The following is a 121896-nucleotide window of genomic DNA, read 5'->3' on the forward strand; positions in this document are numbered from 1 at the left end:
AGATCACAAAGGTTATTCCTGCAGTTTGTCAAGCCCATTTACTCTTGAGAAGATAACAAAGTTTCGGAAAACAGGATCCAAAATATGATGCGGCTCGACTGGGAAACGTATAGGACAAATGCGGGAGTGGAGAGATTTGCCGAAGAAGGACTTCTCTATACGGCGATGAAATAAAGCAGATGAGCCACAGGCTTTTTAAATACAATTTCAGTCGCTGCAGATTAAAAATGTGTCCACTTGTCCAAAGGTTTGATGGTATTAAATTGTTCCCCACAAGGCCCTTATCAAATTGATATATGATTTTCTTTAAAGAAGCTTTCTATGTTTTTCACACCGTAATATATCTTGTTGTATGGGAGCCTACACAATAGAATGTTCACAGGCTGATAAAAGAGTGTTGACAAGTTGGAATGCTGACATGCTCATTGAAAATTATTTTCAGTGGATGCTCCTCAGAGGAGGAAGGGGAGGACCATCCTCCTCAGTGAATTTCATTTTTTTTTCATAGTGAAATATGGAAAGCTATCCTTTTTAGATAAAATGGAAGACTTTCCGTCCTCCTATGTGTACATTGACTTCAATACAAAACCTAGGAGGCTCAGGGTTCTCTCCCCCTTCTATAGACTTACATAGTAATTATGACGCCCTCCAGGAAGATGTTCTCCAACCTATCAGAGCTCTTGCAGCATGAACTGACACGTTGTCCACCCAATCAAAAGATCAGAGAATGAATCTAGTACTGAAAGCATAGGCTAACTAGCACTGCAGCACTACAGTGCATAAAATATTGACTCAAAAGAGAGAAAGAGAATAGTTGAACAAATGAACTTTTTTAATGAAGGAAAGCAAGAGATAGAGTAGCTATATTATATATTTCATACTTTTTTTATTTTCACTCCAGCTAGCTAGATTAGCCTACGCAAACACCCGGAGCAAACCGAGAGGGATATTATGTTATCTAGCTGGCTATGGCTATCTAACTCTGAAACTATTCCAAGTCAAGGTAAGCTTTTGGTTTTATTAATTCTTTGCCACCAGGGCCCGCCGGTGTAACTGCTAAATAGCTTGCTGACTGTACACCTTACTGCATCATTGTAGCGGCTTTACTATAACACGTTAGTTCTAGTAGCTATGTTGTCTATGACGTTAGCTGTTCCATGCCCCTACCTTTAAGGTATCTGTGACTAACAGATGCATATCTGTATTCCCAGTCATGTGAAATCCATGGATTGGGGCCTAATGAATCTATTTCCGTTGACTGATTTCCTTATATGATCTGTAACTCAATAAAATCTTAGAAATTGTTGTATGTTGCATTTATATTTTTGCTCAGTTTATTATGGAAGATCGGGGAATATTAAAACCTCTTTGATGCAAAGTCTCCTGTTTAAGGGACCTGCGTGGTACTGGTTCAGACTGACATTTTCACTTAAATCGATCTTTAGACATCGATCTCTGATAATAAATGCATTAGGCCCTAATCTATGGATTTCACATGAATGGGAACACAGATATGCATCTGTTGGTAGAGAAACCAGTCAGTATCTGGAATGACCACCATTTGCCTCATGCAGTGAGACACATCTCCTTCGCATAGAGTTGATCAAGCTGTTGATTGCAGTCTGTGGAATGTTGTCCCACTCCTCTTCAATGTCTGTGCGAAGTTGCTGGTTATTGGCGTGAAGTGGAAGACGCTGTTGTACACGTCGATCCAGAGCATCCCAAACATGCTCAATGGGTGACATGTCTGGTGAGTATGCATGGAAGAACTGGAACATTTTCAGCTTCCAGGAATCATGTTCAGATCCTTGCGACCATTTTGGCTGTGCATTATCATGCTGAAACATGAAGTCGGAGGATGGCCGGATGGCGGCGGATGAATGGCACGACAATGGGCATCTCGTCACGATATCTTTGTGTATTGAAGTTGCCATCGATAAAAACGCTCGCCAACACAACGCCATACACGCTGTCATCCATCTGCCCGGTATAGTTGAAACCGAGATTCATCTGTGAAGAGCGCACTTCTCCAGCATGCCAGTGGCCATCAAAAGTGAGCATTTGCCCACTGAAGTCAGTTATGATGCCGAACTGCAGTCAGGTCAAGACCCTGGTAAGGACGAAGAGCACGCAGAGGAGCTTCCCTAAGACTGTTTCTGACAGTTTGTGCAGAAATTCTTCAGTTGTACAAATCCACAGTTTCATCAGCTGGTCAGGTGGCTGGTCTCAGACTATCCAGCAGGTGTAGAAGCCAGATGTGGATGTCCTGGGCTGTGGTGGCAACACGTGGTTGTGATGCCGGTTGGACGTACTGCCAAATTCTCTAAAATGAGGTAGAGAAATATGGTAGAGAAATAAACATTAAATTCTCTGGCAATGACTCTAGTGGACAGTCCTGCAGTTAACATGCCAATTGGATGCGCCCTCAAAACTTGAGACTTGTGTGGCATTGTATTGTGTGACAAAACTGCACATTTTAGAGTGGCCTTTTATTTAAAACAATAAAAGGCCAAAATGTCTGCTGCACCTTTGTAATGATCAGGCTGTATAATCAGCTTCTTGTTGTGCCACACCTGTCAGGTGGATGGATGATCTTGACAAATGAGAAATGCTCACTAACAGGGAAGTAAACATTTGTGCACAACATTTTAGAGAAATAAGCTTTTTGTGCATATGGAACATTTCAGGGATCTTTTATTTCAGCTCATGAAACAGAGGACCAACACTTTACATGTTGCATTTATATATTTTTTCAATGTAGATGGTTCTAAACTTTGAGAATGAAAACATCAGTTTACTTTTGTTTAGGCGCACCCACCAACTTTACCATCTGTCTTTTTACAGCTTTCATTTAGTTCATTGTGTGCAACGGTCCAAAGATGAATGGAAAATTGATAAGGATGTGGCCTTGGCTGATGCCCTGATGTGACAAAAACAAAACCATACTAAACCTTCATAGTAAAAATTCCTTTTTACTTCAGTTCAGCCCCCTACTTTACTGTCTTGCCATCTTTTGTTTTACAGCTTTTTAAACTTTATTGCTGCTTTGAAACAGTCCAAAGATTAATGGAAAACTCTTGAGAAGGATGAAGCCTTGTCAGACCAGGTACAAAGCAGAAATACATCTTATTGCACAATGAATGGGGAGGGAACCAGTAGTGAAGTCATTGACACTTTTTAAAAGTTGGAATCCTTAGTTGCAACATCCATTTTTGGACTTATAAATGAATGATGTCTACCCATTGATTCTTAAAGAACATAGCTTAGAAATGCCTCATGAGCTTTGAAGGAAAGGACTGGGACTAGGGTGGACTGTAAACTATGTTCAGGACTGTTCCTACCACTATTGCACATCGGTCAGAATGCAAATGAGGTGATGAAGCAGCAATGCAGATTTAGCGGTATTACACACACAAACAAACAGGAGTTGTGGCTTGTAAGGCATTGGAGATAGGAATGGTGTGGATACCAAGGATATGCTTTAGGATGTGGTCTGGAAGGGAGATGAGGGAAACACATTAAGATCAACATAAGGTGCTGCAGACAAAACAAAGTAGTGGCAGGTGACTAAAAGGAATAGGAACTAAGGGCATGGACATACGAAGGGATAGAACATAGGGCAGCAAGTATATATTATTTAGGACTTATAGTTGAAGTCGGAAGTTTACATACACCCTAGCCAAACACATTTCAACTCAGTCTTTCACAATTCCTGACATTTAATCCTAGAAAAATGCCCTGTCTTAGGTCAGTTAGGATCACCACTTTATTTTAAGAATGTGAAATGTCAGAATAACAGTAGAGAAAATAATTTATTTCAGCTTTTATTTATTTCATCACATTCTCAGTGGATCAGAAGTTTACATACAGTCATGGCCAAAAGTTGAGAACAACACAAATATACATTTTCACAAAGTCTGCTTCCTCAGTTTGTATGATGGCAATTTGCCAAAGTCCCTGTTTGCCATGAAAATGAACTGAATCACCCCAAAACATTTCCACTGCATTTCATCCCTGCCACAAAAGGACCAGCTGACATCATGTCAGTGATTATCTCGTTAACACAGGTGAGTGTTGATGAGGACAAGGCTGGAGATCACTCTGTCATGCTGATTGAGTTCGAATAACCGTCTGGAAGCTTCAAAAGGAGGGTGGTGCTTGGAATCATTGTTCTTCCTCTGTCAATCATGGTTACCTGCAAGTAAACATGTGCCATGTGTCATCATTGCTTTGCACAAAAAGGGCTTCACAGGCAAGGATATTTGTCACGCCCTGGTCTTAGTATTTTGTGTTTTCTTTATTATTTTGGTCAGGCCAGGGTGTGACATGGGTTAATTATGTGGTGTGTTTTGTCTTGGGTTTTTGTAGGTATTGGGATTGTGGTATAGTGGGGTTGTCTAGGAAAGTCTATGGTTGTCTGAAGTGGTCCTCAATCAGAGGCAGGTGTTTATCGTTGTCTCTGATTGGGAACCATATTTAGGCAGCCATATTCGTTGAGTGTTTCGTGGGTGATTGTTCCTGTCTCTGTGTTTGTTTGCACCAGATAGGCTCAGTCATTTGTTTTTTTCTTTTCACTTGTTTTGGAAGAGAAGAGAACGAGCGCCATTCTCCTTGCGGAGATGGTGCTAAATACATCAACACGGTCGGTCCCTGGGATTGGGCTGGCTAACACGATTAGGTTTGCTTGGAAGGAAAAGGAGATGGAGCCTTTAGGACGGGAATCTTTTGGAAGGATAATATTGATGGGGATTCTAAAGCTGACGGTGAAGGACGTGTTTTGTTTCCAAGGCAACTCGTTGGAGGGAGCATACGACGTGGCACTATATACAGAGGCAAAACACGATGATATCCTGAGAAGGGCAAGAGCAGTGGGAGGTGAGAGGCCGATGTGCCACTACGAAATAACAAGCCTGGCGAAGAATAATTTTAGGGTTGTAACTGTCAACATTTACAACCCTTACGTTAAGGACGAAGAGGTGAGGGCTTTTCTGGGGAGATATATGGATAACGTCTCCTCAGCAAGGCACCTCAAAGACTCCCTTGGGTTTTGGAATGGGAGGAGAGGTTTCCAGGCCCTCCTCAGAGAGGACCCAAAGGGACATGGTGGCTACCTCCATCCTCCTGCTATGTTCTCCCTAGGGGCTGACAGGGGGACGTTGTTTTATGCACGTCAGCCCCCATTTTGCAGACGCTGTATGGCCTACGGTCACATATTCGCCTCATGCAGTACAAGAAAATGCAGATTTTGTGCATCTGAGGATCATGAGGCGAGGGATTGTGACAAGCCTAAGACGTGCCATGGGTGTGGCTCGTCAGCACACCTGTGGCGGGGGTGCCCGGCCCGTCAGCGGTCATATGCGTCTGCGGCTGGGGGGGGAGCAGGGGCGGGGGATGGGGGAAGAAGAGGAGGGGAAGGAAGCACACCTCATGATCAGAGTACAGGTCCAGAGGGGAAGGCCACAAGGAAGGAGGAGGAGCAAGAAGCGGCGGAAGGAAGAGAGAAGGAAACGGAAGGCACGGGAGTAGGAGAACCAGGAAAAGCGGCGGAAGACGGCAACCGAGTGGAGGAGCATGAGAGAGAAGAAAGCGATGGAGGAGTGGTGGAGAAGGAGACGGTGGAAGAGCAAGTGGACTGGGGGGAATGTGCCCTGGTGGAAGAGATGAGGGGTATGGTGGAGGAGCTGGCGGGGGGGGGGGGGGGTTGGTATCTCTCCACTGCCGTCATCACTAAAGAAGAGAATGAAGAGGAGGGAGCGATTGGCCGACAGTGAGAGGGAGGGGATGGCCAAGAGAGTGATGGGGGTGGGAGAAACCTCTGGGTTGCTGCTGGTTTCCACAGGCTCTCAATATCTGTTGGGTGGGAACACACCTAACAGGACTCAGGACTGGGTACAGGAGGAGGTGGGGAGTTTTTTGTTTGGGGACTCAGCCTCCCCTAATTTTTTCCAATCCAGCTGCAGCACTGGGGAGGGGGAGGATTGTGGGGGTAGACCCAGGGTGCAGGGAACCCCGGAGCCAAACACTATTCCTGCATCCTGGGTTGGTGAGATGGAGGAAGAGGGGGGGATGTTGGGAGTACAGATGGTGTCATCACCGGTAGATATGGAGCAGGGGAGCATCGGGTGAGTCTCCTGTTTTTGTTTTTTTCTGTCTGGGTTTAGAATTTGAGTGTATTACATGTTTTTATTTTATTCTTTCATGGGGTCTGATTTTACTTTTGTTAGTTTAAATGTAAGGGGTTTAAGGGATTGTGTTAAGAGGAGGGCGGTTTTTAGTTATTTGGAGGGTGTGGGGTTTGATTTTTGTTTTTTACAGGAGGTTCACCTGAGGGATGGGGGGGATGTTAATAGGTTTAAGAGGGAGTGGGACAAGGGGGAGTCGGTTTGGGGTGTTGGGGGGGTGCACTCATCGGGGGTAGGGATTTTGTGTGGGCACAGGGAGGTTAAAGTGGAGGATTCTTTTGTGGTAATGCAGGGGAGGGTTATAGGGGTGGATGTCACGATAAGGGATTGTAATTTTAGATTAGTGGTGGTGTATGGACCACAGGTGGTGGCAGACAGGAGGGAGATGGTGGACTGTCTGACGCCCCTGTGTGTCACAAATAGGAAATTAGTGATAGGGGGGGATTTTAATACAGATTTAGGAAGAGGGGGGGATAGCAGTGCGGGCGCCATTGCCAGGCTAATGGCTTGCCATGGTCTGGTAGATGGTGGTCTGCACACTACTCCGAAAATGGACGGTCCTACATGGCGCAACTCCAGGGGGGTTGAGCGGAGGCTCGACTATATTTTTGTACCCAGGTCTTTGGGTAAGTTGTCTGGGCGGCTGTTGCCTGTTTTCTTTTCGGATCACGACGGGGTGCTCCTGCAGGTGGGGTCGCCAGTCTGCCTCTTTGGTAGGGGGTACTGGAAGCTAGATCGGGATGTGCTGGAGGAGCAGGCTTTTGTTGACGGGTTTTATGGTTTCTTTTGGAGGCTTGAGGGTCTCCGGTCCATGTGCGAGGGGGTGTTAGAGTGGTGGGAATTAGTTAAGGTGAGGATTAGAGCTTTTATAATAGGGTATTGCAAGAGGAAAAAAAGGGAGGAGAGGAGGGAGGTGGATCGTATCCAAAGGTTAATTGAACTTGAGTACGAGGCAGGCAACCTCGGCGGGTCGTTTGACTGGGAGAGATCCGCAACCCTAAAGGCGCAGCTCAGGGAGTTGCAGGAGCGGAAGGCTCGAGCTTTCCTGGAGCGTGCGCATAGTGGCTTTCTAGAACACAATGAGACTTGTTCTGCTATGTTCTTTAAGTCGGTTAGGGCCAGACAGAGTAGGAAGGTAATGCATGGCGTTAGGGAAGAAAATGGTAGTATAGTTAGAGAACCAGAGGATATGGTCAGGGTGACAACTGATCATTTCCAAGGTTTATTTAAGGAAAGGGAAATAGATGTAGAGCAGGGAAATGTGTTTTTAGAACACTTGTCCAGGCGGTTGCCGGAGGACATTAGAGAAGTGATGGAGGCCCAGATCTCACTAGAAGAGGTTGAGAGCGCTCTTAGGAGGATGGGGAAAGGGAAGGTGCCTGGGATAGATGGGCTGCCGGCTGAGTTTTATCTCAAGTTTTGGGGTATACTTGGACCAGTGGTCCTCGAAGTCTTGAAGGCCATCCTTGAGACGGGGGTCCCGGGGGGATCAATGGCTGTTGGTGTGCTGTCACTTTTATATAAGAAGGGGGAAGTAACAGACCTTGGCAACTGGCGGCCGTTGACCATGCTGTGTGTAGATTACAAGCTACTTGCAAAGGTTTTAGCAGACCGGTTGCGCACAGCCCTTCCCTACGTCGTCCATGAGGATCAGACGTGCGGGGTAGAGGGCCGCTCTATTAGATGGAACCTACAGTTAATCAGGGACTCCATCGCTTGGGTTGAAGATAGAGGACTGCCTTTAATGGTAGCAGCGCTAGATCAGGCGAAAGCCTTTGATCGCGTGAATAGATCATTTTTATTCAGAGTGTTAGGTCGATTAGGATTTGGGGAGAAGTTCATAGGATGGATTCGTACATTATATGTCGGAGCGGGGTGCCGAGTTAGTGTAAATAGTCACTTGGGTGACGTTTTTGACCTCTCGTCTGGGGTCAGGCAGGGGTGCCCACTCTCGGCTCTCCTCTTCGTTCTGTACATGGAGCCTCTGGGGGCTGCCATTAGGGCAGACACAGGGGTGGAAGGCTTGTTGATCCCTGGAAGTGGTGGGCTGCGTGTTAAGATGACGCAGTACGCCGACGACACTTCCTTGCTGCTGTGCAAGGACTCGTGCCTGACAAGGTCCCTTGCCATCTTTGGGGATTTCACCCGAGCGTCGGGAGCAGTTCTGAACCATGCAAAGTCTTCCGTCAAGTTTTTCGGAAGATGGCGCGGTAGAACGGATGTGCCCGGGGGGTTATCTCTCTGTGAGGGGGCCCTGAGGATTCTCGGGGTCCATTTTGAGACCTCCGGCTCAGCGACGCTAAACTGGAACATGCGTATCGCAGTGGTACAGAGGAAGCTAGCAATGTGGAAGGCTAGGTATTTGTCTTTTATGGGCAAAGTCCTGGTTCTAAAGGTGGATGTGTTGCCGTCTCTTTTGTATTTGGCGTACATCTACCCATTGCCGGCTAGTCTGAGGAGGCCTCTAGTGAGGCTTGTGTTTCAGTTCATGTGGAGTGGCAGGTGCGAGTGGGTCGCCAGGGCACGCATGCTTTGTCCCATCGGGGAGGGAGGTAGGGGGGTACCACATTTCCCCCTCAAGCTGGACGCAATTTTTGTTTCTTTCTTGTTAACGGAGCTTGCTCATCCAGTGATACACCCGTCCGGTTACCTCCTGCGGGTGTTCTTCTCGTATCAGGCGAGAAGCGTAATGGTGTGGTCTAACACGGGTCCTCGGGCGGAACAGCTGCCGTGGCACTTTGGTCATGCGGCCAAGTGGCTGCGTGAGCACCCTGAGGTTGAAGTTGCCCGAGTAGGTTTAGATCACAGGCACCTGTACGAGGAGGTCAGACAGGCAGGGAGTCCTGCGCCTGTAGCGGGCATCTCGGAAGTGGTCTGGGAGGGAGTGCAGGCGCGGGGTCTGGACAACAGGCTCAAGGACCTGAATTGGTTGAGCCTCCATAAGTGCTTGCCGGTACGTTCCATCATGTACCGGTATAGTTTGGTGCAATCCCCCACCTGTCCAAGATCTTCTTGTGGCAGGGAGGAGACTGTGCGCCATGTCTTTTGGGACTGTGCCTTTGCCGGAGTAGTATGGGCTAGGGCACGGGTGTTGTTAGGTTTGGTAAGGGGGGATTTTGTATTGACGTGGGCCAGGTTAGAGAGAGGTGTAGGGAGAGCGAGAGGGACGGATAGGGACAGGTTTCTGCTCTGGCTTCTCATGAGTCTCTTTAAACGGGGGCTGTGGGAAGCCAGGCAGAACATGGTGAAGACAGGGAGAGATTGGGGGGTGGAAGGGATAGTGAGGAGGGTGGAAGGAGATTTGAGGGGGAGGATGAAGAGGGAGGAGAGGAAGTGGGGGCAGCATGCTGCCCGGGAGAGGTGGAAGGGGGGTTTAGGGCTGGGTGTCATTTAGATTTGTAAGGGGATAGATTAGGGACGGGGAGATAGGGAAAGGTAGTTTGTAGGATGACGGGGAGGGAAGATGCTCCCCTGAGGTTTTGTTTGGGGTTTTTGTTTTGTTTAAATTAAAATACCACTATTTGAGTTTGTATGGAAATTATGAGTTGTACAGAATGAATGGTATTGATGATAATAAATTATTTTTCAAAAAAAAAAAAAATAGGCTGTTTAGGTTTTCACGGTACGTTTCTTGTTTGGTATTGTTCGTGTTTATTAAACATGTATCAAAATTACCACGCTGCATTTTGGTCCTCCTCTCCTTCGACGGAAGAAAACCGTAACAATATTGCTGCCAGTAAGATTGCACCTAAACCCACCATTTATCGGATCATCAAGAACTTCAAGGAGAGCGGTTCAATTGTTGTGAAGAAGGCTTCAGGGCTCCCAAGAAAGTCCAGAAAGCGCCAGGACCATCTCCTAAAGTTGATCCAGCTGCGGGATCGGGGCACCACCAGAACATAGCTTGCTCAGGAATGGCAGCAGGCAGGTGTGAGTGCATCTGCATGCACAGTGAGGATAAGACTTTTGGAGAATGGAATGGTGTCAAGAAGGGCAGCAAAGAAGCCACTTCTCCAGAAAGAACATCAGACACAGACTGATATTCTGCAAAAGGTACAGGGATTGGACTGCTGAGGACTGGGGTAAAGTCATTTTCTCTGATGAATCCCCTTTCCGATTGTTTGGGGTATCCGGAAAAAAGATTGGTGAGGTGAGCGCTACCATCAGTCCTGCGTAATGCCAACAGTAAAGCATCCTGAGACCATTCATGTGTGAGGTTGCTTCTCAGCCAAGGGAGTGGGCTCACTCACAATTTTGCCTAAGAACACGGCCATGAATAAAGAATGGTACCAAACACATCCTCCAAGAGCAACTTCTCCCAACCGTCCAGGAAGAGTTTGGTGACGAACAATGCCTTTTCCAGCAAGATGGAGCACCTTGCCATAAGGCAAAAGTGATAACTAAGTGGCTCGGGGAACAAAACATCAATATTTTGGGTCCATGGCCAGGAAACTTCCCAGACCTTAATCCCATTGAGAACTTGTGATCAATCCTCAAGAGGCGGGTGGACAAACAAAAACCCACAAATTATGACAAACTCCAAGCATTGATTATGCAAGAATGGGCTGCCATCATGTGGCCCAGAAGTTAATTGACAGCATGCCAGGGTGTATTGCAGAGGTCTTGAAAAAGAAGGGTCAACACTGCAAATATTGACTCTTTGCATCAACTTCATGTAATTGTCAATAAAAAGCCTTTTACACTTATTAAATGCTTGTAATTATACTTCAGTAACACCAGACAATAATATTTAAAGACACCTAAGCAGCAAACTGTTTGAAAATTAATATTTGTGTCATTCTCAGAACTTTTGGCCACGACTGTACACTCAATTAACATTTGGAAGCATTGCCTTTACATTGTTTAACTTGGGTCAAATGTTTCAGGTAGCCTTCCACAAGCTTCCCACAGTAAGTTGGGTGAATTTTGGCCCATTCCTCCTGACAGAGCTTGTGTAACTGAGTCAGGTTTGTAGGCCTCCTTGCTCGCACACGCTTTTTCAGTTCTGTCCACAAATTTTCTATAGGATTGAGGTCAGGGCTTTGTGATGGCCTCCCCAAAACCTTGACTTTGTTGTCCTTAAGCCATTTTGCCACAACTTTGGAAGTATGCTTGGGGTCATTGTCCATTTGGAAGACCCATTTGCGACCAAGCTTTAACTTCCTGACGTCTTGAGATGTTGCTTCAACATAAGTTTCCTTCCTCATGACGCCATCTATTTTGGGAAGTGCACCAGTCCCTCCTGCAGCAAAGCTGAACCCACAACATGATTCTGCCACCCCCGTGCTTCACAGTTGGGGTGGTGTTCTTCGGCTTGCAAGCTCCCCCCTTTTTCCTCCAAACATAAAGATGGTCATTATGGCCAAACAGTTCTATTTTTGTTTCATCAGACCAGAGGACATTTCTCCAAAAAGTACGATCTTTGTCCCCATGTACAGTTGCAAACCGTAGTCTGGCTTTTTTATGATGGTTTTGGAGCAGTGGCTTCTTCCTTGCTGAGCGGCCTTTCAGGTAATGTCGATATAGGACTTGTTTTACAGTTGATATAGATACTTTTGTACCTGTTTCCTCCAGCATCATTACAAGGTCCTTTGCTGTTGTTCTGGGATTGATTTGCACTTTTCGCACCAAAAGTACGTTCATCTCTAGGAGACAGAATGCATCTCCTTCCTGAGCAGTATGACAGCTGCGTGGTCCCATGGTGTATATACTTGCGTACTATTGTTTGTACAGATGAGCGTGGTACCTTCAGGCATTTGGAAATTGCTCCCAAGCATGAACTAGACTTCTGTAGGTCTACAATATTTTTTCTGAGGTCTTGGCTGATTTCTATTGATTTTCCCATGATGTCAAGCAAAGAGGTACAGTGTTTGAAGGTAGGCCTTGCAATACATCCACATGTACACCTCCAATTGACTCAAATTATGTAAATTAGCCAAACAGAAGCTTCTAAAGCCATGACATAACTTTCTGGAATTTTCCAAGCTGTTTAAAGGCACAGTCAACTTAGTATTTGTAAACTTCTGACCCACTGGAATTGTGATACAGTGAAATAATCTGTAAACAATTGTTGGAAAAATGACTTGTGTCATGCACAAAGTAGATGTCCTAACCGACTTGCCAAAACTATAGTTTGTTAACAAGAAATGTGTGGAGTGGTTAAAAAAACGAGTTTTAATGACTCCAACCTAAGTGTATGTAAACTTCCGACTTCAACTGTACATTCTCCAAACAGCATAATAGGGCCTGATGTTACTTTTGATACCGGAGCTTCGAAACATTGTGCCGGTGCTTGTATCCTTTATCAGAATCACGTGATCAATGGCGTCCGAAGCTTCGTTAGGTCGAATAACCATCTGATTGGTTTGGTAGAAGACAAAAAGGCTACACTGCACACGCGCTACGGCATCATCTATAATAATTTGACTAGCAGGTTCTGCTTGACTTGACACCCAGTGTCATAACATTGACACGGTCATAACCATGTCCTAATATCATAACTGACATAACCTGTTATAATATGGTCACAACACTGTCATGACACATTTAGACCTTTTGTGATATATATTGCATTATTTAATGGATGGTTATGACACCTTCATAAGTGTCAAAACCCACAAAACCAACCACACAAGGCAAAACATTCCATTACACCATAAACATAATGTTGACACGTAGGCTATGTTATATATATATATATATATATATTTTAATTGACCCTATTAAATGATCATTGTAATTGCACACACACATTGATGTCCAACATGCACCCATCCCAATGCCCTGTTGATGACTGGGATGAATGCAGGAGCAGATTTCAGGAGCAGGACAAGAAGACAACCTATTAATGACTGATACAAGGGCATGTAAGTGATAGGCTTATCTGGTTTATCTGATTATGATGGTCATAATGCTTCTTGTCAGTGTCAAAGTATATACTGTTAGTCCAAGTAGGGCAAGGATTAATCTGCCCTTGCTTTCCATCCTGCTAGCTACTGTTCAATTGCTGGAAAATAAATGGGATGAGCTGAAAGCACGTATATCCTACCAACGGGACATTTAAAAACTGTAATATCTTATTATTTATTTATTTTATTTAACCTTTATTTAACCAGGAATTAAACCATGATTAAAATCTATTTTTCAAGAGCACCCTGGCCAAGATAGGCAGCACCAAGTCATTACAAAAAAATTACAGACAGACATGAAAAAACTACAAGTAATCTAGTAAAAACCATTGAATTCACAAGAGTATAAAACAGCAAATTTAAAACATTGACAAGTCAGGGAATCGGCCTCAAAATCCTTCATCAGTGATTTAAAAACACCAATAGGGATAAATTCTTCCAGTTTAAAAGTATTTTGTAAGGTGTTCCAAGACGATGGTGCAGAGTACATAAAAGCCCTTTTACCAAATTCAGTTTGGACATTTGGAACAGTTAGCAGGATAAAGTCCAGCGAACGAAGAGAGTACCCACCACATTTCTGAACAATAAAAATGCACAAATAAAAAAAGGTAGTAAACCCAAAAGGGCTTTGTAAATAAAAGTATACCAGTGCCTGAGTCTACCAGTGACTAGAGAAGGCCAGCCAACCCTGGTATACAAGGTGCAGTGGTGTGTAAGGGTTTTGCAGTTTAAAATACATCTCAAAGTGCCATGGTAAAGGGTGTCAATTGATCTCAAACACTGAGTGGAAGCATTCATATATAAAATATCCCCATGGTATAGTAAAGGCATTAATGTAGCTGATACTAGCCTCCTTCTGGCTTCAAAAGAAAAACAGGCCTTATTCCTAAAAGAAAATCCCAATTTCAGCTTCAATTTTTTTGTAAATTGTTGAATATGCAATTTAAAAGAGAGGCTGTCATCAATTAAAATTCCAAGATATTTATATGAGGTTACAACCTCAATCTCCTTGCCCTGACAGGTAGTAATAGGTGAAAGGTTCAGAGGTCTATTTCTTGCATTAGAAAACACCATTAGTTTAGTTGTCAGTATTGAGGATAAGCTTCAATTGACACAAGGTATGTTGAACAGTATAAAAAGCAGTTTGCAAGTTCTGGAAAGCTTTTGTAAGAGATGAGGCACAACAGTAAATAACAGTATCATCAGCATAAAAAAAGTTGTGCATTTTGGACATTTTTGTCTATTTCATTTATATAAATAGTGAATAAGAGAGGACCAAGTACAGAGCCTTGGGGCACACCATTCAAGACAGACATTTTAACAGACATAAGCCCATCAAATTGAGTGCACTGAGTTCTATCAGACAGATAGTTAGCAAACCATGCAACTGCATGCTCTGAAAGAACTACACTTGACAATCTCTGCCTTAGTATAGCATGATCAACTATATCAAAAGTCTTAGAGAGATTGAGAAAAAGTGAGACACTAATGTTTTTTGTCAATGGCTTCAGTGATATCATTTAAAACCTTCATGGCTGCTGTAATTGTGCTATGCTTCTTACTGAAGCCCGATTGCTACATTGATAAAATAGAGTTAGTAAATAAAAACTATTTTAGCTGTTCACTTACAAGGGTTTCAAGTGTTTTCACCAGGGGTGACAGCTTTGAGATTTAAATAATTATAGGCCAAAGAGTTGGATCTCCCCCTTTTAAAAGTGGTAGGACAAATGCTGATTTCCAGATCTTTGGAATTTCATTACATTCCAGGGTTAGATTGAACAGAGATGTAAGTGGTTCAGCTATGAAATCAGCTGCCAGATTTAAAAAGCAGGGATCCGAAAGATCAGGACCTGCAGGCTTTCTCTGATCTAAGGATTTCAGGGCTTTATGTACCACCTGCACTGAGAATGGCAAAGAGCTAAAAGTTTGACCAGCTCTCACTGGTTCATCCACACAGGGTTGTACAGAGACAGAGGACACTGAATCAAACAACCTACCAGACCTACCAGCATTTCAGTTTTGTCATATATAGCAACAGAGTCCTTCAAAACACATTACGGTAATTCATTAATATTACTGTTACCAGACATAGACTTAATAACCTTCCAAAACGTTCTAGGGTCATTCAGGTTATCAGTGGTAACAGACATACAATATTCAGACTTGGTCTTCCTGAGAAGAAAATAACACTTGTTTCGTAACTGCCTAAAAATAAGCCAATCAGCATCAGAACATGATTTCCTTGCTTTAGCCCAGGCTAGATTACGGTCGTGAATAATACAAGATAGCTCAGAAGAAAACCATGGATTATTCCGCCCTTTAACCCTGAACCTGCGGAATGGGGCATGTTTGTTTATTATTTGGGAAAAACCATCACGAAAGAATTTCCAGGCAGTTTCCACATCAGGGATAAGCTCAATCTTGCTCCAGTCAAAACAAAACAAAACATGAAAGAAAGCCTGCTCATTAGAACACTTCAAATTTCTCTTACGAATAAAACGTGGGTTTGTCTTTGGAACCTTAGTATTTCTAACAGCAACAACAGCACAATGGTCACTTAAATCATTACAAAAAACACCAACTGCAGAATATTTATGTGGAACATTTGTGAATATCAAATCAATCAGGGTAGATTTATCTGGGCATTTAAGATTTGGGCAAGTGGGTGAGTTAATCAACTGGGTAAGATTCATAGAATTACAAAACATTTTTAAATCATCAGACACCGGCTTTAACCAACACCAGTTGAGATCACCAATCAAGACAATTTCACTGTAAATAAGTTTAGACATAAGGTGCGTGAAAGAAGAAAATGCATCACGAGAGCAGAGGGAGGTCTATAACAGCCAATCACAGTTATAGAGAGGCCCTTTGAAACCTCAACATTCAAAGCAAGAAATTCCAACTGTTTACAAATAGTTTCAGACTTTGCCACACTTACATGGAATTTAGATTTGACATATATAGCCACACCCCCACCTTTCTGAACCCGATCAGTGCGATAAACATTGTAACCACTTATACAAATATCCTTATCAAAAACAGACTTGCTGAGCCAGGTTTCAGAAAACACAATTGCATCAGCATCAGTTGATTTAGCCTTATGTTTCACTGAGTCGTGGCTGAACGACAACATTAAGAACATACAGCTGGCGAGTTATACACTCCATCGGCAGGACAGAACAGCAGCCTCTGGTAAGACACAGGGCGGGGGCCTATGCATATATGTGAACAAAAGCTGGAGCACAATATCTAAGGAAGTCAAGGCTTTGCTCCCCTGAGTGGAGTAGCTCATGATACGCTGTAGACCACACTATCTACCTAGAGAATTTTCATCTGTATTTTTCATAGCTGTCTTCATACCACCACAGACCGATGCTGGCACTAAAACCGCACTCAATGAACTGTATACCACCATAAGCAAACAGGAAAAAGCTCATCCAGAGGCGACGCTCCTAGTGGCCGGGGACTTTAATGCAGGGAAGCTGAAATCCGTTTTACCTCATTTCTATCAGCATGTTAAATGTGAAACTAGAGGGAAAACAATTCTAGACCACCTTTACTCCACACACAGAGACGCATACAAAGCTCTCCCTCCATTTGGAAAGTCTGACCATCATTCTATCCTCCTGATTCCTGCTTACAAGCAAAAATTAAAGCAGGAAGCACCAGTGACTCAGTCAATAAGAAAGTGTACAGATTAAGCAGATGCTAAACTTCAGGACTCCTTTGCATTGACGACGTCGCCCCCACAGTGACTGTACGTACATACCCCAAACAGAAGCCATGGAATACAGGCAACATTCATACTGAGCTGAAGGGTAGAGCAGCCGCTTTCAAGGAGCGGGACTCATACCCGTAAGCATATAAAAAAAAACGCTCTGCCATCTGACAAACCATCAAATAGGCAAAGTGTCAATACAGGACTAAGATCGAATCGTACCTAGTCAGATGTGGTAGGGCTTGCAAACTATTACAGACTACAAAGGGGAGGACAGCCGTGAGCTACTCAGTGACACAAGCCTACCAGATGAGCTAAATAACTTCTATGCTTACTTCTAGGCAAGTAACACTGAAACATGCATGAGCGCATCAGCTGTTCCGGATGACTGTGTGATCACGCAGACCTTCAAACAGGTCAACATTCACAAGGCTGCAGGGCCAGACGGATTACCTGGGCGTATAGTACTTAGTACTTCCGGTGCCAACAGAGATGGCCGCCTCGCTTCGCGTTCCTAGGAAACTATGCAGTATTTTGTTCACGGAAGCATGGCTCACTCGAGACAGCCAGCTGATTTCTTCACGCATTGCGCCGACAGAAGCAAGCATCTTTCTGGTAAGAAGAGGGGCGGGGGGGTATGCCTTATGATTAACGAGACATGGTGTGATCATAACAACATACAGGAACTCAAGTCCTTCAGTTCACCTGACGTAATATTCCTCATAATCAAATGCAGTACGCATTATCTACCAAGAGAATTCTCTTTGATTATAATCACAGCCGCATATATTCCCCCCCAAGCAGACACATCGATGGCCCTGAACAAACTTTATTTGACTATGTAAACTGGAAACCACATATCCTAAGGCTGCATTCATTGTAGCTGGGGATTTTAACAAGGCTAATCTGAAAACAAGACTCCCTAAATTCTATCAGCATATCGATTGTGCTACCAGGGCTGGTAAAACCCTGTATCATTGAAACTGAAGGCGCAAACCACTGCTTCTAACCAGGGCAAGTGACCGGAAACATGACCGAATACAAACAGTGTAGAGATTCCCTTCGCAAGGCAATCAAACAAGCTAAGCATCAGTATAGAGACAAAATAGAGTTGCAATTCAACGGCTCAGACACAAGAGGTATGTGGCAGGGTCTACAGTCAATCACGGATTACAAAAAGAAAACCAGCCCCGTCGCAGACCAGGATGTCATGCTCCCAGACAGATTAAACAACTTCTTTACTCGCTTTGAGGACAATACAGTGCCACTGACACGGCCCGCAACCAAAATCTGTGGACTCTCCTTCACTGCAGCCGACGTGAGTAAAACATTTAAACGCGTTAACCCTCGCAAGGCTGCAGGCCCAGATGGCATCCCTAGCCGCGTCCTCAGAGCATGCGCAGACCAGCTGGCTGGTGTGTTTACGGACATATTCAATCAATCCTTATCCCAGTCTGCTGGTCCCACATGCTTCAAGAGGCCACCATTGTTCCTGTTCCCAAGAAAGCTAAGGTAACTGAGCTAAACGACTACCACCCAGTAGCACTCACTTCCGTCATCATGAAGTGCTTTGAGAGACTAGTCAAGGACCATGTCACCTCCACCCTACTTCAAATGCTTTGAAAGGCTGGTCATGGCTCACATCGACTCCATTATCCCAGAAACCCTATGCCCACTCCAATTTACATACTGCACAAACATATCCACAGATGATGCGATCTCTATTGCACTCCACACCTGGACAAAAGGAACACCTATGTGAGTATGCTATTCATTGACTACAGCTCTGATTTCAACACCATAGTGCCCTCAAAGCTCATCACTAAGCCAATTACCCTGGGACTAAACATCTCCCTCTGCAACTGGATCCTGGACTTCCTTACAAGCCGCCCCCAGGTGGTAAGGGTAGGTAACAACACATCCGCCACTCTGATCCTCAACATGGGGGCCCCTCTAGGGTGCATGCTCAGCCCCCTCCTGTACTCCCTGTTCACTCTTGAAGGCATGGCCAGTCACGACTCCAACACCATCATTAATTTTGCTGATGACAACTGCTGTAGGCCTGATCACTGACAACGATGAGACAGCCTATAGGGAGGTCAGAGACCTGACCGGGTGGTGAAAGTACAACAACCTCTCCCTCAACGTGATGAAGATGATTGTCTAATACAGGAAAAGGAGGATGAGCACACCCCCATTCTCATCGATGGGGTTGTAGTGGAACGGGTTGAGAGCTTCAAGTTCCTTGGCATCCACATCACCAACAAACTAACATGATTCAAGCACACCAAGAAAGTCGTGAAGAGGGCACGACAAAACCTATTCCCCCTCAGGAGACTGAAAAGATTTGGCATGGGTCCTCAGATCCTCAAAAAGTTTTACAGCTGCACCATTGAGAGCATCCTGACCGGTTGCATCACTGTCTGGTACGGCTCAGCCTCCGACCGGAAGGCACTTTTGAGGATAGCGCGTACGGCCCAGTACATCACTGGGGCCAAGCTTCCTTCCATCCAGGACCTCTATACCAGGCGGTGCCAGAGGAAGGCCCTAAAAATAGTCAGACTCCAGCCACCCTAGTCATACACTGTTACCTTTGCAACCGAACTGCAAGCGGTACCGGAGCACCAAGTCTAGGTCCAGCAGGCTCCTAAATAGCTTCTACCCCCAAGCCATAAGACTCCAGAACAGCTAATCAAATGGCTACCCAGACTATCTGCATAGCAGCCCCCCGGAACACTGCTGCTACTACTCTGTTATTATCTATGCTTAGTCACTTTAATAACTCTACCTACATGTCCATATTACCTCGACACCGGTTCCCCCGCACATTGACTTTAACTCTGTACAGGTACGCCCTGTATACAGCCCCTTCTATTGTTATTTACTGCTGCTCTTTAATGATTTGTTATTCTTATCTCTTACTTTTTTTGTATTTTCTTAACTGCATTGTTGGTTAAGGGCTTGTAAGTAAGCATTTCACTGTTGTATTCGGCGCATGTGACAAATCAAATTTGACTTGATTTGATCATATCACCCAACCCAATGTCCTCCATCCACAAATGCACAATTGTTTTATCACAAAGGCAATATGGCAGCTGCCCGTATTATTGGCCTGGGGGATAATCTGTCATCGAGCTGCCTGCCTTTGTGGATGGATTTATGCTCACAGGGATCGCCTACCTTGTATTGTGTGCCGGTGTGAGGAGCCGGTTGCGTAAGAGGATCACCTTAGTAATTGTGTAATTCAAAAGGAGGATGCTCAGCCCATCGCATCCCCAGCAGCCCCCCCGAGACAGCCCAGCCCCCTCCATGTGTCTTATGAGTGGGTGGGCATGACTGGCTCCCCTGCTAAGGGCCATTACTGCTTGAAGACACTGGCACAGAGGGATTACCCAGCCCCATGGAGTAGAGGGAATTAGAGAGAGACAGAGAGAGGGCAGGGGAAGGAGAGAAGGGTAGGGAAAGTGAAAGCGGACCCCTCCTCATCCTAACCGTATGCAGCGACACTGGAGTGTTTCACACCCACATGGAACGGCTCAAACATAGCCTACCTTTGGAAGCCCAGACAACAAATGATTTGCCATTTGTGCCTGTGCCACATGTTGTTTCAAACATTCTTTCTTAGAAAACCACTCCTATTTCACATTATTCCATTGATGTCACTGGCAGCATTAAGTGGTCAGCTTAATACAGAGAAAAGAAGAGAGGGGAGGGAGAAAGAGAGAGGCCACCAGGAATTCAACGGGATCAGGTTGAATTAATTTGTCCTCCACAGAGCTATGAATAAATACACATACAGTAGATGCCCAGTTTTTAACTTTGCTTTTGTCCTAATATCCTTGCTTGTCCTCCCATCCCATGGCACAAATGAGAAGGGCACTTGTTGAGTGAGAAGAGGAGAAATGCTGTGCTTCTCAAATGGCACCCTATTCCTAGCCCATAGGTCTCTGGTCAAAAGTAGTACATTAGGGAATAGGGTGTCATTTGGGATGCATTCAGGGCTCAGGTCTCCTCCCTGCCTCCTGGGGGCAAAGTGGGGCCTTAGCTGCTCGTTACATAAAATAAAAAAAATAGGGGCTTCTGTGACAGTCAACATTATAAACAATGCACTAAGAGGATTACACTGATGGACCTTTCTGGCGTTCCCACCGTCAATTATCAAAATGAAAAGTAGTGACTGGGCAGGAGCCTCTCTTGTTCCATCTCTCTCGGTTTATCTCCATCCCATTCTCTCTGTGTGAACTTCAGTAATCCCTTCTGTGACAGAGAATAAAGGCATATTTTCTGCTGCAAATGTTGTGTGCGTGTGTGTGTGTGCCTGTGCCATGGATTATAAAAAAAGGCCATTTAAATTTTAATGTTTCTAAAGTGCAAAACTATATGTTATGCAACTGTTCTGTACAAAACTAACCTAGCTGCGCATCAGTGGGCCAGCCATCCATGCTGCTCATGCCTATAACTCCCTCCATCCATCCATCCCCATGATCCCTCTCTCCCTCTGCCCACCGTCAGCTCGCTTCGTCGGGTCGGCCCAGACTAAAACGTTCGTGGCCCACCATACTCTAACCGGCTGCGGGTCCATAGGTTGGGCAGTTTGGTAGTCGACAACAACTGAGGGTGAAGTGATGTCACTGTGTGTATGGTAGGGGAGGTGCTTTGACCCATGACGATAGGTCACTGAGTGAGTGTGTGTAGAGAGAGAGAGCGAGAGAGATTGTGTGTATGGTAGGGGGGTCCTTTGTTGTGGGTCGAGCCACGGCAGTGACATACCAGAACTGCCCATGTGGTAAGGTGGCTAGGCGAGGGGCCACCCCGGGGATTCGCACAACGCTGACTGTCTGTGAGCGTAATGGGCTGAGACGATGTGCCACCACTACTGCAGCAGCGGACTTCAGCCAGCCAATGACACACCGCCGCCGAGGAGAAAAAGGCTGCTTCACACACACACACACACACACACCCCCCCCCCCCCCCATCTTAGCATCATCACAGTCACACCACCCTACTCACATTATAGTGCACTACTTTACACCATAAGGCTCCGGTTAATTTGGCAATTTGGGACACGCCCTCCCCCCAAGCAGTCTCCTGAGACAATGGTGAATTTAAACTTCACAGGGATAATAACATTGACCTTATATGTGGATTAGAAGACTTCACAAATCAGCAAGCCATTTTAAAAAGACATTCATTTTCCTCAGTCTCAATTTTAACTATATAACCTAATTTGTTACCTGAAATATAAGCATTAGAGAATTAAGTATTATACCTTGGTATGTACATAACTGAGTGAATTATGCTAATTTTCCAAGATATCACTGCAGGGACAACGTCATCTCTCAACCCTAGAATTGCTGCTGTGGGAGAGAGATAGAGGGAGGAAGAGGCAGAAAAATGTCTCCATCTAGTGTTATCAAACCGTAACTGCAGCAGCACAGTAGAGCAAAGCCCCTTAACGGTACTACATACAGTCAGGGGCCATTCCATTTCCATTCACTCAATTCAGGAAGTAAACTGGAATTTCCATTCAAAATTGCCCTCATTGAAACCTTAACTGAATTGACCCCAAACCTACATACAGTACATATACAAGTCGGGTTCCCCTTTCAACCAACAGCAAATATATATGACACAAACCAATTAAATTGTTCAAAAAAAGGGAATTTAATGAGTAGTAGAAAACAAAAAAACAGAAACCATTTCAGCCTATGTCAAGCGATGTTGGCACTCTCCAGCGAGTGTGTGGTGAATGTTCTCCAGAGCTGAGGGAGTTTGAGGAGAGGTAAAAAAGACCCTAAGGGTTACCGTTGGTTCGCACATCATGTGTTAGCATCAAGGAGAGGTCACTAAGGGAGAGCCCATCTGTCTCTCACTGCGGGGGGAAAGACGCACAATAAAAAAAAATAACAGTAAACAGACAAAGGGGGTAAAAAAGGAGAAATCAACACAGCGGTTGGAAGTAAAACAGCTGGAGATGCTCGAGGGGAGCTCAGGTAGCCTGTGTGCGGAGAACACCTAGAACACTGTGGTCCTCTGGGTATCGTCCGCTCTCTCCACTCTCTCTCCTCTCAAACGGAATGTCTCTGTGTGATCATGTAACGGCCGACGCCGTCTCCGCGGCTGCTCGTCTCTCCTATACCACAGCATACTGCTGATAGAGCAGCTCACGGATTTTATAGTAGTCATCACACAGGCAGCCCTCCAGGCCGATGCGCCCTGCCTCCGTCTGTACAGGGGGGGGGGGGGGATGGGGATGGCGACACGGACAAGGGTTAGAGGGGTCACGCATAGTCACAACCATTCCCCCCCCCCCCCCCCTTTAACATCCACAAAAAGATGTGGAGATGGAGAGGTGCTGACTTTAGTACGCAGCAGAAATGGTTTGTTTATACATAGGTTGCCCCTTCAGCCTACAAAGTACTTATCGCCGGTCAGGGCTGGGATTGGCTTATGCTGTCAAAGCGAGCTGAATTAACTAAATGAATGACTGTGGCTGTACTGTGGTGTGCTGGGGTAGAAGGACAGACAGACGGACAACTCACCCTGCGGACGGCCACAATGTTGTTGCACACCAGCACTCCTCCCACAAACTCAGCCTGGATGCCTTCCCTCAGCAGCACCTGCTTGAAGTCGGACAGGCGGGGCTCGTTGATGAACACCGACTGGTGGCCTGGGATCTGTGAGTTAGACAGGGTGTGTATGGGTTAGAACCAGAACACATTATATACAACTGATCTCAGACCAGTTGTAATCTACGGCTGCATTTACACAGGTAACCAAATTCTGATCTTTTTTTCCACTAATCGGTCTTTTGATCAGATGAGCTCTTTTGCCATGGTCATGCCAAAATATCAGAATTGGCTGCCTGTGTAAATGCATCCTACGTGGATTAGTGGAACCACAACCATACAGTTTCTGTACATCTAACCTCAGATCAGTATGACTCTAAGGACTATGTTAGATTTTTTGCTCATTTACTGGCAAAAGAGCTGATCTGATTGGTCAAAAGACACAATTAGTGAAAAAAAGCTCAGAATTGGGCTGCCTGTGTAAATGCAGCCTTAGAAACAATTTGAATGAACATTCAAAAATGTTACGGTGAAACATGAAACAAAATATTTTCTAAGGATTACTGTGGCATTTAGAGGAAATAATCAAACTGCAAATGACTTTACTATTCCAACTACAAACCTACATGGCCACATGCTGACCAACTGGCAGGTGTCTTCACTGACATTTTCAACCTCTCCCTGTCTGTAATACCAACATGCTTCAAGCAGACCACCATAGTCCCTGTGCCCAAGAGCACTAAGGTAACCTGCCTAAATGACTACTGACCCGTAGCACTCACGTCTGTAGTCATGAAAAGCTGGTAATGGCTCATTAACACCATTATCCCAGAAACATGAGACCCACTCCAATTTGCATACCGCTCAAACAGATCCACAGATGATGCAATCTCTATTGCACTCCACACTGCCCTTTCCCACCTGGACAAAAGGAACACCTACAAGAGAATGCTATTAATTGACTACAGCTCAGCGTTCAACACCATAGTGCCCTCAAAGCCTATCACTATGCTAAGGACCCTTAGACTAAACACCTCCCTCTGCAACTGGATCCTGGACCATCCCCCAGGTGGTGAGGGTAGGTAACAAAACATCTGCCACGCTGATCCTCAACACCGGAGCCCCTCAGGGGAGCGTGCTCAGTCCCCTCCTGTACTCCCTGTTCACCCACGACTGCATGGCCAGGCACGACTCCAACACCGTCATTAAGTTTACAGACGACACAACAGACAGCCGATAAGGAGGAGGTCAGAGACCTGGCCGGGTGGTGCCAGAATAACAACCTATCCCTCAACGTAACCAAGACGAAGGAGATGATTGTGGACTACAGAAAAAGGAGGACTGAACACACCCCCATTCACTGGAGCTAAGCTGCCTGCCATCCAGGACCTCTACACCACATGGTGTCAGAGGAAGGCCCTAAAATGGTCAAAGAACCCAGCCACCCCAGTCTTAGACTGTTCTCTCTAATACCGCAAGCCCAAAGGCTTCTCAACAGCTTTTACACCCAAGCCATGAGACTTCTGAACAGGTAATCAAATGGCTAACGGACTATTTGCATTGTGTCCCGTAAGTAAGCATTTCACCTGTTGTCTTGTGTTGTCACACTATCATCTCCGGCTTTTTGACAACGTTAGCAAAATTCCGCAACTTCATGGCCAACACAAAACAAATGGAATGTGTTAGCTCATGTTCACAAAGTATTTACCTTATTGAACACACTTCTGATCTTCGATCAGTTGAACTGAATGGACTCTGTGGAACCCCAACCATACAGTTTTTAATACTGGTAAATCTGACCTCCGATCAGTTGGACTCTGTGGATTAGTTCAGGGCTCGAGACAAACTTTTTGCACTTGTGGCACGCACTGGTGTGAATCCAACTTTTTCAGTTGATGGTATCAGCACAAGATTTGGTCGCACCAATTTTTCACAGCAATAATGACCTGACCTGTGTCCCATAATGAACCTGCATTTCATATAGACCCAAGCTAATAATGACTAGCCACCTATTAAATTAGCATGTCCTTGCAGGGCTTGACATCCGGGTACACTAAATTATCAAAAGTATGTGGACACTTGCTCATTGAACACTTCATTTCAAAATCATGGGCATCAATATGAAGTTGGTCCCCCCTTTGCTGTTATAACAGCCTCCACTCTTCTGGAACATTGCTGCGGGGACTTGTTTCCATTCAGCCACAAGAGCAATTGTGAGGTCTGGCACTGATGTTGGGCAATTAGACCTGGCTCACAGGTCGATTGGGTTGAGGTCAGGGTTCTGTGCAGGCTAGTCAAGTTCTTCTAAACCGATCTCAACAATTCGGTATGGACCTTGCTTTGTGCACGGGGGCATTGTCATGCTGAAACAGGAAAGGGCCTTCTCCAAACTGTTTCCACAAAGTTGGACGCACATAATCTTCTAGAATGTAATTGTATGCTGTAGCACTAAGATTTCCCTTCACAGGAACTAAGGAGCCTAGCCCGGTCTATGAAAAACTTCCCCAGACCATTATTCCTCCTCCACCAAACTTTACAGTTAGCACTAAGCATTAAGGCAGGTAGCGTTCTCCTGGCATCCGCCAAACCCTGATTCGTCCGTCAGACTGCCATATGGTGAAGCATGATTTATCACTCTAGGGAACGCGTTTCCACTGCTCCAGAGTCCAATGGCGGCTAGCTTTACACCACTCCAGCCGACGCTTGGCATTGTGCATCTTGCGATCTTAGGCTTGTATGCAGCTGCTCGGCCATGGAAACCCATTTCATGAAGCTCCCGACAAACAGTTGATGCGCTGACATTGATAACAGAGGCAGTCTGGACCTTGGTAGAGAGTATTGCAACTGAAGACAGACGATTTATACACGCTACGTGCTTCAGCACTCGGTGATCCCGTGAGCTTGTGAGGCTTACCACTTCGTGGCTGAGCCGTTGTTGCTAATAGATGCTTCTACTTCACAATAACAGCACTTACAGTTGACCGGGGCAGCTCTAGCTGGGCAGAAATTTGATATACTAACTTGTTGGAAAGGTGGCATCCTATGACGGTGCCATGTTGAAAGTCACTGAGCTCTTCAGTATGGCCATTCTACTGCCAATATTTGTCTATGGAGATTGCTTGGCTGTGTGTTCGATTTTATACACCTGTCAGCAACGGGTGTGGCTGAAATAACCAAATCCACTAATATGAAGGGGTGTCCACATACTTTTGTATATATAGTGTACATTGTTGTTAGGATGGAAAAAAATAAAACATTTTTACTCAATCTCCATACTAGTGTTATTGGTAGCGATTTATAAAAGTCACTCTACAGTTGTAGGGCCCTATAAAATCAGTTTTATCTTTTGGTAAATTCCGTTTTTCCCGGTTTCATGATCCAGGTTTCAGAGATTTTTTTTCTTTCACTCTCATAATCACACTTTTTGTTTATAGAAAAAAAAAAAAAAAAAAAATGTGATGTACCAAGTCCACAACAACGCTTAAACCACATCAGCAGACCACTTAAGAGGTCTATGAACAATAATAAAAATAATAAAAAATAAAGAGGTTACAATGTACAGTGTAGGCTACATGTGATGGCTGAGTTTGCAAAACAAATGCCCCGTGATCGATACAAATCATCATGAAATGATTCTGCCAGGTAGGCCTACTTTGCATTCAACATTTAATTGGTATGTTTTTTTGAGAAAGCCTTTAGACATTTTTCATTCATACAGTGCATGACGACCGAATCGCACATCGCAAAAGATTCAACCAAGACTTTGTCCCAAACGTTTTGAATACCTGGTTTGCATACCCATTGCTGTTTGAATTTTTTTTTTTTTTAATTTTAAAGGAAATTGTGAACCAAAAACAGACGTGACCAGCGAAATCTTTCTTCACTGGCACCCTCGTTTTTTTACCCCTGTAGTGCAACTTCAACTTCATAGCTTCTTTACATCTGATCTCAGATCAGCTTGACTCTATTGAATGTGGACTCTGTAGAACCCTAACCATATATTTTCTAGGGCTGGGAATTGCCAGGGACCTCACAATCTGACATTGTCACCATCCTTCTGTGCCGATACCATATGTATTGCGGTTTGATACTGCGACTTTGCTGCGGTGTGACGTCCCAAACATATTGCTCACTATAAGGCTGCTGCAGAGAAACTACTTATTAAAAAGAAGATGGAGAACAAGCTATTGGATGAAAAAGTGGGCACAGGTAGCACTAGCTAACATTATCTAGCTAAATCAAATAAATGTTATTTTTATACAAATCAATACTTAGAGTCAAATATCAATATAATGTCATCCAAAAATAATATTGCGATTTGTAACTATCAATTTTTTCCCCCCATCACTAATAATTTCTATACATATAACCTCAGATCAGTTTTACTCTGTGAGCTCCCTTCTCTCTGTTGCTAAATTAGCCACAGGCTAGCTTTCTTCCTGTGCATTGTGCTGCTCTTTGTGTCTATTGTCATATCAATCAAATGTATTTATAAAGCCCTTTTTTACAAAGTGCTATACAGAAACCCAGCCAAAAACCCAAACAGCAAGCAATGCAGATGTAGAAGCATTGTGACCTAGGAACAACTCCCTAGAAAGGCAGGAACCTAGGAAGAACCCTAGAGAGGAACCACTCAACCTATCATTTCCCTCTCTGAATAAAAAACGGTCCCGGGATCAACACTAGTCTCCCTCTCCCTCGGGTCAGCCCTCTCCCATCCTCTTTCACTGAGGACAAAGCCACCTAATTTTACCCTCTTTCTAGCTCCTCTCTCTCCCTTTGTCTGAACTAAGGGATTACAGCCAACCCTCCCCTATTCTGTGCCCTCCCCTCAGTCTATCCACAGTATCTCTCGCTACAGTACATCTCCTCTTCCCCTCCATCTCTCGCTCTCTCACCTCGTGGGCGGGCAGGGGCTCCAGGGTGGGGATGACGTCACTCTCCTCCGACGGCTCGCGCACGTCCTCGCCAAACAGCGTCTTCATGGCGCGCTGCTGAGCCACCACACTATGGTCTGTGGCGCCGTCGTCAGCAGGGGTCACGTCCATGGCCAGCTCGCCATCCTCCACGGCCTCCTCGCCAGCTCCCTTTTCACCCTTCATCATGCCCTCCTCGGGCAGCACGCCTGTGTCCACCTTGACCACGCGCATGTCCAGCACGCCGTCAATCCACGCCAGCTCCGTGTCCTTGGCGCGGCAAAACTGCAGCGAGCTCACCAGCGAGTCTTTCAACCGCACCTGGGCAGAAAGAATCAAATATTTCATGCATACATGACAAAGTGCTTAAGCTTAACATTTAAAATGTTATTGCACACAAACAAACTGCTTAACTGGGTCCTCTGTAGCCCAGATGGTAGATCACGGCGCTTGTAATGCCAAGATAGTGGGGTTCGATTCCCAGGAATACATGTACGGTATATTTATGCACACACGACTGTAACTCAAATGGCATATATTATAATAATATTATTATTAACCTTATACACAATTGACCCACTGTCAAGTTACAAAATTCTAAGATGACCTGGGTTAAGATGACCTGGGTTAAATTAGTTGCAGTTACTTAAGCACATCGTCATTCTGATTGGTGAATTGTGATAACACAACATTCTATGTCAATTATTCACAATCATATAGGGCATGAGTCAATCTGTCCCAAAATATTTTAAATTAGCATGGCATTTTGTATAAAATTCGAACCCGACTGACCTGGTAGATGTGTGTCTCACTGGTGGCGTCCACAGTCTCCTGCAGCTTAGGTGTGTAGACCTTAATGTCCTTGGTGAAGGCCTTGCAGGACTCGGCCAGGTCCAGGCTGGCCTCGGGAGGGCCGTGCACGATCACCAGCTGCCGAGGCTTCATCTGATTGATGATCTTCTTGATAGAGTCGCCGTCTGAACGCCCCTCGTAGTCGATGTACGTCACCCTGGCTCTGCACAGAATGATCAGATAAGAATTTATAATTTCTCAATATTTTAAATAAGAATTAAGATATTCATTTTAAATTGATGTAAAAAAAAAGATATATACTATCAGCGGTATACAACTGGCAGACCACTTATTTTCAGCAAAAAAAATGTATATATAAAATGTTTTTATGAATATTGCTAGCAACAAAATAAACACATTTTGAATTACATACCTACAGTAGAAAAGAGGAGAATGTGTTATTTCTAATGATACAAACTATATCTCTTAGCACTGAGCAAATTACACTCACTGGAGTATCTGACATAGGATTGAAAAAGGACCTGCAAATAGGCCACCAAGTGCTGCTGTTAAGCCGCTAAACAGCTACTCTTAGCAAAAATGTGTTTGAGTTACCTTTGTTTATGGAGTTTACACTTCCTATTCAAATTATGTGGGGAGATCAAAATAATAAAAAATAAAAAAGATCTACCAAAGCAATAAAATAAGAATAAAAAACATGACATGCCATTATCATTCCCTTGACGACAAGACATGTGAATGTTTTCTCTCTTGCTAACGTATGATGGGGGTGGGTCGCCGGTTTGCCTGAGAGGGGGTCCCTGATAATATTAGAGAAAAATACTAAAGGTACTTTTAATATTATGCGCATATTAAAATAACTATAGTCTTGGCATATCCACAAGGATAATTAAAATCCCAAACGTACACGTTTCAGCACGATGTGTTCCGTGTGAATCATTACAATATAAAAATGAATCATATAGTTTTTTTTGCATTGAGAGGCTCTCTGAAGAAGTCTGCTTTCAATTTAGGTGGGTAGGCCCACTTACTTGATCTCCAGGTTCTCTGTAGTGGAGGTACACTTGGTGGGTACTTTGGATGAGAGGTCCTGGTCCATGGGTTCGTCTCCTTTGGCCATGCCCGACTCCAGCTTGTTCTTCTCCTCCTCTGTGGCCTGGAGCTCTGGTACCAGGAAGTCCTCCGGCCTGGAGACAGTCATTAATTAATACATCATCGTGTGAAGTTAAGCTCTGCTTCAACAAAAAATCCATAGCTCATTATTCAAAAGGGGTTTCTACCAACCGGACTGTACTGGCGCTGATATTTCCCTTGTCCAGCAAACTATGGTTGATGCATAACCAGGTCAGCACAGCTCAGTTTTGATCAGCGCTTTAGTGTGAAAAGGGTAATAGTTTAATGACTAGAGTACCTGATGATCTCTCCGTACTCATCCCATTTGACCCTCTCCTCGTGGGTGGGGAACATGGGGTAGGACTTCTTGGCCTGTTTGAAGAAGCTGCCCTTGCGGACGCCGTCTCCCTTCATCATCAGGTCGTGGTGTTTGGTCTTCACCATCGCCGGCAGCTCCAGGTCATCCTCCATGTCGCTCTCGTCACTGGAGTCCACATCCACCCTGAGAGACACAAATATATTAGACTCACACACACACAATCTTGCTGTGTTTCTTCATCTCAAAAACAAACATCTTCGTTCCCGGAGACCAACTTCATGAATCTGTATAGTATGTCCTCCACGCACACATGCGCGTAACACACACAGAAAAATACCCATGTCTGGGAATATTATTCACGGTGCCCAAATATTGTAAATAAGTTGAGGCCCAAAACACACAAACAGTGTCAGAGACTCACTCTTTTTCTTGTTCAAGTTTTTTGGCAGCTTCCTTCTTCATTCTCTCTTTCTCCAGGTATTCTTCCAGCTCCCTGCCTTCCAGCTTCACCCGTTTTCTAATCTGTCAACATGACAAGAAAATGAAATGGAGAAAAAAGGGGGGGGGGGAACAGTGCGAATGCCAGTGACACATCAAGCTGTTCCACGCTTGAGTTGAGACGGAAACAGAGACAGGAAGAGCCCTAGGGAGATGCTGCACCAAAATAAATACATCCAAAAAGCTATCAGTCGGAGCCAAAATGGCCGCACAGCTGCTCTTCTATTTTTTTGGGTTCCCCAAATAGTATCGGATCCAAATGTAATGTCCCAAGAAGAAGTTACCCCGCCAAAATAATGCAAAAGTTACATTTGAAATTCAATCCATGAGGAGAGTGCAAGAGACAGTCAACTAATAAGGCAAGCGTGCCAGGTTGTGCTGGTGTACCATGGTGTAATATCAAGGTACCAAAACGTCATGACACTTACAATAACATTATAGAATACTGTAGTACCATTTCATATGATGCTACCAACTTTTTCAGCCCTACCAATATTAAGAACCTGCTGGTGCCGGTTATAACATGTTTAGAAAGTTAGTTTGGTTTATAAATTCAGTTGAATTGAAGCAACAGCCACTTGTATATGCAGGTCCAATATCCACTTCCCTTTCAAGCGCATATCACCTGTGTCAGCTGGAACCAGCCAGCCGCATCCCCTACCAGTGCTCACTCACCTGCTTCACTCTGTCCACGCGTCTATTCCTCCGTCCGTTTTATTTACCCCCAATATAATTTAACCGCGATGGCGAGCAGGGATGCAGACCCAAACCCTTATGAGTCTTTTGTTGTTAGAATTGTACATTTGTTACATAGGATTAGTGCGCAAAGCTGATACATTTGTATCATTTCATCGCCTGTTATAACAAAGAGCACGGATCGATCTGAGTAGACTTTGCAAGCTCGCTGTCATGCAGACTCGGGGTGTCAGGGAGGGAAAATGGAGCACCGCTTTGCGACAAGCATGTTTGCAGCTTTACAGCAAAAAAAACACATTGTCTCTAGCCTAAACATTAAGAAAATAAGACCCATATTACCAGAGATGCCTTTTATTCTTTCTATCGGTACTCGCGTGCAGTTTATATTGTTTCACAAACCATGTCGCAGGCCGTTTTAAACTAATCCCGGGGCGCTAATTATTGGTTTGATAACAGTGTTCAGTCATGTAACCTAGCTAGCTAACAACCTGGTAACTTGACAGTAGGTTTAGGCACATTTGATTGGCACAGGAAGAAAGAAAAATGTATAATTGATATAAGGCCTAACTACTGTAAGCCTAAACTATATCAAACATCTATGTTTATCTGGTCCTCCTTACATTCTATTTGGTGTCTTAACGTTTGGAAAATTGGAAGCAGTGTGTGTATGTGAAAGAGAGAGAGAGTGTTGTGTGTTTATGAGAGTGAGTATGTGTTAACTGAAGAGGAAAGAAGGTTTCATGCAGTATTTTCTCCATACTGACACAATGACATGCAGATCATTATGCAGTATTTTCTCCATACTGACATGCAGATCATTCTGCAGTATTTTCTCCTTATTGACACAATGACATGCAGATCATTCTGCAGTATTTTCTCCATACTGACACAATGACATGCAGATCATTATGCAGTATTTTCTCCTCACTGACACAATGACATGCAGATCCTTCTGCAGTATTTTCTCCTTATTGACAATGACATGCAGATCCTTCTGCAGTATTTTCTCCATACTGACACAATGACATGCAGATCATTCTGCAGTATTTTCTCCATACTGACACAATGACATGCCGATCATTATGCAGTATTTTCTCCATACTGACATGCAGATGTTTCTGCAGTATTTTCTCCTTATTGACACAATGACATGCAGATTATTATGCAGTATTTTCTCCATACTGACACAATGACATGCAGATCATTATGCAGTATTTTCTCCATACTGACACAATGACATGCAGATCATTATGCAGTATTTTCTCCATACTGACACAATGACATGCAGATCATTATGCAGTATTTTCTCCATACTGACACAATGACATGTAGATTATTATGCAGTATTTTCTCCATACTGACACAATGACATGCAGATCCTTCTGCAGTATTTTCTCCTTATTGACAATGACATGCAGATTATTATGCAGTATTTTCTCCATACTGACACAATGACATGCAGATCATTATGCAGTATTTTCTCCATACTGACACAATGACATGCAGATCATTATGCAGTATTTTCTCCATACTGACACAATGACATGCAGATCATTATGCAGTATTTTCTCCATACTGACACAATGACATGCAGATCATTATGCAGTATTTTCTCCATACTGACACAATGACATGCAGATCATTCTGCAGTATTTTCTCCATACTGACACAATGACATGCAGATCATTCTGCAGTATTTTCTCCATACTGACACAATGACATGCAGATCATTCTGCAGTATTTTCTCCTCACTGACACAATGACATGCAGATCATTATGCAGTATTTTCTCCTTATTGACAATGACATGCAGATCCTTCTGCAGTATTTTCTCCTTATTGACAATGACATGCAGATCATTATGCAGTATTTTCTCCATACTGACACAATGACATGTAGATCATTATTCAGTATTTTCTCCATACTGACACAATGACATGCAGATCATTCTGCAGTATTTTCTCCATACTGACACAATGACATGCAGATCATTCTGCAGTATTTTCTCCTCACTGACACAATGACATGCAGATCATTATGCAGTATTTTCTCCTTACTGACACAATGACATGCAGATCATTATGCAGTATTTTCTCCTCACTGACACAATGACATGCAGATCATTCTGCAGTATTTTCTCCTCACTGACACAATGACATGCAGATCATTATGCAGTATTTTCTCCTCACTGACACAATGACATGCAGATCATTATGCAGTATTTTCTCCTCACTGACACAATGACATGCAGATCATTCTGCAGTATTTTCTCCTTACTGACACAATGACATGCATATCATTATGCAGTATTTTCTCCTCACTGACACAATGACATGCATATCATTATGCAGTATTTTCTCCTCACTGACACAATGACATGCAGATCATTATGCAGTATTTTCTCCTCACTGACACAATGACATGCAGATCATTATGCAGTATTTTCTCCTCACTGACACAATGACATGCAGATCATTCTGCAGTATTTTCTCCTTACTGACACAATGACATGCAGATCATTCTGCAGTATTTTCTCCTTACTGACACAATGACATGCAGATCATTATGCAGTATTTTACCCTCAGTGACACAATTACATGCAGATCATTATGCAGGTATATCATAGGAGGTATGAGGACTTGTGGCAATGGCTGGAGCAGAATGAGAGGAATGGAATCAAACACGGTTTCTATGTGTTTGATGCCATTCCATATTCCTTCTTCCCATTCCTCCAGCCAAATCACAGGAACGCCTTTGCAAATATTAGCAAATCAGCCATTCTATGCAGTATTATATTATACACTTAACAGTGTGACGTTAAATTCAATGTGTTGTATTGAATAGAAGTGGGAATTTCAGTGACAGGTTTTTGGAGAAGGTTTAGAAAACGTGAACAAGCGTCCGGGGGACGGGGCGAACAGGATGCTAGGCCACCAATTTCCACCATGGCATCGCAATACTACTCTGTATCGTGATCCTTGGCCTGGTATCCTATTGTTTGTAATATTTGGGAATCGTGACAAGCCTAGTCATGAAACGTGAAGCGGCGGCCGCGTACAACCAACTGTGTTGGACAGCGAATGAGGCTGAAAGTAATTTGAGTAATTCATTTTCTTCATTTGAATTCGACTATTTCTTCCTATTTAAGAAGCACAGACTCGGCGTACCTGTTTGACAGACGCATTTATGCTTTCCATAGATTTGTCGGTATCCAAATCCTCCAATGAATTCCCTCCTTAAATACCTCTGTGTCTGTGAAAGGCTTGGAGTGTTTGGTTTAAAGCAGGGCTTCAACTGAGGGGGGTATGTGAGGGTATGACATATCCTTTGTTAAAGAAAAGGACAGAAGGGATAGCCTACCTATTGTTAGCTTAATATTTTGAAATGAAATAATAAAAAAGGACCCCGATTACATAAAGCACTCTATAACGATGCTCAACACTGGTGCCTTACATTACAGACAAGCTTTATAAAATGTACGCAAAATATCTGACTGACGCATATGGTTTCTCTTTATGACATTTTGAAGCTGTGCTACGACCTATATTCGAAAGAGACAAAAAAAATGGAATTTGCTATCCTGTCACTCTAAGCTAAACATTTTCTGCATCTGTCGGGATGCTGTCTGGGTGGAAAGTTAACTTTTGAAAAGTAGGCTACCGTGCTTAGATTCATAAGGACGTCCCAGACTTCATTATTTGCAAAAAGCAACAGTTTCGTAGCAAAAAAAGACACTCTGGTTCGACATTGGAGAAATATGGTAAGAATGCATATTTCTGGGCCCAGTCTTCCCTTAAACGTCTATCTTCATTAGCCACCTTTGTTTTGAGAGCGTCATTTTCTCTTGATTGCAAGATGATTCTCCCCAATCAACGCATGAAAAAATATATTTTAAAAACTAATTTAGTAAAGACATTGTTGATTATATCAGTGTAATCAGATAGAAATGATTATGTTATTGTCATTGAATTGACTATAGACACGTAACAAAAAATAAATAGCAGCAAGAGCTGCCAGATCCCAGAAGTGTTCCATTCGCTCAAATCTTATTGCTCTCAAATGTGGAACACAAATTTCTTCACATCCTTCACACGTTACTAAGCATATCAATAAGCTGATTAAATGGCATGATCATTACACAGGTGCACCTTGTGCTGGGGGAAATAAAAAAAGGCCACTAAAATGTGCAGTTGTCACACAACACTATGCTACAGACGTCTCAAGTTTTGAGGGAGCGTGCAATTGGCATGCGGACAGGAGGAATGTCCACCAGACCTGTTGCCAGAGAATCTAATGTGCATTTCACTACCATAAGCCGCCCTCCAACGTTGTTTTAGAAGTTTTGGCAATACAGCCATCCGACTGTACAACCGCAGACCACGTGTATGGGGACATGCGGGCGAGTGGTTTGCTGATGTCAACGTTGTGAACAGAGTGCACCATGGTGGTGGTAGTGGGGTTAAGGTATGGGCAGGCATAAGCTACAGACAACGAACACGACTGCATTTTATTGACGGCAATTTGAATACACAGAGATACCGTGACAGAGATCCTGAGGCCGATTGTTGTGCCATTCATCAGCCGCCATCACCTCATGTTTCAGCATGATAATGCACAGCCCAATGGTCGCAAGGATCTGTACACAATTCCTGGAAGCTGATATACAGCAGCTTCACACAGCCATTGAAGAAGAGCAGGCCCCAATCAACATGAAGGTCACACCAAATACTGCCTGGTTCGCTGATCTATGCCCATACCTTTTTTAAGCTATCTGTATTCCCAGTCATGTGAAATCCATAGATTAGGCCTAATTCATTTAAATTGACAGATTTCCATATATGAACTTTAATTCAATAAAATCTTTGAAATTGTTGCATGTTGCGTTTATTTATGTCCATTATACTAACCAGATGTGTTAAAGGCCCAGTGCAGTCAAAATCGTGACGTTTTATATACATTTCTGAGGTTGGAATAATACTGTGAAAATGATGATAATGATCTTTTAGTGTCAGAGCTGTTTCAAACTTTATTCCTGTTTAAGGTGGGAGGGAGTTTTGGCCTTCAATGGTGACATCACCAAGCGGCAAATTAGTTAATAGACCAAGAAGAACGTTCCAAACCTCTGCCAATAACAGCAAATGTTCAGTCTTTCCCTCCCTACTCAGACCACTCAAAAACAGTCATAGCAAACTTCTTGCTTGAGAAATTGCCCTTTGCTTAGACACTCATTTTGTTTCTGTTTGACCATGTTAATTGAAAACACACTAAAAAACACTATTATTTGATTGAGATAAAAAAAACGGCTGCATTGGACCAATGGTGTCCCATTTGTAGTGTAGGCCTATGAATTGGGCTGCTATTATACTAATTACGTTCTGACCCGTTGACAACTAGCCCAGAAAAAGTCCCCCAAAGGCAAACCTAGTTGCCGACCCCTGTCCTAGTCTCACCTCCAGGTCTAGCATCTTCTCCCCGGGGTTATCGATGAGGTAGCGGCCCAGGGTGCCAGGCGTGGTGCGGTAGGTGAGGATCACTGAGTTCTTGGCCTCCTGGCACCACTGGATGAAGAGCTCGCGGGAGAAGCCAGACTCCAGGTCGGGCTGGCTGCAGAGCACAACCTTGGGGCTGGGCACGCGAGCCAGGTCGGCCAGGCTGTGGCACAGGGACAGGTGGCGGAACTGGAAAGGGTTGTTACGCTTGTCCTCGAAGCAACGCATCAGCTTGTCACTCATCCACTCCACCTGTAGGGGGAGAATATAACAGGCAGAATCACATCTCTTGTTAACGTGCCTATTACAATGACAGGAAAATCACAATATTAGCAGGACATGCGCCGTGTGTTACAACAACATTGATAAAAAGATTAAATCCATCCCACAAAAGTCAATCATTGTAATATGTTTCACAAAATGTATGACTGAGCAGTGAGCACTATTGAAAAGTGAACATTAGCACAAAGTTGATCACATCTCCTCATGGTGAGTGAGCTAGAGACCTGGGTTCAAATATTATATGAGATCTTTCAAATACTTTAGCTCTGCTTCACTGAGCTTGCACGGTGCAACTGAACCAATGGAACAGTCCCAAAAGTGTAAACCCCACCTATCTGGCACTGCAGGCAGGCTGAAACAAACACTTAAAACTGTTTTAAAGATTGTCTGGTACTTCAAAGGGGGAGACACCCTGGACCCAAACTGTTACAGACCTATATCCATCCTACCCTGCCTATCTAAGGTCTTCAAAAGCCAAGTCAACAAACAGGTCACTGACCATCTCGAATCCCACCATACCTTCTCCGCTGTGCAATCGGTTTCCGAGCCGGTCACGGGTGCACCTCAGCCACGCTCAAGGTACTAAACGATATCATAACCGCCATCGATAAAAGACAGTACTGTGCAGCCGTCTTCATCGACCTTGCCAAGGCTTTCGACTCTGTCAATCACCATATTCTTATAGGCAGACTCAGTAGCCTCGGTTTTTCTGATGACTGTCTTGCCTGGTTCACCAACTACTTTGCAGACAGTTCAGTGTGTCAAATCGGAGGGCATGCTGTCCGGTCCTCTGGCAGTCTCTATGGGGGTGCCACAGGGTTCAATTCTCGGGCCGACTCTTTTCTCTGTATATATCAATGATGTTGCTCTTGCTGCGGGAGATTCCCTGATCCACCTCTACGCAGGCGACATCATACTATATACTTCTGGCCCGTCCTTGGACACTGTGCTATCTAACCTCCAAACGAGCTTCAATGCCATACAACACTCCTTCCGTGGCCTCCAACTGCTCTTAAACGCTAGTAAAACCAAATGCATGCTTTTCAACCGTTCGCTGCCTGCACCCGCACGCCTGACTAGCATCCCCACCCTGGATGGTTCCGACCTTGAATATGTGGACATCTATAAGTACCTAGGTGTCTGGCTAGACTGTAAACTCTCCTTCCAGACTCATATCAAACATCTCCAATCGAAAATCAAACCTAGAGTCGGCTTTCTATTCCGCAACAAAGCCTCCTTCACTCACGCCGCCAAACTTACCCTAGTAAAACTGACTATCCTACCGATCCTCGACTTCGGCGATGTCATCTACAAAATTGCTTCCAACACTCTACTCAGCAAACTGGATGCAGTTTATCACAGTGCCATCCGTTTTGTCACTAAAGCACCTTATACCACCCACCACCGCGACCTGTATGCTCTAGTCGGCTGGCCCTCGCTACATATTCGTCGCCAGACCCACTGGCTCCAGGTCATCTACAAGTCCATGCTAGGTAAAGCTCCGCCTTATCTCAGTTCACTGGTCACGATGGCAACACCCACCCCGTAATACGCGCTCCAGCAGGTGTATCTCACTGATCATCCCTAAAGCCAACACCTCATTTGGCCGCCTTTCGTTCCAAGTTCTCTGCTGCCTGTGACTGGAACGAATTGCAAAAAAAAATCGCTGAAGTTGGAGACTTTTATCTCCCTCACCAACTTCAAACATCTGCTATCTGAGCAGCTAACCGATCGCTGCAGCTGTACATAGTCTATCGGTAAATAGCCCACCCATTTTTACCTACCTCATCCCCATACTGTTTTTATTTATTTACTTTTCTGCTCTTTTGCACACCAATATCTTTACCTGTACATGACCATCTGATCATTTATCACTCCAGTGTTAATCTGCAAAATTGTAATTATTCGCCTACCTCCTCATGCCTTTTGCACACAATGTATATAGACTCCCCTTTTTTCTACTGTGTTATTGACTTAATTTGTTTACTCCATGTGTAACTCTGTGTTGTCTGTTCACACTGCTATGCTTTATCTTGGCCAGGTCGCAGTTGCAAATGAGAACTTGTTCTCAACTAGCCTACCTGGTTAAATAAAGGTAAAATAAAATACAAATAAATAAATAAAATGCGTGTGGCCGAGACCTGAGACTTGGAGAACTCCACCACGTTGTAGCTGACGTTGTTGAGCAGGGCCAGAGAGTAGACCCCGAGACCGGCGTCCTTCGTCCTCCAGATCTGGTCCAGTAGTTGAGCCAGCTCAAGCACACGGCCCGCCGTATCCACGGCAATCAGCACATTGCCGTCACCACGTAGCGTCTCCATCACATTGGCTGAAGGGGGAAATTATTGGCGGGTTAGACATTTTTTTAATATTCAACGTTTAGGTATTACTGTAGCCTGGGCCCAGATCTTTTTGTGCTGTCTAGCTATGGCCATGGTGTGACAGTGACCACAGGAGTTGGCAAGACAGCATAAAAATATTTGTGATCAGGATAGCATTACTGCACACATGGGTGAGAGTTGATTAACTTACTTAGAAGCTGCTCGTCCCTTTGTTTGCGACGCGGCTGCACGTATGTAGCGTTAAAGGAGTCTGTGATGAGCAGAGAGGGACGACTCACCGACTCCAATGTACACCCATTCAGGTGGCTGGAGGAAAGATTTACAATATGTTGGGGGACCAACTTCATATTGATGCCCATGATTTTGAAATTAAATTATGTTTGATGAGCAGGTCTCCACATATTTTTGATCATGTAGTGTGCCTGAATGTCAAGCCCTGCAAGGACATGCTAATTTAAAAGATGGCTAGTCATTATTAGCCAGGTTCTATATGAAATAGAGGTTCATTATGGGACACAGGTCAGGTCATTATTGCCGCGCAGCTGTTTCAAGTTGATGCGGCCAATTCCATAATAATGCCCATGATTTTGGAATGTGATGTTCGATGAGCAGGTGTCCCCATACTTTTGGTCATGTACTGTACCTTGAAGGTTCAGCAGCAAAATAAACATGCACTATCCAGTCTCTACTCACATCTCTCGCTTGTGGTTGAAGTCCACTGCGTAAACAATCTCCTCCTCCCCATCCTTCACAATCTTCCAGATGGTCCCACCGATCATGTGACCAGCAGGAAGTGGAGTGATGGACAGACCATGTCCTTTCCCTGTCCAGAAGAGTAAAAAGGTCATTTGAACCAGTGTTTCAGCTATAACAAGGAGGTTACCCAATAGAAATATGATAATTCAATCACTATGTAAGACTGATACATGTTTTACTGACCTTTCAGATTTACAATCTGGGAGTACTTCAACTGCTGGATTTTATCAAAAGCGCAGTCTACATCATCCAGGGTGAACAGGTTGAAGTCCTCAGTGTTGTTGCGCGACTACCAAAACAACAGATCCCAATAGTGAGAATAGTTTTACAGTGCACGGTCACCTCTTGTTCAATAGGACATCACCCACACATCCCCTAGCCTGGTCCCAGATGTGTTTGTGCTGTCCTGCTGAGTTGCTAAGACATCACAAACAGATCTGGGACCAGGTTAACACACCCATGCCTTTACCTGATACAGGTCATACATGAACATCTGACCCATCTTGTAGACAGGGATGGTGGCGTAGATGGGGCAGTTGAGGCCCAGCTTGCCCACGGCGTAGGGCAGAGCCCCCAGGTGCAGGGGGTCAGGATGGGAGAGGAGCACCGCATCAACCTGGTGGACATACCTATTGAGAAGTGGAATGGCCCGTAAGAGATCTGAGTGACAGGGATAAGTTCTAGACTTCAGTAATCAAAGACAATGTCTAGATAGCGTAGATCAGTGATTCTCAATCCGTACCTCCAATCACATTTTGCTCTGCACATGTGCCCCTTCATGTGTAACCAATCATTAGGCCTATGTTCTGAGTCTTACCAAGTACTCCCTTTGGATAGGCCATGTACCCCATTGAGAACTACTGGCTTAGATGATGTGTGTTCTACCTTTTCATGGCATCAATAATGTCCATAGAGAAGCTCTCATCCCAGCCACAGTCCAGGAGGAAGCGGAACTCATCCACCTGCAGCAGGTAGCAGAGGGCAGACTCCTCCTGCACCCCTGACACAGCGGTCAGTTTGATAATAGAAGTCATTCTCCTCAGCTGTCATACTGCAGGGACAAGACCATTACCTAGTTATCAACAAGATGGCTATATATTTCGAGCCACTTTCACATGCAGAAAATATGACTGACGACGAACAGGTCTGATCTTTATAATAATGTGAACAGACATGGTCCATGAACGGTACATGGACATGATACACTTACACAGCAATTATTAACACTACTCATCATACATAACTAGTTAGAGACGCCATGCTACCTATTGTATGTTTGCAGTCCAAGCTAGCTAACGTTAGCTAGCATGCTAAGTTGGCCATCAGACTAATTGTCCTAGAAAAATGGGCCATAGAGTAACATACCATAAAGTGCCATATACTATTTCACAAAAACTGAGCAAAGAAATCAATAACATGAACAGTCTAACATTACGGCATTTTCAGCAACGATTGTCAACAAGTCTTTCAATGAAGCGGAAGCTTGCCGCTGAAAATGTGAGAGGTCACTGGGAGGTACCATCAAGTCATATTTATCGCATCGTGAATAGAATAACTTTTATTTTCAAAGAAGAAAGCACCCGTTTTTAACATTGAAATTATCCCCCAGACGAATGTTCTAATATTCTGAAGTTGAAGTCATATTGAATTAAAAAGTATTTTTTAATGATTCATTGTTAGAAGGAAACAACACCATTTTAGAGCAGTTGGTAGGGTCCAACGTCCTCTGAGAGCCAGTGAGCAAGAGAAGTCGAAGGCCAAGACTAGGTAAAGTCACTTTTTTTATGCTTTCCTATAAATTAGTTATTAGTTTGACGTCGTTATAAGTATTTCTATAGCAGTGCAATACTTACAATATATATAATTCAATTGCAACATACTGTAGAATTGTTGTGGGAAGAATCAAGGCATTTGGCTTGCTAGCTAACGATGTTAGCTGGTCCTATTGAGTCCATGATTGTCAGCTAGCTTGTTGGTTTAGATTAATAACACAGATATATAATTTCAAAAATAGTTGACGATAGCTATTAGCTAGCTAAAAAAAATAGTTACCGGTAGCTACCGGAATTAATTTATTTGCTGATGCAGTTGTGGACACAAAACTAGCTATGATAACCAGCTGATATAGCTAGCTATTTCTAGATTTTAGCAAATACACTCATTCTTGTCAGAAATTGAATATTTACTGATAGCAGTTGTGTGGACACAAACTATCTATGGTAACCAGTTGATATACAGTACCAGTCGAAAGTTTGGACACCTCATTCCATGAGGTTTCTTTATTTGTACTATTTTACACATTGTAAAATAATAGTGAAGACATCAAAACTATGAACTAACACATAGGGAATCATGTGGTATCCAAAAACAGTGTTTAACAAATCCAAATATATTTTATATTTGAGATTCTTCAAATAGCCACCCTTTGCCTTGATGACAGCTTTGCACACTCTTGGCTCTGTTGCATACGGGGTACATATTCAATGGTCTGCAGTGGAAATGTGTTAAAAGTCAAGGGGTCTGAATACTTTCCGAGGGCACTGTGTTATATATACACACACACACCATTTAGCAGACACTTTTATCTAAAAGATACTTAGTCATTTGAGCATACATTTGAAGTATGGGTGGTCTCGGGACTCCAACCCACTATCCTTTTAGCGCGATGCTCTAAAAACTGAGCAACAGAGGACCACATAACATTTGATTTTTAGTGACAGGATTTGGGCATGCATTTTGAAGCGTCCTGTCATAAGCTCTACCACTCCCATTGCTTCAATAGCGGCGATGCTAAGGCTAGCTGTGGGGTAAGTAAATAAAGGCAACTAAGCCATATTCGCTATCATTTTCTCTTAGGATCAATGGATGAAACACTGTCGATAAAATTAAGTATATAGTAGCCACCATTTGCCTTGACAGCTTTGCACACTCTGCATTCTCTCAACCAGCTTCACCTGGAATGCTTTTCCAACAGTGTTGGAGTTCCCACATATGTTGAGCACTTGTTTGCTGCTTTTCCTTCACTCTGCGGGCCAACTCATCCCAAACCATCTCAATTGGGTTGAGGTCAAAATGCCTTTACACAGTCTGGAGGTGTTGGGTCATTGTCCTGTTGAAAACAAATAAGTCCCACTATCTGCAAACCAGATGGGATGGCATATCGCTGCAGAATGCTGTGGTAGCCATGCTGGTTACGTGTGCCTTAAATTCTAAGTAAATCAGACAGTGTCGCCACCAAACATCCCCACACCACCACCTCCATGCTTCACGGTGGGAACCACACATGCGGAGATCATCCGTTCACCTACTCTGCATCTCACAAAGACACAGTAGTTGGAACCAAAAATCTCAAATTTGGACCCATCAAATCAAAGTTTATTTGTCACGTGTGCCGAATACAACAGGTGTAGTAGACATTACAGTGAAATGCTTACTTACAGACACTAACCAATAGTGCAAAAAAGGTATTAGGTGAACAATAGGTAAAGAAAGAAATAAAACAAAAGTAAAAAGACAGTTGAAAATAGTAGCGAGGCTACATACAGACACCGGTTAGTCAGGCTGATTGAGGTAGTATGTACATGTAGATATGGTTAAGGTGACTATGCATATATGATGAACAGAGAGTAGCAGTAGTGTAAAAGAGGGGTTGGTGGGTGGCGGGACACAACGCAGGCAGCCCGGTTAGCCAATGTGGTTTTTGCAACTGAATTTCAAAGTTCTTAATTTTCTGGATTGACTGACCTTCATGTCTTAAAGTAATGATGGACTGTCATTTCTCTTTGCTTATCTGAACTGTTCTTGCCATAATATGGATTGTCTTTTACCAAATAGGGCATATTCTGCTTACCAACCCTTCCTTGACACAACTGATTAGCTAAAACGCATTCAGAAGGAAAGAAATTCCACAAATTAACTTTTAAGAAGGCACACATGTTAATTTAAATTCATTCCAGGTGATGACCTCATGAAGCTGGTTGAGAGAATGCCAAGAGTGTCATGAAGGCAAAGGGTGGTTACTTTGATTTAACACTTTGGTTACTCCATGATTCCATGTGTTATTTGATGTCTCCTATTATTCTACAATGTAGAAAATGGTAAATAAAAACCCTTGAATGAGTAGGTGTCCAAACGTTTGGCTGGTATTTAGCAAATGTGCAATTTGACAAATTTGCTAGATTAAACTACTGTAGCTAGCTAATTGACTGCCAAATGTTATGACTTTCATCCTTTACCAACTGCTTATGAAATTGACATCAGAAAGACTGGTATGCTAACTTATGCTGCACCAAAGATTTCTTATACAATTTGGTTGCATACAGTAAACTAAAAAACGTGTGTTTTGTCACCAACAGGAAGTATGGTGAACTTTGCTGCCCTGATGCGTGACCATTGGGTTAACATATTTGTCCCCCTTGGCTTTGTTATCGGGATCTACATGGACAGAGCACAGGACCAGAAGCTGACCGCTTTCAGGAACAAAAGCGCATTGTACAGCAGGTATAAATCTGCAGCACCCACACAGATACTATAGATGCGAACCATACTGTGCTGGCACAGATTTATTTTCAAGCAACTGTAGTGGATGTGAAACCAGGCCAGTATAGCTTGGTCCCAGTGTTTATCAGGCATGACAGTATCTAGACATTAAAGCATACATTCCTAGAAATAATCTGAGTTCTAATGGTTCTCTGAATTTTCTCCTCTATAAAAAGGGAGCTGAAGCCTGGCGAGGAAGTCACCTGGAAGTAGACCCACCTGTCGTGGAATATTTATTGTGCGTTAGTCACATCTCCTGTTGTGTGATTTACATTTTCTGGATGGTCTTCAAATCAAGCACCCCGATACGTTTCAGTCACTGTATCAACCAATAAACATGCCCCGTTGTCATCTTAACCTCTACTCATTCATTTGTGATTTAAGTATACACAACTATAGCAATAAGACAAAGTTGGACATTAGCAACACACACAAACAAGGAGTGTTTTACACCAATATGCAAGTAAGTTTAATTCAATACTTACTGAACAAGGGTAACATTGTAAAATAGCTATTTCAGCTCTATTACTAACAGTTTTTGAAGATTTTAGATGAATTTGTTGTAGAGGGCAATGCTGATGGACTACTGAGTTAATGACCGCTGTCCTAAAAATCTGAACAATTCTACCTACACATAATAGTGAAGTGAATGATGCTGGCATGGCAGACATTTATTTTGAAACTCTTCAGGATTGCTGCAGAGGTTCTGCAGTGTGAATAAGCCCTCTCTTAAACAGCAGCTCAGCCAAGGACACCTGGAAGAGCAGGGAATTACATCTTTAAGAAAACTGCAGTGCAGAGACCAACACTGTATATCATCAAGGCTTGACCATGCACTACAGATATGCATATGTGGTTAGACTTTATGCAGAAGAAAGCATACATGTTTTAGCAATGTTGCATAACATGTTGAGGAAACACACCTTGTCCTCAGCCAACTTGCATGGCAAGCTGCCCACTGTCACAAACTTTGGATATGCATGGATCAGAAACTCCATGGCATCTGTGTGCTGAAAGAGTTACATCATAAAGGTCATCACTGCAGTGCACCATATCAGACAGGCACACGTCACTGCTATATTAGCAAGGCAATTACAGAGACCCAAACATTCATACCTCTGCTTTTATTTCAACACTCTTGGGCTCCTCCTTGTGGTAGACTCTGGAGTTGTCGGCAGTGTAGTAAAGCCAAACTGCTTCTCCATCACTGCATAACCTGCAGGGGCACAAAGGAAAGTCATGGTCTTTTCTGGAAAGGTCAACCCTTTATAGCCATGCTTTTGTGTTTAATGCTGAGAGCTACCTGGCGATTCCAGAACGGACGAGTCTGACTCTGATCTGGCCTCTGATGGCCACACCCATGTCCACCGGCTCTCCATTCTCCCACCTGGAAGGAGCTCCCTGGACACTGCTGGCCCTTTCCTCTGTGGATAATCATCAGAATAATTTAAACTGGCAGAGTAAATATTTACATTGAGTCATTTAGCAACTATTATACACAGTGACTTACAATAAGTGGTTTCAACTGAAGGTAAAAACAACCACCTATCACAATTTCAAGTAAAACCTTATGTGGTACCTGCGGTGAGCATCGGGGGAAGACAGTCATGGAGATAGCCCCTAGCTTTCTGATCCACAGCAGCATCCACAGGGGCAAAGGTTGATAGCTTCTTCATCAGACCCTCTATTCTGGATAGGAACTGGGCCCTGCGTGGATCCTCCTATACGTGCACAGGTAGATTGAGGGCCGTTACGAGGGTGCAACGTTACAGTATGTTCCGGTATAAATATATTTTGCAGAACAGATGTTCTTTGCAATGGGGCATAGGCGTCAGCTCTGTAGCGTTTCTATCTTCAAACGTGTCACCCTTCTAAACACACCCCTGCTGAGGGTGGGTGCTTCAAGGTTGATTGTACATTGGAAACCAGGCACAGATAAATGGTGGCATCTGAAGTACCTTGTCTGAGTTCTGCACCCCCATGTACGTCAGGTAATCCACAGGCAGGCCTCCTCTGAAGTCCACATCCTCCTCCATGGCCATCTCTAGGGCTGCTGGGACCACCTGTCAAAGAGATCATGTTCTACATCATACACAATACAAGCCTATACTTACAAGTAAATGCATTTTTTTGTATGGACATGCCATATTGTATATCCTGCAATATTTTCAGTTGTTTTCTTACTCAAAGTGTAAATGTATTTATTGATACAAAATTAGACAAAGAACTGGACAATGTCCCATACAAGGAATGCATAGGATTAAGCAGGTTAATAACAAACCTTTGCCAGTAAGTTTCCCCAACTGTTCCTCTGGTAAGATGAGACAGTGATGTGGAGGGAGTGAGCATCCGACAGGCAGTCCCCCTGGTGGATGAATCCTCGGGGGAAGTAGAGGAGGTCCCCAGCCTCCAGGACTGCCTCCAGGATGGGCTTCCCGATCTCTGAGTGGCTAAAGTTAGCTGGAGGAGGAATACCAAGCCATCTGTAAGGATTGAGCCTGAGGTACCGGGGAGTGATCTGTCATGCTTATTGTCTATTCATAGGCACAACAGTGGACAAAAGATTACTTACGACTGGAAACGACAGGCAAGACCTCATTTTCTGACCTGAAAAGTGACAGGAAACACACATCCCACAAAATATATTTGTTTCTCAGCAGAGTTTACTGACATGAATCAAGTTCAAAATGGGTTGATGGTGCTGATCACCTTTTTGGAAATTGTACTGAGAAACTAGTCACCTGGGGTTGTAAACTCTCCAGTGCTTCTTCCCTTCCAGCTGAACCACAAAGGCCTCAATATCATCGTAATGTGGAGCAAAGCCCTGTGTTCCTGGAGGTGTCAAATACCTGGGGACGCAAAATACATTTTTACTAAAATGTCATGAGGAAGTGCATCAGCATGCGGTAAGAATACAACAGAATAGTTTGTCCTCCCAGGAGGAAATGATGTTCACTGTCCCATACATGTTCAATAACTTTCAATGTTGTGTGAGAGCATCTCACTGGTCAGATAGATTGTCAGAGAGGGTGACTCACATGTTGGCTCCTGCCATGCTGCCAAAGTGCTCCTGGAGGATGGACAGCACATTCCACACAGTGGAGGAGAAGGCCTGGGGGTTAAGCATACGCAGCGAGCAACCACTCTGGACAACATGGAAGACAACAGGTTGGGTTTCAATATTATGTTGAGGTACTAAGGACTTCTAACTAAAACATGTTACACGGCCATTGGTATGATCTAACCAACACTTGCTCACACTTTGTAAATGAAACTTGACAATCAGTAGACTTTCACTTGACTTTTTACCTCATAGAAGTCCCATACAGTGAATGGGAGAGCCCTCCCTGGAGGATTGTGTGTCTCTCTTTTGCCGTTTCTGTAGCTGGTGACATCCAGGTTCACCCCATACTGAACGTCATCCTGAAAATATCAATAGGAAAAACCTTATTTGAGCAACAAAAATGACACTAAACACAGAAGATGTGTAGCTAGTCGTGACACCTTACCCGTCTTAAAATGCGATCAAACTCTGCTGTGGAGAACAGTCCCGTATAATAGTCTGGATTCTGACGTTTGATCAAAACTGGCTTCTTTTCCCATGCATCTCTATAAGATCAAGGAAGTCAATAGTTAACAAAGGATATCTTCCTGTGCAATCGACTACAAAACTGTACTGTGAAAAGCTACACTGACATCATTACCTGAAGAAACTCTTGGAGGGAATTGGGTGGATGAGCCACTGGAAAAGTTTGCTGGCTCTCACCCTGCTGTTGCTGACTTTAGCCAGGTCACTCAGCAGAGCATCTAGTGCCACTCCGCTAATCTCTCCACACTGTACCCCCTGCATGCAACCAGACAATCAGCATGTTTAAGGGGTTCAGTTTGACCAGCGAGGCACAGAATAGCTTATATTGATCACAATCAGTTGAGCTATTTGGGATGCAAAGTGATTGTAGAGCAGCGATTCTGCTCGGTCTGAATACAATGTAGTTTATCTCAAACACATACAATGACTGAAACACCCAGGGAACCACAGTCAAACAATTACATAGGCTATATGCCCCAAACTAACCTCTGCCAGTCTCTCCACCTTCTCCTCTGTCTGTGCCGCTTTTATGACCTGCTTGCCCATCTGTTTCCTTTTGGTCTTTTTGATGGATTTGTGGGTCTGGATACCATTTTCCTTCTGCTTCTTTGCTGTAATCTACCAAAGCATCCAGTAGGCAGAGGCAGTCAGGCATGAAATGGTATTAGGCAATCAACAGTTAATTGCTCAGATGCATATTACAATAGTATATTAAACAGATGTTTCTTACTTATATACACATTATGGAAGAAGCCAACTTCAAATTACATAAATTTGCTAGCTACTTCAGTTGTTGTCAACACAGTTTACGTTTGCCGGCAAAATAGGACACTGTAAAAAAAAAAACATAGCCTATCTGAAACTGGAAGCGAGCAAACACCCGTAGTAATAACTTAACCCAAAGTACCTTCACAGATGATGTTTTGACTTCAGGAGTCGATGCTAATAGCGCATTTTGGTACAATTCAAAAGCTGACACATGTTTCTTGTCCATGTTGTCGAATATTTTCTCATTCCTGACGTCATCAATAGTGCGACAACATGGATATTCTTACGGTTATTTTATCGCTACATTCTCTATCGCATCTAGATTAAAACTGAACGTTTCTACACGTGAAATCTTATGTTTATATGACTCTGTGATAAAGGCAGAAAAGATTCCTGTAAACGACTGTGTTAAATATTTAGGAAAAAAACACTTAGACAACATATGAATGCCACTCCTAAAATTAATAAAACCAATAATATTTTTTATAATTACAAAGGTATCTGTCTATACTTGGGAGAGTGCTTCTGTCCAAGGCAGAGGGACTGTCTCGCTTTGTGTACCCCTCATTATCTTTATTAGTAAATCCCTCTACCTCTAAAGAGATCAACAAGACCTTTCTTGACTTCATCTACAAAAAAATAAATCTCACATACTAAAAAGTCAGTCCTCTCAAATTAAAGAGCTGAAGGAGGTCTGGAAGTATTGCATTTTGTTGACATAAATAACACTTTCAAGATCAATTGGTTGAAAAGTTGTTTGGTCAATACAAAATCAATTTGGTATTTCATTCCAAACAATAAGTTGGAGGTTTTCAATTTTTACTGAAATGTAATTATATTCCACTAAATTGGCTAGGTTTCACCAACAAGCATTAATGTCCTGGAAAATATGTTTCTGCATGATTCTTCCATTCATAAAGCTATTTGTGGAATATTTCACACATATCTGTAAGGAATAAGTCATCATTCTACCCTAGCTGGCGTGAGAGGAATATTTACTTTGTTTTTGATGTTTTCGACAACAGGGGTAATATTCTTGCATATGAGGAATTTATAACATTGAATGAGTGTCCAATTCCTTTCAGAGAGTTTATTTCTGTGATCAAAGCCATTCCCAGAGGTCTACCTACACTAATGAAAACTCATCTTAGCTTTGGTGATGATCACAGAGTTTATCCAGATCTCAGTTTGGAAGGCATTGGCTTACTTGAGAAATCTTGTTGTAATAAATACATAAGACAAATTTCCCATTCACGGAACCAACTTACGCCTAGAGGAAACATTTTCTGGAACATGCTTATTCCTGACATTGTCTTGGTTGATTCCTTACAAATATTGTATACCAAACAAATTTAAGGAAGTGCACTTTAAAATTCTACACAAGATTCTATGTCGTCCAAATTTGTGGCTATTGATGATGTCTGCATTTTCTGCAAAGAAGATGGTAAAAATCTGACTCACTTGTTCTATGAATGTAAATCTGTGATAATCAATCAAATGTATTTATAAAGCCCTTCTCACATAAACTGATGTCACAAAATGCTGTACAGAAACCCAGCCTAAAACCCCAAACAGCAAGCAATGCAGGTGTAGAAGCACAGTGGCTAGGATAAACTCCCTAGAAAGGCCAGAACCTAGGAAGAAACCTAGAGAGGAACCAGGCTATGAGGGGTGGCCAGGACTCTTCTGGCTGTGCCGGGTGGAGATTATAACAGAACATGGCCAAGATGTTCAAATGTTCATAGATGACCAGCAGGGTCAAATAATAATAATGACAGTGGTTGTCGAGGGTGCAACCGGTCAGCACCTCAGGAGTAAATGTCAGTTGGCTTTTCATAGCCGATTTTTCAGAGTATCTCTACCGCTCGTGCTGTCTCTAGAGAGTTGAAAACAGTGTGTCTGGTGAACAGGTCCGGTTTCCATAGCCACAGGCAGAACAGTTGAACCTGGAGCAGCAGCATGACCAGATGGACTGGGGACAGCAAGGCGTCATCAAGCCAGGTAGTCCTGAGGCATGGTCCTAGGGCTCAGGTCCTCCGAGAGAAAGAAAGAAAGAAAGAAAGAAAGAAAGAAAGAAAGAAAGAAAGAAAGAAAGAAAGAAAGAAAGAGAGAAAACGAGAGAGCATACTTAAATTCACACAGGACACCGGATAAGACAGGATAAATACTCCAGATATAACAGACTGACCCTAGCCCACCAACACATAAACTGGGAAAACCTAACAGAATACTTATTTACCTTTTTGAACACTATCAAAGTTTTTGACATGAAGGATATAATATGTTACTTTTGCAATGATTGAAGACCATTGAAATTATTGTGAATTATTACATTTTTTGCCAAATACTTTAGACACAAACAAAAATTCCAGAATTCTATAACAAAATTACAAATATTTTTGATTGAATTTAATGATCTTGTTGAGACATTATACCTAGTGAATAAGAAAAATAATAACATCTTCCTGAATCATTATAATGAGATTTCTTCTGAATGAATGCAATTGCACTAGACTTGTTGTTCTTTAAAAAAAAAAAATTGTATATATTAAATGTTTTGTATGTATTTAGTATTTTCTTGTTTATAACTGTGTTTTGTTTTGTTAGATATGTTTGGTGTAGCGATGTAAGTTGTTTTGTATTACGAATAAACAAATAACAAATAAAATAATAATAATAATAATTATTATTATTAGGGATTTTTATTTGTAAATCAGCTAACTACAAGCTAGATAAAGAACTTTATCGCCCTCTACTGTGCAGGCTGTTAGATGCAGCAATCTCTTTTGTCATACTCCGAGTGCTTTTACCAACGATGTATGTAAACCCTGGGCTATGTATTGGTCATATTGCCCCTCCCTGGAAGGAGCAGTCCATAGAAATGAATGGAGTTAGACAGTATTTCAAATGAATGTTTCAAGGACACAATTACATGTATTTAAGTTGTGAGGACAGCAATATTAGCGCTCTAAAAAAAGTTTTTTCAATGTTTGAATTTGTAATCGTTTATGTCTAGCTCACATGCCATAATTTGAAAGTATGCATTAAGGTATCTGTAATATAATAAACCTGTCAAATTAGAAATTAATAAATGCATTTGTATAGCTTCCGAAATACGTTTTTACACTTGAGGAGGAATACCAAGATGGCTGCGCGGTGGCTTCAATACAGAATAAACGTGTCAAATTATAAATTGTCATCCAGAGTTTGTACACATCGTTAGTTTGTACCAAAGGTTATGACAACTAACACCCTTTAATCTGTGTTTGTACGGTGTAGGCTACTTTTAAAGCCTTTACATAGTGCTTACTTTATTAATGCTGCTCTAGATTTAATTACATATGAAGAAGCATGGAAAATAAGTAAATCAACTTAATGTATGATTTTCCTTTGCTCAAAAGAGGTGTATGCATGGTCTACAAGCAGAGCAGTTTTAATACCTCTCACTTTGTAACATGATAGATGTGCTTTTATGAGCAGCTGGCTGCCTCCCTCAATACTTGCTAAGCCTAATGCCATTATAGTTTAGGGTTTGGAGAGGGTTTTTAACAGTACCTCCCGCCCTGTGCCATCGGTAAAAACTAGTCAAGACCTTTTGTCAGAGGCTGTCGTGCTTAATATGCCCCTGCTACATACCCCTTAGTTTACATAATGTATCTGTTTAAATGACGAAATCGACTGTTTGTGGATGTATTGTTTTATTTAGCTTGCACAGTACATCATGTGGGCATACTCCGTACAACCACAACGTTTATGGCCACAAGGTGTAGCACTTCACCGCTACAGTTTGTCCAATGTTCAGCAACTCCCAGTCCCAGAATGCTTCAGTATGCTTGCCTAGCCTTCTCCAACAATGCAGCTCAATGTAAAATTGATCGTGCACACAGGGGGATCTAGATCTAGCTAGCTACGCGTACATGGTTACATTAAACACCGAGCATGCCATTTTGTTATCACCTTGCATAACGTGACATATATTTTGAAGCCTTTTGAAGGTTTTTATTTGGAGACATTTCGGAGCTTCATACCGGGTGAGTAGCAAGCTAACTACCTAGCTAAACTAACATTCGTCCGCTAGCAAGTAAATGCCTGTTGTGGATAGCTGGTTTATTGTTCAGATGAGACATGGTCCCCCCTTTTGCCTTTTCTCCAATCCCCTTATCTTGTTGTGCCGAGACGTCTATTACTCTTAACTATTCTGTGATGAACTTAGCCATGTCGTCTCGAGTATTATGCTATTAAAAGCCAGCGTTGTGTTTGTGTGTCGGTCGTTCTTAGTCCTTAGTCCTTTGCTTTGATCTCTCCCCTCTGACCGACACGACACACACATCAACCCAGCAGTAAGTCATTAGCTAACTAGCGATACTTTTTTTTATTTCGTTTTATTTGACTAGGCAAGTCAGTTAAGAACAAATTCGTATGTACAATGACGGCCTACACCGGCCAAACCCGGACGACGCTGGGCCAATTGTGCGCTGTCCTATGGGACTCCCAATCACGGCCGGTTGTGATACAGCCTGAATTCGAACCAGGGTGTCTAGACCTTAGCCTTAGACCGCTGCGCCACTCGGGATCCCATATAGTGTATAGACATTACATGATTAAGGTGACTAGACAGTACTTGGTGTCAGTGTTACAGGCAAGCAAAATGTTGTTTATTGCAGCTAACTAGTAAGCTCGCTGGTTACCTAGTCAATGTAACTAGCTAGTCTTTTCCCCATTTGATTTGCATGCTGCAATGAAGTTGGCTTGCCACAATACTTAGCCAATTCAGTGCCATTGGCATGGAGTGAATCATGGTATGAAGAAGGGTGACACCACACCAACAACAAGGACTTGGGACAAGGATGTTATTATGTTGTTCTGTTACTATAAGCCTCAGTAGAAGTCCCCAGAAAAGCTACTACTTAGTAACAGTGGTACTAAATAGAGGTAATTACAAACCTCAGTTTTCCTTAACATTATAGTTTATTGGATTTCATATGTTAGCTATATTGATATTTTACATGCATGGGTTACCAAGTAGGGTCATTTTGACCCCAATAAGAAACTATTGGAAAAAGAAACAATCATAGCAAATCATCATTAGACATGTAAATAATGTCCTCTGCAATAAAATAACCAAAACAGACTGTTATTTGAGCAAAATTACACTTAATTTGTATATTCTGTAAAAGGGGTGGTACATAAAATGTATATATACTTACATTTATTGACAGTGTTTCATCCATTGATCCTAGGAGAAAATGATAGAGAATATGGCTTAGTTGTCTTTATTTACTTACCCCACAGCTAGCCTTGGCATCGCCGCTATTGAAACAATGGGAGTGGTAGGGCCTATGGCAGGATGCTTCAAAATGCATGCCCAAATCCTGTCACTAAAAACCAAATGTTATGTGGTCCTCTGTTGCTCAGTTTTTAGAGCATCGCGCTAAAAGGATAGTGGGTTGGAGTCCCGGGACCACCCATACTTCAAATGTATGCTCAAATGACTAAGTATCTTTTAGATAAAAGTGTCTGCTAAATGGTGTGTGTGTGTGTGCTCTGTGGCTCTGTCCCATACTGGGTAAGTACATATTCAATGGTAGGCTGTGGAAATGTGGAAAACATCAAGGGGTCTGAATACTTTCCGAAGGCAATGTGTGTGCGTGTAATATACACACACACACACACACACACACACACACACACACACACACACATTGCCTTCGGAAAGTATTCAGACCCCTTGACGTTTTCCACATTTCCACAGCCTACCATTGAATATGTACTTACCCAGTATGCGACAGAGCTAGAGTGTGCAAAGCTGTCATCAAGGCAAAGGGTGGCTATTTGAAGAATATCAAATATAAAACATTTTGATTTGTTAAAACACTTTTTTTGGTTACTATGATTCCATATGTGTTATTTCATGGTTTTGACTATTATTCTGTAATGTAGAAAATAGTACAAATAAAGAAAAACCCTTGAATGAGTAGGTGTTCTAAAACTTATGACCGGTAGAGTATGTATATATAGGTTGTGTGTGTATAGATATATACATACATGCATACAAATGTCCTTGTTTTTGTAAGAAAATCACATTTATTGTCCATTAAAATAACATCAAATTGATCAGAAATACAGTGTAAACATTGTTAATCTTGTAAATGACTGTTGCAGCTAGAAACTGATTTTTTTTTTTTAAATGGAAAATCTACATAGGCGTAGAGTCCCATTATCAGCAACCATCACTCCTGTGTTCCAATGGCACGTTGTGTTAGCTAATCCAAGTTTATCATTTTAGAAGACTAATTGATCATTAGACAATCATTTTGCAATTATGTTAGCACAGCTGAAATCTGTCGTTCTGATAAAGAAGTGAATAAACTGGCCTTGAGTATCTGGAGCATCCTAGTTTGTGGGTTTGATTACAGGCTCAAAATGGCCAGAAATAAATAACTTTCTTCAGAAACTCGTCAATCTATTCTTGTTCTGAGAAATGAAGGCTATTCCATGTGAGAAATTGCCAAGAAACTGAAGATCTCGTACTACGCTGTGTACTCCTCCCTTCACAGAACAGCGCAAACTGGCTCTAACCAGAATAGAAAGAGGAGTGGGAGGCACCGGTGCACAACTGAGCAAGAGGACAAGTAGAGTGTCGAGTTTGAGAAACAGATGCCTCACAATTCCTCAACGGTCAGCTTAATAAAATAGTACCCGCATAACACTAGTCTCAATGTCAACAGTGAAGAGGCGACTCAGGGATGCTGGCATCTAGGCAGAGTTCCTCTGCCCATCCTGATCTTTTATTTTTATTGGCCAGTCTGCAATATGGCTTTTTCTTTGCATCTCTGCCTAGAAGGCCAGCATCCCGGAGTCGCCTCTCCACTGTTGACGTTGAGACTGGTGTTTTGCGGATACTATTTAATGAAGCTATTTAATAACCCCAAGAAGTTCTGGAAAACGATTAAAGACCAGGAGAATAAACCCTCCTCACAGCTACCCATGTCCCTTAATGTTGATGTGGTTGTTACTGACGAGCACATGGCTGAGCTCTTTAATCACCACTTCATTAAGTCAGCATTCCTATTTGACTCTGCCATGCCTCCTTGCCCATCTAACATTTCCTCATCTCCCAGTCCTTCTAATGCGTCTATCCCCGATGCTCTTCAGTCTATCTCCCTGCAGGCGTTCACTGAGTCTGAGGTGCCAAAGGAGCTCCTTACACTTGACCCCAAAAAAGCATCTGGGTCAGATGGTTTAGACCCTTTCTTCTTTAACCTGTTATGGCTGCAATCCCGATACCGGGATCGATATGACAACTACCAGTGAAAACAGATGGCGCCAAAATTCAAACCACAGAAATCTCATAATTACAATTCCTAAAACATACATGTCTTATATCATTTTACATCTATTTTCGTTGTTAATCCCACCAAAGTGTCCGATTTCAAATAGGCTTTTCAGCGAAAGCACTACAAACGATTGTTAGGTCTCCACCAAACCACAATAAGCACAGCCATTTTCCAGCTAAATACAGTGCCTTGCGAAAGTATTCGGCCCCCTTGAACTTTGCGACCTTTTGCCACATTTCAGGCTTCAAACATAAAGATATAAAACTGTATTTTTTTGTGAAGAATCAACAACAAGTGGGACACAATCATGAAGTGGAACGACATTTATTGGATATTTCAAACTTTTTTAACAAATCAAAAACTGAAAAATTGGGCGTGCAAAATTATTCAGCCCCCTTAAGTTAATACTTTGTAGCGCCAACTTTTGCTGCGATTACAGCTGTAAGTCGCTTGGGGTATGTCTCTATCAGTTTTGCACATCGAGAGACTGACATTTTTTCCCATTCCTCCTTGCAAAACAGCTCGAGCTCAGTGAGGTTGGATGGAGAGCATTTGTGAACAGCAGTTTTCAGTTCTTTCCACAGATTCTCGATTGGATTCAGGTCTGGACTTTGATTTGGCCATTCTAACACCTGGATATGTTTATTTTTGAACCATTCCATTGTAGATTTTGCTTTATGTTTTGGATCATTGTCTTGTTGGAAGACAAATCTCCGTCCCAGTCTCAGGTCTTTTGCAGACTCCATCAGGTTTTCTTCCAGAATGGTCCTGTATTTGGCTCCATCCATCTTCCCATAGATTTTAACCATCTTCCCTGTCCCTGCTGAAGAAAAGCAGGCCCAAACCATGATGCTGTCACCACCATGTTTGACAGTGGGGATGGTGTGTTCAGCTGTGTTGCGTTTACGCCAAACATAACGTTTTGCATTGTTGCCAAAAAGTTCAATTTTGGTTTCATCTGACCAGAGCACCTTCTTCCACATGTTTGGTGTGTCTCCCAGGTGGCTTGTGGCAAACTTTAAACAACACTTTTTATGGATATCTTTAAGAAATGTCTTTCTTCTTGCCACTCTTCCATAAAGGCCAGATTTGTGCAATATACGACTGATTGTTGTCCTATGGACAGAGTCTCCCACCTCAGCTGTAGATCTCTGCAGTTCATCCAGAGTGATCATGGGCCTCTTGGCTGCATCTCTGATCAGTCTTCTCCTTGTATGAGCTGAAAGTTTAGAGGGACGGCCAGGTCTTGGTAGATTTGCAGTGGTCTGATACTCCTTCCATTTCAATATTATCGCTTGCACAGTGCTCCTTGGTATGTTTAAAGCTTGGGAAATCTTTTTGTATCCAAATCCGGCTTTAAACTTCTTCACAACAGTATCTCGGACCTGCCTGGTGTGTTCCTTGTTCTTCATGATGCTCTCTGCGCTTTTAACGGACCTCTGAGACTATCACAGTGCAGGTGCATTTATACGGAGACTTGATTACACACAGGTGGATTGTATTTATCATCATTAGTCATTTAGGTCAACATTGGATCATTCAGAGATCCTCACTGAACTTCTGGAGAGAGTTTGCTGCACTGAAAGTAAAGGGGCTGAATAATTTTGCACGCCCAATTTTTCAGTTTTTGATTTGTTAAAAAAGTTTGAAATATCCAATAAATGTCGTTCCACTTCATGATTGTGTCCCACTTGTTGTTGATTCTTCACAAAAAAATACAGTTTTATATCTTTATGTTTGAAGCCTGAAATGTGGCAAAAGGTCGCAAAGTTCAAGGGGGCCGAATACTTTCGCAAGGCACTGTATATCCTTCACAAAAACCAGAAATAAAGATAATTCAAGGTTAGTGATTCATTTTATCTTCATCAGATGACACTCATAGGACTTCATGTTACACAATACATGCATGTTTTGTTTGATAAAGTTCATATTTATATTTTAAAAAAAATCTGAGTTTACATTGGCGCGTTAGATTCACTAGCTCCAAAAACATCAAGTGATTTTGCATAGCCACATCATCCAACAGAAATACTCATCATACATGTAGATGATAATATAGTTATACACATGGAATTATATATGTACCTCTCCTTAATGCAACCGCTGTGTCAGATTTTTAAAAAACTTTACGGAAAAAGAAATGCATGCAATAATCTGAGACGGCGCTCAATTTAAAAACACCACAGCCGCAAAGATGGCGTCAACATGGTGGTATACATATCCAAACGCTAATTCTGGCCAGCGTTATATCGGACAAAAACTTAAAAAAGTGATATTACCAGTCGAAGAAACATTTTAAATTAAGTACAGAATCAATCATTAGGATGTTTTTAACATATAGTTTCAATAAAGTTCCAACTGGAGTACTCCTTTTTGTCTTCGTGAGCAATGGAACGCAAGTGACTACCATGAGGAAAAAATGGGATCCCAAAATGGCTGCTTGATGGACAGCTGATATATTCTGCTCTCATTCACTCCCACAACAACATAGAAGCCTCATTATAATGTCTATTGATGGTTGACATCTAGTGGAACCCCTAGGCAGTGCAACATAATTCATATCTCAAGGGGATTTCATTGGGGACTGGTGAATACATACAAGCTCAGATTTCTGACTTCCTGTTTTGATTTCAACTCAGGATTTTGCCTGCCAATATGAGTTCTGTTATACTCACAGGCATCATTCAACCAGTTTTAGAAACTTCAGAGTGTTTTCTATTCAATATTAATAATAATATGCAAATATTAGCATCTATGACTGAGGAGCAGGCCGTTTGATATGGACACCTTTTCATCCAAGCTACTCAATACTGCCCCTGCAGCCATAAAAAGTTAAGGTTGCAGCCCCTATCATCGCCAACTCTATCTCTGACCTTTTTAACCAGTCTCTCCTCTCTGGGGAAGTTCCCATTGCTTGGAAGGCAGCTGCAGTGCGTCCTTTATTTAAAGGGGGAGATCAAGCTGATCCTAACTGTTATAGGCCAAATTCTACTTTGCCCTGTTTATCAAAAGTGTTGGAAAAACTTGTCAATAATCAACTGACCGGCTTTCTTGAAGTCTATAGTATTCTCTCGGGTACGCAATCTGGTTTCCGCTCAGGTTATGGATAGGACCTTGAAATGCTTCTTACGAAGCCACTCCTTCGTTGCCCGGGCGGTGTGTTTGGGATCATTGTCATGCTGAAAGACCCAGCCACGTTTCATCTTCAATGCCCTTGCTGATGGAAGGAGGTTTTCACTCAAAATCTCACGATACATTCTTTCCTTTACACGAATCAGTCGTCCTGGTTCCTTTGCAGAGAAACAGCCCCAAAGCATGATGTTTCCACCCCCATGCTTCACAGTAGGTATGGTGTTCTTTGGATGCAACTCAGCACTTACCAAAAAGTTATATTTTGGTTTCATCTGACCATGTGACATTCTCCCAATCTTCTTCTGGATCATCCAAATGCTCTCTAGCAAACTTCAGATGGGCTTGGACATGTCCCCCTGCTTAAGCCAGTACATGTCTGGCACTGCAGGATTTGAGTCCCTGGTGGCGTAGTGTGTTACTGATGGTAGGCTTTGTTACTTTGGTCCCAGCTCAGGTCATTCACTAGGTCCCCCCGTGTGGTTCTTGGATTTTTGCTCACCGTTCTTGTGATCATTTTGACCCCACGGGGTGAGATCTTGCGTGGAGCCCCAGATCGAGGGAGATTATCAGTGGTCTTGTATGTCTTCCATTTCCTAATAATTGCTCCCACAGTTGATTTCTTCAAACCAAGCTGCTTACTTATTGCAGATTCAGTCTTCCCAGCCTGGTGCAGGTCTACAATTTTGTTTCTGGTGTCCTTTGACCGCTCTTTGGTCTTGGCCATAGTGGAGTTTGGAGTGTGACTGTTTGAGGTTGTGGACAGGTGTCTTTTATACTGATAACAAGTGGAGGACAGAGGAGCCTCTTAAAGAAGAAGTTACAGGTCTGTGAGAGCCAGAAATCCTGCTTGTTTGTAGGTGACCAAATACTTATTTTCCACCATAATTTGCAAATAAATTCATTAAAATCCTACAATGTGATTTTCTGGAATTTTTTCCCCCTCATTTTGTCTGTCATAGTTGAAGTGTACCTATGATGAAAATTACAGGCCTCTCATCTTTTTAAGTGGGAGAACTTGCACAATTGGTGTCTGACTAAATACTTTTTTCCCCCATTGTACATCAACAACATAGCTCAAGCAGTAGGAAGCTCTCATCCATTTATATGCAGATGATAGTCTTAATCTCAGCTGGCCCCACCTCGGATTTTATGTTAAACGCTCTACAACAAAGCTTTCTTTGTGTCCAACTAGCTTTCTCTGCCCTTAACCTTGCTCTGAACACCTCCAAAACAAAGCTCATGTGGTTTGGTAAGAAGAATGCCGCTCACCTCACCAGTATGATTACTACCTATGAGATTTTAGAGCTTGAGGTCGTCACCTCATGCAAGTACTTGTGAGTATGGCTAGATGGTACACTGTCCTTCTCTCAGCACATATCAAAGCTACAGTCTAAGGTTAAATCTAGACTTGTTTTCATCTATCGTAATCGTTCCTCTTTCACCCCAGCTGCCAAACTAACCCTGATTCAGCTGAACAACCTACCCATGCTAGTCTACGGAGACTTAATTTCATAGATCGGCAGATATGGGTGCTCTTGAGCGGCTAGATGTTCTTTACCATTCGGTCATCAGATTTGCCACCAATGTTCTTTATAGGACTCATCACTGCACTCTATACTCCTCTGTAAACTGGTCCTCCCTGTATACCCGTCGCAAGATTGATGCTTATTTATAAAAACCCTCTTAGGCCTCGCTCCCCCCTATCTGAGATACCTACTGCAGCCCTCATCCTCCACATACAACACCCGTTCTCCCAGTCACATTCTGTTAAAGCTCCCCAAAGCACACACATTCCTGGGTCGCTCCTCTTTTCAGTTCGCTGCAGCTAGCGAACGAGCTGCAAAACTGGACCGTTTTATCTCCATCTCTTCATTCAAAGACTCAATCATGGACACTCTTACTGACAGTTGTGGCTGCTTCGTGTGATTTATTGTTGTCTCTACCTTCTTTCCCCTTGTGCTGTTGTCTGTGCCCAATAATGTTTGTACCATATTTTGTTCTGCTGCCATGTGGTTTTGCTGCCATGTGGTTTTGCTGCCATGTGGTGTTGCTGCCATGCTGTGTTTTCATGTGTTGCTGCCATGCTGTGTTGTCGTCTTAGGTCTTTCTTTATGTAGCGTTGTGATGTGTTATATGTTTTTATTTTATTTTATCCCAGGCCCTGTCCCTGCAGGAGGCCTTTTGTAAATAAGAATTTGTTCTTAAATTACTTGCCTAGTTAACTAAAGGTTAAAAAAACAAAAAAAATAGTAAAACAATTTAAAAGAGAAAATTCTATGTAGCCGAAGATTCTAGGGTCCCCTAGGAAACACTTATTAGCACTTTGGTTCCTGTCACAATAACTCCTCCTGGTATTTTAATTTGTTGTCATGTCAAACAACACTTCAAAGTGCCCACTGATTCCAACAGTTCACCGAAGTGTTGAGCTCTTAATCTTCAAATCGCAATTGCAACATTTGGTTAAAAATGAGGCCCATATCTTCTACTTCTACTTGGCAGTGTGTGAATGAGTGCAGGAAAATGCTGAAAATAATTTTATGTGGAAGTTTCATTGAACAGTAGAAAACAATCAGAATGGAGAAAGACGCAATGAAATCACTGAGAATGTATGTGTTGCCACTCTAGGGTCACGCACTACTCATAAAGTAAATGAAGAATTTTTATTATTCAAAAAGATCAAATACCATTCAAACACCATGTTTCTTTTTTTTTTAATACTGTGATGTGATATTTTGGCCATATCACCCAGCCCTATGTGGCTGCACCTACTTTACTCAGGGATCTTTGACCAAGGCTGATCAAGAAGTGAATAAACAAACCGAGTTCGGGAAACCCTGAGTTGACGATCTATCATTCAGGCCATGTGCTTCATTCATGATGAGAATATTGTTAGCTAGCTAAATTAGAGCTCGTGACTAAAACCAGTGCGGGAAGCGTTTTCCTGCATTGACGTTTTCATTCACCAGCGCATGCCATTTACAGTTGAAATATATAGCCAACACATTTTGAATTCGACAACAGTGTAGTTTACATTGATTTCAGTAAGGAAACATTTTGCGTAATGAACAGCTAGCGTGTGCTAGTACATAATGGGATAACAAGCCAGAGATGGAGAAAATGATTTCTTCACATGACCTTTGACTGTTGTAAAGCGATGTAGTGAATCTACTCAATACAAAGTGGTGACATGATGAACTGCGTGTTACAGGAGTTTGATCTTGTGGAAAGTTTCAGATTGACCTTGAGACATTTTCATTAATTCAGCCGCCTTGTTTATTAGTGTGCTTGTGGTGCTTCAGCCCAAAACACTTCTGCATTCTTATCCACTGCCATCGATCTTTAAGTTGTACTTAAGGTAACTGAACAAGTGTTTCGTATTTACTTGCGTATTTATAGAGGATATAGTTTATTTTTAGTGGTTATCGTGTAAACCACAAATAACGTGATTCAATAATATACATTTTCATATTAAGGAATCATGATTTAGAGTATCAGTTAGTCCGTCAGAGCACAATTTGTGTGGGAAAAAGTATGTTTTTCATTGCACCTCAAAAAAAAATGCAATACAAAAGTATGTGACAGCTGCTCGTTGAACATCTCATTCCAAAATCATGGGCATTAATATGGAGTTGGTCCCCCACTTTGCTGCAATAACAGCCTCCACTCTTCTGGGAAGGCTTTCCACTAGATGTTTGAACATGACTGCGGGGACTTGCTTCCATTCAGCCACAAGCATTAGTGAGGTCGCGCATTTATCTTGGGCGATTTAAGCCTGCCTCGCAATCGGTGTTCCAATTCATCCCAAAGGTGTTGGATGGGGTTGAGGTCAGGGCTCTGTGCAGGCCAGTCAAGTTCTTCCACACTGATCTCGACAAACCATTTCTGTATTGACCTCCCTTTGTGCACTGGGGGCATTGTCATACTGAAACAGGAAAGGGTCTTACCCATGTTGGAAGCACAGAATCTTCTAGAATGTCATTGTATGCTGTAGTGTTAAGATTTCCCTTCACTGAAACTAAGGGGCTTAGCCCAAACCATTATTCCTCCTCCACCAAACTTTACAGTTGGCACTATACATTGGGGCAGGTAGCGTTCTCCTGGCATCTGCCAAACCCACATTCGTTCGTCGGACAGCCAGATGGTGAAGCGTGATTCATCACTCCAGTGAATGCGTTTCCGCTGCTCCAGAGTCCCATGGTGGCGAGCTTTACACCACTCCAGCCGACACTTGGCATTGCGCATGGTGATCTTAGGCTTGTGTACGACTACTTGGCAATGGAAACCCATTTCATGAAGCTCTTGTGGGAGAATGGATGCAGCTGCTCCGTTTGATCCATTGCTCAGGCGTCTATGTGCGTGGGCAATTACTTCATGTTTTTTTTAATGTGCAAGCTATGTCTACTGGTGCCAGTTTAATGACAATAAATTAGCAAATAAGCTAGAGGTGTTGCCTTTTGCGGTGTCTGCTCGACTTTCTCCCGACAGCGCTGAGTGGGTGCAGACGTTTGGCCGTGTTTGTCGATGAATGTTTGTGTTGCAGGGCGGGCTCTAAAGCCTGACTCATCAACATCTGTTTTATTTTCTCTCTCTCTGTCAGAGGGGGAAAGGTATTTATACGGGCCAAGCGCCACTACTGAAGTTCAGTTCATTGCGTTTCAGAGAATATGCAGAGTAGTCCACTGTGTAGGTAGAGAACATGAAGGGATCAGAGGCAGATTAAATCAGCATGGAGAGTAAAGGAATTGCACTGTGATAGAATGTTGGTATGTGAGAGGGAGGGAGGGAGGTGGCAGAATTAATGTGCTCTTGGCAGAGACGGTGGATAGCAGAGGAACACGCATGTTAAATCCTGGCCCCGCTTCACTATCGGGATTACTTAGCTAATCCATCCTCTCCCAAGCTACATTTTTTCCAGAGCCCCGTTTGCCCTCTTTTTTTTTCTCCCCCAGAGGATCCCGATGGCAATCCCACCCCCACACAATGTAAACATATGTGTAGTTAAGATGAAAGCAGTTAAAAATAAATAGCTACCCTAGCACGGGCCAAGGGTAAATATTTGAATGGAAGCCCAGTTAGAGTGGTGGCAGAACATAACGTCCTGTGAATAGGCTGTCAATGAACAGGACGTGGTCTATGTGGGTCCTTTTCAGACCAAATTGATAGTGCCATGGCCCTCTGTTTTCTGGGCTCTTGAAAGCTTTTGGCTAGTTGCTGATGGAATGGTGCTTACTTGTTACTGGAATGGATCAATGGCAGTCTCCAACGCCAGATATTCACTGTTGCTCTTTCATTGACGTCCAAAATGCATACAAGTGAAATGTGGGTCTTTGCCTTGTGAATGTTTCCGTTAACTGTTAAGATTTGGGTGCCGTCTCCATTGTGGCGGTATACCGAAGTAAATCCCCCATGGTAGGGGCTAATCACCCTGGCTCCTCTCCCACAATCCAAGAGAGTCTGGAGAATGGGGTGGGGGGAGGAAGAGGGGGTGGGCTGGGGCTGGCAGCTGTTGGCAGGGCTTACCTCCATCTGTGATGGGCTAAGCTAGCTGCCTGGGCTGGGATAGGGCGAGAGAGGCTCTCAGGAGGCCCAGGAAACCAGGGCTGCCATCGCTGCTATGGCCAGATTACAAGAGGTAGGATTTATTTATTTAGAATTGGCTTGCTGTGTGCAAGTGTTAGGCTAATTCGGCAGATGTTTTTTTTTACACCGCTGTTTCCATTGGGTTGCTTCTAACCTCTGTTAGTCTTGCTTAAAGGGATATTTGGGATTTGGACAATGAGGGCCTTTATCTCCTTCCACAGAGTCGGATGGACGCACGGATACAATTTTTGTCTCTGCATGCAGTTTGAAGGAAGTTGCTAACTAGTGTAATTGCCAACTAGCGTTACCCATAGACCTCCAGTCGGTGCGCTATCTGCTAGTAGATACCCATAGACTGCCAGTCGGGCTAACACTAGTTAGCATTGGCTCACGAAACTACCTCGAACTTCCTTCATACTGGACAAGGAGACATAAAAATGGTATCCACAAGTTCATCTGACTCTGTGGAAGTAGAAAAATCTCGAAGTATCCCTTTAATTTGGTCAGCTGCATGATCAACTTTCTGTGTTCATACATAGAAATGGAGAGTTCTGGCACAAACTCCGCCTTCCCAAAAGGAAACTATAGCACTGTACAGTTCTAAGCTTGAGTCATTATACTGACAATGTTTGGAAGGTAGACTTAATATGCTGTGGCCTTAACATTCAGAGCACCTGTTTTTTTCTGTGTGGTTGCCTGTTTGTTATTGCGCTGCTTGACAGATCCTGTCTGTGCGTTAAACTGGTTTCCATTCTCTGGCTGGCACAAGGTCCTGCTGACTGACTGCAGTGCTGTCTGTCTGTGTGCCATGGATGGACCTGATCTGGCCTGTGCTGCTTCCTCTGCTGCTCTCTACTTCATTTCTCCATTAGCACAGACAGCCAGCGTCTCCTGTTGTGCCCTCTGCCCTGGGGCACTTCACCGCAGCGCCTCGCCTCGGATGGCTGCAACTCGCACCGCTGCGGATGTCAGTCCTGACCAGAGAAAGGGAGAGGCGTGTGCGTGCGTCTGACACTCCAAGAGAAAGCGTCAGCCGCAGGGAATTTGAAATGGAATCAGTCACCGAAGCCAGCCGCCTCCACCCTAGAATACAAAAAGGAACTTGTTTTTTTTTCCCCCCTCAAATTTTTCTCTCACTTCCCTTGAATGACCTGTTGTAATGCTGTGACGCTAAGCCGTCGAAGTGCTTGTGGGGTGTAATGTCTGGCTTCGCGTTGCTGGAGACGATGCTTGATTACAGCCCGGTTGACTAATTAAGGTTGCCCTGCCCTTCAAATACCAAAGCGAGCTCAGCTCATGATTAAATGGGCTCCAATCCATCCTCATCAAGAACTGCGTCAGAGTCCTATGGCCTGTTTGATCTGCAGCATAAAGTGTAAATATGTTTTTTTTTAAAGAGTAGAAATGTACATTGTAGGGGGCATTCAATGACATAAGAAAATTAGCGTTGAGCTTTATAGCCAATACATTTATGCAAAATATTCCCGGTCAGAGAATAAGTGAGTGAGAGAAGGCTGTGATTGGAAAGACCCGGGAAAGAGAAGTAATGCATTTCAATTGGAGCCCTTGGTCATTCTCAGGCCTTGAATCTCCTCCCAGTGGATTTACAGCCGTTATCAGGAGGGGCCCCACTACCCCATCTGAATCAGATGTTTCCCATAATTCAAAATGATTTTAATGTAGCTACCTGCAAAGGCTAACTGGGAATAAAGCAAGGAGCTTTAAAATGAGGTGTTTTTCAGTTTGTTCGTGTCATAAGTATTTTAGGGAAATGGGCTTGAAAGGTTCTCTCTCTGTTTTTCTGGTCAGTGCTTCTGCATTTACGGTTTCACCTCGCTCGCTCGCGCACATGCTTGTAATGTATTGCTGGCAGACCTTTTTGATGCTGTATTTCATTCATAACAATAGATGTTTGATCTGCTGCTCCATAACGCTGTCCGTGTACAGAACCGGACTTCGACATGTAGGCTAGTCTAGTGGCTACTAACTTAATTGCACCCCACTCCCTCCTCTATCTAGCCAAATTAGGCTGGCACATAGGATTTAACGAGTACCACGATGCCTTTGCCTGTAATTTGATTGCGGTAACGAAAGGGTCAAACGGCAATCACTCACAGCCGTTTAGTTTGTAATTCCCCTGTGAAGGTGGATTCTCATCCTGGCATTGCGTCACACGGACCATGCGTCACCTACTTTTCTAATACCAGGCATATACTGCACGGCTTTCAAAATCCTGACAACGCTGAGCCGCTCACATTAAATGACTGTCTTTTTTTTTTTTGTCTTGCCAACGTAGTGGTGCGCAGACTAAACGGTGTGGCACGGACGGACGGGCCGGGGGGGGGGGGGGGGGGGGGGGTCACACTCCAGGTTCTTCACTTGGTCGTATGAGGATTCTATCTCGAAAACGAAACCCAATATATGTTTTTGTTTGTCACGAGACAGACCGTGCCAAACAAAGATGGAGCTTGACAGTGAAATAGCTGGCCACACTTTGTGTGCGCACTGATTTTCATTGAGAAACCCAGTTGTTGGGGAGACGCGGGCAGCCTGTTCTGCAGAGGGAGTTCAAGGTAAATAAAGCCCAATCAAAATAGGTAGCTAGCCTACACATTTTCTTTTTGTTAAATAGTTACTTGGCTGGACAGAGTCTTTCTCGACATGTTAAATGATGCCTCATGGCTTTTGCTTCTGTTCTTGTCCACATGTCAATAGGACTACACTCAAACAACTGCTCTTTAAAGTCTCTCATATTTGGAGAGCTGGCTTGGAGGCACCCAGGCCCATCTGTCAGTGGAACACGGTATGCACCATTTTTAGAAACATTTTAGTCATTTAGCAGACAATCTTATCCAGAGCGACTTACGTACTGGCCCCCCCGTGGGAATTGAACCCACAACCCTGGCGTTGCAAGCACCATGCTCTACCAGCTGAGCCACACAACCTATTCCTGCACACACAGTGGTGGAGAGCATTCCAATTACCAATGTATGCGCACCGCTACAGACACGGTCTGATCACAATCCAGCTCATTGTTAGTTATTGGTGCTGAGTTATCTGCTTTTAATGACGAGTCCTAGAATAAGGTTCTCTGTCTCTCTCTTCCTCTCTGTGGGTCCACTGTAACTCAGCTAGAGACAGGCCCTCAGGGCAGTCAGCTGGCTGCAGATGAGGCATGAGCCATGGCTGAAACAGCTGCTGCTCTCCACTCCCTCCCACAGCCCTGTCACCTTGCTCCAAAGCTGCCTTCCTCCTCTCCCTCATTCTTCTTCTCCTCAGAGAATACTCCCCTTGCCGTGAAGTTAGTGATTTCAGTTGGTAGTTTACTGAAGCACAAAGGGAGGGACCCTATTAGGAAATCAGACATGCGCAGGCACAGTTGGAGCATTTCTCAGATACCGTTCTCACTCCGTACTCGCTTAGTGCTCACACAGTGGCTGCGTCCCAAACGGTACCCTGTTCACTGTATAGCGCACAACCCGGTCAAAAGTGATGCACGATGTAGGGGTAGGGTGCTATTTGGGACGCAAGACAGTGTCATCTGCTGGGATCATCTGTTCAATAGCAGAGCACCTCCAGAGGCCTGTGCCAGTTGCTGCCTCAGCAAGCAGCAAACTCAGACATTCGGTGCAAAAGTCTGTGTATTCTGATTCTGGATCCCTAAGTCCCTCGTGCTGTTCATGACTGGCGGATATATCTGCTCAACAATGATGCCCCCTCGAGTTATACTGAGGCCCCCTGTCCTCAATGGTCAGCAAGCTTTAACCATGTCCTCTAAAGTCTGCTTTGTGTAAATTCAAATAAAAATCCATCCAAAACCACTAATTCCTTTAATTTACAGTGTTAAATAACTCTGAGAACCATATTTTTTTGTGAACAAATGTTGTATTTTGGCATAACTCAAACATGACATGAACCAGGGAATCGATAGAACATCACTCAGATGTAGAAAAACAATATAACATTCAAAATGTATGGACCTTTCCATTTAAGACCTATATAATAAGTTGTGCGTTGCGGAACTATAGGCTACTTTACAACACAGATGCAAGAACTAAAGAATAACAGAAAAATCGAGGCGTCAGAATGAGATCTCTGTACCCATCTGGAGGAGTGCACACACAGTACACTGGGCCCTATTAAAAATACAGGCTGTGTGATCTCTCCCTCTGTCTGCCCCCGGATCTCTCTCTCACTGTCTGTCTGTCTCGCTCTCTGTCAAATTCACATTAAAAAATAACTTTGCAGCCAGGCAGGCCTCAGGTCTGTGCAGTTTTTTTTTTCTCCCATTGGTGTTGCATAAACTTTTTCATTACTCACACTGACAACCGCAGACGAACTACAAAATCTCTCTTCCTGCCATCCCCAAATCTAGTTGAGACAATGCCCCCGGTCTATTTGAGTCCACTCACTTCTAATCTCTCTCTCTCTCGCGCTCTCTCTTTGGATGTGGCTGACTGACAGTTTTGTCTCTGCCATCCTTCTCTCTTAGGGCTGAATAGTATTACGTATTTTACGATATACCGGTATTGATGCACTGACCAGTTTGGGTTTTTACTTTAACTTCTATAACGGTTTTTAAATGTTTGGTTTGTTAAATGTTATCCGCCGTGTAATGTCCATTTTTATAGTTCGCTTTAGTCATCGTTCTCCGCTCTCTCTCTCTCTCTCCATGCTGCTTTCCACACAGACCCTGCCCCGCCCCCTGTCACTCAAGTAGCGCGTTTGTCGTTCCTCGACCACAACATTTTCATTCAGTCCCTGCATGGTCAATGTAGCACATGCAACAATGTTGATGACAACAATTTTGTTATAATTACACTTACTTTGCTTCTTTACATCTGCAAATAGCAAGTTTGTCATTTCTTAGCAAGTTGGGCCCAAATATTGTTAGTCGCTAATCACTAATACTAATCGCTAGCTAGCTAATACATGTACTGTCCGAGAAAACATAACTAGCAATTAGAGGTCGACCGATTATGATTTTTCAATACCGATACCGATTATTGGAGGACCAAAAAAAGCCGATACCGATTTAATCGGCCAATTTTTTATTTTTATTTATATATATATATATATATATATATATATATATATATATATATATATATATATATATATATTATTTATTTATTTGTAATAATGACAATTACAACAATACTGAATGAACACTTATTTTAACTTAATATAATACATCAATAAAATCAATTTACCCTCAAATAAATAATGAAACATGTTCAATTTGGTTTAAATAATGCAAAAACAAAGGGTTGGAGGAGAAAGTAAAAGTGCAATATGTGCCATGTAAAAAAGCTAACGTTTAAATTCCTTGCTCAGAAAATGAGAACATATGAAAGCTGGTGGTTTCTTTTAAGAAAGGCATTGATGTTTATGGTTAGGTACATTCTTTCAACGATGTGCTTTTTTTGCAAGTGACACAATTTCCCTAGTTAAAATAAATTCATGTTAGCAGGCAATATTAACTAAATTTGCAGGCTTAAAAATGTATACTTGTGTATTGATTTCAAGAAAGGTTTTGATGTTTATGGTTAGGTACACATTGGTGCAACGACTGCTTTTGTCACGAATGCGCTTATTAAATAACCGTTTGGCGAAGTAGGCTATGATTCAATGATAAATAAACAGGCACCTCATCGATTATATGCAACGCAGGATAAGCTAGATAAAGTAGAAATATCATCAGCCATGTGTAGTTAACCTCTCTGGGATATTCGGGGCGGTAACGTCCCACCTCAACAACAGCCAGTGAAAGTGCAGGGCGCCAAATTCAAAACAACAGAAATCCCATAATTAAAATTCCTCAAACATACAAGTATTTTACACCATTTTAAAGATAAACTTGTAAATCCAGCCACAGTGTCCGATTTCAAAAAGGCTTTAACGACGAATGCACACCAAACGATTGTTAGGTCAGTACCTAGTCACAGAAAAACACAGCCATTTTTCCAGCCAAAGAGAAGCAGAAAAAGCAGAAATAGAGTTAAAATTAATCACTAACCTTTGATGATCTTCACCAGATTACACTCATAGGACTTCATGTTACACAATATATGTATGTTTTGTTCGATAAAGTTCATATTTATATCCAAAAATCTCAGTTTACATTGGTGCGTTATGTTCAGTAGTTCCAAAACATCCAGTGATTTTGCAGAGAGCCACATCAATTTACAGAAATACTCATAATAAACATTGCTAAAGATACAAGTGTTATGCATGGAATTTTAGATCCACTTCTCCTTAATGCAACCGCTGTGTCAGATTTCAAAAAAAGCTTTACCGAAAAAGCACACCATGCAATTATCTGAGTACAACGCTCAGACAACAAAACAAGCCATACAGATATCCGCCATGTTGTGGAGTCAACAAAGTCAGAAATAGCATTATAAATATTCACTTACCTTTGATCTTCATCAGACTGCACTCCCAGGAATCCCAGTTCCACAATAAATGTTTGATTTGTTCGATAAAGTCAATTTATGTCCAAATACCTTGCTTTTGCTTCTCATTCAACTCCCATTCCCCCCTCCTTCACAGGAGAAGCATCAAACAAGGTTCTAAAGACTGTTGACATCTAGTGGAAGCCTTAGGAAGTGCAATATGACCCCATAGAGACTGTATATTCGATAAACAATGACTTGAAAAACGACAAACCTCAGATTCCCCACTGCCTGGTTGCATTTTTTTCTCGGGTTTTTGCCTGCCATATGAGTTCTGTTATACTCACAGACATCATTCAAACAGTTTTTAGAAACTTCAGTGGTTTCTATCCAAATCTACTAATAATATGCATATATTAGTAACTGGGCCTGAGTAGCAGGCAGTTTACTCTGGGCACCTTATTCATCCAAGCTACTCAATACTGCCCCCCCCAGTCCCAAAGAAGTTAACTAGTGATTATGTTAATATTAATTGTTTTTTACAAGATACATTTAATGCTAGCTAGAACCTTACCTTGGCTCCTTGCTGCACTCGCATAACAGGTATTCAGTCTGCCACGCAGTCTCCTCGTGGAGTGCAATGTAATTGGCCATGATCGGTGTCCAAAAATGACGATTACTTGATGTTATGAAAACTTGAAATCGGCCCTAATTAATCGGCCATTCCGATTAATCGGTCGACCTCTTCTAGCTATACAGCCTGATAATCCCTGTGATTGTTTAGACCTACATTCATGTTTTTTGTGCAACAGTATCTTTTTTAAATCAAAGAGAAATACGCAAAGCAAGAATGTTAGCTACGTGAAGTAGCTAAGAGAACATTACATGTAGCCAAAGATTATAGGGCACCCTAAGAAACACTTGTCAACACTTGGTTCCTACCCATCCCAATAACTCCTCCTTGGCATTTTCATTTGTTGTCAAACACTGTATTCAAAATGCCCGCTATTATATTATAACTATAGAATTAGAATAATCATTATATTTTCATGATTCCAACAGTTCACCCAAGTGTTTTGCTCTAAATCACAAGTCAAATCGCAATTGCAATATTTGGTTAAAAATAAGGCCTAGATTGTTTGCCCATATCGTGCATCCCTAAGCGGCAGTGTGGAAATGATCTCAAATGAGTGCAGGAAATGCAGAAATTGGAAATGCTGAAAATTATTTTTGGTTGCAGTTCAATTGAACAGTATAAAACAATCAGAATGGAGAAAGACGCAATGAAATCACTGAGAATGTATGTGTTGCCACCCTAGGGTCACGCACTACTCATAAAGCAAATTTTGAACATTCATTATTCAAAAACATAAAATACTGTCAATTCTTTTATTTTTTTAATACCCTGATATGATATTCTGGCCAGAAGTGTAGGACTCCCTCTCTTTCACTCACCCAGCCAGAGACTGTTCAAACATTTAGAGATGCACTTGTCGCTTGCCTAGCGAAATGATAGTGTGGGAACCGGGAAGTTTGTTCTTCTGACTGTGTGCTTCTAAAACTCTGTCTGGAGGGTTAGCCAGTGATGGCTCAACTCGTCTCGACCTCAGAAACTAGAGCCACTGACGCTTGCCTGACTCACTTCTCTTAGGGCCTTATAAAATCGGTTTTATTTTCTGCCCAATTCCTTCTTTTTTTTTTTTATACCTTTTTTTTTTGTTGCTTTCACTCAATCACACTTTTTTTTATAGAACATCCAATATTAACATTTAATTGAGACTATTTTTGGGGAAAGCCATTCCATCTATTGGAAGACAGTCATTAGTTAGCATCATTGCTAACAGCTACACAAAGTGGTAGACACACACACACAGATGGGCATTCCCGCGCCAATGCCTCTTCAGAAAAGATGAATCACTTATGCATCTTGTTCGTGTCTTGTCATAATCTTGGGCAAATACGTGTTCTAGTTCAATACATTTAGTTGACTACCTACTAAAGTTACATCTATTTGGAATATTGTTGAATTCCATTTTAATAACTGGATTGTGTGATTCCGTCCGCATTCACCGCGTCACGGGTTTTATAGGGCCCTACGCTCTGACGAGCCCAGTCTAGACCTGTCTGGTCTTACTCTTTACCATAAGGATATAGACCTAAAGCCTTCCAGCCTAACTAACTAGGCTAACTTCATCATGTTGCCTTGTCACTGTCACCTGACGCACATTCTATAACTTTAAAAAGTTAGCTAGACATTAACAGCTCGAGTTCATAGCAGCCTCACTATACGGCCAAAATGAAATTAACTTTGATATCGCAATTAGATTAGACAGCTCTGTTCCCCGGCTCTGAGCACCAACGTGCTGACTAACTCCTGAACTGGCTGCTCCTTTATCTGGGTCATCAGGCTGTGCTTCTGCCTCTGCCCCCTCCCGGGAGAACAGCCCGGGCCTCCTGATTTGATCATGTTGCAGAATTCTGAAATGGAGCTGAAATAATTGAGGTGTCCCAAGCCTTACATGTTCCTGTTGATGTAGCCCGCTTTAAGGTGAAGACAAAGAAACAGTATCGTAATGCATGCCACTGTAATACAATGCGTTCCGGGCTGCCTTTTACAGCCTCAGTCTGTACCTCCTTGTGGTTGTCTTTCCCCGAAAGTGCAAGTGCAAATGGACCCTGCCGTCGATTAGGAGCTGAACATAAAACTGCCTCGTAACGCCGATGATTAGATTATCATTGATTCTCACATAAGCTGTGTCTGGCATGATCAATACTGTGTGTGTGGATCAGTGTTTCCGCTAAAGTAATTTAGCTGTGGCGCTGTGCCACTGCAAATGAATTGCCACCACGCTCCAAAAAATATGGAAAATGAAGAAAACAATTCTGTCGAGGCGCACTTTAAAGATGCTAGAACAGTCTACACATACCTTTTTGTGACATGAAGTGGTTTCTGTGAGAAGTACAGGCAGGGGGCTTGTTACCGGGGATGGACTTCTATGTTACACTACATGACCAAAAGTATGTGGACACCTGCTCGTCGAACATCTCATTCCAGTATCATGGGCATTAATATGGAGTTGGTCCCCCCCCCCCCCCCCCCCCCTTGCTGCTATAACAGCCTCCACTCTTCTGGGAAGGCTTTACACTAAATGTTGGAACATTGCTGCGTGGACTTGCTTCCATTAGGCCACAAGAGCATTAGTGAGGTCGCGTTGTGCTTGTCATTGTGAAAAAGGAAATGGCCTAACCCTAACTGTTGCCACGATGTTGGAAGCACAGAATCATCTAGAATGTCATTGTATGCTGTAGTGTTGAGATTTCCCTTTACTGAAACTAAGGGGCTTAGCCCAAACCATGAAAAACAGCCCCAGACCATTATTCCTCTTCCACCAAACTCTACAGTTAGCACTATACATTGGGGCAGGTAGCATTCTCCTGGCAGCTGCCAAACCCAGATTCGTCCGTTGGACTGCCAGATGGGGAAGCGTGAATCATCACTCCAGAGAACGCGTTTCCACTGCTCCACCCCATTGTGCATGGGGATCTTACAGTTGTGTGCGGCTGCTCAGCCATGGAAACCCATTTCATGAAGCTCCCGACGAACAGTTCTTGTGTTGTTGTTACTTCCAGAGGTAGTTTGGAACTCGCTAGTGAGTGTTGCAACCAAGGACAGACCGATCCCGTTCTGTGAGCTTGTGTGGCCTACCACTTTGCAGCTGAGCCGTTGTTGCTCCAATACGTTTCCACTTCACAATAACAGCACTTAGTTGCCCGGGGCAGCTCTAGCAGGGCAGAAATTTGACAAACTGACTTGTTGGAAAGGTGGCATCCTATGACGGTGACACGTTAAATGTCTCTGAGCTCTTCAATAAGGTAATTCTACTGCCATTATTTGTCTATGGAGCTTGCATTGCCATGTGCTCAATTGTATACACCTATCGGCAACGGGTGTGGCTGAAATAGCCAAATCCACTAATTTGAAGGGGTGTTCACTTTTTGTATATATACGGTATCTTTCAACCTTTATTTAAGCAGGGAGTTAGCATTGAGACTAGGGGTGTGAAGGTTTAAACATTAAAACTTTTAAACAAAGTTGAGATCCTTAACGTTAAGAAAAATCCCTAACTGATTTTTTTGTTCATTTTTTTTCTCTCCACTTTAGTTGAAATCACAATTCAGTTATCACAAAAAATATTATTTACCATGTTATAGCCGCTAGGCTTTAAAGGCCTGGGAAGTTGTGTAATTCAAGTAAAACCAGAGAGGAAGAAGCAAACTTTAGGCTACTTGGTGAATATGCAAGACAAGACATTGCGAAATTCACATTACCAAAAATGTATGAGTACCCTTCTGCCTTCTTTTGCAGTCTTCGGTCTGTTGCGTGTAGAATATCATGGCAGCGTTTCCCGAACTTGGTCCTCGGGACCCCAAGGGGTGCACCTTTAAATTTTTTTTGCCCTAACACTGTGCAGCTGATTTCAAATTATCAAAGCTTGATGATTAGCATATTTTTTTAATCGGCTATGTAGTGCTAAGGCAAAAACCAAAACATGCAAACCTTGTGGTCCCGAGGACTGAGTTAAGGAAACCCTAGCCTATTCGTGGCACTGATGTCTTCGGGCCAGTCTTGCAGGCACGGGGTAGCCTGCTCTTCATTTTTGCCTCATATGAAATTGCAGAAGGCTTCCGGTAGCCTGGATCAATTAATGATTTTCAGACAATGGAATGCGGCTATGGGATGTCTGTTAGGGGAGGCTACACTACGTATTTTATGCCGACATAAACCCTCTCTGGTGATATGACCAGACATTTTACTTACCTGTAAAAGAATGCCTCTTCTGAACCGGGACTAAAATCCATCACTAGGCAACCAGAACTGTCAATCAAATAATCGTGCGCTGACGCATGCAGCCTGCTGCCTGCGCGCAGACCACTCTCTCCTACAAAAGTACTTTAAAGTTAGTTAAATACCGTGACTTACCAAGACATTCAGTATAAATAAACACATCTAGCTAACACAGCATAAAAAAACAGCATAAAAAACAACACTGCAGCACATCAATCAGCAATGTTTATTGTTGTCAGGGGGAAAAAAAATGATAATATTTTATGACAGAGCAGAATTCTACTGTCGGAAAAGATAAAGACCTGATACAGCATTTATTTTATTTTTTAATCGTCTGAAAAGTTATCAATTGTCACGATCAACACGTAGCAGTGTTCTATGTCTGTAAAGGTTTACAGTAGATATAACTTCATTGCCCGGCCCTATTTTCCGAATTGACTGACCTTCATGTCTTAAAGTAATGATGGACTGTCGTTTCCTTTTGCTTATATGAGCTGTTCTTGCCATAATATGGACTTGGTATTTTACCAAATAGGGCGTCTGTATACAAACCCTACCTTGTCACAACACAACTGATTGACTCAAATACATTAACTTAACTTTTAACAAGGCACACCTGTTAACTGAAATGCATTCCAGGTTTCTAACCCATAAAGCTGGTTGAGAGGATGCCAAGAATGTGCAAAGCTGTCAAGGCAAAGGGTGGCTACTTTGAATAATCTCAAATATAAAATATATTTTGATTTAACACTTTTTTTGGTTACTACATGATTCCATATATGTCATTTCACTGTTTTGATGTCTCCACTATTATTCTGCAATGTAGAAAATGGTAACATGAAAAATCCTAGAATGAGTAGGTGTGTCCAAACTTTTCACTGGTATTGTATACACTACCGCTCAATGGTTTGGGGTCACTTAGAAATGTCTTTGTTTTCCATGAAAACATACATGAAATTAGTTGCAAAATGAATAGGAAATATAGTCAAGACGTTGACAAGGTTATAATGATTTTTATCATTTCAGTGAAATACGGAACCGTTCGGTATTTTATCTAACGGGTGGCATCCCTAAGTCTAAATATTCTTGTTACATTGCACAACCTTCAATGTTATGTCATAATTACATACAATTCTGGCAAATTAGTTCGCAATGAGCCAGGCTGCCCAAACTGTTGCATATACCCTGACTCTGCGTGCAATGAACGTAAGAGATGTGACACAATTTCACCTGGTTAGTATTGCCTGCTAACCTGGATTTCTTTTAGCTAAAATATATACTTCTGTGTATTGATTTTAAGAAAGGCATTAGTGTTTATGTTTTAGGTACAGTCGTCCAACGATTGTGCTTTTTTCCCGCAAATGCGCTTTTGTTAAATCATCCCCCAGCGTTGCATCGATTATATGCAACGCAGGACACGCTAGATAAACGAGTAATATCATCAACCATGTCTAGTTATAACTAGTGATTATGATTGTTTAATGCTAGCTAGCAACTTACCTTGGCTTCTACTGCATTCACGTAACAGGCAGGCTCCTCGTGGAGTGCAATGTAATCAGGTGGTTAGAGCGTTGGACTAGTTAACTGTATGGCAAGATTGGATCCCCCGAGCTGACAAGGTGAAAGTCTGTCATTCTGCCCCTGAACAAGGCAGTTAACCCACCGTTCCTAGGCCGTCATTGAAAATAAGAATGTGTTCTTAACTGACTTGCCTAGATAAATAAAGGTATAAAAAAAATCGGCGCCCAAAAATTCCAATTGTTATGAAAACTTGAAAACGGCCATTCTGAATAATCGGTCGACCTCTAATGTGTACTGACCAAGACCAGATGGAGAGCACACGTTACACTGGTTTTAGGGTCTCTGCACTGGCTGCCTGTGAGTTTTAGAATTCATTTTAAGATTCTTCTATTGTATTTTAAATGAATCCACCGTTCTGGACCCCAATACATGACATGTCATACATGCTTTTAAGTTATCTCAATGGTTAAAAATCCTTCTTTAACCTGTCTCCTCCACTTCATCTACATTGATTTGAAATGGATTTAACAAATGATCCATTATTGATGTCACATCTTTCACCTGGATTCACCTGGTCAGTATGTCGTGGAAAGAGCAGGTGTTCATAATGTTTTGTACACTGTATTTTGTAGTTGGTTCCAGCAATGAGATGCTTTAAAACTAAAAGTGGATTTACCTAGTTCGGTGGAGACCCGGGGAACCTCGGGTTAAACATCTTTGTGAAAGGGTTTGGTGTCATGTTTATATATTTTAACAGCAAAGTTGGGTAAGTCGGAAGCTTGTGTAAGTAGAGCTTTGTAAACAAAAAGGGAATAATTACGAGACCTACGGTACTTTAATGAAGACCAGCCAACCTTTTGATACAGGGGTGAGTATTAAAACTGTCCCCTGTGATGAAACGAAGGGTGCTATGGTAGATGGCATCCAAACGTTTAAGATTAGTGGCTGCTGCAATCTGGTAAATGGTGTCTGGCAGGAAAGTTGACTACAATCGGTGAGGCAAGATCTATTTAAATATTTGCCTTTTAACTAGCTCGTCCGTAGTTAAAAAAAGAAATAAAAAAACTTTGTCAATCCAAGTGCCCAGGTATTTATGGGCGGGAACCCAATCGATGGAGAACCATCCAATGAATAACTATGGTAACGATACAAAATAACAGATGAACTGGAATCACATTACCCGAACAGATAGGCCTACATTATAGTAACTTGTTTGTACAAGTTTTTTGGGACTTCAATTTAATTAAATGGATGAAAGCTAGTTAAAAGATCACGTTTTGGATCTCGCTAATGATGAGCTCAATTGAGTAAATGCAGATAGGCAACCTCATATTTGTCTTTATTTATTACCGCTACACTAAAACATGCTGGGTTGTTTGGTTGACCCAACTGCTGGGTTGTAGGTGTTGGGTTTTCTTTGAAAAGAGCCAGGATGGGTGGTTGATGCGTTATAAAGACATGACCCAGCAGGTCAGATCAGAAGACTGGAGGTGTAGTTTAGTAGGGGCGTGGCTTTCTACCTGTGTAAAATGTATTCCTGTTCTTTTGTATAGTTATCACATGTTAAGGTTGAACATTTTTAAATGTGTGTAGCTTCAATGAGACATACAGACCTATGAGTTCCCTAAAAACATATGCAAATCTCATTTTTTGGGATAAAATCCAGCATGGAAGTAAGAAACTGTTGGTTAAATTAACCCATGTTTGGGTAATCCCAACAACCTAACATGTTGGGTTATTCAGGCAACTCAACTGGCTGGGTCAAAGTAACCCAGTGTGTTTTCAGTCCAATATTTACCCAGTGCTGGGTTACCAAAGTGGGTTGTTTTTAACCAAGCATTTTTTCTTCTTCTCTATGCTGCTTCAGTTGGGCTAAAGGTGATAATGCTAGTGTTTTCCATTAGCACCGGCTGTCGCTAATCAGCCGGTTACATTGTCCACTTCATATTAACCAGGCTACTTTCCATTTTGAAAGTTTCAATTCTCTAGTCCGTCGAGCCCTCTCCAGCTCGAATGAACGATATGCGTCTTCTAGTGATCTATTGATAGGATGGGCGCCTGTCAGTCACCAAGCGAACGATGACAGGGAAACGCAGCAGCGACAAAGAGGCGACGCTAGCGGTTTCACTCTCTCGCCAAAACCTGTCAAAAATGAAACTTTCTGATGAGGCAAAGTTAATGCAGTGCGGGCATCTAACGCTTTGTGTAGCCATTAGCGAGGATGCTAATGAAAACACTCTTCTGGTAGATGAAGAGGCTTTCCCAAAGACCGTCTCAATTAAATGTTAACTACAAGTTAACAAGTTATGCTTCCCTGGCAGAATGATATGCTAATTGTTTGAATTTGTTTTGCAAACTCTACCATCACGTGTGCACTACAAAAACAGCTAGGTGAGCACTTCAAATAAACAGTAACTACACCCAAAATTCCTCCAGATTCTTCCCAGACCTCAAAAGTGGTCTCCTGATGCGGTTTAAGCATTGCTGTGGACTTGTGATTTTTCAGAGTGAGAACGGGGAAACCTGAAAAAAAATCGAAACCTTAAATTGTTCTGTTTTAATAAAATACATAATTTGAAAAACATACATTGTGGAAATTCATATCTTGCAGTACAACTGTAAATAAGACTCATCTCAAGAGAATAAGTTTAAATGTTAACAGGTTTGTTGTCTTAGTAGTTCTCTTAGTCCTGATCGTGTACAGTTCATCACTTTCCTTTACTTTTCTCTCATTTTGTTACAGCCTGAATTAAAAATATATTCAATTCTTATACCATGTCATGTTGAATACTCATTTCTGATTATAATGCACAGTATATCAGCACGGTAGAATTCAATGTCTATAGTTAATTTTTTCATGTTCTATGTTTGAGCTGCTTTTCAAAGAACATTATTGGTATTGTTGAATTTGATTTTCATAAAAGCAAGCTAGGACCGATGGTTTGGTTAGCTAAACTAGCAAGTCGGTTTGGTTACGAAGGCGCCTACTGTAGCTATCTAGTACAATTGCAAGCTACTTCAGTGGATGTTTAATGCAATTATATTGGCAAATGGACACATTTCTAGCAGCAAATGTGTTAAATTATAGCCATGGTATAAAAGGGATAATCAACTCAGGGTTCTGTGCTTTCTCTGGAAAACAATGCAACTCCCTGGAAGGTCAGTTCCTCTCCGCTAGCGTGTTGTGGAACACACCTTCCACGTCGTTCATTATTTTCCAGAGAACGCATAGCCCCTCGTTGACTCAAGACATTTCCGATGTATTTAAGTATTCAACCCCTTTTGTTATGGCAAGCCTAAATAAGTTCAGGTGTAAATATGTGCTTAAAAAGTATTGTATGTTGCATGGGCTCACTGCGTGCAATAATAGTGTTTTAACATGATTTTTAAGTGACTAATGCGGCCCTAAAGTAATACTGCAAAAAATGTGGCAAAGAAATGCATTTTTTTTTGTCCTGAATACAAAGCGTTACATTTGAGGCAAGTCCAACACATCACTAAGTATTTTCAAGCATGGTGGCTGCATCATGTAACAGGTATGCTTGAAATCGGGCACGGACTAGGGAGTTTTTGGGGAGATAAAAATAAATGGAATACGGCAATAAGCAGAGGCAACTTCCTATTGGAAAACCTGGTTGTCTGCTTTAGAACAGACACCGGGAGGCGAATTTACCTTTCAGCAGGACAATAAACTAAAACACAAGGCCAAATCTACACTGGAGTTGCTTACCAAGACAACATTGAATGTTTCTGAGTGGCCTAGTTACAGTTTTGACCTAAATCGGCTTGAAAATCTAGGGCAAGACTTGAAAATGGCTGTCTAGTAATGATCAACAATCAACTTGACAGAGCTTTTAGATGGAACAAAAATAAATAATGGAGAAATATTGTACAATCCACGTGTGCAATGCGCTTGGAGACTTACCCAATAAGACTAATCTGTAATCGCCGCCAAAGGTGCTTCTACAAAGGATTGACTCAGGTGTGTGAATACTTATGTAAATTAGATTTCTGCAATTACATTTTTTTAATACATTTCCCCAAATTTCTAAACGTGTTTTCCCTTTGTCATTATGGAGTTTTGTGTGTAGATGGGTGAGGTAAAAAAATATATATATTTAGGCCATTTTGAATTCAGGCAGTAACAACAAAAAATACTTTCTGAAGGCACTGTAGACCTAGACAATATCCAGAACAACTTACAATATACTGAATTCATACATTTTCAGTCATTAAAATTGTGAAGTCATGACCTTTCCTACACAATACTTCCAATCTGAGAGGTAAACTCATATTCAAGTATGCAATTCTAAATAAAACACTGCAATTCTTGTGCTAATAACATGCCTAATAATATGGGCCATGCAAAGTTTACCAATATGTTATTGGGCTCATTTCTCAGTGTGGAAATTTTATTTTAGAGGGTGTCAGCATAATTTATTTTTGTTGTAAAGGAGACTGTTTGTTTCACCCAAAGGCTAACACGAGCTGGGGCTCTAGTCGGTGTGTTTATGGCCCCAGATTAGATGTGGCATTGCTTTGCCCCCGAGAGGCTGCAGCATCTACCTCCCATTACACTGTAGATTTGCATCCCAGCCCCGCAGCAATTAATCGGAGGCTCCTGATAGGCACTCTCTCGGGTCTCCCAGTGGCACCTAGAGGGTTCGAGTGCCAGCACCTCTTTCTGTCTCCCAGTGGCACCTCAGAGGTGCAAGGGCCAGCAGGCAGAGATGACGTCATGTGACACAGTACCACTTTGGAGCTGACCTACTGGGCGCTGTGCTGATGACCACTGCTGCCATAATGGCACACACTGTGTTAAGGCGGCTAGCCCCTGATAGCTACAGTACAGTGTGGAAAATGAGAGCAGACCTGTGTGGCCATATTGCAAGATGCTCCATTAGTCGGAGAAATATGCATATGCTGGATGCTTGAGTCTCCAAATCGTCACAAGGCTTTTAGTAATCTATGTGTTATAATCGAGCAGGCAGGCAAACATGTTATAATTGGACAGCAGTGAAAGTGGCCCTTCTGCAGATTAGGTCTCACTGTAGCCCGATGAATGGTGCAGCCTACTTGTCACGACTGTGAGTTAATGGCTCATCTGCAACTGAACCTTGTCTGTTGCCAAGGTAAACACGTACTTGTTCACACTTTGTATTTTGTGATATTATGTGTCCGTGTGAAATCTCATTCTGAACTCCATTCTGTAATGTTAGTCCTATCGGGGAACATAGTGTTTGTGGTTTAGTGTGCAGGCCTAGTTGATAGGCCTTCAGCCAAACAAGCCGTATCTACCAATATGTAGCAGTGAGGACACTGTACTCTCTGGCCTTTAGATAGTCTAGTTCTGTCCTGTTTGTGTTCTGGTGTGAACCAGCATTGATTAGTTTGTGTTCCATGCCTTTATTTTGTCTTTGGTCTGCTGGAGAATAGGCTACTTTCATTCTTTTCTGATGCATTAGGACTCTTGTTTGAGAACAAATGCCCAATATGTCCTTTTTGGTCTCTCCTCCTGTCCCTGGCTGCCCTTACCATTTGAATCAGTATGTCTTTCCTATCAGCGCTTTGGTTTATCTGCTAATGGTCTGCTGATTGCAAAGCCAAAACTTTGTCGTTACTGTTTCCTCCAACACAGCGTATTGTGATTCTGCAGTCTCTCTTTTTTTAGAAATGAGCTGTTCAACAGGAAGACCTGTCTCCTTTGTGATTTAGCCTGGGGAAGCCAGCAAAGAGGAGAAAACCGTTAGTTCCTAATGAGGATGATGCCTAAAGGGATGAGATGCTGTTACTATGAACCATAACCTTGTGTCAGCGGTTTTGATACAGTATGCACAGTGCTGCTTATCAGATAGGTTACTGATCTCTGTTTTAGGCTTGTGGAGAGACATGGGGAAAAACTAGACTCCTCATCATGATAACACAACCATGTTTAAACCATCAAAGAATAATTATTTGGGGAAATACATTTTCATATTGGCTAGTTTGTATTTGCATTCAAATGTATGTTCAAATTATGTATTTTTGTGTTAACTTAAAACATATGTCACGTCACGCACACACTTGAATTGTTAAGAATGTTTATCCTCGTGATATCATCAGAATTCTGGTATGGTTCTTATTTGGATTATGATGTGAAGGCTGGACTTTTCTGGATGTTTCTTTTTAATCTGATATACTAAGAATGCCAACTAAGTGACCTTAAATATTATCATTTTGACATAGTTTCTCTTTATCGGTTTCAGGTCTTGTTATTCAACATTGGAGGAGAATTTGGAGGCCTTTCATTCTTTGACGGACCTAGAAGAAATGGGCACAACCAGGGCAGTAGCAGCTGACCCATGATGCCACACTGCAGGACTGTGACCAGCCATGCCCTCCTCCCCAACGTTTACCATAAGGGGCTCCTCTCCACCCGACAGTTTGCTCACATAGGCCAGAAATACAACTACACCATACAAGAGGAACGATGGCAAGGACTTGTTTGAACTATGGCATGCCAGCAAGACAAAGGTCCCCAACATCTGATACCAAAAGGAAAACCACGATCAGGTAGATCCACTCAGATGACATTTTATGAGGACAAAACAAGTCGATTTAACAATTATGATGGTTTAGCGGCTTCACTGTTTCACCATGTTGACGAGGTTGCACCATGGCTGCTGATCCCTGTAGACTAGTAGAGACTCCGGCGCTGAGCTAAGCCCAGTGACCCTAACCCATGATGCAGCGTAACGGTGGCGGGGTGGGGCCCGGCGGCCAGCCGTGGCTGCTGCGGCGCGTACGCCTCACCTGGCTCAGCTTCATGCTCTTCTTCATCCTGGTTTTCTTCCCACTCATTGCCCACTACTACCTCACCACCATCGACGAGGCAGGCGGCCCCGACAAGCGCATCTTCGGCCCGCGGCCTGGCGGCGAACTGTGCGAGACCAAGCACGTGCAAGACCTGTGCCGCATCCGTGAGTCAGTCAGTGAGGAGCTGCTACAGCTGGAGGCAAAGCGTCAGGAGCTGAACGGGGAGATCTCCCGGCTCAACCTGCGCATCGAGGCGTGCAAGCGGAGCATCGACAGTGCCAAGCAGGACCTGCTGCAGCTGAAGAATGTCATCAGCCAGACGGAGCACTCGTACAAAGAGCTGATGGCCCAGAACCAGCCCAAGCTTTCTCTGCCCGTGAGGTTATTACCTGACAAGGATGACCCAGGCCTGCCCCCGCCCAAGTCTGCCCGTGCCTGCCGCCTGCGCTCCTGCTTCGACTACGCCCGCTGCCCGTTGACCTCTGGCTTCCCTGTGTACGTCTATGACACGGCCTCCTACCCCTGGGGCGAGTCTCTGGACCCATTGGTCAAGCAGGCTTTCGCCACCTCGGTAAAGAGCAGCATCTATGTGACGAACAACCCCAGCATCGCCTGTCTGTATGTGGTGCTGGTTGGGGAGCTGCAGGAGACTCCCTCCTCCCCACTCCCGGCTTCCTTGGAGCTGGAGAAGCAGCTGAAGGCTCTACCCTACTGGAGGTCTGATGGACACAACCACCTCCTGGTCCATCTTTCCAGGAAGTCCATGACGCAGAACTTCCTGTACAATGTGAGCACGGGCCGAGCGGCAGTGGCCCAGTCTACCTTCCTGGAGCAGCAGTACCGCGAGGGCTTTGACTTGGTGGTGTCCCCGCTGGTCCACGCCCTCTCTGAGCCCAACTTCCTGGAGGTGCCGCCCCAGGTGCCCGTCAAGAGGAAGTACCTGTTCACCTTCCAGGGCGAAAAGGTGGAGTCTCTGCGAAGTAGCCTGCAGGAGGGACCGCACCAGTCCTTTGAGGAGGAGATGGAGGGAGATGCGCCAGCCGACTACGATGACCGCATCATCGGCACGCTCAAGGCGGTTCAGGACAGCCGCCTGGACCAGGTGCTGGTGGAGTTCACCTGTAAGAGCCCGCGGCCCAGCCTGCCTACCGAGTGGGCTCTGTGTGGCGAGAGGGAGGAGCGGCTCGAGGTCCTCAAGGCCTCCACTTTCGCCCTGGTCATCTCCCCTGGGGACTGTCAGCTGGTGGCCTCTGCAGGCAGTAGCATGAGGCTGTTTGAAGCCCTAGAGGTGGGGGCCATCCCTGTGGTGCTTGGGGACCACGCTAGGCTGCCCTACCATGAGCTGATCCGCTGGAGCGAGGCAGCCATCATGGTGCCTAAGCCCCGCATCACCGAGCTGCATTTCCTGCTGCGTAGCCTATCAGACAACGACCTGCTGGCCATGCGACGACAGGGCCGCTTCCTGTGGGAGACCTACTTCTCCACCTCGGAGAATGTACTGGGAACCATCCTGGCCAGCGTCCGGACCAGCATCCAGGTGCCTGCCGCACCCATCCGCGAAGAGCCCGCCCAGGAGATCCCCCACAAAGCAGGCAAGATGGCCGGCACGGACGCCAACCTGGCCGACAACGGTGACCTGGACCTGGGCCCCGTGGAGACGGAGCCACCCTACGCCTCGCCGCGCTTCCTCCGCAACTTTACCTACACGTCAGCCAACACCTACCAGACCTGGAACCGTGCCCCGGGGCCTTTCCATCTGTTCCCCCACACGCCGCTGGACCCCGTGCTGCCCTCGGAGGCCAAGTTCCTGGGCTCGGGCACGGGCTTCCGCCCCATTGGCGGCGGTGCTGGGGGCTCGGGGAAGGAGTTTCAGGCAGCGCTGGGTGGTAACGTGCCCCGGGAGCAGTTCACGGTGGTCATGCTGACCTACGAGAGGGAGGAGGTGCTAATGAACTCCCTGGAAAGGCTCAACGGGTTGCCCTACCTCAACAAGGTGGTGGTGGTGTGGAACTCCCCCAAGCCTCCTTCAGACGACCTGCTGTGGCCAGACATTGGCCTGCCCATCGTGGTGAGTACTTTCCACCGCCGCTGAATACAAAACATGCCCCCGCTGCTTAGTGCTCACTGCTCAGACTGAACAATATGATTGAATGGGAGAGAGTGATCTGAAAGGCCCTGCTCGTCCTACCCCATTCTGAAATGCAAATAGTGTAACTTGTGTCGTGGCGCAGCAGTCTTGGAAGGCCGTGTGTGTCTGAGAGTGTACTCAAGCACATTGGTCTAGCTGCTGAAACTCATTTAATCTGCTCTCCCTGCTTCGCTTACAACTCTGCAGGGCAGCCGGACAAATTACACCAGCTGATATAAAGTGTGACGTCCACAGAATAGGTCTGTCTTTTAGAATGGAACTTGAACAGAATACTCAAAGTATCCCAATTACACTGTCCTTAGGAAAGAGATTCCCTCTCTGTAGGGAGATATGGGAGGATAGTTTAATGATCTTGAATGACTAGCCTAATTGGTCCACGCATTTGACAAACCGCATAACTATTGAATGCTATTAGATCATGCCATACTTTCATGTTTTTTGTTCGATAGGTTAGCCTAATAAAGCTGTTGAGAAAGGGGGGGGCTGAGTGGTTTGGACCATTACCCTGTGCTATACTTTCGTGAAATGCCACATTAAATGGATAGTGATGCAAAACATACTGTTTTTGCTCTGTATTCAAAGTCCTCTATCTTGACAAGTTGACTACCGACATGCACACATTCTTGGGATTGTATTCACAGTGAACTAATTAAGAAAATACTCAAATATTTTCTATTTAACACTTCTCCTGTCCTGCAGGTGGTGCGCACGGAGAAGAACAGCCTCAACAACCGCTTCCTGCCCTGGGACGCCGTGGAGACGGAGGCCATCTTGTCCATCGACGACGACGCCCACCTCCGCCATGACGAGATTATGTTTGGGTTCAGGTCAGTTAGAGGGGAGTCTGGGACCAGTCATTGGATCCAAAGCTCTTTGGAGAAAGAAAGTGTACTTTGTTTTGTGCCTCATTGATTTTCAAAGAGATGCATTTTTCTTTGGAACGCAGCAGACCGATGATCTGTCTACAGATATCGACAAGCATCGTGTGAATCGACACTTATTCCAAAAGTTAAAAATATATATATATATATATATATATATATATATATATATATATATATATATATATATATATATATATATATATATATATAGTATTAAATAGAAAATAATACTTTATATATATATATAATGAAAAAACGCAAGCTGACATTTTAAAAGCATTTTCAGCTCAGTACCAGAGCATAAACCAAAACATGGCACTAATGCAACTGACCCTGACAGATCAACAAGAGAGAAATGGACCATGTTGACTTTCAAACGCCACATGAGCGTACAGTACTAGACTTGCCTCACCTTGAATATAACATCAGGGCCATGTGCAAAGCTACATTGTGGGATTCAAAACAGAGGAGAGAGAAAAAAGCTGAGCTAGGGATTGTAACACCTCTCAAATCCATAGACGGCGCTCGAGACGGGACATGTTTGTTCATATTTTTAAACCATATCTTGAAGCTATACGTACTTTGTTTCCATTCTTTGTTGTTTGTAAACAATGGAGAAATATAACCTTGGCCTATATTTTTGGGTTATGATAAAGATAGATCATTGCCCCCTAAGCCATTTATTGATAAGTTACATTCTTCAAGAATCAATGGGTAAATATTGATTCTTGACCATTTGAACGGCTTCCCAAAATCCCCGACTGCAGCATTGTCCACAGGTTTTACCACTTTTGCAGCGTGTCCAGGCAGGCACCGTATGAATGGGGTCATTTGTCATGAAGTATCCTGTAATAATTTTTCCCTCACCTAGAACCACGGCTAAATTCCCACTGGGGCGTTCTATAGCGTGGGTGTAATGGGAATATACTAGATCTCAAAGGGAAGGGGTTATACTCTTATACGTGCCAAGCATTTTTCATTTCCAGAAGTAGGAGCGTGTCGTCTGATAACAGCATGTAGCTGTTGATACTCCCCAATCAGTGAGCACGTCCTTGTAGTCTCGTGTGCGTCTGTGTGCACGTCCACAAATTATTCACAACAGAACACTAATCTCTTCTCCTTGTAGATTGCCGTCCTCGCTGACGAGCTGTGGAGACCTTTTTGTCAGCTGTATGATTTTCCTTATAGGCCTACATGTACAACACAATATGAATATATTATGGTCGCATTTTGATGCAGTTCTCCTCAGCTCATTCTCCCCAGTATATTGCTGCCTTTTTCGTCATGTTTCTCTTGGTTTGGTTGTTTGGATCAGGGTGTGGCGGGAGGCCAGGGACCGCATTGTGGGCTTCCCCGGGAGGTTCCATGCCTGGGACGTCAACCACCAGTCATGGCTCTACAACTCTAACTACTCCTGTGAACTGTCCATGGTGCTGACGGGCGCCGCCTTCTTTCACAAGGTACTCCCCCTCCTCCCTCCCCCGTCGTGACGCCTTTCAACCCCGTGAGCCCTGACCTCTGCTGCACATAGCTCTGTTCGGTGGTCCTCTGTAGCTCAGGTGGTAGAGCATGGCGCTTGCAACGCCAGGGTAGTGGGTTTGATTCCCGGGACCACCCGTAATGTAAAGTGTATCGGCGACTGCAAGTCACTTTGAATAAAAGCATCTGCTAAATGGCATATATTATTATATCATACAGTGTATTCGGAAATACTTTTTTCCACATTTTGTTGTGCGTTAAAGCCTTGTTCTAAAATTGATCAAATAGTTTTCCCTTATCTACACACAATACTGCATAATGTTGAAGCAAAAACAGGTTTTTAGACATTTCTGCTAATATAAAAAAAACTGAAATATCACATAAGTATTCAGACCCCTTACTCAGTACTTTGCTGAAGCACCTTTGGCAGCGATTACAGTCTCAAGTCTTCTTGGGTATGATGCTAAAAGCTTGGCATCTGTACTTGGAGTTTCTCCCATTCTTCTCTGCAGATCCTCTCAAGCTCTGTCCGGTTGGATTGTGAGCATCGCTGCACAGCTATTTTCAGGTCTCCCCAGAGATATTTGATTGGGTTCAAGTCTGGGCTCTGGCTGGGCCACTCAAGGACACTCGGAGACTTGTCCCGGAGCCACTCCTGCGTTGTCTTGGCTGTGTGCTTAGAATCGTTGTCCTGTTGGAAGGTGAACTTTCGCCCCAGTCTGAGGTCCTGAGTACTCTGGAGCAGGTTTTCATCAATGATCTCTCTGTACTTTGCTTCGTTCATCTTTCCCTCAATCCTGACTATTTTCCCAGTTCCTGCCTCTGAAAGACATCCACACAGCATGATGCTGCCACCACCATGCTTCACCGTAGGGATGGTGCCAGGTTTCCTCCAGATGTGACGCTTGTCATTCAGAACAGAAAATCTTGTTTCTCATGGTCTGAGTGTCTCTAGGTGCCTTTTGGCAAACTCCAAGCTGGCTGTCATGTGCCTTTTACTGAGGAGTGGCTTCCGAACTGGCAACTCTACCAGAAAGGCCTGATTGGTGGAGTTCTGCAGAGATAGTTGTCCTTCTGGATGGTTCTCCCATCTCCACTGAGGAACTCTGGAGCTCTGTCATTGTGACCATCGGGTTCTTGGTCACCTCCCTGACCAAGGCCCTTCTCCCCCGATTGCTAAATCTGGCTGGGTGGCCAGCTGTAGAAAGAGTCTCGGTGGTTCCAAACTTCTTCCATTTAAGAATGATGGAGGCCACTGTGTTCTTGGGGACTTACAATGCTGCAGAAATGTTTTGGTACCCTTCCCCAGATCTGTGCCTCGACACAATCCTGTCTGTGTGCTCTATGGACAATTCCTTTGACCTCATGGCTTGGTTTTTGCTCTGTAATGCACTGTCAACTATGCAACCTTATTTAGACAGGTGTGTGCCTTTCCAAATCATGTCCAATCAATTGAATTTACCACAGGTGCACTCCAATCAAGTTGTAGAAACATCTGAAGGATGATCAATGGAAACAGGATGCAGCGGAGCTCAATTTCGAGTATCATAGGAAACGGTCTGAATACTTATGTAAATAAGGTATTTCTATTTTTTAGGTTTATTAAATGTAAAAAAAAATCTTAAACCTGTTTTCACTTTGTCATTATGGGGTATTGCGTGTAAAATGAAGAGTAAAATGTTTTATTTAATCCATTTTAAAATAAGGCTGTAACGTATCAAAAAGGGAAGGGGTCTGAATACTTTCCCGAAACCTGTCTTCTAAGATACATCACCCTCATCCCTCCTCTCCATGACTTCCTTGTACTTTCTTTGGTCTGACCTGTCTCACCCTCATTGTACCTGGGCCATATTCATTAGGCACCAAACGGAAGAAAAGAACGTAAAAACAGAGGGATGACTTGTCCACTGGACTCGCTCATTTTCTGTTGCACTTTTATTTTTTTACATTGCGTGTTCTAATGAACGGAACGTTGATTCCCTCATATGTTTTGCCTCTCTGCTGCAGTACTACGCGTACCTGTACTCGTATGTGATGCCTCAGGCCATCCGCGACATGGTGGACGAGTACATCAACTGCGAGGATATCGCCATGAACTTCCTGGTGTCACACATCACCCGAAAGCCCCCTATCAAGGTCAGTGGGGCGCGCACACACACGTATACTCCAAAAAGACACACACACCCCCGGTCACTGTTTATTTATATTTCTGCTCACTTAGCCAACCATTACTCAACCTGACATGCTCAATATTCTGTGGCAAATTATAAATCAGAGCACAACAAGATTGGATTGTTGCCCTACGCTTGCGTTTTCCTCGACATCTATTTGCAAGACATTTATACTAGTATATACATATTTATGGCTAGCGGACTAATTATGCCAATCGAGCCAGGGGGAATTTTGGGACCTGGAATCTTGGAATATTCCCAGGTGTTCCATTCAGGAATTATAACAGGCTTCGATGGCGTGTGTGACTTGACAGCAAGTTGGCCCTGGTAAGAACAAGGCAGGTGAATAATGCATGTGGTGGGAAGTAACCTCCTATAACCAATGAGTGACTTTCCTTTTCCTGGAGAATCAACCCTAAGAGTCAACCTTATTTTATGCACTGTAATATGTGTTGCGGTATTCAATTCTGTGCAAGTATTCTGTCCCAGTATTCATTGGCACACACTGCCATATTTTACGACCACATGTTCATGGTATCGACAAAGCAATCAAAATGGTTGTAGCATTGTGATTAGATACACACAGACACCACCTTTTCCATTTCCTCCCTCTTAGGTGACGTCTCGTTGGACCTTCCGCTGCCCCGGCTGCCCGCAGGCCCTGTCGCACGACGACTCTCACTTCCACGAGCGCCACAAGTGCATCAACTTCTTTGTCAAGGTGTACGGCTACATGCCCTTACTCTACACACAGTTCCGCGTGGACTCTGTGCTCTTCAAGACACGTCTGCCCCACGACAAGACTAAGTGCTTCAAGTTCATCTAGCCCAGGGCTAGGCCCAGCTAAGGAAGTTGGGCAGAACGGAGCAAGAGAATGAGGAACTCGGGTAAAACGGAAGAAAGGCGGAAGAGGGAGAAGAGAGGGCTGGTTCTGAGATGGATGGAAGTTTGGGGGTGAGGGCCTACACCTAAGAATTGGATCTAGGATGTACAATAACAACCCTCTCCAGTTAATTGGCTGAACCCCCTCAGAGCCGCCCCCCCACACCTTTACTGGAACCCCTGATAGGCTGGAAGCAGAGAAGGGCCGCTGCCAATCAAAAAGCCTTTTCATTTGTTTTCTGTCCTCATGTCATCTGTGTGTTTTATCAGCAACCACTACAGATTCAATTTTTTGCGCCACTTTTTATGGGCACGAGGGGTGGTAACACTGCCTACCCAAGGACTTAACTTGACTCTCAGAGCCAAACTCAAACTGACAATGTAAACGACTGGTTTTAAACTGACACAGGGAGAGCGAGACCGAGAGACAGTGGACTGTCGCAGTGGGTCCTGAGCTCCTGAATCGCTAGCTAGACATGTAACCTTTTGGGAGAGAAACAAAGGGGCAAAGGCATATACGGTTTGTCATTGCACTCATTTCTTTATTTTATTATTTTTTTTACTCATTTTACATTTATATACTCTACTCTTGTATATGAAACGGCGAGAGAAGCACTGATGGTCGCAGAAGTATTTTTTTTCGGTGATCTTGTTTTTTTGTTAGTTTTTTTACGTGGTGTTTAATTTTGTAAATCTCAATCTCGACGTGGGATTATCAGTCAACAAGACCCTCTTGTCGTTGGCAGACCCATAGAAATAGAATTACTAGAATGGGCAAAGCCCCTCAGACCATGGCATTCTCAGAGTAGATTTTGTTTCTATGGGCAGACCGGAGCTAACTCCAGGCAGAGTCCCGTTTGTCACTCTGCCTCTCAATGACTACAGATGGAGACTAAAGAACAGGATTTTTAGGCCACAAGTTCTATATATTTATCCCCTCCCCTGAAAAAAAGCAGACTACAATGGTTTTACGCTGGACCGAAACACTTACTAGGCCCTGTTGTTTTCAGAATGGTTGTCACCAGCCGTCACTGAGCGTTTACACGGCTTTTTGTGACTTTTTGGATCTTGGTGGTATTAGGCTACCTATCAATGGTCGGCGTTAAATGACGGGGTAGTCGTTCCTATATTGTCCTCTAATGAAGTGTTCAGTAATGGAGGAGGGTGAACTCTTGCCCCTAGATTCTGATATTGGGTCAGTTTTGCATTTCCCCCACCAATGGTTAAAGGCCCAGTGCAGTCAAAACCGTTGATTTTTGTGTTTTATCATGTATTTCCACACTGTGAGGTTGGAATAATACTGTGAAATTCTGAAAATGGTGACGCCTTTTTTTAGTGTAAGAGCTGTTTGAAAAGACAGACAATTCAGCCTGTTTTGGTGGGAGGGCGTTTTGGCCTGGTGACATTACCAGGCAGTAAATAAGACTTTCAGACCTCTCTGCCAATAACAGCTCAGACCACTGCTCTTTGCTAAGAAGCTATTTTTGTTTGTTTTCAATTAAAATGGTCAAAAAGAATCACAGTAAGGTACTTAATTGTTACCCAGAAGTGATTTGATATTGAGATAAAAATGGCTGCATTGGACCTTTAAGGTTAGGATTGGGGGAGGAGAAGCTGATCCCAGATCTGTACCTAGGGGAAGACTTGGCCCCGAAACATTTAATAATTGTTTCAATTGGGCAATTTTGGGAAACAAGTCTACAAATATCAGACCTTAGTGCAAGGAACTGAAAAACAAGCTTATTTTGGTGTTTCTATCCCTCATCATCATCACAGTTCCATTCAGTATTAACCTCCAAAATGAGCTGCTTCTCTGTACAGTGTCTCCACGTCCGGTCCCTCAAGTTTCATTTTGTAACGATTGATGCTCAATGAATGTTTTCTTTGCCAAATAGGTACGATTTTAACTGCTGAAAAACAGCACAATGTTTTGACGAGTGCACAATGTGAACGCTTGTTAATAGGATGCGGTCTGGTACACCCTTGCCCCCTAACCCATTTTAGACAGCATCCCCCCACTCCCCCCTCTTAAAAAAAAAAAAAAAAAGAAAAGAAAGTTGACTCCCCCCTCACCAATTGAAATAACAGTGCCTATACAGCCCTTATAAATTAACATGCTTTGACCTTTTCTGGCTTCATTCCATTGATTTGACTTGAGGATCTCATCTGTAACACTAGATCCTTTATTTGAGATGATTCAGGAGATGTGACGACACTGTTGATCAGCAATAGGAAACTATTTGATTCTGGGAAGTTCAAACTATGGAACTCCGCATTATCGTCCCCATGATGTCTGTATATTTATTGAATTGAATATATAAAATGGGTATACTAAGGCTTGCTTCTGAAGGGGTTAACTTTGTGAATAGAAATGATGACTGTAATAAAATGAAACGTGACCTTGGTCAACGGAACCTCCTCACCTGACTGGCCACGCATCACTGGTCCACTTCAACATCTATTCCACATTGGTTCAAAGTCCTTTCATTGAAATGACGTGGAAACAACTTTGATTCAACCAGTGTGTGTGCCCAGTGGGGGGGCCTCATTAGAACACTAACGAGAACCAGCAGGTGGCATTCACAGCTCGACTTAAAACTCGCCCTAAAACACAGATCTAGGGATCATCTTTAGCCTACGCCAATCCTAACCTGGACCTTAAGAGGTGAAAAGCAAAACTGATCTGAGATCAAGTCTTTGAGACCACTACATTCTGGGTATGTGCTCAAACCTGTTTTTGACTGACTCAGTCAGCCCATTTGCAATAATGTGCACTCACACATACCAGTGGCTTGAGTTTGAGCTCCAGATGCTGTCTGAAAAATTACCTGGCTGACAGACACACTCCTAACATTTCCAGGGGCAGGGAGGGGTCGACTCGGGTGACGTCTCATGCAGTGCTTTGGAAGTCCCACCTCTCCCCTCCCCATTTTCCCCCTCGGCGGACAATGACACAGCTGGTTTTTCTAGTGTCAACAGATGAAGAAAGAGGGCCAGGAAAAAGCCACCAATCATTCCTCTAGCTAGCTGTTTTAAGTGTTCTGAAACTATGCGCTCATGGGACTGTTTCCCCCAACACACCCAGCCCTGGGTCTTGTTCATTAGGCACCAAACAGACTGAAACAGGAAGTCCCTACCTGGAGTTGGTCCAATACATAAAAAATAAAAAAAAATCTAAAATAAAAAAACGCTTTAAAGCTGTTTGCTAGTGTGCCCCAATGAATAGGACCCTGGGCTAGGCTACCTGCCAACTGCAACTACTGCTGCCTGCCCTGTTCTGTACCAGACTGACCACTGATGGCAGGGTAAAACAAACCGTTGAAGGCCAGACATGGAATTAAAATCTCAACGTTAGTTTAAAGCGTGTCTCTGACTCGTGTTGTTCTTTTGTCGTCCAACTCCCTGTCTCCTCCTTTCACCGCAGAAATGAAAAAGTAGGCATGCATTTCCTGACGCTCTCTATTCTCACACGTTATTAGCCACTATGAGCATGTTCAGCTTCATCAATGACACTGGAAGTTAGACTCTGGGGATTTACTTCAGTCAGCATACTGTGGATCTCAGCGCAATATGTCACCCATCTCTCCATGACTCCATGCTGCGAGGTGTGGCTGCACACGGTAGAAACCCTGACCCAATGGGTGTGGGGCGTCGGGCAGCAAGCCTGAACTAAACACTGAGCCACTAACATCACAAGAGGGAGAGATGAGACTCCTCCCCTCATCTCCAGCCAGGAGAGCGAGGGAGGAGGGGGTTCTTGTAACAGTAAAGCCGGGGTGTGGTGCTAGTACGAGACTCTAGTGTTCACCTCTGCTTCTCGATGGCAGCCATCAAACATGTTTCACAGTGAAATGTGAAATAGACCCTGTGTTCCAGGCCTGCTTCAGAGTCAGCATGACACACTCTGTGGAATCCTGCTTGTCATACTGTACACCTTTTGTAGCATAACTTCAGTACCCATAATGCTCTGTTTCACCAGTGATTCTCTACATAGAAATATAATCTAGTCGTTATATTTCTATGGAAGAGCATACTGTAGTGTGGCTGAATTAAATCTATATTTTCTCGCCCACCTACACACAATACCCCCATAATGACAAAGTGAAAACATGTATTTTGACATTTTTGTACATTTATTGAAAATGAAATACAGAAATATCTCATTTACATAAGTATTCACACCCGAGTCAATACTTTGTAGAAGAACCTTTGGCAGCGATTACAGCTGAGTCTTTATGGGTAAATCTCTTAAGGGCTTTCCACACCAGGATTGTGCAACGTTTACCCATTATTCTTTTAAAAAGTCTTCAAGCTCTGTCACATTGGTTATTGACCATTTCTAGACAACCAATTTCAGGTCTTGTCAGATTTTCAAGTAGATTCAAAACTGTAACTTGGCCACTCAGGGACATTCACCGTCTTCTTGGTAAGCAACTCCAGTGTAGATTTGGCTTTGTGTTTTAGGTTATTGTCCTGCTGAATGGTGAAGCAGACTGAACCAGGTTTTCCTCTAGGATTTTTGCCTGGGCTTCGTTCCATTCCGGAAACCTCCCCGGTCCTTATTGATTACAAGCATACCCATAACATGATGCAGCCACCATTGAGCTTGAAAATATGGAGAGTGGTACTCAGTAAAGTGATTTTCCCCAAACCTAACGCTTTGTATTCAGGACAAAAAGTTCATTGCTTTGGAATTTTTTTTGCAGTATTACTTTAGTGCCTTGTTGCAAACAGGATGCATGTTTTTGAATATGTACAGGCGTTTCTTCTTTTCACTCTGTCATTTAAGTTAGTATTGTGGAGTAACTACAATGTTGTTGATCCATCCTCAGTTTTCTCCTATCACAGCCATTCAACTCTGTAACTGTTTTAAAGTCACCATTGGCCTCATTGTGAAATCCCTGTGCTGTTTCCTTCCTCTCCGGCAACTGAGTTAGGAAGGACGCCTGTATCTTTAGTGACTGGGTGTATTGATACACCATCCAAAGTGTAATTCATAACTTCACCATGATCAGAGGGATATTCAATTATTGTCTACCAAAATGTGCCCTTCTTTGCAAGTGTGGGGTACAGAGATGAGGTAGTCATTAAAAAAATGTTACACTATTATTACACACGTGACTTGTTAAGCACAAATGTACTCCTGAACAGTTTTAGGCTTGCCATAAAGGGATTGAATACTTATTGACTCAAGATATTTCAGTCATTTTTCTATTTTTATTTTTTTTACAATTTCCACTGACATTATGGGGTATTGTGTGTAGGCCAGTGACAAAAAAATCTATTTAATATTCAGGCTGTAACAACAAAATGTGGAAAAAGGGGTGTGAACTTTCTGAAGGCACTGTAGCTTCCACACGAAAGGTGATGGGACTTTTATAAGGATGGTGTTGGCTACAGAGTTGTCTGATTCAGTGAGCCACAAAAATTCTCAAATGATGCTAAATGTGATTCTGAAGATGTACTTTGTATTTTGTGTTCTTGAACACATGCACACAAGATAATACACTCATTACAACGGGAGATGAAACGGCTGTCAAAAGAAACCCCAAAAATAAAAATGACAAATCAGTCAAATGGATGTTGCATAATGTCACGTGAATGTAACAAAGTGTAAAAATAAGCATAGCTTGTTAGCATAGTTGTTACAGCACATAACAGGCCCAGCTGGCTTTAACAGTCATGGTAACATCATACCTGTTACCAATGGCTGTGAGCGTCTTTTGAGAAATGACTGATGCTGGTGTTATTAGAAGTCAGTACCATTAGAAATAGAATTAACATTTCGGCCATATTGAGTGAATCCATGATTGTGTCATTTAAATTGCAGTGGTCTGAGGGGCTTTTCCCCTTCTTGTAATTCTATTTCTATGGCCAGTACAACTCCAGAAGAATGTGAGGGGGCTGGCTTGTTTTGGTCGTTGTTCTTCCACACACTCTTTGGTCCTCGGTTCAGGATGAAAATGGTCCATTGTACGAGATATGTATGGTCGTATTTTGATCATCTTCTGTAAACAATTGCATGCAAAAAATATTATTATGGATCAGAATATGGGAAATGAATTACACAAAATTGGCATCAATCAGAGACTGGATCAGGACCCGCTGTGTTCATTTCAGTAGCAGTTTCGTCCATTTCAGGACCAGTTCATAACTGAAGTTTATCAGCTGTTGTATTAAAAGATCAGTCTGACAGGAGCAGGAAGTCATTGCTTAGAACCAGTCAGTCTTTCTCAGGTCAAGTGGCTCTTTTACATATTAAAGGGTATTTAAAGCAGCACTTAATGAACAGCGACTCCATGTGGAATCCACATGCCTCTCATAGCGCTGCACCCTCACACACATCCCATTCCAGGTTCATATGCATAGCATTGGTAGATGGTTCCTCGTCTGCATCTCTGACGGAAGGTCAAGGAACCAATCCCCTTTCAACACCGAGATCAAGATACCCTATAATCTTCCTCTGGCTCTGTATTTCTCCTCCTGTGTCACCGAGATGAAATCTTGTGATTCTCATAAAGACCTGCTCAAGATTCCAAGAGCGCGTGCCAGTTGCACACCTGCTGTCCCCCGGCCTCCTTCATCTGGCTCCAGTGGGCCTGCTGTTCCTCTCCGGTGCTGTTGAGCCCCAGGGACACCCAGCCCACCCTCTCCCTGGCCTTCATGCTGCTCCTCCGGCTGTACACGGACACCACCAGGGAGACCTCGGACAGCTGGAAGAGGGCCACCTGGAAGACGAGAGATGGGGTGGGTTGTAACAGGGTCCATGTATGCAAAATGTATTATTTTATATCTCTTCCCTCCCTCACCTGGAAGACAAAGGTCTCCTTGTAAGTGGGGTTGGGCTGGCCGCGGCAAACTGACGTCTTGCACTTGGACATCTCCTTGCCCTTGGAGTCGAGCATGGTCAGCTTCACATAGGTGTCTGGGGAAGGGAGGGAGAAAAAGGAGGGAGGAGGACGATGGTGAGAGGCTGCCATCTAGTGGAGAATAATACAAAATGGCGTATTGCAGAAGAAGATCTTCAAGTCATGTATAGTCTATTGTAATTCCATTGTTTCGTGCCTGTAAGTGATTCTGGTGATATCTTGTATGTGGCATCAGTACATATGCTGGACTGTGTACCATGGGGCGCTGAAGTTTGTTACTAACTCCAAAGCCCTCACTCATCACTGTACGCTCTGTGAGAGTGGGCTGGAACTCCTTAGCTCTTCTGAGATTGAATCATTGGTAGGTTTATATATATATATATATATAGATAGATAGATAGATAGATAGATAGATAGATAGATATATGATAGATAGATAGATATAGAGATAGATATATATATAGATATAGATATATATATATATAGATATATATAGCCAGCTACCATTTTACTTGTGCTACGTAACTACATTGTCCGACAGACAAACTATTGCCTGCGCTCACTTGACTGTGTTTTGTTGATTGTGCCTCAGGCCGTACAGAGCTATGGTAAAAAGCTTTCCAGTTCTCTGCCTCTTTGACCTGGAAGGAGCTTCAAAGGGTCGTGAAATAACAGGAGCCCGTCCCTTTAAATGGGTTTAAAGCTAGGTTAAACACTACGATGGAAAATAAAGTGTGTGTGTGAGGGGGGTTTGTTTTGACCCCTAGTCGCACCACGCTTTCCCACTACATCTTGCTGTTCAATGTGTAAATTCATGTTTTTAAACTGTATTGCGTTGTTTTATGTTGATAATGCATCTGCAACTTTGTGTGCTGCTATTTTGGCCAGGTCTCTTGTAAAAGTGATTGTTAATCTCAACGAGACTAACCTAGTAAAATAAAAATTGTGTTGACCCACAATAGAATACAAATTGCTTTTTGATACCAGCCATTTTTGGGGGTTCTTTTTCACGATACAATATGTAGAGGGATTGGGTTAAATGCGGAAGACACATTTCAGTTGTACAACTGACAACTAGGTATCCCCCTTTCCCAACATTATCAGTAGACCCAGAGAGGAACAGACAGTGACTCTGGTATAGATAGAGGTACGTGGATTGATAACAGTGGGCTCACCTCTCATGATGTAAAGTTGTCCCCCGATGAACTGTTTCATACAACAGAACAGACCACCTGGGGGACACCACACAGAGGGAGGAAAGAAGAGAGAAGACCGTATGACGACTGAAGTAAATGGCTGGTAGACACAAACATAGGAATAAGGACAGGTATTCGGTTCTATGGATTTGAATGCTAAGCTACCCAACTACTCCAAAACATTATCAAAGACACAACAGGAAAATAGACACGTGTTATTTGTCCACTCACTGGGAGGTTTGTCTGAGGCTGTGTTTTTGAAGTGGCTGCCCTGGATGACCTCTGCAGAGAGCCTACCAGTGGTGGCGTTGTAGATGAGGCCCAGTAGAATTTCTGGGGAGGAGTCCCCGGTGGAACGGTAGGATAGAGCCCCTGCACTACGGGACACACTCACCAACGACCCACAGCCCTGTAGGGAGAAAGGAGAGGATGGACAACACCACATGCAGAGTTAGAGGCAGGTAGGAATTAGTACAATGCAACTGAATGGCTTGGATTGGGTGAGACTATGCTTTGACTAAAGCAGCCGGCTCTCTCGTCTGGTTTTCAAGCGCCACAGGAGAGCACAAAACAACCGCTGGTTTTAATTGGCTGATCTCTCAGTCCATCACCTTTGAGTGTAGATGGGCAACTTTGATGGGTGGGAGCAAACAAACAATCGAAACTCATCATGAGAAGCCGCAGTGGCTCGCCGGTCAGTGTACCCACATCCATACCCACACATGCAGTCAGAGCTGGCCTTAGCCTTGCGAGCAAAACATTTTAGCAGCCTCTCTCTTGACAGGAGAGAAAAAAGTTTTAGAAATAATTTCCTGCAATTCTACACATTTTGCCATGGGGTGTAGAGAAAATGTTGCAGTTTTAAAGAACGTTTGCTGCAATGGTACACATTGTGCTATGGAGCGAAGAGAAGATTTACTAATTTTATTACACATTTTATGCAATTCTACTCTACTTGCCATGGGGCAAAAATTTGCAGTTTTACAGCTAATTTCATGCAATTCTACACATTTTACCATAGGGTGGAGAGAAATGTTTGCAGACATGTTTTAATATGATATCTGAGTGAGCGTAACTAACAAAATCAATGGGGGCCCCGGTCGGTAATCCGACCATGATTACGAAAAGTTTAGATAGATGGTAGGTTCGTATAGCCAGCTAAAATATGTTTTGTGTTCCTACTACCTTAGGTTCCAGGGAATTATTTCCGTGGTGCACCATAACACACACTTTGCCGCCTCGATTTGGAACCACGCTTCATAGTCGTGTGAGTTGCTCAGAATTTGAATGTATCATGTCACTCAGTAAATCCACACCCACTAAGTCCCAAACAGTCCCACACTGTCACCAGGCTCCATGCGCCAGCAATTGGAAGCTGGGGACGAGGTTAGTCTACGAGTTACTGTACCATTAAACAGTGCCTTGCAAAAGTATTCATCCCCCTTGGTGTTTTTCCTATTTTGTTGCATTACAACATGTAATTTAAATAGATTTTTATTTGGATTTCATGTCATGGACATACACAAAATAGTACAAATTGGTGAAGTGAAAAAATAACTTGTTTCAAAAAACTCTAAAAAATAAAATGGAAAAGTGGTGAAAATATGTATTCACCCCCTTTGCTATGAAGCACCTAAATAAGGTCTGGTGCAACCAATTACCTTCAGAAGTCACAATTAGTTAGATTGTACACAGGTGGACATTATTTAAGTGTCACGTGATCTCAGTGTATGTATGTGTGTGCATATATATCATATATATATACACACACACACACACCTGTTCTGAAATGCCCCAGAGTCTGCAACACCACTAAGCAAGGGGCACCACCAAGCAAGCGAAACCATGAAGACCAAGGAGCTTTCCAAACAGGTCAGGGACAAAGTTGTGGAGAAGTACAGATCAGGGTTGGGTTATAAAAAAATATCAGAAACTTTGAACATCCCACAGAGCACCATTAAATCCATTATTTAAAAAAATGGAAAGAATATGGCACCACAACAGACCTGCCAAGAGAGGGATGCCCACCAAAACTTACAGACCAGGCAAGGAGGGCATTAATCAGAGAGAAAACAAAGAGACCAAAGATAACCCTGAAGGAGCTGCAAAGCTCCACAACGGAGATTGGAGTATCTGTCCATAGGACCACGTTAAACCGTACACTCCACAGAGCTGGTCTTAACGGAAGAGTGGCCAGAAAAAAAGCCATTGCTTAAAGAAAAAAATAAGGAAATATGTTTGGTGTTTGCCAAATGGCATGTGGGAGACTCCCCAAACATATGGAAGGTACTCTGGTCAGATGAGACTAAAATGGAGTTTCTTGGCCATCAAGGAAGATGCCATGTCTGGTGCAAACCCAACACCTCTCATCATTCCCACAGTGAAGCATGGTAGTGGCAGCATCATGCTGTGGGGATGTTTTTCATCAGCAGGGACTGGTAAACTGGTCAGAATTGAAGGAATGTTGGATGGTGCTAAATACAAGGAAATTCTTGAGGGAAACCTGTTTCAGTCTTCCAGAGATTTGAGACTGGGACGGAGGTTCACCTTCCAGCAGGACAATGACCCTATGAATACTGCTAAAGCAACACTCGGGTGGTTTAAGGTTGAAACATTTAAATGTCTTGGAATGGCCAAGTCAAAGCCCAGACCTCAATCCAATTGAGAACCCATCCAACTTGAAGGAGCTGGAGCAGTTTTGCCTTGAAGAATGGGCAAAAATGTCAGTGGCTAGATGTGCCAATCTTATAGAGACATCCCCCAAGAGACTTGCAGCTGTAATTGCTGCAAAAGGTGGCTCTACAAAGTAATGACTTTGGGGGGGTGAATAGTTATGCACACTCAAGGTTTCTGTTTTCTGTTTCATTCCTTGTTTGTTTCACAATAAAAATTATTTTGCATCCTCTAAGTGGTAGGCATGTTGTGTAAATCAAATGATACAACCCCCCCAAAAAATCTATTTTAATTCCAGGTTGTAAGGCAACAAAATAGGAAAAATGCCAAGATAATTTATCTAAGTGGACATCATACAAATCAGGTTACTTCTTATTGGCAAGAAATTGCACAAACAGACCTCTACCACCCACATACACAGACACACAGTTGTGTATTACTACACTAAATGGGGGACCAACAATTGATGCCCATTCAAAATCCTATTTTCCCTAAACCTAACCTAACCCTAACTCCTAAACCTAATCCTTTTCCTTTTTTAGGACCGGACAAATGTCCTCACTTGTCCGAATTCTTTTCTGGTCCTCACAAGTATAGTAAAACAAACATACACACACCCCTTTTTACCCCTATCTTCGCAGTCACTCACCATTAGTGCAGTGCCAGGCTCCAGTGTAACGGGCAGCGCCATCTTGCCCTGCAGGTTGAGTTTAGTCAAATAGAAAACCTTCTCGCCCAACACCTAACATAAATAATAATATAATAAGATATGCCATTTAGCAGATGCTTTTATCCAAAGTGACTTACAAGAATTATTGCATACATGCTTGTTTTTTCCCCCAAACCTTCTCCTTCTTCATCCTCCTGACGCTGTAGAGGCGGAACCGGACGGCGTGGTCCGCCAGTGCCTCCTGCTCCACCCGGGAGAAGCGGAAGGTCTCTGTGAACACTGGGCACGGCCCCCTCTGCACCCCCGTCTTGGCCCGCTGCTTCTTAGTGGGCAGTAATACCAGGTGTACCTACATACAGTGCATTCGGAAAGTTTTCAGACCCCTTGACTTTTTACACATTGTTACGTTATTGCCGTATTCGAAAATAGATTCAATTGTTATTTCCCCCTCATCAATCTACACACAATACCTCATAATGACAAAGCAAAAACAGGTTTTTAGAAATGTTTGCAAATGTATAAAAAGAAAAATAACTTAAATATCACATTTACATAAGTATTTAGACCCTTTCCTCAGTACTTTGTTGAAGCAACTTTGGCAGCAATTACAGTCTTGAGTATGACGCTACAAGCTTGGCCACCTGTATTTGGGGAGTTTCTCCCATTCTTTACTGCAGATCCTGTCAAGCTCTGTCAGGTTTGATGGGGAGTGTTGCTGCACAGCTATTTTCAGGTTACTCCAGAGATGTTCGATCGGGTTCAAGTCCGGGCTCTGGCCAGGCCACTCAAGGACATTCAGAGACTTGTCCCCGAAGCCACTCCTGCGTCGTCTTGGCTGTGTGCTTAGGGTCGTTGTCCTGTTGGAAGTTGAACCTTCAGCCCAGTCTGAGGTCCTGAGTGCTGTCACGATGTGGTCTTTTGGGTGTATATTGTGGCCCCCCGTCAGGTTTACTTCTGAATGTTGTATAAGATGGATGAATAAGTAAAATAATACTTTTGGAAAGATAATGTGATATAGTCTTCTAAATGAGAATTGGTTGTTTTATGGTAACTTATGCACAGTCAGTAGCCATGCCCAAGTGGGCACAAACATGATGAGACGGCCCTTTTCTACTCAAGAATAAAAGCCCCTGTGGCACAATTCACAGTAGACCACGCAAACCACGGTGTAAGCTAAGGTTGCAAACGGTAGAATTCCTAAGACCAAAACATGCCTGGTGACGCTGGTGTGTGAAGTGGTTTAAACTACAACTCTACCAGAGGACAAGACCAGAGAACGTGGAGATCATTCCCACGTTGAAATGGCAAAGAAATCTACAAACTAAAGAATAATTATTCAGAATGCAGCTGTTTAAATACTTTAGTTTGGTAAAACGAGTCTGATAAAAAAACGATTTCCGAATGGGACTCTGAAGTATCCATTATAACAACTACGACAGACCGAGTTCTGGGGAACACAACCAGAGAATATTCTGTCAACTCTCTCCAGCAGATGGACCGGCGACCCCAGAGAGAGACAAGACATACGCTCGTAAATATGTAAATTGCTTCCAAATTTTTCCAATGAGTGGTCGTTCATGTAAAGTATTAGCAATTTCTATGAGTGTAGTTATCAGCAATGAGTTTCATGCTCTTGAGTGGTCCACACCCCCTTTCCATTGTCTACCAAGCCGTCATATCGGTTTTGTCCGCTAGGGACTTTTTCTTTGTATCATGCAGTATGAACTAATTGTGTATGTTTTCATGTTTTTCTGTGATTTGATTAGTTAGTTAGTAAATAAATAATTAAGCCAATTTGTATATCGCTGATTCATAATTTATGCTAGGGTTCGTGCAGATATCCAAGGGATTACAACGTTCAGTAATGAGAACTGATGAGGTACAATTCATTAATAAGCAACTGTTTTGTTATGAAAATATCGGAGAGTTGATTCGGGAAATAGAGATACTACGAAAATTTTCCCATTGTGCCCGAACTTCTTAGTTAATTAAAGTATACATGAGTACTTTAAATCACATAATAATAATAATAACTACACATAGAGAATTGATTTGATATAATAACAGTCTTCACATTAATGATAGTCACAGACACAACAGTGTTCTGGAGCAGGTTTTCACCAAGGATCTCTCTGTACTTTGCTCCGTTCATCTTTCCCTCGATCCTGACTAGTTTCCCAGTCCCTGCCACTGACAAACATCCCCACAGCATGATGCTGCCACCCCCATGAATCACCGTAGGGATGGTGCCAGGTTTCCTCCAGACATGACGCTTGGCATTCAGGCCAAAGAGTTCAATCTTGGTTTCATCAGAGCAGAGAATCTTGTTTCTCATAGTCTGAGAGTCTTTAGGTGCCTTTTGGCAAACTGCAAGCGGGCTGTCAAGTGCCTTTTACTGAGGAGTGGTTTACATCTGGCCACCCAGGCAGACTAAATAACTTTTTTGCCCGCTTTGAGGACAATACAGCGCCACTGACACGGCCTGCAACGAAAACATGCGGTCTCTCCTTCACTGCAGCCGAGGTGAGTAAAACATTTAAACGTGTTAACCCTCGCAAGGCTGCAGGCCCAGACGGCATCCCCAGCCGCGCCCTCAGAGCATGCGCAGACCAGCTGGCCGGTGTGTTTACGGACATATTCAATCAATCCCTATACCAGTCTGCTGTTCCCACATGCTTCAAGAGGGCCACCATTGTTCCTGTTCCCAAGAAAGCTAAGGTAACTGAGCTAAACGACTACCGCCCCGTAGCACTCACTTCCGTCATCATGAAGTGCTTTGAGAGACTAGTCAAGGACCATATCACCTCCACCCTACCTGACAACCTAGACCCACTCCAATTTGCTTACCGCCCAAATAGGTCCACAGACGATGCAATCTCAACCACACTGCACACTGCCCTAACCCATCTGGACAAGAGGAATACCTATGTGAGAATGCTGTTCATTGACTACAGCTCGGCATTCAACACCATAGTACCCTCCAAGCTCGTCATCAAGCTCGAGACCCTGGGTCTCGACCCCGCCCTGTGCAACTGGGTACTGGACTTCCTGACGGGCCGCCCCCAGGTGGTGAGGGTAGGCAACAACATCTCCTCCCCGCTGATCCTCAACACTGGGGCCCCACAAGGGTGCGTTCTGAGCCCTCTCCTGTACTCCCTGTTCACCCACGACTGCGTGGCCACGCACGCCTCCAACTCAATCATCAAGTTTGCGGACGACACAACAGTGGTAGGCTTGATTACCAACAACGACGAGACGGCCTACAGGGAGGAGGTGAGGGCCCTCGGAGTGTGGTGTCAGGAAAATAACCTCACAATCAACGTCAACAAAACTAAGGAGATGATTGTGGACTTCAGGAAACAGCAGAGGGAACACCCCCCTATCCACATTGATGGAACAGTAGTGGAGAGGGTAGCAAGTTTTAAGTACCTCGGCATACACATCACAGACAAACTGAATTGGTCCACTCACACAGACAGCATTGTGAAGAAGGCGCAGCAGCGCCTCTTCAACCTCAGGAGGCTGAAGAAATTTGGCTTGATGCTCTCGATTGTGCATCTGTAGAAGTTTGTGAGTGCTTTTGGTGACAAAAGCACTCACAAACTTCTACAGATGCACAATCGAGAGCATCCTGGCGGGCTGTATCACCGCCTGGTACGGCAACTGCTCCGCCCTCAACCGTAAGGCTCTCCAGAGGGTAGTGAGGTCTGCACAACGCATCACCGGGGGCAAACTACCTGCCCTCCAGGACACCTACACCACCCGATGTTACAGAAAGGCCATAAAGATCATCAAGGACATCAACCACCCGAGCCACTGCCTGTTCACCCTGCTATCATCCAGAAGGCGAGGTCAGTACAGGTGCATCAAAGCTGGGACCGAGAGACTGAAAAACAGCTTCTATCTCAAGGCCATCAGACTGTTAAACAGCCACCACTAACATTGAGTGGCTGCTGCCAACACACTGACACTGACTCAACTCCAGCCACTTTAATAATGGGAATTGATGGGAAATGATGTAAATATATCACTAGCCACTTTAAACAATGCTACCTTATATAATGTTACTTACACTACATTATTCATCTCATATGTATACGTATATACTGTACTCTATATCATCGACTGTATCCTTATGTAATACATGTATCACTAGCCACTTTAACTATGCCACTTTGTTTACATACTCATCTCATATGTATATACTGTACTCGATACCATCTACTGTATCTTGCCTATGCTGCTCTGTACCGTCACTCATTCATATATCCTTATGTACATATTCTTTATCCCCTTACACTGTGTACAAGACAGTAGTTTTGGAATTGTTAGTTAGATTACTTGTTGGTTATTACTGCATTGTCGGAACTAGAAGCACAAGCATTTCGCTACACTCGCATTAACATCTGCTAACCATGTGTATGTGACAAATACAATTTGATTTGATTTGTACCATAAAGGCCTGATTGGTGGAGTTCTGCAGTGATAGTTGTTCTTCTGGAAGGTTCTCCCATCTCCACAGAGAAACTGGAGCTCTATCAGAGTGACCATCGGGTTATTGGTCACCTCCTTGACAAAGGTCCTTCTCCCCTGATTGCACAGTTTGGCCAGGTAGCCAGCTCTAGGAAGAGTCTTGGTGGTTCCAAACTTCTTGCATTTAAGAATGTTGAAGGCCACTATGTTCTTGGGGACCTTCAATGCTGCAGAAATCTTTTGGCACCTTCCCCAGATCTGTGCCTCGACACAATCCTGTCTCGGAGCTCTACGGACAATTCCTTTGACCTCATGGCTTTGTTTTTGCTCTGACATGCACTGTGAACCGTGGGACCTTTATATAGACAGGTGTGTGCCTTTCCAAATAATTTCCAATCAATTGAATTTACCTCAGGTGGACTCCAGTCAAGTTGTAGAAACATCATGGATGATCAATGGAAACAGGATGCAGCTTCGCTTAATTTTGAGTCACATAGCAAAAGGTCTGAATACTTATGTAAATAAGGTATTTCTGTTTGTTTTTTAATATAAGTTCACAACATTTAAAAAAAACTGTTTTTGCTTTGTCATTATGGGGCATTGTGTGTAGATTGATGAGGAAATGTTTTTATTGAATCAATTCTAGAATAAGGCTATAACGTCACAAAATGTGGAAAAAATCCAGGGGTCTGAATACTTTCCGAATGCACTGTGGGTAGCACTTTACTTAAAGCAGAGCTGCCCAAACCTCTTCCTGGAGAACTATCGTCCTGCAGGTTTCCAGTCCAAACCTCACCTAACATACCTAATTCAGCTATTTAGGTCTTGGTGAACGGCTAACAAGTAGAATAAGGTGTTCTAAATTAAGGTTGGAGTAAAAACCTACAGGTGGTAGATCTCCAGGAGGAGAGTTTGGTAGAATGCGTTATAGCTTGCTGTAGGCATGCATGAGCCTTCATAATGTCTTCTAATGTATTATCTCTCTTTTTGTATAATTCACCGCAACTTAAGCTGAAGCAGATGCTCTCATCCAGGATGACTTGCAGTCAGTGCTGGCAACTAAGGTAGTAGGTACAATCACATATCACAATCATTGCAAGTAAAACTTTCTTGGAAAATAAACACTAGTAGCAAAATCAGTGCTAGTGAGAAAATATGTTTACGTGTGAGAGCAAGTAAGACAAGTACAACAGTAAAGTGTTTTCACCTGCCACGCGATGTTGCCTGTCTGTTTGAGCACGGGGATGTCGGTTGCCGCAGTGACAGTGACGGCGAGGTGTTGCTTGCCCGAGTCATACTCGAAGGCCACGTCCAGCGTGCCGTACTTAGCCAGTGGCTCGGGCTCATAGCCACCGGGGAGCTGGGAGGGTGAACCATCCTGTGAGTGAGGGGGAAGGGGTGAGAGGGAGAGAGATAATGAAAATATGCATTTTAATGCATGATTCTGTTAGTCAGTCCTCATCTATGACATCACAGAGTGAGGGTAGATATAGTCCCTTAGAGCACTGGGTGAAGGGCAGATGGGATGGTGAACCATCTTGTGAGAGAGAGAGAGAGGGAGAGAGGGGGGAGAGAGAGGGAGAGGGGGGGGGGGGGGAGAGAGAGAGGGGGGGGGGAGAGAGAGAGAGGGGGGGGGGGAGAGAGAGAGGGGGAAGAGAGAGAGAGAGGGGGAGAGAGAGAGAGGGGGGAGAGAGAGGGGGGGGAGAGAGAGAGAGAGAGAGAGAGAGGGGGAGAGAGAGAGAGAGGGGGAAGAGAGAGAGAGAGAGAGGGAGAGGGAGAGAGAGAGAGAATGATAAGATTAATTTTAATGCATAAAACCACAAGGTACAAGCAAGCTAAGCGATTCTGGAAAGACAGGATAATCTTCCACACATATTTGTCTTAATATTAACAAAATGTGAAATACATATTTTGATAGATCAAAGTGTTAGCTTTCACACCATGTTATTTCTCATAAAATGCAACTATATGGATTTCTGTCAACTCCGTCAGACACTATGAAAGGCATTTCACCAGCAAGTGTTTACAGGCCTTGATCAAATATGTCATACAAATCTCCAAACTCATTTTTGTTTTATAGCACTATTAAATGCACCAGGGCAAATTTCTTAAGCATTTTGGCATCTTTTTCTAGATTTAAAACATTTTTAAAAAATGATTAATTAAACAGGTCTAGCACAGCAAATGCTTCCATTGTTTGAGCATATGCTGAAGAACAGTGATAGAAATAGTTTTTTCATGATATTGAGGGGTTAGCCATCAGTGACATAGTTGACAAGCCACTTACGGAGTTGACAACAGATTCTCAAAACAGATTTTTGCCTCTACAAATAAAAGTTCAATACAAACACTTGTAAAATGTGGAATCCCAATAAAACCTTTACTTTACAGACCATGAGTGGTCATGTTGCACTGCATGTAATGAGGACATGAATAAGGGGTCCTTACGATAACTGATCCTGCTCTTTCCGGATTTTTTACAAATCTGACCAAATCTCCACACATCTTTTATGAATCATAGTTTTGAGAAAATTATTTTTTAATGTCACAGAGGGCTTTTGAAAGAAACTACATGATATAATTTTTCAGTAAATGTTCATTATTGCCATTTTTATATATATATATATATATATATATGAGTATATATATACAGTTGAAGTCGGAAGTTTACATACACTTAGGTTGGAGTCATTAAAACTCGTTTTTTCAACCACTCCACAAACTATAGTTTTGGCAAGTCGGTTAGGACATCTACTTTGTGCAAGACACAAGTCATTTTTCAACAATTGTTCACAGACAGATTATTTCACTTATAATTCACTGTATCACAATTCCAGTGGGTCAGAAGTTTACATTCACTAAGTTGACTGTGCCTTTAAACAGCTTGGAAAATTCCAGAAAATTATGTCATGGCTTTAGAAGCTTCTGATAGACTAATTGACATCATTTGGGTAAATCGGAGGTGTACCTGTGGATGTATTTCAAGGCCTACCTTCAAACTCAGTGTCTCTTTGCTTGACATCATGGGACAATCAAAAGAAATCAGCCAAGACCTCAGGAAAAAAAACTGAAGACCTCCAGAAGTCTGGTTCAGCCTTGGGAGCAATTTCCAAATGCCTGAAGGTACCACGTTCATCTATACAAACAATAGTACGCCAGTATAAACACCATGGGACCACGCAGCCGTCATATCGCTCAGGAAGGAGACGCGTTCTGTCCCATAGAGATGAACGTACTTTTGTGTGAAAAGTGCAAATTAATCCCAGAATAACAGCAAAGGACCTTGTGAAGTATGTATATCCACAGTAAAACGAGTCCTATATCGACATAATCTGAAAGGCCGCTCAGCAAGGAAGAAGCCACTGCTCCAAAACCGCCATAAAATAGCCAGACTAAGGTTTGCAACTGCACATGGGGACAAAGATCGTACTTTCTGGAGAAATGTCTTCTGGTCTGATGAAACAAAAATAGAACTGTTTGGCCATAATGACCATTGTTATGTTTTGAGGAAAAAGGGGGAGGCTTGCAAGTCGAAGAACACCATTCCAACTGTGAAGCACGGGGGTGTCAGCATCATGTTGTGGGGGTGCTTTGCTGCAGGAGGGACTGGTGCACTTTACAAAATAGATGGCATCGTGAGGAGGGAAAATTATGTGGATATATTGAAGCAACATCTCAAGACATAAGTCAGGAAGTTAAAGCTTGGTCACAAATGGGTCTTCCAAATGGACAATAACCCCAAGCATACTTCCAAAGTTGTGGAAAAATGGCTTAAGGACAACAAAGTCAAGGTATTGGAGTGGTGATCACAAAGCCCTGACCTCAATCCCATAGAAAATTTGTGGGCAGAACTGAAAAAGCGTGTGTGAGCAAGGAGGCCTACAAACCTGACTTAGTTACACCAGCTCTGTCAGGAGGAATGGGCCAAAATGCACCCAACTTATTGTGGGAAGCTTGTAGAAATGAGTGTATGTAAACTTCTGGCCCACTTGGAATGTGATGAAAGAAATATAAGATTAAATAAATAATTCTCTCTACTATTATTCAGACATTTCACATTCTTAAAATAAAGTAGTGATCCTAACTTACCTAAGACAGGCAATTTTTACTAGGATTAAATGTCAGGAATTGTTAAAAACTGAGTTTAAATGTATTTGGCTAAGGTTTATGTAAACTTCCGACTTCAACTTTATGTATAAATGTGTGTGTGTATATATACACATACATACACACACACACACACACTACCATTCAAATGTTTGGGCTCTCTTAGAAATGTTCTTGTTTTTGAAAGAAAAGTACATGTTTTGTCCATTAAAATAATGACTATTGTAACTGGAAACGGCAGATTTTGTATGGAATATCTACATAGGCGTACAGAGGCCCACTATCAGTAACCATCACTCCTGTGTTCCAATGGCACATTGTGTTAGCTAATCCAAGTTTATAATTTTAAAAGGCAAATTGATCTTTGGAAAACCCTTTTGCAAATATGCTAGCACAGCTGAAAACTGTTGTTCTGATTAAAGAAGCAATCAAACTTGCCTTCTTTAGACTAGTTGAGTATCTGGAGCATCAGCATTTGTGGGTTCGATTACAGGCTCAAAATGGCCAGAAACAAAGCACTTTCATCTGAAACTCGTCAGTCTATTCTTGTTCTGAGAAATGAAGGCTATTCCATGCAAGAAACTGCCAATAAACTGAAGATCTCATACAACGCTGTGTACTACTCCCTTCACAGAACAGCGCAAACTGGCTCTAACCAGAATAGAAAGAGGAGTGGGAGGCCCCGGTGCACAACTGAGCAAGAGGACAAGTACATTAGAGTGTCTAATTTTAGAAACAGACACCTCACAATTCCACAACTGGCAGCTTCATTAAATAGTACCCGCAAAACACCAGTCTCAACGTCAACAGTGAAGAGGCGACTCCGGGATGCTGGCCTTCTAGGTAGAGTTCCTCTGTCCAGTGTCTGTGTTCTTTTGCCCATCTTAATCTTTTATTTTTATTTGCCAGGCTGAGATATGGCTTTTTCTTTGCAACTCTGCCTAGAAAGCCAATAGTCATTAACAATGTCTACACTGTATTTCTGATAAATTTGAGGTTATTTTAATGGGCAAAAATGTTTGCTTTTCTTTCAAAAACAAGGACATTTCAAAGTGACCCCAAACTTTTGAACGGTAGTGTATACTGTATATATCGAAAGTATTTAGAAAATTCTTTCAAAAATATTTTCCTTATAACATTCCCCTAAATGTACATTTTAAGCTCAAATAATGCAACATAATAAAATATAGTTTCCCTGCCAGACAAGGATTGTCCCGACTTTCAAGAATCCCTGAGCTAATTTCCAGCTATTCTATACTTTTTGAGAGACATGTGTATTCCCCCCCCCCCCCCCCTCCCCGCCTTGTGGAGTTTGTGCTACGCCAGTGAGCATGCTCAGGTAGTGTCGGCATGCCCGGCTAGCGTGACACAGTGTCCTATAGGAAATGCTAACAGTCTGGTGCATGAGTGTCTTTGTCCTAGCTCACCTCTGGTCCCAGGACGGCAGTGCTGTCACTAGGTACATCCTCATCATAGCCCTTGTTGAGGTAACTCGCAGTGTCCTGGTCAACGCTGGCCTTGCTTGAGCGCCGTGTACCATTGCCGTCAGGGTTCGACTCCCCCAGAACCCCTACCTCCGACCGCGAGAGAGACACCCGGACCGGTCTATCCTCGTCCTGGTACGGGGGAGGCTGGTTCTCGTTGAGGGGGGAGCCCCGTCTCATCCGCTGGATATTGTTGGCTGTGGAACAGAGTGATGGATACGATTCATCTGTGACTTAGTAAACATCTCGGATGTGTGTGTATGTGTGCCTGCATGTATGTTGTCACATCAATGAGTTTCCTCACTTTGTCCAATGGAGGCTTCACTGCTGTGGTCGCTGTTGCGTTTCTGTCTGTTATCCCAGACTGAGGCTCTGTGCTGGGCTGAGGATTCAGAGTGTCTCCCTGGTCTGTCCTCCTCACTATCGTCCTCAGAGCCACGTTCTGGGCAGCTCTGGTCTGGACAAACAGATACACACACAAGATCATAGTACATCATCACAATCAGTCAACATAAGACACATCTCCACTCACAGACCACAGAGGATGTGTCCTCGCAAAAGGACACAAACGTATTTCCACAAACGTATTTCATGTTCTCCAGTTCGGGGATGTATTAGATAGCAGACTGATAAGAATGGATACTACACTTGATCTTAGCCGAACGACAGAGAAGAGAAGTATCATATTTCTAACTGGTAAGCTATTCCTCTGTGTCCACGATATCACATCTACAACACTCATTTGAGAGAAATAGGTAAATCTGTGAAGAGAAAGAAGTGAAAGTGTAAACATGACAGCTACAGACAGATGTATTTGGATACATCCATGACTGTCAAAATAGGATTTGTTTTCAGTTTTAGAACCCATGACTTCAGTTAATTAACGTCACAGACAGACATGAAGAGTAGAAGAGATCCAGAGAGATATTTGGAGGGAAGCAGCACACCCTCTCACCTTTATCTTCTTCTTCTTCTTGTTCTCTTTCTTCCCTTTCCCCTTCTTATTCTTCGCGTCACGCTCTTTCTTCTTTCCCTCAGAAGCGGGAGATACAGCGGCTTCAGTCTCATTCTGCTCTCTGTCTCCCTCAGGGCTCACCTCGTTCTCCTCATCTTCGGCTTCCCCCTTCTTTTTCGTTTTGGATGCTCTCGACTCTTCCTCAGGGCAAGGAGACTGTGGAGGATCGCTATGGTCGTCACTCTGGTGGACCCCATTGGATTTGTCCTCTTTCTGGCCCTCGTAGTCCTGACAAGCAGTGTGGTTTTCTTTAGGGGACAAGCTGGTTTCTATATCTTCAGGCTCTTCCTTGATGGTCTCCCCATGGCTATTTTCCTTTTCGTCCACCTGTTTCAGCCTTTCCTCCTCCTTCTTCTCCGCCTTCCTCTTCTCCTTCTCCTCCTTCTTCCTTTTGTCTTCTGGTTCCTTGTCCCCCGCAGAACTCTCCCCTGGTTTTACAGCTCGCCAGCCTCCTTCTTTCCACACCCATTCCAAGTGGGCTAGAAGAAAGTCCTCTGCGGTCACTTCAAACCATAGTCACTGGATTGGTTAAGCTTGGCGCTGTAGTCTGTTAGGCTTGAGCAGGCCTCTGAAGCCTGCCGCTTGATTTTGCTCGAGAGAGGCAGCCCCAAACATTTTTTTGGGGGGGCACACGGGGAGATTGGCGGAGTCAGGGTTCAGACCTGAGCCAACTTCCCGTATTTACCATGCGGAGCGAGTGACTGGACAAGCGCCGTGTTATCCAGTTCTGCTCACCATGCCTTCGGTGCGCAGCCCCAGCCCGGTGCGCTCTCTGCAAGCTCCCCACAGTTGCCGTGCTAGAGTGGGCATTCAGCCAGGAGAGATTGTGCCGGCTCAGCGTTCCTGGCCTCCGGTGCGTCTCTTCGGCCCGGGTTGTCCTGCACCAGCTCTACGCACGGTATCCCCAGTTCGCCAGCACAACCCAGTGCGGCCTGTTCCAGCTCCCCGCACATGCCGGGCTACGGGGCACGGTATCCGGGCACGGTATCCAGCCAGGACGAGTTGTGCCAGCTCTGCGCTCCAGACCTCCGGTGTGCCTCCACGGTCCAGTGTGTCCTGCGCTGGCTCTACGCACTATGCCTCCAGTGCGCTGTCATAGCCCAGTGCGTCCGGTACCAGCTCTCCACACTCACCAAGCTAGAGTGGGTATCCAGCCAGGATGTGTTGTGGGAGCTAGGCTGCCAGTATGTCTCCTCAGTCCGGTGAGACCTGTTCCGGCTCCACGTATGAAGCCTCCAGGGATGATCCAAGGCCCGGAGCCTCTAGTGATAATCCATGGCACGAAGCCTCCAGTGATGATCCATGGCACGAAGCCTCCAGTGATGATCCATGGCCCGGAGCCTCCAGTGATGATCCATGGCCCGAAGCCTCCAGTGATGATCCATGGCCCGGAGCCTCCAGTGATGATCCATGGCCCGGAGCCTCCAGTGATGATCCATGGCCCGGAGCCTCCAGTGATGATCCATGGCCCGGAGCCTCCAGTGATGATCCATGGCCCGGAGCCTGTAGCGACGGTCCCCGGTCCGGAGCCTCCAGCGACGGTCCCCGGTCCAAAGCCTCCAGCGACGGTCCCCGGTCCGAAGCCTCAAGCGACGGTTCCCGGTCCGAAGCATCCAGCGACGGTCCCCGTTCCGAAGCCTCCAGCGACGGTCCCCGGTCCAAAGCCTCCAGCGACGGTCCCCGGTCCGAAGCCTCAAGCGACGGTTCCCGGTCCGAAGCCTCCAGCGACGGTCCCCGTTCCGAAGCCTCCAGCGACGGTCCCCGGTCCGAAGCCTCCAGCGACGGTCCCCGGTCCGAAGCCTCCAGCGACGGTCCCCGGTCCGAAGCCTCCAGCGACGGTCCGCAGTCCGGAGCGTCCAGCGACGGTCCGCAGTCCAGAGTCTTCAGCGACGAGCTGCAGTCCAGATTGTCTCCGGCGACAATCCACGGTCCGGTTCCACAGAAACCGAGGGATCAGCGTGGGGGGGATGGGTACTGTTACGGCCTGACCTTATTTTATTTCTCTGTTTGGTTAGGTCAGGGTGTGATTTGGGGTGGGCATTCTATGTTGTCTATTTCTTTGTTTTTGGCCGAGTATGGTTCCCAATCAGAGGCAGCTATCTTTCGTTGTCTCTGATTGGGGATCATACTTAGGCAGCCCTTTTTCCCACTTTCTGTTGTGGGATCTTGTTTTTTTTAGTTGCTGGTTTAGTGCTACATTAATTTACGTGTAGTTTATCTTTCTTGTTTTTTTGGGTTGTTCATTTAAATAAATTCAAAATGTACGCCTCCACGCTGCACCTTGGTCTCAATTCGACGACAGCCGTAACACATTTACATAAGTATTCAGACCCTTTACTCAATACTTTGTTGAAGCACCTTTGGCAGTGACTATAGGTCCTGAGCGCTCTGGAGCAGGTTTTCATCAAGGATCACTCTGTACTTTTCTCCGTTCATCTTTGCGTTGATCCTGACTAGTCTCCCAGACCCTGCCACTGAAAAACATCCCCACAGCATGATGCTGCCACCACCATGCTTCACCGTAGGGATGGTGTCAGGTTTCCTCCAGATATGACACTTGGCATTCAGGCCAAAGAGTTCAATCTTGGTTTCATCAGACCAGAGAATCTTGTTTCTGGTTGTCCTTCTTGTTTCTGGTCCTTCTGGAAGGTTCTCCCATCTCCACAGAGGAACTCTAGAGCTCTGTCACAGTGACCATTGGGTTCTTGGTTACCTCCTTGACCAAGGCTCTTCTCCCCCAATTGCTCAGTTCTAGGAAGAGTCTTGGTGGTTCCAAACTTCTTTCATATAAGAATGATGGAGGCCACTGTGTTGTTGGGGATCTTCAATGCTGCAGATATTTTTTGGTACCATTCCCCAGATCTGTGCCTCGACACAATCCTGTCTCGGAGCTCTACAGACAATTCATTTTTGCTCTGACATGCACTGTCAATTGTGGGACCTTATATAGACAGGTGTGTGCCATTCCAAATCATGTCCAATCAATTGAATTTACCACTGGTGAACTCCAATCAAGTTGTAGAAACCTGTCAAGGATGATCAATGTAAACAGAATGCACCTGAGCTCCATTTTGAGTCTCATAGCAAAGGGTCTTAATACTTAGGTAAATAAGATATTTCTGTTTTTTCTTGTTAATACATTTGCTAAAATGTCTGTAGAAAAATATTATTTTCAGTCCAGAACTAGGCTTAATCTTGGTCCGAGAAACGATCTCAGGCCCATTGAACAATAAACAAACTGTTTACAGACTTTGCATGTTATACACCTTGACGTGTTTACCTTGCTGGTCGGGCCTATAGTCGTCCAGACATGACAGGTTGCTTGTGCTCTCCACAGACAGCTTGTTGCTGAGGTAAAGAAAAAAGAGAGCCATCAGGCCCATGAAGGCTGCAATGGAGGACAGGACCCCTAGCAGCTCAGGAGACACTGAGTAGAGAGAGAGAGAGAGAGAGAGCGAGAGAGAGCGAGAGAGAGAGAGAGAGAGAGAGAGAGAGAGAGAGAGAGAGAGAGAGAGAGAGGGGAGACAAACATACATAGACATAAAGGAAGAGGGGGAGAAGACAAACAGAGACAAATGAAGGAGACAGTGTGAGAATGCGCCCTAGTGAATGAGTGGAGAAACCCGATAGCTTGATAGCTTCCCCATTACGGTACAGTTCAGTTTGTGAATGAGTTGAGAAACCCGATAGCTTCCCCATTATGGTACAGTTCAGTTTGTGAATGAGTTGAGAAACCCGATAGCTTCCCCATTATGGTACAGTTCAGTTTGTGAATGAGTTGAGAAACCCGATAGCTTCCCCATTACGGTACAGTTCAGTTTGTGAATGAGTTGAGAAACCCGATAGCTTCCCCATTATGGTACAGTTCAGTTTGTGAATGAGTTGAGAAACCCGATAGCTTCCCCATTACAATACAGTTCAGTTTGTGAATGAGTTGAGAAACCCGATAGCGTCCCCATTATGGTACAGTTCAGTTTGTGATTCATTTTTCACTTCAAAGGCTCAGCAGACACTTATTCAGGCCAACAATACCTCATGTTACTAAGCAGCATCCCACTGTTCTTCCCGATGTGTTATTTTTAACAGAGACCTCTGAGGCATTGAGTTTCACTGATTAAGCAGATACCGGGACAAACAGAGCACAAATAGCTTTCAAGGGATATTACAGTCAAAAATGTACGTTTGCCAGACGTCAAGATGAATCCACGTCTCACGCCATCAATTGTGTCGATCCATCTAAACGCTTCAACCCCAAATGAATGGAAAGAGTATAGCACTAAATAAGATCTGAAAATGATATGGTGCTTATCTTTCCCATTACTTTGGGGTTGTCGTTAGAATCGTCGTTATGGAAACAGGGTAGTTAATGGATAATATACAGGCCATGGAATAGCCACAGGTGCATGAGTGGGCGTTCAATTACAAAAATAACACAGAGCTGCCAGAAAAGCTCGGAAAACACACCAAGAGTCCACGAGAGCCTCCATTTCGATTTGATATGCACATTCACTGCCACAGAACAATTCAGAAACACTGAGAATAATTCAGCAACGTTGAAGGGTCATTGGCAGAGTATCGTGGGCGGACGTTCATCAATATGAAAATGTCTATTGCCTGAGGAGTGAAGGCCTTACAGCTCTCGCTCACACTACATCTCCACAGGAAAAGGTCCACCATTCATCCAACCCTGGCTGAGTTTAGAAGGAACTACTTCTCGTGGACTATCTCTTCTTCTCACCATGGCAACAGGCAGAGACCACTGAAGCCTGAGAACAGACAAGAAGTAGTGGCTTCTCCTGTCTCCTCCTCCTCCCCAAAACGGATAGACTGATAGTCAAAGCTCAGCAGAAAGAGTGAAAGAGAGGGAGAGATAAGAGAACAATAACCCACATGCATAGCTCACCTTCTCCATTCTAGCTGCTTTCGATTGTGTATGTGTCTCAATTGCTTCACGCCTAGGCTATGGTGAATTATTCCATTCTGTCAAAACACCAGTGTTTTGTGCTGTTCCCCTTAGTGGTAATCCAATACAATTATTGAGTCTAACACAAAGAAAAAAAGAAAAAAAAAATGGGTTATGATCCTTACATTGAGTCCAACGTAAACCAAAAGCTGTAACAACGCTTCGAGACCATGAGGTGATCTTTCATGTTTGGTCAAAAAATTCCTTGATTCTTCTCAACACCCAACACAGTTACAGTACCTATCCTCTCTCACTGAAGACAATTCTGGTAATTGAGTCAAATTAGGTCCTGAAGTGACCCTGAAGTCCAAATGCCAGGCTTAACTGTCCTGTGCTGTATGTCCCTGTCCCTGACCTGAGTGCGGTGGTGACACTTCATAAGCTACTGCTGTTTGCATGTCAACTGCTCCTAAATAATTCAAACACCTGCAGTAACCGGAAGCCTCTCTCATTGACAGATGCTGGTGGAGTGTTAGCCATTAGCTAGCCCCATGCTAACCTGACCCGAGCCCGTGTTCACAAAGTCTCAGAGTGCTGATAGAGGATCAGTTATGCCTTTTAGGGATGAATGAATATGATTATATGGACAGGGAGAGCTGATCCTAGATCAGCACTCGTAGTGAGATGCTGTTGTCCCGCTCTGCACTCACTAAGGATTACTGTTATAAGGCAATAGAGGCTGATGGTGAGTGAAGTCATGGACACTGGACTTATTCATCTCACACTGACAGATGGGATGAGCTCGTATGATGAGTTTCCAAAGCAGCTGAGTGTGTGTGTGTGTGTGTGTGTGTGTGTGTGTGTGTGTGTGTGTGTGTGTGTGTGTGTGTGTGTGTGTGTGTGTGTGTGTGTGTGTGTGTGTGTGTGTGTGTGTGTGTGTGTGTGAGAGCATGGGTGGATGTGAATGGGTAGGGGTGTGTGTGTGCGTGCATGCATGTGTTTGTGTGTGCGTATGTACAGTACGTGCATGTGTTTGTGTATGTGTGTGTGTGTGTTGTGTTTTCCCCAAGGGCAATCTATGAACCGAGCATCAGAGAAAGAAAACAACAAGCGCGTTCTGCTGTACAGTACGTGAACTTGAACTCCCAAGCCTCAGGGCTACATCTGTTTTCCAGATAACTGACACAATATTCTGTTCACACACAAAAAAATAAAAACACTCATTAAAAGTAAAAGACCATGAACATTTGACATTCCACTAATGGAATATATGTCAACAGCCGAGTTACTCTGACAAATGTGTACCGTGTTTGTCCACAAAATCCAAATGAAAAAAAGAGAGTCTACGATATGACATTGAAACACTGATGACAAGAAAAGAGAACTGCCACATTTATTCTAGTATTTCCTCTTTGCATAATTCGCTGTTTATATTCAGATAAAACAAAAACGTTTCATTGTCACATACACCAGGTAAGTGCAGCGAAATGTGTTGTTTTACAGGGTCCGTCATAGCAGTCCAGCACTCCTGGAGCAAATGAAGGTTAAGTGCATTGCTCAAGGGCACATGGACTGGCCTACCACTCTAACCGCTAGACCACCTGCCACCCGACTAGCTGAGCATGGTAGCAATGGCAATATCCTTTTTCCGGACCCAGTATCAGAGTGCCATTGCATGCGTGTTTGAGGTTACTAAGGAAATGTAGGGCACGCATATTTAAACGCAATTGGTTAATCTGAAAACGTTGCCCCCCACATACGAAACAAAACCTCTGTGGTAAATAAATAATGACTACTATTGCCTTCTCTGGAGAAGAGGTCTAAAACTTGATT

At 43.5% G+C, this 121896-nt stretch overlaps 5 protein-coding genes, 1 non-coding gene and 1 pseudogene across 8 annotated transcripts; 2 read left to right on the plus strand and 5 right to left on the minus strand.

The window, feature by feature from the left end:
* Window positions 1–22451: 22451 nt before the first annotated feature.
* Window positions 22452–42108, minus strand: LOC110529774 (cleavage and polyadenylation specificity factor subunit 2). Of its 3 annotated transcripts, none has more exons than XM_021612294.2 (15): window positions 41969–42108; window positions 41489–41654; window positions 41073–41232; window positions 40787–40892; window positions 40541–40670; window positions 40038–40153; window positions 39647–39834; window positions 37185–37475; window positions 30963–31063; window positions 30521–30724; window positions 30141–30296; window positions 29089–29311; window positions 28279–28617; window positions 23354–23488; window positions 22452–23037 (listed from the first exon to the last, which is right to left on the minus strand). In XM_021612294.2, the coding sequence occupies exons 2-15, from the start codon at window positions 41635–41637 to the stop codon at window positions 22945–22947; spliced, it is 2391 nt and encodes a 796-aa protein (XP_021467969.1). In that variant the 5' UTR covers window positions 41638–41654; window positions 41969–42108; the 3' UTR covers window positions 22452–22944. The 3 variants fall into 3 exon arrangements, with proteins under 3 accessions (XP_021467969.1, XP_036841169.1, XP_021467970.1); XM_036985274.1 differs by having other exon boundaries at window positions 22456–23037; window positions 42034–42105; XM_021612295.2 differs by having other exon boundaries at window positions 22457–23037; window positions 41869–42072.
* On the plus strand, window positions 42103–45497 carry ndufb1 (NADH:ubiquinone oxidoreductase subunit B1). The gene is given in 3 exon segments (NM_001165090.2): window positions 42103–42370; window positions 44959–45103; window positions 45319–45497. Coding segments are annotated over 2 exon segments (177 nt in total). The 5' UTR covers window positions 42103–42370; window positions 44959–44963; the 3' UTR covers window positions 45356–45497.
* Window positions 45498–45585: 88 nt separating this feature from the next.
* Window positions 45586–49798, minus strand: LOC110529775 (ribosomal oxygenase 1). Its single transcript, XM_021612296.2, has 15 exons — window positions 49639–49798; window positions 49218–49349; window positions 48847–48986; window positions 48652–48751; window positions 48452–48565; window positions 48181–48287; window positions 47884–47991; window positions 47715–47749; window positions 47424–47602; window positions 47101–47205; window positions 46722–46863; window positions 46446–46566; window positions 46259–46358; window positions 46066–46152; window positions 45586–45897 (listed from the first exon to the last, which is right to left on the minus strand). The coding sequence occupies exons 1-15, from the start codon at window positions 49723–49725 to the stop codon at window positions 45829–45831; spliced, it is 1626 nt and encodes a 541-aa protein (XP_021467971.2). The 5' UTR covers window positions 49726–49798; the 3' UTR covers window positions 45586–45828.
* Window positions 49799–53285: 3487 nt separating this feature from the next.
* On the plus strand, window positions 53286–96039 carry LOC110529776 (exostosin-like 3). The gene is made up of 6 exons (XM_036985275.1): window positions 53286–53530; window positions 84559–87176; window positions 87957–88084; window positions 89457–89601; window positions 91628–91756; window positions 92408–96039. Exons 2-6 carry the CDS (start codon window positions 85035–85037, stop codon window positions 92615–92617), a joined length of 2754 nt encoding a protein of 917 aa, XP_036841170.1. The 5' UTR covers window positions 53286–53530; window positions 84559–85034; the 3' UTR covers window positions 92618–96039.
* Window positions 68419–68493, minus strand: trnaa-ugc. The gene has a single exon. It is a non-coding gene; the product is annotated as a tRNA-Ala (tRNA).
* Window positions 96040–97601: 1562 nt separating the features above from the next.
* On the minus strand, window positions 97602–118576 carry LOC110529227 (synaptotagmin-14-like). Its single transcript, XM_021611348.2, has 10 exons — window positions 118441–118576; window positions 114450–114602; window positions 114089–114342; window positions 109762–109932; window positions 104257–104430; window positions 104061–104153; window positions 100970–101147; window positions 100718–100774; window positions 99483–99598; window positions 97602–99401 (listed from the first exon to the last, which is right to left on the minus strand). The coding sequence occupies exons 1-10, from the start codon at window positions 118541–118543 to the stop codon at window positions 99201–99203; spliced, it is 1500 nt and encodes a 499-aa protein (XP_021467023.2). The 5' UTR covers window positions 118544–118576; the 3' UTR covers window positions 97602–99200.
* LOC118965648 lies at window positions 114654–114823 on the minus strand (annotated as a pseudogene).
* Window positions 118577–121896: the final 3320 nt, after the last annotated feature.

Source organism: Oncorhynchus mykiss, chromosome 8, assembly GCF_013265735.2.
Source record: "Oncorhynchus mykiss isolate Arlee chromosome 8, USDA_OmykA_1.1, whole genome shotgun sequence".
NCBI lineage: Eukaryota > Metazoa > Chordata > Actinopteri > Salmoniformes > Salmonidae > Oncorhynchus > Oncorhynchus mykiss.

Coding starts and splice junctions, on each gene's coding strand:
- LOC110529776 (XM_036985275.1), top strand. CDS start 85,035: ATGATGCAGCGTAACGGTGGCGGGGTGGGGCCCGGCGGCCAGCCGTGG. Junction 89,602..91,627: donor GCGCCGCCTTCTTTCACAAG/GTACTCCCCCTC, acceptor TCTCTGCTGCAG/TACTACGCGTACCTGTACTC. Junction 91,757..92,407: donor CCCGAAAGCCCCCTATCAAG/GTCAGTGGGGCG, acceptor CCTCCCTCTTAG/GTGACGTCTCGTTGGACCTT.
- LOC110529775 (XM_021612296.2), bottom strand. CDS start 49,725: ATGGACAAGAAACATGTGTCAGCTTTTGAATTGTACCAAAATGCGCTA. Junction 48,987..49,217: donor AGGTGGAGAGACTGGCAGAG/GTTAGTTTGGGG, acceptor GGTTGCATGCAG/GGGGTACAGTGTGGAGAGAT. Junction 47,750..47,883: donor TGGAGAGTTTACAACCCCAG/GTGACTAGTTTC, acceptor GTCACTTTTCAG/GTCAGAAAATGAGGTCTTGC.
- LOC110529227 (XM_021611348.2), bottom strand. CDS start 118,543: ATGGGCCTGATGGCTCTCTTTTTTCTTTACCTCAGCAACAAGCTGTCT. Junction 114,603..118,440: donor CTATAGGCCCGACCAGCAAG/GTAAACACGTCA, acceptor CTGTTTGTCCAG/ACCAGAGCTGCCCAGAACGT. Junction 99,402..99,482: donor AGGAGACCTTTGTCTTCCAG/GTGAGGGAGGGA, acceptor CTCGTCTTCCAG/GTGGCCCTCTTCCAGCTGTC.
- LOC110529774 (XM_021612294.2), bottom strand. CDS start 41,637: ATGACTTCTATTATCAAACTGACCGCTGTGTCAGGGGTGCAGGAGGAG. Junction 39,835..40,037: donor AAGGGACGAGCAGCTTCTAA/GTAAGTTAATCA, acceptor TTCCCCCTTCAG/CCAATGTGATGGAGACGCTA. Junction 30,297..30,520: donor GAGTACGGAGAGATCATCAG/GTACTCTAGTCA, acceptor GACTGTCTCCAG/GCCGGAGGACTTCCTGGTAC.